This window comes from Oncorhynchus nerka, linkage group LG17 (genome assembly GCF_034236695.1).
Source record: "Oncorhynchus nerka isolate Pitt River linkage group LG17, Oner_Uvic_2.0, whole genome shotgun sequence".
NCBI lineage: Eukaryota > Metazoa > Chordata > Actinopteri > Salmoniformes > Salmonidae > Oncorhynchus > Oncorhynchus nerka.
The window spans coordinates 6,967,099-7,111,277 of NC_088412.1; the positions used below are offsets into that span (position 1 = coordinate 6,967,099).

A 144,179-nucleotide genomic window follows, 5' to 3' on the forward strand; every position below is an offset into this window, starting at 1 on the left:
TGCTAAATGACTTAAATGTAAATGTAAATGTACAGAGTCAATGTGGAGGCTATATACAGGGGGTACCGGTACAGAGTCAATGTGGAGACTATATACAGGGGGTACCGGTACAGAGTCAATGTGGAGGCTATATACAGGGGGTACCGGTACAGAGTCAATGTGGAGGCTGTATACAGGGGGTACCGGTACAGAGTCAATGTGGAGGCTATATACAGGGGGTACCGGTACAGAGTCAATGTGGAGGCTGTATACAGGGGGGTACCGGTACAGAGTCAATGTGGAGGCTGTATACAGGGGGTACCAGTACAGAGTCAATGTGGAGGCTGTATACAGGGGGTACCGGTACAGAGTCAATGTGGAGGCTGTATACAGGGGGTACCGGTACAGAGTCAATGTGGAGGCTGTATACAGGGGGGTACCGGTACAGAGTCAGGTGACAGGTGACAGCTCGAGCGCAAGGGAACCACGCCTGCAAAGTCCGTTATGCATCTTCATAAGGTCTGAATATCCCCACTGCTTAGAAGTGCGTAACGGGCTTTACAGGTGTAGTTCTCTTGCAGTGCTGAAAACATGTAATTCAACCACTGAAAACCATCCCACTTTACAAACAGATTTTCACATGTAGTTTTCATTTATCGAAAGCCATCACTTTAAGTTTGGTGTATCTTGAATTCAAATGTTCTCTTCAGATATACTACAATATATGGAGTAAATGGTACATGTATTGGATTTTTTTTTCACAAGCAGTGTATTGAATATAGTGGGTGGAGTAAGAACTCACCTGCACTCTGTATTAAATCCAGCAGAAAAGACCAATTTAAGTTTTGTAGACTCTTGAGTAATTCCAATTACATATATTTTGTATTTTATTAAAAGTGTATTTCTTTACATAAACAACAGCGTTCACCATGCCAGTATGGGTGTAAACGTTCTAGAGAAATGTTGAATAAATCAATATTACAAACAAAAAGTGTGTCAGATTATCCATGTATTTTATTAAATATTACAAACAAAAAGTGTGTCAGATTATCCATGTATTTTATTAAATGTTACAAACAAAAAGTGTGTCAGATTATCCATGTATTTTATTAAATATTACAAACAAAAAGTGTGTCAGATTATCCATGTATTTTATTAAATGTTACAAACAAAAAGTGTGTCAGATTATCCATGTATTTTATTAAATGTTACAAACAAAAAGTGTGTCAGATTATCCATGTATTTTATTAAATGTTACAAACAAAAAGTGTGTCAGATTATCCATGTATTTTATTAAATGTGATTGAAATGCTGTGAAAAACAGTTGCACTGTACTAGTAGTGTAAAAGAATAATAGATATTCCCAAAGTTTAGCATGTCTTTGTAGGACTCTTATTTTGAAAAAAAGAATTCCGCCATGTACTGCCAGCATAATATCTTGCTGCCAGGAGAACTTAATGACTCATTATAAAAATTAAAACAGGAACTGGTTTGGAAATCCAGCCAATGATAGTATGACCTCCGTTTCATCTAGCCAATGACAGTTCAACACACGTTTTCTCTCTCTGAACGCATTTCAAAATAAAAGTAATGTGTACAGTAGCAAGTGAGGATTAAACAATGCAAATAAGATGATTTATAACAATCTGAAAATACATGTGTGTTGAATATAAGGCACAAAAGTAATGCTAAATAAACAAATGTAACAGACTCGTTTGAACTTCTGCATAAACAGCTTCAATATAATCCTATTTAAGGCCTAAAACTCACCTTTTTAGCTAAGGTCATGGGGCATATACATGAAAGTAATCACACCCCTTGACTTCTTCCATATTTTGTTGTGTTACAGACTGAAATAAAATGGATTGAATTGCTAAAAACAAATCTCACTGGCCTACACACAATACCCCATAATGTCAAAGTGGAATTATGTTTCCTAAATGTTTACAAATTAATAAAACATGAAAAGTTTAAATACGTCAATAATTATTCAACCGCTTGGTTATGGGAAACCTAAATAAGTTTAGGAGTAAAAATGTGCTTAACAAGTCACATAATAAGTTGCATGAACTCTGTCTGCAATAATAGTGTTTAACATGATATTTGAATGGACTACCTCATCTCTGTACCCCACACATACAATTATCTGTAAGGTACCTGTTGAGCAGTACATTTCAAACACAGATTCAACCACAAAGACCAGGAAGGTTTTCCAATGCCTCGCAAAGAATGACACCTATTGGAAGGAAGCTAAACATAATAAGAACAGACATTGAATATCCCTTTCATCATGGTGAAGTTATTAATTACAAGTTGGATAGTGTATCAATTGTCACGGTTTTCATATGGTGAAGGAGAGTCGGACCAAACTGCAGCGTGTCGATTGCGATCCATGTTTATTTAAACAAACGTAAACACGACTAAACATGAACACTCCAAAACAATAAACGAAACGAAAACCGAAAACAGCCTATACTTGTGTCAACTAACATCAAACAAGGACATCAAGACACTCAGGACAATCACCCACGACAAACTCAAAGAATATGGCTGCCTAAATATGGTTCCCAATCAGAGACAACGATAAGCACCTGCCTCTGATTGAGAGCCACAGACAGCCATAGACTTTGCTAGATAACCCCACTAGCTACAATCCCAAATACTTAACCACCAAAACCCCAAGACAAAACACACCACAATACAAAAACTCCATGCCACACCCTGGCCTGACCCAATACATGAAGAAAAACACAAAATACTTAGACCAGGGCGTGACAGAACCCCCCTAAGGTGCGGACTCCCGAACGCACCTCAAATCAATAGGGAGGGTCCGGGTGGGCGTCTGTCCATGGTGGCGGCTCCGGCGCGGGACGTGGACCCACTCGGTAAATGTCTTAGTCCCCTCTCCTTGCGTCCCTAGATAGTCCACCCTCGCCGCCAACCGTGGCCTAGTAGTCCTCACCCAGAACCCCACTAGACTGAGGAGCAGATCGGGACTGAGGTGAAGCTCGGGAGTGAAAGGAAGCTCAGGAGTGAAAGGAAGCTCAGGAGTGAAAGGAAGCTCAGGAGTGAAAGGAAGCTCAGGCAGGTTGATGGATCCACCAGATCCTGGCTGACTGGCAGATCCTGGCTGACTGGCAGTTCTGGCAGATCCCGGGTGACTGGCAGATCTGGAAGAGCCTGGCTGACTGGCAGATCTGGAAGATTCTGGCTGACTGGCAGATCCTGGCTGACTGGCGGATCCTGGCCGACTGGCAGATCCTGGCTGACTGGCAGTTCTGGCAGATCCCGGCTGACTGGCAGTTCTGGCAGATCCCGGCTGACTGGCAGATCTGGAAGAGTCTGGTTGACTGGCAGATCTGGAAGAGCCTGGTTGACTGGCAGATCTGGAAGATTCTGGCTGACTGGCAGATCTGGAAGAATCTGGCTGACTGGCAGATCTGGAAGAATCTGTCTGACCCATGCTGACTGACAGCTCTGACTGCTCCATGCAGACTGGCAGCTCTGGCTGCTCCATGCAGGCTGGCAGCTCCTTGCAGACTGACAGCTCCTTGCAGACTGACAGCTCCTTGCAGACTGACAGTTCTGGCTGCTTCATGCAGACTGACAGCTCTGACTGCTCCATGCAGGCTGACAGCTCTGACTGCTCCATGCAGGCTGACAGCTCTGACTGCTCCATGCAGGCTGACAGCTCTGACTGCTCCTTGCAGACTGACAGCTCTGGCTGCTCCATGCAGGCTGACAGCTCTGACTGCTCCTTGCAGACTGACAGCTCTGGCTGCTTCATGCAGACTGACAGCTCTGACTGCTCCATGCAGGCTGACAGCTCTGACTGCTCCATGCAGGCTGACAGCTCTGACTGCTCCATGCAGGCTGACAGCTCTGACTGCTCCATGCAGGCTGACAGCTCTGACTGCTCCATGCAGGCTGGCAGCTCTGGCTGCACTGAACAGACAGGAGACTCCGGTAGCGCAGGAGAGGAAAGAAAGGCGGGAGACTCCGACAGCACAGGAGAGGCGGGAGACGCACTGTAGGCCTGATGCAGGAGGGCGCTGGCACTGGTGGTGGCACTGGTGGTACTGGGCCGAGGACACGCACAGGAAGCCTGGTGCGGGGAGCTGCTACCGGAGGGCTGGGGTGTGGAGGTGGTACTGGATAGACCGGACCGTGCAGGCGCACTGGAGCTCTTGAGCACCGAGCCTGCCCAACCTTACCTGGTTGAATACTCTCGGTCGCCCTGCCAGTGCGGTGAGGTGCTAGATAACCCCACTAGCTACAATCCCAAATACTTAACCACCAAACCCCAAGACAAAACACACCACAATACAAAAACTCCATGCCACACCCTGGCCTGACCCAATACATGAAGAAAAACACAAAATACTTAGACCAGGGCGTGACATCAATACAACCAGTCCCTACAAAGATACAGGCGTCCTTCCTAACTCAGTTGCCAGAGAGGAAGGTAACCGCTCATGGATTTCACCATGAGGCCAATGATGACTTTAAACCAGTTACAGAGTTTAATGGCTGTGACAGGAGAAAACTGAGGATGGATTGTAGTTACTCCACAATACTAACCTAAATGACAGAGTGAAAAGAAGGAAGCCTAAAAAAAATGTCAAGGCACTAAAGTAATATTGCAAAAAATGTGGCAAAGCAATGACATTTTTGTCCTGAATACAAAGTATTCTGTTTGTGGTAAATCCAGTACAACACATTACTGAGTAACACTCTTTATATTTTCATGCATAGTGGTGGCTGCATCATGTTATGGGTATGCTTGTAATTGTCAATTAAGGACTGGGGAGTGTTTCTCAGTAACACTTGGAATGAAGCACAGGCAAAATCCCAGAGGAAAATATGGTTCAGTCTGTTTTCCACCAGACACTGGGAGATTCATTCACCTTTCAGCAGGACAATAACCTGAAACACAAGTCCAAATCTACTCCGGAGTTGCTTAACACGAAGACAGTGAATGTTCCTGAGTGGCCGTGTTACAGTTTTGGATTGAAAATCTAAGACCTGAAAATGGTTGTCTTGCCGTGATCAACAAATAATTTGAAAGAGCTTGAAGAATTTTTTAAGAATAATGGGCAAATGTTGCACAATCCAGGTGTGGAAATCTCTTAGAGATGTACCCAGAAAGACTCACAGCCGTAAGCATTGCTAAAGTTGTTTCTACAAAATATTGACTCAGGGGTGTGAATACTTGTGTAAATGAGATATTTTTGTATTTAATTTTCAACAAAAAAAAATTCAACATTTCCAAAAACATGTTTTCAGTTCATCATTATGTGGTATTGTGTGTAGATTGATGAGGAAAATATATTTATTTAATATTTAATCCATGTTGAATTCAGGCTGTAACACAACAACATGTGGTATAAGTCAAGGGGTTTGAATACTTTCTGAAGGCTCTGTACATGTTGAAATCCACCAGCATCTACCCAAGGCAGAATAGACCAGCATCTACCCAAGGCAGAATAGACCAGCATCTACCCAAGGCAGAATAGACCAGCATCTACCCAAGGCAGAAGAGCAGCATCTACCCAAGGCAGAATAGACCAGCATCTACCCAAGGCAGAATAGACCAGCATCTACCAACGCAGAATAGACCAGCATCTATCTACCCAAGGCAGAATAGACCAGCATCTATCTACCCAAGGCAGAATAGACCAGCATCTACCCAAGGCAGAATAGACCAGCATCTATCTACCCAAGGCAGAATAGACCAGCATCTATCTACCCAAGGCAGAATAGACCAGCATCTATCTACCCAAGGCAGAATAGACCAGTATCTATCTACCCAAGGCAGAATAGACCAGCATCTATCTACCCAAGGCAGAATAGACCAGCATCTATCTACCCAAGGCAGAATAGACCAGCATCTACCCAAGGCAGAATAGACCAGCATCTACCCAAGGCAGAATAGACCAGCATCTACCCAAGGCAGAATAGACCAGCATCTACCCAAGGCAGAAGAGCAGCATCTACCCAAGGCAGAATAGACCAGCATCTACCCAAGGCAGAAGAGCAGCATCTACCCAAGGCAGAATAGACCAGCATCTATCTACCCAACGCAGAATAGACCAGCATCTACCCAAGGCAGAATAGACCAGCATCTACCCAAGGCAGAATAGACCAGCATCTACCCATGGCAGAATAGACCAGCATCTACCCATGGCAGAATAGACCAGCATCTACCCAAGGCAGAATAGACCAGCATCTACCTAAGAATAGACTATGGCAGGAAGAGAAAATAAAACATGGAATAGAAACTCATACAATACAGGCTAGACGCTATCCAACTCTATAACACTGCCGTCCCACAGCTTGTCTTCCTTCCTGTCTGGCTGTCTGTCCCCACAGCTCATCTCCCTTCCTGTCTGGCTGTCTGTCTGGCTGTCTGTCCCCGCAGCTATCTGTCTGTCTGTCTGTCTGTGCGTCTGTCTGTGCGTCTGTCTGTGCGTCTGTCTGTGCGTCTGTCTGTCTGTCTGTCTGTCTGTCTGTCTGTCTGTCTGTCTGTCTGGCTGTCTGGCTGGCTGTCTGTCTGTCTGTCTGTCTGGCTGTCTGTCTGGCTGTCTGTCTGTCTGGCTGTCCCACAGCATGTCTGTCTGTCCGTCTGCTGCAACCGTCCTGTCTGCCTCTTTGCCTGCCTGTCTGACTGCTTGCCTGTCTGTCTGTCTGCCTACCTCTTTGCCTGCCTGTCTGCCTGCCTCTTTGCCTGTCTGCCTGTCTGCCTACCTCTTTCCCTGCCTGTCTGATTGCCTCTTTGCCTGTCTGCCTGTCTGCCTGTTTCCTGCTGCCTGCCTTACCTAAACTTCAACATAGATTAAATTTGTCTTTGAAAAAAAAATGACTTTCATTCCACATATCTACAGGAGACGTATGTAGCGTCCGAGACAGAGAGAAAGCATATCTAAATACTGGTAAATATGTTGTTGTTGTGGTTGTGTTGTTGTTGTCTTCTTGCTGTTGGAGTTGTGCCATCAGCGATGCTCAGTATGACTCCTCCTTCAGACCTCGATACAGGCAGCAAACAAGAATCATCCCTACGAGCTGAAAGAAATAAAGAGACGATGGAAATATAATCAGTAGTTATAGTAGTACACGTAGTAAACTAAACTAAATATAGAAGTGCACAGTAGTTATAGTAGTACACGTAGTAAACTAAATATAGAAGTACACAGTAGTTGTAGTAGTACACGTAGTAAACTAAACTAAATATAGAAGTGCACAGTAGTTATAGTAGTACACGTAGTAAACTAAATATAGAAGTACACAGTAGTTATAGTAGTACACGTAGTAAACTAAATATAGAAGTACACAGTAGTTGTAGTAGTACACGTAGTAAACTAAACTAAATATAGAAGTGCACAGTAGTTGTAGTAGTACACATAGTACACTAAATATAGAAGTACACAGTAGTTATAGTAGTACACGTAGTAAACTAAACTAAATATAGAAGTACACAGTAGTTATAGTAGTACACGTAGTAAACGAAAGATAGAAGTACACAGTAGTTATAGTAGTACACGTAGTAAACTAAACTGAATATAGAAGTACACAGTAGTTATAGTAGTACACGCAGTAAACGAAATATAGAAGTACACAGTAGTTATAGTAGTACACGTAGTAAACTAAACTAAATATAGAAGTACACAGTAGTTATAGTAGTACACGTAGTAAACTAAACTAAATATAGAAGTACACAGTTGTTATAGTAGTACACGTAGTAAACTAAACTAAATATAGAAGTACACAGTAGTTATAGTAGTACACGTAGTAAACTAAATATAGAAGTACACAGTAGTTATAGTAGTACACGTACTAAACTAAACTAAATATATAAGTGCATAGTAGTTATATTGTAGTAAACATAGTAAACTTGTAGTAAACCAATCCAAATATAAACTCAGCAAAAAGAGAAACGTCCTCTCACTGTCAACTGTGTTTATTTTCAGCAAATTTAACATGTGTAAATATTTGTATGAACATAACAAGATTCAACAACTGAGACATAAACCAAACAAGTTCCACAGACATGTGACTAACAGAAATGGAATAATATATCCCTGAACAAAGGGGGGAGGGTCAAAATCAAAATTAACAGTCAATATTTGGTGTGGCCACCAGCTGCATTAAGTACTGCTCATGGACTTCACCAGATTTGCCAGTTCTTGCTGTGAGATGTTACCCCACTACCTGCAAGTTCCCGGATATTTCTGGGGGGAATGGCCGTAGTCCTCACTCTCCGGTCCAACAGGTCCCAGAAGTGCTCAATGGGATTGAGATCCGGGCTCTTTGCTGGCCATGGCAGAACACTGACATTCCTGTCTTGCAGGAAATCACGCACAGAACGAGCAGTATGGCTGGTGGCATTGTCATGCTGGAGGGTCATGTCAGGATGAGCCTGCAGGAAGGGTACCACATGAGGGAGGGGGATGTCTTCCCTGTAACGCACAGCGTTATTGCCTGCAATGACAACAAGCTCAGTCCGATGATGCTGTGACACACCACCCCAGGACCCTCCACCTCCAAATCGATCCCGGCACAGAGTACAGGCCTCGGTGTAACCGGTGATGCTGTGACACAGCGCCCCAGACCATGACGGACCCTCCACCTCCAAATCGATCCCGCTCCAGAGTACAGGCTTCCTTCAACGATAAATGCAAATCCGACCATCACCCCCGGTGAGACAAAACCGCGACTCGTCAGTGAAGAGCACTTTTTGCCAGTCCTGTCTGGTCCAGCGATGGTGGGTTTGTGCCCATAGGCGACGTTGTTGCCGGTGATGTCTGGTGATTACCTGCCTTACAACAGACCTACAAGCCCTCAGTCCAGCCTTTCTCAGCCTATTGCGGACAGTCTGAGCACTGATGGAGGGATTGTGCGTTCCCGGTTTAACCCGGGCAGTTTTTGTTGCCATCCTGTACCTTTCCCGCAGGTGTGATGTTTGGATGTACTCATCCTGTGCAGGTGTTGTTACACGTGGTCTGCCACTGCGAGGATGATCAGCTGTCCGTCCTGTCTCTCTGTAGCACTGTATTAGAGATCTCACAGTTCAGACATTGCAATTTATTGTCCTGGCCACATCTGCAGTCCTCATGCCTCCTTGCAGCATGCCTAAGGCACGTTCACGCAGATGAGCAGGAAACCTGGGCATCTTTCTTTGTGTTTTTCAGAGTCAGTAGAAAGGCCTCTTTAGTGTCCTAAGTTTTCATAACTGTGACCGTAATTAGTGTCTTAAACGACCGTTCCACAGGTGCATGTTCATTAATTGTTTATGGTTCCTTGAACAAGCATGGGAAACAGTGTTTAACCCCTTTACAATGAAGATCTGTGAAGTTATTTTGATTTTTACGAATTATCTTTGAAAGACAGGGTCCTGAAAAAGGAACTTTTCTTTTTTTGCTGAGTTTATTATTCACATTAATAGTACTTCACATAACCTTAGACTGTTTCTCAAAAAAAACAAGCTCGCGTGTAAAACTCAGTTAATTAAACAATGTGAATAATGTTACTAAGGTCCCCCAAGTCTACATTAATGTGAATAACGTTACTAAGGTCCCCCAAGTCTACATTAACATACCTCTTACATGAATAATGTGTACTAAGGTCCCCCAAGTCTACATGAATATCACTAAGTTCCCATTAATATGAATAACGTTACTAAGGTCCCCCAAGTCTACATTAACATACCTCTTACATGAATAATGTGTACTAAGTTCCCCCATGTCTACATTAATATCACTAAGTTCCCCCAAGTCTACATTAATATCACTAAGTTCCCTCAAGTCTACATTAATATGAATAATGTTACCAAGTTCCCCCATGTCTACATTAACGTGTGGTAAGTTCCCCCGTGGTAAGTTCCCCCAAGTCTACATTAATATCACTAAGTTCCCCCATGTCTACATTAACGTGTGGTAAGTTACCCCATGTCTACATTAACGCGTGGTAAGTTCCCCCATGTCTACATTAATATCACTAAGTTCCCCCATGTCTACATTAACGTGTGGTAAGTTCCCCCATGTCTACATTAATATCACTAAGTTCCTCCAAGTCTACATTAATATCACTAAGTTCCCCCATGTCTACATTAATATCACTAAGTTCCCCCAAGTCTACATTAATATCACTAAGTTCCCCCAAGTCTACATTAATATCACTAAGTTCCCCCAAGTCTACATTAATATCACTAAGTTCCCCCATGTCTACATTAATATCACTAAGTTCCCCCATGTCTACATTAATATCACTAAGTTCCCCCAAGTCTACATTAATATCACTAAGTTCCCCCAAGTCTACATTAATATCACTAAGTTCCCCCATGTCTACATTAATATCACTAAGTTCCCCCATGTCTACATTAATATCACTAAGTTCCCCCATGTCTACATTAATATCACTAAGTTCCCCCAAGTCTACATTAATATCACTAAGTTCCCCCATGTCTACATTAATATCACTAAGTTCCCCCATGTCTACATTAACGTGTGGTAAGTTCCCCCATGTCTACATTAATATCACTAAGTTCCTCCAAGTCTACATTAATATCACTAAGTTCCCCCATGTCTACATTAATATCACTAAGTTCCCCCAAGTCTACATTAATATCACTAAGTTCCCCAAGTCTACATTAATATCACTAAGTTCCCCCATGTCTACATTAATATCACTAAGTTCCCCCATGTCTACATTAATATCACTAAGTTCCCCCAAGTCTACATTAATATCACTAAGTTCCCCCAAGTCTACATTAATATCACTAAGTTCCCCCATGTCTACATTAATATCACTAAGTTCCCCCATGTCTACATTAATATCACTAAGTTCCCCCATGTCTACATTAATATCACTAAGTTCCCCAAGTCTACATTAATATCACTAAGTTCCCCCAAGTCTACATTAATATCACTAAGTTCCCCCATGTCTACATTAACGTGTGGTAAGTTCCCCCAAGTCTACATTAATATCACTAAGTTCCCCCAAGTCTACATTAATATCACTAAGTTCCCCATGTCTACATTAACGTGTGGTAAGTTCCCCCATGTCTATATTAATATCACTAAGTTCCCCCGTGGTAAGTTCCCCCATGTCTATATTAATATCACTAAGTTCCCCCGTGGTAAGTTCCCCCATGTCTACATTAATATCACTAAGTTCCCCCATATCTACATTAACGTCACTAAGTTCCCCCATGTCTACATTAATATCACTAAGTTCCCCCATATCTACATTAACGTCACTAAGTTCCCCCATGTCTACATTAATATCACTAAGTTCCCCCATATCTACATTAACGTCACTAAGTTTCCCCATGTCTACATTAATATCACTAAGTTCCCCCATGTCTACATTAATATCACTAAGTTCCCCCATGTCTACATTAATATCACTAAGTTCCCCCATGTCTACATTAATATCACTAAGTTCCCCCAAGTCTACATTAATATCACTAAGTTCCCCCAAGTCTACATTAATATCACTAAGTTCCCCCATGTCTACATTAACGTGTGGTAAGTTCCCCCAAGTCTACATTAATATCACTAAGTTCCCCCAAGTCTACATTAATATCACTAAGTTCCCCATGTCTACATTAACGTGTGGTAAGTTCCCCCAAGTCTATATTAATATCACTAAGTTCCCCCGTGGTAAGTTCCCCCATGTCTATATTAATATCACTAAGTTCCCCCGTGGTAAGTTCCCCCATGTCTACATTAATATCACTAAGTTCCCCCATATCTACATTAACGTCACTAAGTTCCCCCAAGTCTACATTAATATCACTAAGTTCCCCCATGTCTACATTAATATCACTAAGTTCCCCCAAGTCTACATTAATATCACTAAGTTCCCCCATGTCTACATTAATATCACTAAGTTCCCCCATGTCTACATTAATATAACTAAGTTCCCCCACGTCTACATTAACGTGTGGTAAGTTCCCCCATGTCTACATTAACGCGTGGTAAGTTCCCCCATGTCTACATTAACGCGTGGTAAGTTTCTAGGACTTTACCTGGAGGAAGGCGATGCCGATCGCCACTGCTCCCAGGATCTGCAGTTGGCTCAGAATGAAGGTCTCCAGCTTAGTGATGCACCCTCCCTAAAGAGAGAGAGGAGGAGGACACATGTCATCTTGAACAATCAGCTACTATCAGGAATTATAAACATTACCTTATTGTCTATTGTTTGATATGTACTGTAGGATGTGTGTGTGTGTGTGTGGCCTTACTCACCTCCACCTTGTAGATATTAGAGGGGTGGTCTCTGCGGCCACAGAGGTTACTGGGTGTCTTGCAGCAGCTGTCTGGGACCAGTCTCTCGTTGCTAGGTGTCAGGATCCACACACTGTCTGACCAGTCTGACGAGCTGTTACTACCACAACACTTAAACTGAGAGAGAGAGAGAGAGAGAGAGAGAGAGAGAGAGAGAGATATATGTTTGGAACAAAGGACTAATCACCCCAATCCACAAAACTGGATTTAATCAACATGTACTGCACTGACACAAATGACTGATGATTGGTTGAAAGAAAAATTGATAATAAGAAGATTGTGGGAGCTGTACTGTTAGATTTCAGTGCAGCCTTTGATATTATTGACCATTTACCTGTTGAAAAAAACTTAAGTGCTACGGCTTTTCAACCTCTGCCATGTCGTGGATTCAGAGCTATCTCTCTAATAGAACTCAAAGGGTTTTCTTTAATGGAAGCTTCTCTAATGTCAAACATGTAAAGTGTGGTGTACCGCAGGGCAGCTCTCTAGGCCCTCAACTCTTTTCTATTTTTACCAATGACCTGCCACTGGCATTAAACAAAGCATGTGTGTCCATGTATGCTGATGATTCAACCATATACGCATCAGCAACCACAGCTAATGAAGTCACTGAAACCCTTAACAAAGAGTTGCAGTCTGTTTTGGAATGGGTAGCCTGTAATAAACTGGTCCTGAACATCTCTAAAACTAAGAGCATTGTATTTAGTACAAATCATTCCTTAAGCTATAGACCTCAGCTGAATCATGTAATGAATGGTGTGGCTGTTGAACAAGTTGAGGAGACTAAATTACTTGCCGTTACCTTAGATTGTAAACTGTCATGGTAAAAACATATAGATTCAATGGTTGTAGAGATGGGGAGGCGTCTAGCCGTGCTTTTTTGACGCCACACTCCACAAAGCAAGTTCTAGTTTGGTCTAATCTTGATTATTGTCCAGTCATGTGGTCCAGTGCTGCAAAGAAAGACCTAGTTAAGCTGCAGCTGGTCCAGAACAGAGCGGCACGTTTTGCTCTTAATTGTAATCAGAGGGCTGATATAAATATGATTCATGTCAGTCTCTCTTGGTTAAGAGTTGAGGAGAGACTGACTGCATCACTTCTTATTTTTATAAAAAACATGAATGTGTTGAAAATCCCAAATTGTTCACATAGTCAACTTACACACAGCTCTGACACACACACTTATCCCACCTGACATGCCACCAGGGGTCGTTTCATAGTCCCCAAATCCAGAACAATTTCTAAAAAGAGTACAGTATTATATAGTGTACAGTATTATATAGAGCCCTTATTGTGTGGAACTTCCTTCCATCTCATTTTGCTCAAAAAAACAGCAAACCTGGTTTGAAAAAACCCCCAGATAAAGCAACACCTCGCGGCACAACGCCTCTCCCCTATTTGACCTGGATAGTTTGTGTGTATGTATTGATATGGAGGCTACGTGTGCCTTTTTAAAAATGTAGTTCTGTCCTTAAAACCTTTTATGGAAGCGCTTCCTATATAGGAATTGTAATTTCTGAAATTTCAAGTGCACCACGCATAGTTTATGATAAAAATTAAAATGTCATCAAAATTGACATCCAATATACCAAATTAAAGCTACACTCGTTGTGAATCTATTCACCAAGTCAGATTTGTAAAATGCTTTTCGGGGAAAGCATGAGACGCTATTATCTGTACCATGCAACCTCACAGAAATGCAGCATTACAAAAAACGACAGATTTTTCGTTAGCGCTCGCAAACGAAAAGGCTGAAATAAAATATAAAACATTCCTTACCTTTGACGAGCTTCATTCTTGGCACTCCTAGATGTCCTATAAACATCATTTAGGGTCTTTTTTCGATTAAATCGGTCCATATATAGCCTAGATATCGAGCTAGGAATACCTTGGGAATGGAGGAAAAAATTAGCATTTTTTTACGTAACGTCATTTTTTAAAATGCCAAAAGTCGACGATAAACTTTCACAAAACACTTCGAAATACGTTTGTAATGCTACTTTAGGTATTATTACACGTTAATAAGCGATAAAATACCTCATTAGACCGTGTGGAATCGTTAGCTGGTCCGTTGAGAAATACATGGCTGAAAATGGTCGTTCGAAAATCTGGGCGGTGGCAGTAGGAAAGTAGTTCTCTTGTTTGGGTTAGACCAAGAATCAATTGCGAAACTAATGACGTAACTGTAGACAGCATGGGGAAGCTGTAGCCAATGAGAACGCGGCTCTATTTAATTCTGTTCTCTGTAAACAATTGCCTGCAGGCGCGGACGAATATATTTTTACACTTTCAGTGAACAGATTTTCATGACCTATTCGACCGAAACGCACGTTCTGTAAATGGCACAGGCGTGATTTAAACACTTTTGGAAAGGTCTGACTGTTTCCTTTGCACACAAACTAACCAAATGAACGTACCATATTCCTGGCATGAATAGCAGGGCGCTGAAATGTTGCGCAATTTTTTTTTTTTTGACTGCGAAAATTCGCTTGCTCCTTAACAAGTTGCTGTTCTTGTCTATTGATGTTCTGTATTATGTTTCATGTTCTGTGTGGACCCCAGGAGGAGTAGCTGCTACTTTTGCAACAGCGACTGGGGATCCTAATAAAATACCAAACATAGATACCATCGAATGGGCGAGAGCACTAGAACAGTCTGCAGCACCCGGCCTCACCCTATTAGAATCTGAAGTCAAATGTCTACTGTTTGCTGATGATGATCTGGTGCTTCTGTCACCAACCAAGGAAGGCCTACAGCAACACCAAGATCTTCTGCACAGATTCTGTCAGACCTGGGCCCTAACAGTACATCTCAGTCCAAAAATACAAATTCAAATTCCATCTAGACACCTATGGCTTCCATCTGGCCACTCTACCATAAAGGCCTGATTGGTGGAGTGTTGCAGAGATGGTTGTCCTTCTGGAAGGTTCTTCCATCTCCACAGAGGAACACTGGAGCTCTGTCAGAGTGACCATCTGGTTTTTGGTCACCTCTCTGACCAAAGCCCTTCTCCTCGATTGCTCAGTTTTGCCGCGCAGCCAGCTCTAGGAAGAGTCTAGGTGGTCCCAAACTTCTTCCATTTAAAAATGATGGAGGCCATTGTGTTCTTGGGGACCTTCAATGCTGCAAAAAAATTTTGGTACCCTTCCCCAGATCTGTGCCTCGACACAATCCTGTCTCGGAGCTCCAAGGACAATTCCTTTGACCTCATGGCTTGGTTTTTGCTCTGACATGAACTGTCAGCCGTGGGGACCTTTATATAGACCGGTGTGTGCCTTTTCAAATCATGTCCAATCAATTGAATTTACCACAGGTGGACTCCAATCCAGTTGTATAAACATATCACTGATGATCAATTGAAACAGGATGCACCTGAGCTCAATTTTGAGTCTCATAGCAAAGGGTCTGAATACTTATGCAAATGAGGTGTGTTCTTAATACATGTGTAAAAAAATCTAAGAACCTGTTTTCACTTTGTCATTATTGGGTATTGGGTGTAGATTGACGAGGAAATGTTTTTATTTAATCTATTTTAGATAAGGCTGTATCTTCACAAAATGTGGAAAAGGTCAAGGGGTCTGAATAATTTCTGAATGCACGGTATATAATGTGATGTATATAATGTGATGTATTTAATATAATGTGATGTATATAATATAATGTGATGTATATAATATAATGTGATGTATATAATATAATGTGATGTATTTAATATAATGTGATGTATTTAATATAATGTGATGTATTTAATGTGATGTATTTAATATAATGTGATGTATTTAATATAATGTGATGTATATAATATAATGTGATGTATATAATATAATGTGATGTATTTAATGTGATGTATTTAATATAATGTGATGTATTTAATATAATGTGATGTATTTAATATAATGTGATGTATTTAATATAATGTGATGTATTTAATATAATGTGATGTATTTAATATAATGTGATGTATTTAATATAATGTGATGTATTTAATGTGATGTATTTAATATAATGTGATGTATTTAATATAATGTGATGTATTTAATGTGATGTATTTAATATAATGTGATGTATTTAATATAATGTGATGTATATAATATAATGTGATGTATATAATATAATGTGATGTATTTAATGTGATGTATTTAATATAATGTGATGTATTTAATATAATGTGATGTGATGTATATAATATAATGTGATGTATTTAATATAATGTGATGTATATAATATAATGTGATGTATATAATATAATGTGATGTATTTAATATAATGTGATGTATTTAATATAATGTGATGTATATAATATAATGTGATGTATTTAATATAATGTGATGTATATAATATAATGTGATGTATATAATATAATGTGATGTATTTAATATAATGTGATGTATTTAATATAATGTAATATAATGTATATAATATAATGTGATGTATTTAATATAATGTGATGTATTTAATATAATGTGATGTATTTAATATAATGTGATGTATTTAATATAATGTGATGTATTTAATATAATGTGATGTATTTAATGTGATGTATTTAATATAATGTGATGTATTTAATATAATGTGATGTATTTAATGTGATGTATTTAATATAATGTGATGTATTTAATATAATGTGATGTATATAATATAATGTGATGTATATAATATAATGTGATGTATTTAATATAATGTGATGTATTTAATATAATGTAATATAATGTATATAATATAATGTGATGTATTTAATATAATGTGATGTATTTAATATAATGTGATGTATTTAATATAATGTGATGTATTTAATATAATGTGATGTATTTAATATAATGTGATGTATTTAATGTGATGTATTTAATATAATGTGATGTATTTAATATAATGTGATGTATTTAATGTGATGTATTTAATATAATGTGATGTATTTAATATAATGTGATGTATATAATATAATGTGATGTATATAATATAATGTGATGTATTTAATGTGATGTATTTAATATAATGTGATGTATTTAATATAATGTGATGTATTTAATATAATGTGATGTATATAATATAATGTGATGTATTTAATATAATGTGATGTATTTAATATAATGTGATGTGATGTATATAATATAATGTGATGTATTTAATATAATGTGATGTATATAATATAATGTGATGTATATAATATAATGTGATGTATTTAATATAATGTGATGTATTTAATATAATGTGATGTATATAATATAATGTGATGTATATAATATAATGTGATGTATTTAATATAATGTGATGTATATAATATAATGTGATGTATATAATATAATGTGATGTATTTAATATAATGTGATGTATTTAATATAATGTAATATAATGTATATAATATGATGTGATGTATTTAATATAATGTGATGTATTTAATATAATGTGATGTATTTAATATAATGTGATGTATATAATATAATGTGATGTATTTAATATAATGTGATGTATTTAATATAATGTAATATAATGTATATAATATAATGTGATGTATTTAATATAATGTGATGTATTTAATATAATGTGATGTATTTAATATAATGTGATGTATTTAATATAATGTAATATAATGTATATAATATAATGTGATGTATTTAATATAATGTGATGTATTTAATATAATGTGATGTATTTAATATAATGTGATGTATATAATATAATGTGATGTATTTAATATAATGTGATGTATTTAATATAATGTAATATAATGTATATAATATAATGTGATGTATTTAATATAATGTGATGTATTTAATATAATGTGATGTATTTAATATAATGTAATATAATGTATATAATATAATGTGATGTATTTAATATAATGTGATTTATTTAATATAATGTGATGTATTTAATATAATGTGATGTATTTAATATAATGTGATGTATTTAATATAATGTAATATAATGTATATAATATAATGTGATGTATTTAATATAATGTGATGTATTTAATATAATGTGATGTATTTAATATAATGTGATGTATATAATATAATGTGATCTATTTAATATAATGTGATGTATTTAATATAATGTAATATAATGTATATAATATAATGTGATGTATTTAATATAATGTGATGTATTTAATATAATGTGATGTATTTAATATAATGTGATGTATTTAATATAATGTGATGTATTTAATATAATGTGATGTATTTAATATAATGTGATGTATTTAATATAATGTGATGTATTTAATGTGATGTATTTAATATAATGTGATGTATTTAATATAATGTGATGTATTTAATGTGATGTATTTAATATAATGTGATGTATTTAATATAATGTGATGTATATAATATAATGTGATGTATATAATATAATGTGATGTATTTAATGTGATGTATTTAATATAATGTGATGTATTTAATATAATGTGATGTATTTAATATAATGTGATGTATATAATATAATGTGATGTATTTAATATAATGTGATGTATTTAATATAATGTGATGTGATGTATATAATATAATGTGATGTATTTAATATAATGTGATGTATATAATATAATGTGATGTATATAATATAATGTGATGTATTTAATATAATGTGATGTATTTAATATAATGTGATGTATATAATATAATGTGATGTATATAATATAATGTGATGTATTTAATATAATGTGATGTATATAATATAATGTGATGTATATAATATAATGTGATGTATTTAATATAATGTGATGTATTTAATATAATGTAATATAATGTATATAATATAATGTGATGTATTTAATATAATGTGATGTATTTAATATAATGTGATGTATTTAATATAATGTGATGTATATAATATAATGTGATGTATTTAATATAATGTGATGTATTTAATATAATGTAATATAATGTATATAATATAATGTGATGTATTTAATATAATGTGATGTATTTAATATAATGTGATGTATTTAATATAATGTGATGTATATAATATAATGTGATGTATATAATATAATGTGATGTATATAATATAATGTGATGTATTTAATATAATGTGATGTATATAATATAATGTGATGTATATAATATAATGTGATGTATATAATATAATGTGATGTATATAATATAATGTGATGTATATAATATAATGTGATGTATTTAATATAATGTGATGTATTTAATATAATGTGATGTATATAATATAATGTGATGTATATAATATAATGTGATGTATATAATATAATGTGATGTATTTAATGTGATGTATATAATATAATGTGATGTATTTAATATAATGTGATGTATTTAATATAATGTGATGTATATAATATAATGTGATGTATTTAATATAATGTGATGTGTTTAATATAATGTGATGTATTTAATGTGATGTATTTAATGTGATGTATTTAATGTGATGTATATAATGTGATGTATTTAATGTGATGTATTTAATATAATGTGATGTATATAATGTGATGTATATAATTTAATGTGATGTATTTAATGTGATGTATTTAATGTGATGTATATAATGTGATGTATTTAATGTGATGTATTTAATATAATGTGATGTATATAATGTGATGTATATAATTTAATGTGATGTATTTAATATAATGTGATGTATATAATTTAATGTGATGTATTTAATATAATGTGATGTATATAATTTAATGTGATGTATTTAATGTGATGTATTTAATGTGATGTATTTAATGTGATGTATTTAATGTGATGTATTTAATATAATGTGATGTATATAATGTGATGTGTTTAATATAATGTGATGTATTTAATATAATGTGATGTATTTAATATAATGTGATGTATATAATATAATGTGATGTATATAATGTGATGTATTTAATGTGATGTATTTAATATAATGTGATGTATATAATGTGATGTATATAATATAATGTGATGTATATAATATAATGTGATGTATATAATATAATGTGATGTATTTAATGTGATGTGTTTAATATAATGTGATGTATTTAATATAATGTGATGTATATAATATAATGTGATGTATATAATATAATGTGATGTATTTAATATAATGTGATGTATATAATATAATGTGATGTATATAATATAATGTGATGTATTTAATGTGATGTGTTTAATATAATGTGATGTATTTAATATAATGTGATGTATATAATATAATATGATGTATTTAATGTGATGTATATAATGTGATGTATTTAATATAATGTGATGTATTTAATGTGATGTATTTAATATAATGTGATGTATATAATATAATGTGATGTATATAATTTAATGTGATGTATTTAATATAATGTGATGTATATAATATAATGTGATGTGATGTATATAATATAATGTGATGTATTTAATATAATGTAATGTGTTTAATATAATGTGATGTATATAATATAATGTGATGTATATAATATAATGTGATGTATTTAATATAATGTGATGTATTTAATATAATGTGATGTATATAATTTAATGTGATGTATATAATATAATGTGATGTATTTAATATAATGTGATGTATTTAATATAATGTGATGTATTTAATATAATGTAATGTGTTTAATATAATGTGATGTATATAATATAATGTGATGTATATAATATAATGTGATGTATTTAATATAATGTGATGTATATAATATAATGTGATGTATTTAATGTGATGTATATAATATAATGTGATGTATTTAATATAATGTGATGTATATAATATAATGTGATGTATTTAATGTGATGTGATGTATATAATATAATGTGATGTATATAATATAATGTGATGTATATAATATAATGTGATGTATTTAATGTGATGTGATGTATATAATTTAATGTGATGTATTTAATATAATGTGATGTATTTAATGTGATGTATATAATATAATGTGATGTATTTAATGTGATGTGATGTATATAATTTAATGTGATGTATTTAATATAATGTGATGTATTTAATGTGATGTGATGTATATAATTTAATGTGATGTATTTAATATAATGTGATGTATTTAATGTGATGTGATGTATATAATTTAATGTGATGTATTTAATATAATGTGATGTATTTAATGTGATGTGATGTATATAATTTAATGTGATGTATTTAATATAATGTGATGTATTTAATGTGATGTATATAATATAATGTGATGTATTTAATGTGATGTGATGTATATAATTTAATGTGATGTATTTAATATAATGTGATGTATATAATGTGATGTATATAATTTAATGTGATGTATTTAATGTGATGTATTTAATGTGATGTATATAATGTGATGTATTTAATGTGATGTATTTAATATAATGTGATGTATATAATGTGATGTATATAATTTAATGTGATGTATTTAATATAATGTGATGTATATAATTTAATGTGATGTATTTAATATAATGTGATGTATATAATTTAATGTGATGTATTTAATGTGATGTATTTAATGTGATGTATTTAATGTGATGTATTTAATGTGATGTATTTAATATAATGTGATGTATATAATGTGATGTGTTTAATATAATGTGATGTATTTAATATAATGTGATGTATTTAATATAATGTGATGTATAATATAATGTGATGTATATAATGTGATGTATTTAATGTGATGTATTTAATATAATGTGATGTATATAATGTGATGTATATAATATAATGTGATGTATATAATATAATGTGATATATAATATAATGTGATGTATTTAATGTGATGTGTTTAATATAATGTGATGTATTTAATATAATGTGATGTATATAATATAATGTGATGTATATAATATAATGTGATGTATTTAATATAATGTGATGTATATAATATAATGTGATGTATATAATATAATGTGATGTATTTAATGTGATGTGTTTAATATAATGTGATGTATTTAATATAATGTGATGTATATAATATAATATGATGTATTTAATGTGATGTATATAATGTGATGTATTTAATATAATGTGATGTATTTAATGTGATGTATTTAATATAATGTGATGTATATAATATAATGTGATGTATATAATTTAATGTGATGTATTTAATATAATGTGATGTATATAATATAATGTGATGTGATGTATATAATATAATGTGATGTATTTAATATAATGTAATGTGTTTAATATAATGTGATGTATATAATATAATGTGATGTATATAATATAATGTGATGTATTTAATATAATGTGATGTATTTAATATAATGTGATGTATATAATTTAATGTGATGTATATAATATAATGTGATGTATTTAATATAATGTGATGTATTTAATATAATGTGATGTATTTAATATAATGTAATGTGTTTAATATAATGTGATGTATATAATATAATGTGATGTATATAATATAATGTGATGTATTTAATATAATGTGATGTATATAATATAATGTGATGTATTTAATGTGATGTATATAATATAATGTGATGTATTTAATATAATGTGATGTATATAATATAATGTGATGTATTTAATGTGATGTGATGTATATAATATAATGTGATGTATATAATATAATGTGATGTATATAATATAATGTGATGTATTTAATGTGATGTGATGTATATAATTTAATGTGATGTATTTAATATAATGTGATGTATTTAATGTGATGTATATAATATAATGTGATGTATTTAATGTGATGTGATGTATATAATTTAATGTGATGTATTTAATATAATGTGATGTATTTAATGTGATGTGATGTATATAATTTAATGTGATGTATTTAATATAATGTGATGTATTTAATGTGATGTGATGTATATAATTTAATGTGATGTATTTAATATAATGTGATGTATTTAATGTGATGTGATGTATATAATTTAATGTGATGTATTTAATATAATGTGATGTATTTAATGTGATGTATATAATATAATGTGATGTATTTAATGTGATGTGATGTATATAATTTAATGTGATGTATTTAATATAATGTGATGTATTTAATGTGATGTGATGTATATAATTTAATGTGATGTATTTAATATAATGTGATGTATTTAATGTGATGTGATGTATATAATTTAATGTGATGTATATAATATAATGTGATGTATATAATATAATGTGATGTATATAATTTAATGTGATGTATTTAATATAATGTGATGTATTTAATATAATGTGATGTATATAATATAATGTGATGTATATAATGTGATGTATTTAATGTGATGTATTTAATGTGATGTATATAATGTGATGTATTTAATGTGATGTATTTAATATAATGTGATGTATATAATGTGATGTATATAATATAATGTGATGTATTTAATATAATGTGATGTATATAATGTGATGTATTTAATGTGATGTATTTAATATAATGTGATGTATTTAATGTGATGTATTTAATATAATGTGATGTATTTAATATAATGTGATGTATATAATGTGATGTATTTAATGTGATGTATTTAATATAATGTGATGTATTTAATGTGATGTATTTAATGTGATGTATTTAATATAATGTGATGTATTTAATATAATGTGATGTATTTAATATAATGTGATGTATATAATATAATGTGATGTATATAATGTGATGTATTTAATGTGATGTATTTAATATAATGTGATGTATTTAATGTGATGTATTTAATATAATGTGATGTATTTAATATAATGTGATGTATTTAATATAATGTGATGTATTTAATATAATGTGATGTATTTAATGTGATGTATTTAATATAATGTGATGTATATAATGTGATGTATTTAATATAATGTGATGTATTTAATATAATGTGATGTATATAATATAATGTGATGTATATAATATAATGTGATGTATTTAATATAATGTGATGTATTTAATGTGATGTATATAATATAATGTGATGTATTTAATGTGATGTATTTAATATAATGTGATGTTCCGCTACAAGACCATGGTGCTTGCCTACGGAGCTGTGAGGGGAACGGCACCTCACTACCTCCAGGCTCTGATCAGGCCCTACACCCAAACTAGGGCACTGCGTTCATCCACCTCTGGCCTGCTCGCCTCCCTACCACTGAGGAAGTACAGTTCCCGCTCAGCCCAGTCAAAACTGTTCGCTGCTCTGGCCCCCCAATGGTGGAACAAACTCCCTCACGACGCCAGGACAGCGGAGTCAATCACCACCTTCCGGAGACACCTGAAACCCCACCTCTTTAAGGAATACCTAGGATAGGATAAAGTATCCTTCTCCCCGTCCCCCCCCCCTTAAAAGACCTAGATGCACTATTGTAAAGTGGCTGTTCCACTGGATGTCATAAGGTGAAAGCACCAATTTGTAAGTCGCTCTGGATAAGAGCGTCTGCTAAATGACTTAAATGTAAATGTAAATGTAAATAATGTGATGTATATAATTTAATGTGATGTATTTAATGTGATGTATTTAATGTGATGTATATAATGTGATGTATTTAATGTGATGTATTTAATTTAATGTGATGTATATAATGTGATGTATATAATTTAATGTGATGTATTTAATATAATGTGATGTATATAATTTAATGTGATGTATTTAATATAATGTGATGTATATAATTTAATGTGATGTATTTAATATAATGTGATGTATATAATTTAATGTGATGTATTTAATGTGATGTATTTAATGTGATGTATTTAATGTGATGTATATAATGTGATGTATTTAATGTGATGTATTTAATATAATGTGATGTATATAATGTGATGTGTTTAATATAATGTGATGTATTTAATATAATGTGATGTATTTAATATAATGTGATGTATATAATATAATGTGATGTATATAATGTGATGTATTTAATGTGATGTATTTAATATAATGTGATGTATATAATGTGATGTATATAATATAATGTGATGTATATAATATAATGTGATGTATATAATATAATGTGATGTATTTAATGTGATGTGTTTAATATAATGTGATGTATTTAATATAATGTGATGTATATAATATAATGTGATGTATATAATGTGATGTGTTTAATATAATGTGATGTATTTAATATAATGTGATGTATATAATATATTGTGATGTATTTAATGTGATGTATATAATGTGATGTATATAATGTGATGTATTTAATATAATGTGATGTATTTAATATAATGTGATGTATATAATATAATGTGATGTATATAATATAATGTGATGTATTTAATGTGATGTGTTTAATATAATGTGATGTATTTAATATAATGTGATGTATATAATATAATGTGATGTATTTAATGTGATGTATATAATGTGATGTATTTAATATAATGTGATGTATTTAATGTGATGTATTTAATATAATGTGATGTATATAATATAATGTGATGTATATAATTTAATGTGATGTATTTAATATAATGTGATGTATTTAATATAATGTGATGTATATAATATAATGTGATGTATTTAATGTGATGTATATAATATAATGTGATGTATTTAATATAATGTGATGTATTTAATATAATGTGATGTATTTAATATAATGTGATGTATATAATATAATGTGATGTATTTAATATAATGTGATGTATATAATATAATGTGATGTATTTAATGTGATGTATATAATATAATGTGATGTATTTAATATAATGTGATGTATTTAATATAATGTGATGTATTTAATATAATGTGATGTATATAATATAATGTGATGTATTTAATGTGATGTATATAATTTAATGTGATGTATTTAATATAATGTGATGTATTTAATATAATGTGATGTATTTAATATAATGTGATGTATTTAATATAATGTGATGTATATAATGTGATGTATTTAATGTGATGTATTTAATATAATGTGATGTATTTAATATAATGTGATGTATTTAATATAATGTGATGTATTTAATATAATGTGATGTATTTAATATAATGTGATGTATATAATATAATGTGATGTATATAATATAATGTGATGTGTTTAATATAATGTGATGTATTTAATGTGATGTGATGTATATAATTTAATGTGATGTATTTAATATAATGTGATGTATTTAATGTGATGTATATAATATAATGTGATGTATTTAATGTGATGTGATGTATATAATTTAATGTGATGTATTTAATATAATGTGATGTATTTAATGTGATGTGATGTATATAATTTAATGTGATGTATTTAATATAATGTGATGTATTTAATGTGATGTGATGTATATAATTTAATGTGATGTATTTAATATAATGTGATGTATTTAATGTGATGTGATGTATATAATTTAATGTGATGTATATAATATAATGTGATGTATATAATATAATGTGATGTATATAATTTAATGTGATGTATTTAATATAATGTGATGTATTTAATATAATGTGATGTATATAATATAATGTGATGTATATAATGTGATGTATTTAATGTGATGTATTTAATGTGATGTATATAATGTGATGTATTTAATGTGATGTATTTAATATAATGTGATGTATATAATGTGATGTATATAATATAATGTGATGTATTTAATATAATGTGATGTATATAATGTGATGTATTTAATGTGATGTATTTAATATAATGTGATGTATTTAATGTGATGTATTTAATATAATGTGATGTATTTAATATAATGTGATGTATATAATGTGATGTATTTAATGTGATGTATTTAATATAATGTGATGTATTTAATGTGATGTATTTAATGTGATGTATTTAATATAATGTGATGTATTTAATATAATGTGATGTATTTAATATAATGTGATGTATATAATATAATGTGATGTATTTAATGTGATGTATTTAATGTGATGTATTTAATATAATGTGATGTATTTAATATAATGTGATGTATTTAATATAATGTGATGTATTTAATATAATGTGATGTATTTAATATAATGTGATGTATTTAATATAATGTGATGTATTTAATATAATGTGATGTATTTAATGTGATGTATTTAATATAATGTGATGTATATAATGTGATGTATTTAATATAATGTGATGTATTTAATATAATGTGATGTATTTAATGTGATGTATTTAATATAATGTGATGTATATAATGTGATGTATTTAATATAATGTGATGTATATAATATAATGTGATGTATATAATATAATGTGATGTATTTAATATAATGTGATGTATTTAATGTGATGTATATAATATAATGTGATGTATTTAATGTGATGTATTTAATATAATGTGATGTATATAATATAATGTGATGTATATAATATAATGTGATGTATATAATATAATTTGATGTATATAATATAATGTGATGTATTTAATATAATGTGATGTATTTAATATAATGTGATGTATTTAATATAATGTGATGTATATAATATAATGTGATGTATTTAATATAATGTGATGTATTTAATGTGATGTATATAATATAATGTGATGTATTTAATGTGATGTATTTAATATAATGTGATGTATATAATATAATGTGATGTATATAATATAATGTGATGTATATAATATAATGTGATGTATTTAATGTGATGTATTTAATATAATGTGATGTATTTAATATAATGTGATGTATTTAATATAATGTGATGTATTTAATATAATGTGATGTATATAATATAATGTGATGTATTTAATGTGATGTATATAATATAATGTGATGTATATAATATAATGTGATGTATATAATATAATGTGATGTATTTAATGTGATGTATTTAATATAATGTGATGTATTTAATATAATGTGATGTATTTAATATAATGTGATGTATATAATATAATGTGATGTATATAATATAATGTGATGTATATAATATAATGTGATGTATTTAATGTGATGTATTTAATATAATGTGATGTATTTAATATAATGTGATGTATTTAATATAATGTGATGTATTTAATATAATGTGATGTATATAATATAATGTGATGTATATAATATAATGTGATGTATTTAATATAATGTGATGTATTTAATATAATGTGATGTATTTAATATAATGTGATGTATTTAATATAATGTGATGTATATAATATAATGTGATGTATATAATATAATGTGATGTATATAATATAATGTGATGTATTTAATATAATGTGATTTATTTAATATAATGTGATGTATTTAATATAATGTGATGTATTTAATGTGATGTATTTAATGTGATGTATTTAATGTGATGTATATAATATAATGTGATGTATATAATATAATGTGATGTATATAATGTGATGTATTTAATATAATGTGATGTATATAATATAATGTGATGTATATAATATAATGTGATGTATATAATATAATGTGATGTATATAATGTGATGTATATAATATAATGTGATGTATATAATGTGATGTATTCAATATAATGTGATGTATATAATATAATGTGATGTATATAATATAATGTGATGTATTTAATATAATGTGATGTATTTAATATAATGTGATGTATTTAATATAATGTGATGTATATAATGTGATGTATTTAATATAATGTGATGTATATAATATAATGTGATGTATTTAATGTGATGTATATAATATAATGTGATGTATATAATATAATGTGATGTATATAATATAATGTGATGTATATAATATAATGTGATGTATATAATATAATGTATTTAATGTGATGTATATAATGTGATGTATTTAATGTGATGTATTTAATATAATGTGATGTATATAATATAATGTGATGTATTTAATGTGATGTATATAATATAATGTGATGTATATAATATAATGTGATGTATATAATGTGATGTATATAATATAATGTGATGTATTTAATGTGATGTATTTAATATAATGTGATGTATATAATATAATGTGATGTATTTAATGTGATGTATATAATATAATGTGATGTATATAATGTGATGTATTTAATGTGATGTATTTAATGTAATGTGATGTATATAATATAATGTGATGTATTTAATATAATGTGATGTATATAATATAATGTGATGTATATAATATAATGTGATGTATATAATATAATGTGATGTATATAATATAATGTGATGTGATGTATATAATGTGATGTATATAATATAATGTGATGTATTTAATGTGATGTATTTAATATAATGTGATGTATTTAATATAATGTGATGTATTTAATGTGATGTATTTAATGTAATGTGATGTATTTAATATAATGTGATGTATTTAATATAATGTGATGTATATAATATAATATGATCTATTTAATGTGATGTATTTAATGTGATGTATTTAATATAATGTGATGTATATAATATAATGTGATGTATTTAATGTGATGTATATAATGTGATGTATTTAATATAATGTGATGTATTTAATGTGATGTATTTAATATAATGTGATGTATTTAATATAATGTGATGTATTTAATGTGATGTATTTAATGTGATGTATTTAATATAATGTGATGTATTTAATGTGATGTGATGTATTTAATATAATGTGATGTATATAATATAATGTGATGTATTTAATATAATGTGATGTATTTAATGTGATGTGATGTATTTAATATAATGTGATGTATTTAATATAATGTGATGTATTTAATGTGATGTATATAATGTGATGTATTTAATATAATGTGATGTATTTAATGTGATGTATTTAATATAATGTGATGTATATAATATAATGTGATGTATTTAATGTGATGTATTTAATGTGATGTATTTAATATAATGTGATGTATATAATATAATGTGATGTATTTAATGTGATGTATTTAATGTGATGTATTTAATATAATGTGATGTATATAATATAATGTGATGTATTTAATATAATGTGATGTATTTAATGTGATTTATTTAATATAATGTGATGTATATAATATAATGTGATGTATATAATATAATGTGATGTATTTAATGTGATGTATATAATATAATGTGATGTATTTAATATAATGTGATGTATTTAATATAATGTGATGTATATAATATAATGTGATGTATATAATATAATGTGATGTATTTAATATAATGTTATGTATATAATATAATGTGATGTATTTAATATAATGTGATGTATTTAATATAATGTGATGTATTTAATATAATGTGATGTATATAATATAATGTGATGTATTTAATATAATGTGATGTATATAATGTGATGTATATAATATAATGTGATGTATTTAATATAATGTGATGTATATAATATAATGTGATGTATTTAATATAATGTGATGTATTTAATATAATGTGATGTATATAATATAATGTGATGTATTTAATATAATGTGATGTATTTAATATAATGTGATGTATTTAATATAATGTGATGTATTTAATATAATGTGATGTATATAATATAATGTGATGTATTTAATATAATGTGATGTATTTAATATAATGTGATGTATTTAATATAATGTGATGTATTTAATATAATGTGATGTTTTTAATATAATGTGATGTATTTAATATAATGTGATGTATTTAATATAATGTGATGTATATAATGTGATGTATATAATATAATGTGATGTATTTAATATAATGTGATGTATTTAATATAATGTGATGTATTTAATGTGATGTATATAATATAATGTGATGTATTTAATATAATGTGATGTATTTAATATAATGTGATGTATTTAATATAATGTGATGTATTTAATGTGATGTATATAATATAATGTGATGTATTTAATATAATGTGATGTATTTAATATAATGTGATGTATTTAATGTGATGTATTTAATGTGATGTATTTAATGTGATGTATATAATATAATGTGATGTATTTAATGTAATGTGATGTATATAATATAATGTGATGTATATAATATAATGTGATGTATTTAATATAATGTGATGTATTTAATATAATGTGATGTATATAATATAATGTGATGTATATAATGTGATGTATATAATATAATGTGATGTATTTAATATAATGTGATGTATTTAATATAATGTGATGTATTTAATATAATGTGATGTATATAATATAATGTGATGTATATAATATAATGTGATGTATATAATGTAATGTGATTTATATAATATAATGTGATGTATTTAATATAATGTGATGTATTTAATGTGATGTATTTAATGTGATGTATTTAATGTGATGTGATGTATATAATATAATGTGATGTATATAATATAATGTGATGTATTTAATATAATGTGATGTATTTAATATAATGTGATGTATATAATATAATATAATGTGATGTATATAATGTGATGTATATAATATAATGTGATGTATTTAATATAATGTGATGTATATAATATAATGTGATGTATTTAATATAATGTGATGTATTTAATGTGATGTATATAATATAATGTGATGTATATAATATAATGTGATGTATATAATATAATGTGATGTATATAATATAATGTGATGTATATAATATAATGTGATGTATTTAATATAATGTGATGTATTTAATGTGATGTATTTAATATAATGTGATGTATATAATATAATGTGATGTATTTGATATAATGTGATGTATTTAATGTGATGTATATAATATAATGTGTATATAATATAATGTGATGTATATAATATAATGTGTGTATATAATATAATGTGATGTATTTAATATAATGTGATGTATTTAATGTGATGTATTTAATATAATGTGATGTATATAATATAATGTGATGTATATAATATAATGTGATGTATTTAATGTGATGTATTTAATGTGATGTATATAATATAATGTGATGTATTTAATATAATGTGATGTATATAATATAATGTGATGTATTTAATATAATGTGATGTATTTAATGTGATGTATATAATATAATGTGATGTATATAATATAATGTGATGTATATAATATAATGTGATGTATATAATATAATGTGATGTATATAATGTGATGTATATAATATAATGTGATGTATATAATATAATGTGATGTATATAATATAATGTGATGTATATAATATAATGTGATGTATTTAATATAATGTGATGTATTTAATATAATGTGATGTATTTAATGTGATGTATTTAATATAATGTGATGTATTTAATATAATGTGATGTATTTAATATAATGTGATGTATTTAATATAATGTGATGTATTTAATGTGATGTATATAATATAATGTGATGTATATAATATAATGTGATGTATATAATATAATGTGATGTATTTAATATAATGTGATGTATTTAATGTGATGTATTTAATATAATGTGATGTATTTAATATAATGTGATGTATTTAATATAATGTGATGCATTTAATATAATGTGATGTATATAATATAATGTGATGTATATAATATAATGTGATGTATTTAATATAATGCGATGTATTTAATATTATGTGATGCATTTAATATAATGTGATGTATTTAATATAATGTGATGCATTTAATATAATGTGATGTATATAATATAATGTGATGTATATAATATAATGTGATGTATTTAATATAATGTGATGCATTTAATGTGATGCATTTAATGTGATGCATTTAATGTGATGCATTTAATGTGATGCGCCAGTAACCCCTGCTCCAAGAAAGGGGGAGGAGTTATCTGTCTTATCAACGTCTGATTCGTTACAATATGCACTCCAAACCAAGCAGCCTAAACCATGACCTCTATCTGCATGAAACATGGTGGTTGGAACAGTATTTACAGGAAGCTTCTGTCATTCATTTACCTCCTGCTGCAGCTTGTCCACTGCACTGGTGATGCTCTCCTCTCCAGACTGCTGGTATTTCTGAACCATGGTCTCCTTCAGGTTGTGTTGCAGCTCCTTATCCAGCTGTGTAGAGACATACACAGGAGCCAATGACAATCTAGGAAATCTACAACTTACCAACACTGAGACAGTCGTGCAACTGTAAAGGAGGATGGACAGGGTTCGACAGGGTTGGGGTCAATTAGAATCGAATTCAGTAATATAACATATATAATTTATTTTCAATATTTCTCAATAAATATGGTCTTAGGTCTCTCTTTATCTAGTGTTGTGTTGTCTCTCTTTATGTAGTGTTGTGTTGTCTCTCTTGTCGTGATGTGTGTTTTGTCCTATATTCATATTTTATTTATTTAAAATGTTGAATCCCAGCCCCTGTCTCCTAAGGAGGCCTTTTGCATTTTGGTAGTCCGTCATTGTAAATAAGAATTTGTTCTTTTAACTGACTTGCCTAGTTAAATAAAGATTAAATAAAACTGATATATAAATCGAATGAAAACAATACTTTTTTTTTTATCTTAAAAGTCAAATGTTTCACATTTTAAATTCAAATCACTTCCTGAATTGAATGAATTTAACTAAACTTTTAAGTCCCCTTTTTAGGTGACTTTGACAGGACCAGTTCCAACCGATATTCCTTTGACAGGACCAGTTCCAACCGATATTCCTTTGACAGGACCAGTTCCGACCGATATTTCTTTGACAGGACCAGTTCCAACCGCTATTTCTTTGACAGGACCAGTTCCAACCGATATTTCTTTGACAGGACCAGTTCCAACCGATATTTCTTTGACAGGACCAGATCCAACCGATATTTCTTTGACAGGACCAGTTCCAACCGATATTTCTTTGACAGGACCAGTTCCAACCGATATTCCTTTGACAGGACCAGTTCCAACCGATATTTCTTTGACAGGACCAGTTCCAACCGATATTCCTTTGACAGGACCAGTTCCGACCGATATTTCTTTGACAGGACCAGATCCAACCGCTATTGCAAGCGCAGCTGTGAGGGTCACAGACACAGGAAATCGTACATTTGCATAGGGAGTGACACATCACATTTTCTGGCCTATCCAGACAAAGGAATGATTTCCTGTGCCTGTGAACCTAGTAGCTGCGCTTGCAATAGCGCCAGGGCCGGCTCCAGGCATAAGTGACCGTAAGCTGTCGTTAGGGACTCCGGCCACTAGGAGGCCCCAAACCAAAGTATATATAAACATGGCATACGTCACGGCAAAATGTATAGAATTGTTGGGAATTAGCTTTAAAAAAGCAAAGATTTATCTCCACCCCATGGCAAAATGAGTAGAATTGCATAAAAGTTGTTATAAAATTACAAAAAGTTATCTTTGCCCCAATGGCAATATTTGAAATTGCAGGAAATGAACTTATATACACATATATATATATATATATATATATAGAGAAATATATATATATATGTGTATATAAGTATATTTCTTGCGGCAAGAGGGGGGCCACTAACATGTTTTGCAGTGAGGTGGGGAGCCCCCTAAAAGGCTGGCCCTGATCAGAGCATGTGAAATGGAGAGTCTAGTGGATTCAACAATAGCAAGATCATCTCGCTAGGATGTTCTCAGATGGATTCATAACTCTCAACAGGAAATATAATAAATCATTTGGTAGAATTGAAACAACTTTGAGCTTAAAGCTGTAGCGACTCACATTTGAATGGTGCCTCTGACTCACTCAGAGGACGTTTGGCATCTGTCATCAGTTCTTTGAAAATTGTGCTAATAATGTACAGTACAATAAAATATATTTTACAGTTATAAGAAAGGTGAAATCTTATAGTAAGTAATTTATCATTTTGATTGTTACTATATTTATAAAGCATTTAATTCATTTCAAACCCTATTGCCTTTTGTTGAATAGGAAAAAGAAATGTTTTTAAAAAATTAATATATTTTCAAAATACTTGTACTAATGTACTTGAGCTTGTATCCTCAAAGATGAGTACACCTATTTTTTTTTACAGAAATGTCAATTCCAGACCTTTCTATACCTATGCAGCATTACCAGTTATTGTGTATTAATTTTGAATATTTAGGCGGAAATCTATATTTTGCCTTCACGTTCATTAATTAGAATTGACCCCAACCCTGGTATTTGAACAAAGGCCCAAATGTACAGTTATTCAGTCCCAGTCCAAAGTTTGGACACACCTACTCATTCCAGGGTTTTTCTATATTTTGACTATTTTCAACATTGTAGAATAATAGTGAAGACATCAAAACTATGAAATAAAACATATGGAATCATGTAGTAACCAAAAAAGTGTTCAATCAAAAATATATTGTATATTTGAGATTCTTCAAAGTAGCCACCCTTTGCCTTGATGACACCTTTGCACACTCTTGGTATTCTCTCAACCAGATTCATGAGGTAGTCACCTGGAATGCATTTCAATTAACAGGTGTGCCTTGTTAAAAGTTCATTGTGGAATTTCATTCCTTCTTAATGTGTTCGAACCAATCAGTTGGGTTGTGACATCTAATTAAATGATGTCCATATTATGGCAAGAACATCTCAAATAAGCAAAGAGAAACGACAGTCCATCATTACTTTAAGACATGAAGGTCCGTCAATATGGAAAATGTCAAGAACTTTGAACGTTTTTTCAGGTACAGTCGCAAAAACCATCAAGCTCAATGACGAAACTGGCTCTCATGAGGACCGCCACAGGAAAGGAAGACCCGGAGTTATCTCTGCTGCAGAGGATAAGTTCATTAGAGTTACCAGCCTCAGAAACTGCAGCCCAAATAAATGCTTCACAGAGTTCAAGTAACAGACACATCTCAACATCAACTGTTCAGAGGAGACTGCGTGAATCAAGCATTCATGGTCGAATTGCTGCAAAGAAACCACTACTACTAGAAACCACACCACTTTTTTGGTTACTACATGATTCCATATGTGTTATTATTTCATAGTGTTGATGTCTTCACTATTATTCTACGATGTAGAACATAGTAAAAAAAGAAAGAAAGAAAAACTCTTGAATGATATCTTTTGACTGGTACTGTATGTTTACTTTTCATACAGTAGTAAGGAGATGTGATTGGATCAGAAATAACAGTAGAAGAATATTCTGAACAGTGAGATCAGAGACACAGAGTTTGATAGAAAGGAGGAATCCAACAGGAGGATAATTACCTGCTGGCAGAAAGGGAAACACTGGACGGGGAAGAAAACCACAAGAGAAGAAAGAAAAATAGGAATTTGAAAAAGACAGAAAACAGGGATGAATGTATGCAGAGGAGCAAACAGGAATATAAAACGGAAAACAGGGATGAATGTATGCAGAGGAGCAGACAGGAATATAAAACGATTGTGGACATGCAGGAAGATGTGTGTTATTCAGGAATAAATAAAGGTTGAATAAATAAATCAAATATTCAGGAGATATTATTTGATTGTAATAGTTATTATAATAAAGTTTTAGGAAATACAAGAAGGTTTAATATAGTAGAAGAATGTTTTAGGTCATACCAGAACGTTTTAGATCATACCAGAACGTTTTAGGTCATACCAGAACGTTTTAGGTCATAAAAGAACGTTTTAGGTCATACCAGAACGTTACCAGAACGTTTTAGATCATACCAGAACGTTTTAGATCATACCAGAACGTTTTAGATCATACCAGAACGTTTTAGGTCATACCAGAACGTTTTAGATCATACCAGAACGTTTTAGGTCATACCAGAACGTTTTAGGTCATAAAAGAACGTTTTAGGTCATACCAGAACGTTACCAGAACGTTTTAGATCATACCAGAACGTTTTAGATCATACCAGAACGTTTTAGATCATACCAGAACGTTTTAGATCATACCAGAACGTTTTAGGTCATACCAGAACGTTTTAGATCATACCAGAACGTTTTAGGTCATACCAGAACGTTTTAGATCATACCAGAACGTTTTAGATCATACCAGAACGTTACCAGAACGTTTTAGGTCATACCAGAACGTTTTAGATCATACCAGAACGTTTTAGATCATACCAGAAGGTTTTAGATCATACCAGAAGGTTTTAGGTCATACCAGAACATTTTAGATCATACCAGAACGTTTTAGGTCATACCAGAACGTTTTAGGTCATACCAGAACGTTTTAGGTCATACCAGAACGTGGTTTGTGTCAGTGACTGAATTAGCTAAGAATACAGTAGGTTTACTAGTCTGATAACTAAATAATACACAAGGATGGATGTAACTATATCCTACATGACATAACTATGACTAATCGTGTATCTATAAACGGCGCTGTGCATGTCAGGAATCAACTGTAACAAGTCACAGAGTAGCCCACATGTTGAATGGGAATTAGTTTTAAATGTTACGGTATAAACCTTGACAAAACTGTTTCCCCGAGAACGAAACAAAACATCTAGTAGAGTAGTGAGTCTGGTAATTCCAACCTGCGTTCAAATACTCTGGGAAATCATTTCCAACACAGAACCTGTGCTTGATGAAACTGAAAGAAAAGTCCTCCCCCGGGGCCAACCTGGCTCTCCACGCAGGCTAAAGCAAACGCTAAAAATATATGAAGGATTTGAAATAACATTTGAACCCAGGTCAGGTCAGGTGATGCCAACCAGAATTCCTGGCATGTCTGAGGAGAACACGGTATTCTAGGACCTCCTAACACTGGATATAGGCCCATCCAGCATCCCTAAATAGCACCCTATCAACTGTATAGTGCACTACTTTTTGGCCACACGCCCATAGGGCTCTGTTTAACAGTAGTGCACTACGTAAGGAATAGGGTGCCGTTTGGTACACAGCCGGGTTGCAGCAGCTATGTGTAACTAGTACATTTTTTTTTTTGTAATGTGTAGACCTGGGTTCAAATACTATTTGACATCTTTTGGATACTTTCAGAATGTGCTTTAGCTTGCCCGGAGTGCCAGGTGTCTAGGGGGACTTTTCTATCGATTCCATTAGGACAGGCAAGTTCAAATCAAGCACAGATAATGTATTTGGAATGATTGTAAATAGTATTTGAACCCAGGTCTCGTTAATATAGCATAAGACAGCGTTTCTCAAACTCGGGTCCAGCCCCAACGGGTGGACATTGTTGTTTTTGGCTAGCTCTACACAGCTGATTCAAAGAATCAAGCTTGATGATGAGTTCATCATTTGAATCAACTTTGTAGTGGTAGTGCAAAAAAAATGTGCACCCCTTGGGTCCCCAGGACCAAGTTTGGGAAACGCTGGTATGTACATACCTCCTGATACTGGATATAGGCCAGGACTCCAGCTACAATCTCCAGCAAGAAGATACAGAGTAGCAGGAAGAAATACTGTGGGAGAGAGAGAGAGAGAGAGAGAGAGAGAGAGGGGGAGAGTAACAGAATAAAATACTATGGTGGGTTAGAACAGAGAGAGAGAGAGAACAGAGAGAGGGAGAGAGAGAACAGAGAGAGAGAGAACAGAGAGAGGGAGAGAGAGAACAGAGAGAGAGAGAACAGAGAGAGAGAAACGAGAGAGAGAGAACAGAGAGAGAGAGAGAACAGAGAGAGAGAGAGAACAGAGAGAGAGAGAACAGAGAGAAGGAGAGAGAACAGAGAGAGAAACGAGAGAGAGAGCGAACAGAGAGAGAGAACAGAGAGAGAAAAGAGAGCGAGAACAGAGAGAGAGAGAGAACAGAGAGAGAGTGAACAGAGAGAGAGAGAGAGAGAGAGAGAACAGAGAGAGAGAGAGAGAACAGAGAGAGAGAGAGCAGAGAGAGAGAGAGAACAGAGAGAGAGAGAGAGAACAGAGAGAGAGAGAGAACAGAGAGAGAGAACAGAGGAGAGAGAACAGAGAGAGGGAGAGAGAGAACAGAGAGAGAGAACAGAGAGAGAAAGAACAGAGAGAGAAAGAACAGAGAGAGAGAGAGAGAACAGAGAGAGAGAAACGAGAGAGAGAACAGAGAGAGAGAAAAGAGAGAGAGAGAAACAGAGAGAGAGAGAGAACAGAGAGAGAGAAACGAGAGAGAGAGAGAACAGAGAGAGAGAAACGAGAGAGAGAGAGAGAACAGAGAGAGAGAAATGAGAGAGAGAGAACAGAGAGAGAGAAACGAGAGAGAGAGAACAGAGAGAGAGAAACGAGAGAGAGAGAGAGAACAGAGAGAGAAACGAGAGAGAGAGAACAGAGAGAGAGAAACGAGAGAGAGAGAGAGAACAGAGAGAGAGAACAGAGAGAGAGAAAAGAGAGCGAGAACAGAGAGAGAGAGAACAGAGAGAGGAGAGAGAGAGAGAGAGAGAGAGAGAGAGAGAGAGAGAGAGAAATACAACCCATATTTATGCTTATTTATTTTATCTTGTGTCCTTTAACCATTTGTACATTGTTAAAACACTGTATATATATATATATATAATATGACATTTGTAATGTCTTTACTGTTTTGAAACTTCTGTATGTGTAATGTTTACTGTTAATTTTTGTTGTTTTTCACTTTATATATTCACTTTGTATGTTGTCTACCTCACTTGCTTTGGCGGCAATGTTAACACATGTTTCCCATGCCAATAAAGCCCTTGAATTGAATTGAATTGAATTGAGAGAGAGAGAGAGAGACAGAGAGCGAGAGAGAGAGAGAGAGAGAGAGAGAGAGAGAGAGGAGAGAGAGAGAGAACAGAGAGAGAGTACAGAGATAGAGAACAGAGAGAGTACAGAGAGAGAGAGAGAGAGAGAGAGTGTGGCAGGAAGAAATACTGTGAAGAATGGGGAGGACAAAAAGACATTCCCTCCTAATATAAAACAGACTGTAGTGAGCTGAGGTTGAAAACAACTTCATGTGCCAATATCTGAGTGGAGTAAGGTCATACAGTAAGTGAGCGTGTGCCTTTTTATTGCGATTACAGTTCCTCCTAATGTTTCCATAAAGTTTCAAGATTGTAATATTATCTCTCTATCTTTCTCCCTCCCTCTCCTCCAACCCTCTCTCTCTCCTCTGACCCTCTCCCCACCTATCTCTCTCCCTCTCTCTCTCCTCTGACCCTCTCCCCACCTATCTCTCTCCCTCTCCTCTCCTCTAACCCTCTCTCCACCTCTCTTTCTCCCTCTCCTCTAACCCTCTCCCCCCTCTCTCTAACCCTCTCTCTCTCTCTCTCTCTCTCTTCTAACCCTCTCCCCTCTCTCTCCCCCTCTCTCTCTCTCTCTCTCCTCTAACCCTCTCCCCACCTATCTCTCTCCTCTCCTCTCCTCTAACCCTCTCTCCACCTCTCTTTCTCCCTCTCCTCTAACCCTCTCCCCCTCTCTCTCTACCTCTATCTCTCTCTCTCTCTCTCTCTCTCTCTTCTAACCCTCTCCCCTCTCTCTCTCCCCCTCTCTCCCCTCTCTCTCTCTCCTCCTCTAACCCTCTCCCCACCTATCTCTCTCCCTCTCCCTCTCCCCCCTCTCCCCACCCCTCTCTCTCTCCCCTCTCTCTCTCCCCCCACCCTCTCTCTCTCTCTCTCCTCTAACCCTCCCCCACCCCTCTCTCCCTTTTGCCCCTCCTCTCCCCTCTCAATTTCAATTCAATTACATTTAAGGGACTTGGACAACATGTTTACATTGCAAAGCAAAGCCCTCTCTCCTCTATAGCCCCTTCTCTCCCCACCTCTTCTCGCTCTGTCTCTCCAACCACCATACCGGTGATGCCCCTCATTCCTTTCTCCTCTATAGCCCCTCCTCTCCTCACTCTCCACCTCTTCTCCCCACTCTCGCTCTGTCTCTCCAACCACCATACCGGTGATGCCCCTCATTCCTCTCTCCTCTATAGCCCCTCCTCTCCCCACCTCTTCTCGCTCTGTCTCTCCAACCACCATACCGGTGATGCCCCTCATTCCTCTCTCCTCTATAGCCCCTCCTCTCCCCACCTCTTCTCGCTCTGTCTCTCCAACCACCATACCGGTGATGCCCCTCATTCCTCTCTCCTCTATAGCCCCTCCTCTCCCCACCTCTTCTCGCTCTGTCTCTCCAACCACCATACCGGTGATGCCCCTCATTCCTCTCTCGTGACTCATGCTCCGTATCTAAACTCTATAGCCCCTCCTCTCTCCAAACTCTTCTCGCTCTGTCTCTCCAACCACCATACCGGTGATGCCATTCCTCTCTCGTGGCTCCGTATCTAAACTCTTAAAGATACACACACGGCATTATTCTGCGTGATATTTATGACACGTGCATTTCAGACAGTGTATTTTCGTCTGGTTCTGTTTATATCATAGAGGTAGATAGAGGAGTCTAGGTGCATATAAACCTGTTTCGGCAAGGACATTGCCATTGAGAGATTCCACCATTTTAAAGTAGTCAACTGGTTGGGGATTACTATGTTTTTCAGAGAAATCAGCCACTTATCTGAGCATTGTCTTCTTTCAATTGGGTTCCCTATGGTTAGTAAATGGCTTTAAGCTATATGATCGCCAGCTAGTGGCCACAAAATGTCATTACTTGGATTAGCTAACGTGCATTGGAACACAGGAGTGATGGTTTCTGATAATGGGCCTCTTTACGTAGATATACCATTAAAAAATCAGCCGTTACCATAGTAATTTACAACATTAACAATGCCTACATTGTATTTCTGATAAATTTGATGTTATTTTAAATGGACAAAAAAAAAGTGCTTTTCTTTCAAAAAACAAGGATATTTTCCAAACTTTTGAACGGTAGTGTACATCTATTACCCTTTTCTTCTGCCTCTGAAAAATGCATTTTTTTTGTGTGTTTAATTGACAGGAGTTTATATGCGAACGGATTTGAATGTTTTTATGAAATCATTTTGATCTGAAAGTAAATGGTGTTTTCGAGGGAGTAGAAGAAGCTGTGTGAATGTCATTTCCGGTATATGTTTATAAGGTAAAACCAGTGTGTGTACCATTACGTTTGATTGATATCGTGTGTTAGAGTGTTTCTGGTTTCGAGACACTGTGTCACAACTGCAGTTTTGATATAGGGCTTTGTAAATGGATTGATTGGTTGATTGATTGGTTGATTGGTTGATTGATTGGTTGATTGGTTGATTGATTGATTGGTTGATTGGTTGATCGGAGGATTGATTGATTGGTTGATTGGTTGATTGATTTATGGGTTGATTGATCGGAGGATCACCACTATTAGCAGACTTCTCATCTCCTTGAGGGTGGCACAGCAGCCTACGATCCCAGTGAAGACAACGATAGCCCCGGCAGCTATGAGGATGTAGGCAGAGGCAGAGTAGAAGGTGGAGTTGAGGAGGCTGATGTAGTCACTCTTCTCTACGAGGGTCCACACCCCCACCGCCATCACCACTCCACCTGCCAGCTGAAAGAGGACACACACACACGAACATGCACACACACGGACACACACACACACACACACACACACACACACACAGCAGTGGAATTCAAAACCACTCAATTCAATTCCCTTTCAAATCAATTCCATTAAATTAAAATATTTCAATTCAGAACACAGACAATGTTCAATAGCAGATAACTAGTAGATTCCACCAATCAGATGATAACTAGTAGATTCCACCAATCAGATGATACCTAGTAGATTCCTAGCACCAATCAGATGACAACTAGTAGATTCCACCAATCAGATGATAACTAGTAGATTCCTAGCACCAATCAAATGATAACTAGTAGATTCCTAGCACCAATCAGATGATAACTAGTAGATTCCACCAATCAGATGATAACTAGTAGATTCCTAGCACCAATCAAATGATAACTAGTAGATTCCACCAATCAAATGATAACTAGTAGATTCCTATCACCAATCAAATGATAACTAGTGGATTCCACCAATCAAATGATAACTAGTAGATTCCTAGCACAAATCAAATGATAACTAGTAGATTCCACCAATCAAATGATAACTAGTAGATTCCTAGCACCAATCAAATGATAACTAGTTGATTCCTAACACCAATCAAATGATAACTAGTAGAGTCCTAGCACCAATCAAATGATAACTAGTAGATTCCTAGCACCAATAGCATGATAACTAGTAGATTCCTAGCACCAATCAAATGATAACTAGTTGATTCCTATCACCAATCAAATGATAACTAGTAGATTCCTAGCACCAATCAAATGATAACTAGTAGATTCCTAGCACCAATCAAATGATAACTAGTAGATTCCTAGCACCAATCAAATGATAACTAGTAGATTCCTAGCACCAATCAAATGATAACTAGTAGATTCCTAGCACCAATCAAATGATAACTAGTAGATTCCTAGCACCAATCAGATGATAACTAGTGGATTCCTAGCACCAATCAGATGATAACTAGTAGATTCCTAGCACCAATCAAATGATAACTAGTAGATTCCTAGCACCAATCAAATGATAACTAGTAGATGCCTAGCACCAATCAAATGATAACTAGTAGATTCCTAGCACCAATCAAATGATAACTAGTAGATGCCTAGCACCAATCAAATGATAACTAGTAGATTCCTAGCACCAATCAAATGATAACTAGTGGATTCCTAGCACCAATCAAATGATAACTAGTGGATTCCTAGCACCAATCAGATGATAACTAGTGGATTCCTAGCACCAATCAAATGATAACTAGTGGATTCCTAGCACCAATCAAACTATAACTAGTAGATTCCTAGCACCAATCAAATGATAACTAGTAGATTCCTAGCACCAATCAAATGATAACTAGTAGATTCCTAGCACGAATCAAATGATAACTAGTAGATTCCTAGCACCAATCAAATGATAACTAGTAGATTCCTAGCACCAATCAAATGATAACTAGTAGATTCCTAGCACCAATCAAATACAGGCAGTAGGAGACTATCAGAACACAGACAGGTTAGAGACTTAACCGTTGATATTGTTTCAGGTTCATTTAGTGTACCGACATGCAAAGAAGAGAAGGTTAAAGGTCAATAGTAGACAGACAGACAGGCAGACTCACCCAGAAGAGAAGGTTAAAGGTCAATAGTAGACAGACAGACAGGCAGACTCACCCAGAAGAGAAGGTTAAAGGTCAATAGTAGACAGGCAGACAGGCAGACTCACCCAGAAGAGAAGGTTAAAGGTCAATAGTAGACAGGCAGACTCACCCAGAAGAGAAGGTTAAAGGTCAATAGCAGATAGACAAACAGGCACTCACCCAGAAGCAAAGGTTAAAGGTCAATAGTAAACAGACAGGCAGACTTACCCAGAAGAGAAGGTTAAAGGTCAATAGTAGACAGACAGACAGGCAGACTCACCCAGAAGAGAAGGTTAAAGGTCAATAGCAGATAGACAAACAGGCACTCACCCAGAAGCAAAGGTTAAAGGTCAATAGTAAACAGACAGGCAGTCTCACCCAGAAGAGTAGGTTAAAGGTCAATAGCAGATATTTCAGACAAATCATCCCACAAGTGTTTTTCTCATCATACGTCTCCATCCTGAAAACAAGAGAACACACATGTGTTATTTTTAAGATTGTTGGTCTATTTAATATATTTTTGGTAAGTTTGGTCTTTTTAGTAAATAGAATTTACAAAAGCATTAAACGCGACATGCAACAAATTCAAAGATTATTCCGTAGTTTCGGTTCAGTTCATATAATGAAATCAGTCAATTGAAATAAATTCTTTAGGCCCAAATCGATGGATTTTAAAGTGACTGGGAATACAGATATGCATCTGTTGGTCACAGATACCTTTTTTTTAATGGTAGGGTCGTGGAACCAGTGAGTATCTGTGTGACCATTTGCCTCATGCAGCTTGGCACAGAGTTAATCAGGATGTTGATTGTGGTCTGTGGAATGTTGTCCCACTCCTCTTCAATGGCTGTGTGAAGTTACTGGATATTGGCGGGAACTGAAACACGCTGTCGTACGAGTCGATCCAGAGCATCCCAAACCTGCTCAATGGGTGACATGTCTGGTGAGTATGCAGGCCATGGAAGAACTGGGACATTTTCAGCTTCCAGGAATTGTGTCCAGATCCTTGTGACATGGGGCTGTGCATTATCATGCTGAAACATGAGGTGATGGTAGCGGATGAAGGACACGACAATGGGCCTCAGGGTCTCTTCACGGCATCTCTGTGCATTCAAATTGCCATCAATAAAATGCAATTGTGTTCATTGTCCGTAGCTTATGCCTGCCCATACCATAACCCCACCGCCACCATGGGGCAAACCATTCACAACGTTGACATTGCCCACCCGACGCCATACACGTAGGTGGGTCTGCGGTTGTGACGCCAGTTGGACAAATTCTCAAAAACAATGTTGGAGGCGGCTTATGGTAGAGAAATTAACATTAAATTCTCTGACAACAGCTCTGATGGACATTCCTGCAGTCAGCATGCCAATTGCACTCTCCCTCAACTTGAGATATCTTTGGCATTGTGTCGTGTGACAAAAATGCTCACTTTTATTGCCATCACTCATGGGGGACACCGCGTCGCCGCAAAATCTACAGGGAGAGCTAAGCAGTTCAAGCCCGCTTGGGTGCTGCCATAGAGTTACATTAGAAGTACCCATCCAAGAAGGCTCAGGGTCATTGGCCACAGATAAAATGATGTCACATCATGTTATATCTACCGTAGCTTTGATTGGACTGATCATGTCAACATCATATTTTCAAAATCTTAGCTACCATTCACCATGAAGCACGTCGTCAATCTACTGGCAAATCCTTTTCAAGCCTTGTCATATGAAGAGAGATTATAGATAAAACGTATCGGTGCTCATCGGCCATTGGACATAACCATTACTCATTTATCCAGAGAATGACAGACTTTGATGATGAAATTTGCCCACAGGAAAGGACCGCCATGCTACCTTCCTGTTCAAGTGAGCACAGCACAAGGTGAGTGCAAAAATGTCTTGTATGCTGCTGCATGAATGATGTAATATGCCAGGGAGATGTGTAAACTGTAGCTAAGAAAGTAATACTAAGTGTATGTTGTGTAGTAAGCTGTTAGTAGCCCATGTTCCTCAACCTAACAATTTGGTCCTTTCCCCCCTCATAACTTACTCTACTGTTCTGACTTGGTGGTGCACATCTAGCCTATAGCCTGGTTTAGAGAAACGTCAGGAACAACTAGATCCAGGTACTGCTGCAGACAGGAACAACTAGATCCAGGTACTGCTGCAGACAGGAACAACTAGATCCAGGTACTGCTCTTGACAGGAACAACTAGATCCAGGTACTGACAGGAACAACTAGATCCAGGTACTGATGCAGACAGGAACAACTAGATCCAGGTACTGATGCAGACAGGAACAACTAGATCCAGGTACTGCTGCAGACAGGAACAACTAGATCCAGGTACTGCTGCAGACAGGAACAACTAGATCCAGGTACTGATGCAGACAGGAACAACTAGATCCAGGTACTGATGCAGACAGGAACAACTAGATCCAGGTACTGCTGCAGACAGGAACAACTAGATCCAGGTACTGATGCAGACAGGAACAACTAGATCCAGGTACTGCTGCAGACAGGAACAACTAGATCCAGGTACTGATGCTGACAGGAACAACTAGAACCAGGTGCTGACAGGAACAACTATATCCAGGTGCTGACAGGAACAACTAGATCCAGGTACTGCTGCAGACAGGAACAACTAGATCCAAGTACTGCTGCAGACAGGAACAACTAGATCCAGGTACTGCTGCAGACAGGAACAACTAGATCCAGGTACTGATGCTGACAGGAACAACTAGAACCAGGTGCTGACAGGAACAACTAGATCCAGGTACTGCTGCAGACAGGAACAACTAGATCCAGGTACTGCTGCAGACAGAAACAATTAGATCCAGGTACTGATGCAGACAGGAACAACTAGATCCAGGTACTGATGCAGACAGGAACAACTAGATCCAGGTACTGCTGCAGACAGGAACAACTAGATCCAGGTACCGATGCAGACAGGACCAACTAGATCCAGGTAATGATGCAGACAGGAACAACTAGATCCAGGTACTGATGCAGACAGGAACAACTAGATCCAGGTACTGATGCAGACAGGAACAACTAGATACAGGTGCTGACAGGAACAACTAGATCCAGGTACTGATGCAGACAGGAACAACTAGATACAGGTGCTGACAGGAACAACTAGATCCAGGTACTGATGCAGACAGGAACAACTAGATCCAGGTACTGATGCAGACAGGAACAACTAGATCCAGGTACTGATGCAGACTGGACCAACTAGATCCAGGTACTGACAGGAACAACTAGATCCAGGTAATGATGCAGACAGGAACAACTAGATCCAGGTACTGATGCAGACAGGAACAACTAGATCCAGGTACTGATGCAGACAGGAACAACTAGATCCAGGTACTGATGCAGACAGGAACAACTAGATCCAGGTACTGATGCAGACAGGAACAACTAGATCCAGGTACTGATGCTGACAGGAACAACTAGATCCAGGTACTGATGCAGACAGGAACAACTAGATCCAGGTACTGACAGGAACAACTAGATCCAGGTACAGACAGGAACAACTAGACCCAGGTACTGCTGCAGACAGGAACAACTAGATCCAGGTATTGATGCAGACAGGAACAACTAGATCCAGGTACAGACAGGAACAACTAGATCCAGGTACTGCTGCAGACAGGAACAACTAGATCCAGGTACTGACAGGAACAACTAGATCCAGGTACTGCTGCAGACAGGAACAAGTAGATCCAGGTACTGATGCAGACAGGAACAACTAGATCCAGGTACTGATGCAGACAGGAACAACTCTAGATCCAGGTACTGCTGCAGACAGGAACAACTAGATCCAGGTACTGATGCAGACAGGAACAACTAGATCCAGGTACTGATGCAGACAGGAACAACTAGATCCAGGTACTGATGCAGACAGGAACAACTAGATCCAGGTACTGATGCAGTACAAACTGCACACAAGAAAATACAGCCGACTGATCTGTCTTGAACTAGTTGTGAGGTTTTGTTTATTGTTTTATTGCTTGTTTATTATTACGGCTCTTGATCCTTCCAATGGTTCACTATGTCAGATAGGTTGTGTCAGCTTAGATGTAGCAATACCGGGGCATTGAGACATCACGTAGCATCAACGAGTCGTCAGTCGATGTGTTTACGTCTGTTCAAATGATCAAAATAACGTAGTCATAATGTCAGAGGAGACGGGACACAAAAACAAAAATCCAACACGACACGTACCGACCTATCATCTTCTCAACGCGGTCTGTAGTTTAACTTAGACTGTAAACGTCAGTCTAAACAACATCCTGTCACACTTCACCTAGTCATATCATGTAACTGTAAACCACCCTCCTGTCACGGGAAAACGTGCCGTGCCTCTGTCATCTCCCTCTGAGTAGAAGCAGAAACACTGTTTGATCTCTGAACTGTACTATACTGTATCTGAACTGTACTATACTGTATCTGAACTGTACATACTGTATCTGAACTGTACTATACTGTACTATACTGTATCTGAACTGTACATACTCTATCTGAACTGAACTGTACATACTGTATCTGAACTGTACTATACTGTATCTGAACTGTACATACTGTATCTGAACTGTACTATACTGTACTATACTGTATCTGAACTGTACATACTCTATCTGAACTGTACTGTACTATACTGTATCTGAACTGTACTATACTGTATCTGAACTGTACATACTGTACTATACTGTATCTGAACTGTACTATACTGTATCTGAACTGTACTGTACTATACTGTATCTGAACTGTACTATACTGTATCTGAACTGTACATACTGTACTATACTGTATCTGAACTGTACTGTACTATACTGTATCTGAACTGTACATACTGTATCTGAACTGTACATACTCTATCTGAACTGTACTGTACTATACTGTATCTGAACTGTACTATACTGTATCTGAACTGTACTGTACTATACTGTATCTGAACTGTACATACTGTATCTGAACTGTACATACTGTACTATACTGTATCTGAACTGTACTATACCGTACATACTGTACTATACTGTATCTGAACTGTACTATACTGTATCTGAACTGTACATACTGTATCTGAACTGTACTATACTGTATCTGAACTGTACTGTACTATACTGTATCTGAACTGTACATACTGTATCTGAACTGTACTGTACTATACTGTATCTGAACTGTACATACTGTATCTGAACTGTACATACTGTACTATACTGTATCTGAACTGTACTATACTGTACATACTGTACTATACTGTATCTGTACTGTACTATACTGTATCTGAACTGTACATACTGTATCTGAACTGTACTATACTGTATCTGAACTGTACTATACTATACTGTATCTGAACTGTACTATACTGTATCTGAACTGTAGATACTGTATCTGAACTGTACATACTGTATCTGAACTGTACTGTACTATAGGGTATCTGAACTGTACTATACTGTATCTGAACTGTACTGTACTATACTGTATCTGAACTGTACATACTGTATCTGAACTGTACATACTGTACTATACTGTATCTGAACTGTACATACTGTATCTGAACTGCACTATACTGTATCTGAACTGTACTATACTGTATCTGAACTGTACATACTGTACTATACTGTATCTGAACTGTACTATACTGTATCTGAACTGTACTATACTGTATCTGAACTGTACATACTGTATCTGAACTGTACATACTGTATCTGAACTGTACTATACTGTATCTGAACTGTACTATACTGTATCTGACCTGTACTATACAGTATCGGAACTGTAGATACTGTATCTGAACTGTACATACTGTATCTGAACTGTACTATACTGTATCTGAACTGTAGATACTGTATCTGAACTGTACATACTGTATCTGAACTGTACTGTACTATAGGGTATCTGAACTGTACTATACTGTATCTGAACTGTACTGTACTATACTGTATCTGAACTGTACATACTGTATCTGAACTGTACGTACTGTACTATACTGTATCTGAACTGTACATACTGTATCTGAACTGCACTATACTGTATCTGAACTGTACTATGTATCTGTGTACTATACTGTATCTGAACTGTACATACTGTACTATACTGTATCTGAACTGTACTGTAATATACTGTATCTGAACTGTACTATACTGTATCTGAACTGTACTGTACTATACTGTATCTGAACTGTACATACTGTACTATACTGTATCTGAACTGTACTATACTGTACATACTGTACTATACTGTATCTGAACTGTACTATACTGTATCTGAACTGTACATACTGTACTATACTGTATCTGAACTGTACTGTACTATACTGTATCTGAACTGTACTATACTGTATCTGAACTGTACATACTGTATCTGAACTGTACATACTGTATCTGAACTGTACTATACTGTATCTGAACTGTACTATACTGTATCTGAACTGTACATACTGTATCTGAACTGTACTGAACGGTACTGTATCTGATACTGTATACTGACTGAACTGTACTGTATCTGAACTGTACTATACTGTATCTGAACTGTACTATACTGTATACTGTATCTGTATCTGAACTGTACATACTGTATCGAACTGTACATACTGTATCTGAACTGTGCTGTACTACTGTATCTGAACTGTACTATACTGTATCTGAACTGTACTGTACTATACTGTATCTGAACTGTACATACTGTATCTGAACTGTACTATACTGTATCTGAACTGTACATACTGTATCTGAACTGTACATACTGTATCTGAACTGTACTATACTGTATCTGAACTGTACTATACTGTATCTGAACTGTACTATACTGTATCTGAACTGTACTATACTGTATCTGAACTGTACATACTGTACTATACTGTATCTGAACTGTACTGTACTATACTGTATCTGAACTGTACTGTACTATACTGTATCTGAACTGTACTGTACTGTATCTGAACTGTACATACTGTATCTGAACTGTACTCTACTGTATCTGAACTGTACATACTGTATCTGAACTGTACATACTGTACTATACTGTATCTGAACTGTACTATACTGTATCTGCACTGTACTATACTGTATCTGAACTGTACATACTGTACTATACTGTATCTGAACTGTACTATACTGTATCTGAACTGTACTATACTGTATCTGAACTGTACATACTGTATCTGAACTGTACATACTGTACTATACTGTATCTGAACTGTACTATACTGTATCTGAACTGTACTGTACTATACTGTATCTGAACTGTACATACTGTATCTGAACTGTACATACTCTATCTGAACTGCACTGTACTATACGGTATCTGAACTGTACAATACTGTATCTGAACTGTACTATACTGTATCTGAACTGTACTGTACTATACTGTATCTGAACTGTACTATACTGTATCTGAACTGTACATACTGTACTATACTGTATCTGAACTGTACTATACTGTATCTGAACTGTACATACTGTACTATACTGTATCTGAACTGTACTATACTGTATCTGAACTGTACTGTACTATACTGTATCTGAACTGTACTATACTGTATCTGAACTGTACATACTCTATCTGAACTGCACTGTACTATACGGTATCTGAACTGTACAATACTGTATCTGAACTGTACATACTGTATCTGAACTGTACTATACTGTATCTGAACTGTACTATACTGTATCTGAACTGTACTGTACTATACTGTATCTGAACTGTACTGTACATACTGTATCTGAACTGTACATACTGTACTATACTGTATCTGAACTGTACTATACTGTATCTGTACTATACTGTATCTGTACTGTACTATACTGTATCTGAACTGTACTATACTGTATCTGAACTGTACTATACTGTATCTGAACTGTACTATACTATACTGTATCTGAACTGTACTATACTGTACTATACTGTATCTGAACTGTGTACTATACTGTATCTGAACTGTACTATACTGTATCTGAACTGTACTATACTGTATCTGAACTGTACTATACTGTATCTGAACTGTACTATACTGTATCTGAACTGTACTATACTGTATCTGAACTGTACTATACTGTATCTGAACTGTACTATACTGTATCTGAACTGTACATACTGTATCTGAACTGTACTATACTGTATCTGAACTGTACTATCTGAACTGTACTGTACTACTGTATCTGAACTGTACATACTGTACTATACTGTATCTGAACTGTACTATACTGTATCTGAACTGTACTATACTGTATCTGAACTGTACTATACTGTATCTGAACTGTACATACTGTACTATACTGTATCTGAACTGTACTATACTGTATCTGAACTGTACTGTATCTGAACTGTACTGTATCTGAACTGTACTATACTGTATCTGAACTGTACATACTGTACTATACTGTATCTGAACTGTACTGTACTGTATCTGAACTGTACTATACTGTATCTGAACTGTACATACTGTATCTGATCTGACTGTACTATACTGTATCTGAACTGTACTATACTGTATCTGAACTGTACTATACTGTATCTGAACTGTACTGTACTATACTGTATCTGAACTGTACTGTATCTACTGTATCTGTATCTGAACTGTACTATACTGTATCTGAACTGTATACTGTATCTGAACTGTACTATACTGTATCGGAACTGTACATACTGAACTATACTGTATCTGAACTGTGCTGTACTCTACTGTATCTGAACTGTACTATACTGTATCTGAACTGTACTGTACTATACTGTATCTGAACTGTACTATACTGTATCTGAACTGTACATACTGTACTATACTGTATCTGAACTGTACATACTGTATCTGAACTGTACTATACTGTATCTGAACTGTACATACTGTATCTGAACTGTACATACTGTATCTGAACTGTACATACTGTATCTGAACTGTACTATACTGTATCTGAACTGTACTATACTGTATCTGAACTGTACTATACTGTATCTGAACTGTACTATACTGTATCTGAACTGTACATACTGTACTATACTGTATCTGAACTGTACATACTGTACTATACTGTATCTGAACTGTACTGTACTATACTGTATCTGAACTGTACTATACTGTATCTGAACTGTACTATACTGTATCTGAACTGTACTATACTGTATCTGAACTGTACTGTACTATACTGTATCTGAACTGTACTATACTGTATCTGAACTGTACTATACTGTATCTGAACTGTACTATACTGTATCTGAACTGTACATACTGTATCTGAACTGTACATACTGTACTATACTGTATCTGAACTGTACTATACTGTATCTGAACTGTACTATACTGTATCTGAACTGTACATACTGTATGTACTATACTGTATCTGACTGTACTATACTGTATCTGAACTGTACTATACTGTATCTGAACTGTACTATACTGTATCTGAACTGTACATACTGTATCTGAACTGTACTATACTGTATCTGAACTGTACTATACTGTATCTGAACTGTACTATACTGTATCTGACCTGTACTATACAGTATCGGAACTGTAGATACTGTATCTGAACTGTACATACTGTATCTGAACTGTACTATACTGTATCTGAACTGTAGATACTGTATCTGAACTGTACATACTGTATCTGAACTGTACTGTACTATACTGTATCTGAACTGTACTATACTGTATCTGAACTGTACTGTATACTGTATCTGAACTGTACATACTGTATCTGAACTGTACGAACTGTACTATACTGTATCTGAACTGCACTATACTGTATCTGAACTGTACTATACTGTATCTGAACTGTACATACTGTACTATACTGTATCTGAACTGTACTGTAATATACTGTATCTGAACTGTACTATACTGTATCTGAACTGTACTGTACTATACTGTATCTGAACTGTACATACTGTACTATACTGTATCTGAACTGTACTATACTGTATCTGAACTACTGTACTGTATCTGAACTGTACTATACTATACTGTATCTGAACTGTACTATACTGTATCTGAACTGTACTATACTGTATCTGAACTGTACATACTGTACTATACTGTATCTGAACTGTACTGTACTATACTGTATCTGAACTGTACTATACTGTATCTGAACTGTACATACTGTATCTGAACTGTACATACTGTATCTGAACTGTACTATACTGTATCTGAACTGTACTATACTGTATCTGAACTGTACATACTGCATCTGAACGGTACTGTACTATACTGTATCTGAACTGTACTATCTGAACTGTACTATACTGTATCTGAACTGTACTATACTGTATCTGAACTGTACATACTGTACTATACTGTATCTGAACTGTATCTGATACTGTATCTGAACTGTACATACTGCATCTGAACGGTACATACTGTACTATACTGTATCTGAACTGTACTGTATCTGAACTGTACTATACTGTATCTGAACTGTACTATACTGTATCTGACCTGTACTATACTGTATCGGAACTGTACATACTGTACTATACTGTATCTGAACTGTGCTGTACTCTACTGTATCTGAACTGTACTATACTGTATCTGAACTGTACTGTACTATACTGTATCTGAACTGTACTATACTGTATCTGAACTGTACATACTGTATCTGAACTGTACATACTGAACTGTACATACTGTATCTGAACTGTACAATACTGTATCTGAACTGGACATACTGTATCTGAACTGGACATACTGTATCTGAACTGTACTGTACTATACTGTATCTGAACTGTACTATACTGTATCTGAACTGTACTATACTGTATCTGAACTGTACTGTACTATACTGTATCTGAACTGTACATACTGTATCTGAACTGTACTATACTGTATCTGAACTGTACATACTGTACTATACTGTATCTGAACTGTACTGTACTATACTGTATCTGAACTGTACTGTACTATACTGTATCTGAACTGTACTATACTGTATCTGAACTGTACTATACTGTATCTGAACTGTACTATACTGTATCTGAACTGTACTGTACTGTATCTGAACTGTACATACTGTATCTGAACTGTACTCTACTGTATCTGAACTGTACATACTGTATCTGAACTGTACTATACTGTATCTGAACTGTACTATACTGTATCTGAACTGTACTATACTGTATCTGAACTGTACTATACTGTATCTGAACTGTACATACTGTATCTGAACTGTACTATACTGTATCTGAACTGTACTATACTGTATCTGAACTGTACTATACTGTATCTGAACTGTACATACTGTATCTGAACTGTACTATACTGTATCTGAACTGTACTATACTGTATCTGAACTGTACTATACTGTATCTGACCTGTACTATACAGTATCGGAACTGTAGATACTGTATCTGAACTGTACATACTGTATCTGAACTGTACTATACTGTATCTGAACTGTAGATACTGTATCTGAACTGTACATACTGTATCTGAACTGTACTGTACTATACTGTATCTGAACTGTACTATACTGTATCTGAACTGTACTATACTGTATCTGAACTGTACTGTACTATACTGTATCTGAACTGTACATACTGTATCTGAACTGTACGTACTGTACTATACTGTATCTGAACTGTACATACTGTATCTGAACTGCACTATACTGTATCTGAACTGTACTATACTGTATCTGAACTGTACATACTGTACTATACTGTATCTGAACTGTACTATACTGTACTGTATCTGAACTGTACTATACTGTATCTGAACTGTACTGTACTATACTGTATCTGAACTGTACATACTGTACTATACTGTATCTGAACTGTACTATACTGTACATACTGTACTATACTGTATCTGAACTGTACTATACTGTATCTGAACTGTACATACTGTACTATACTGTATCTGAACTGTACTGTACTATACTGTATCTGAACTGTACTATACTGTATCTGAACTGTACATACTGTATCTGAACTGTACATACTGTATCTGAACTGTACTATACTGTATCTGAACTGTACTATACTGTATCTGAACTGTACATACTGCATCTGAACGGTACTGTACTATACTGTATCTGACCTGTACTGTATCTGAACTGTACTATACTGTATCTGAACTGTACTATACTGTATCGGAACTGTACATACTGAACTATACTGTATCTGAACTGTGCTGTACTCTACTGTATCTGAACTGTACTATACTGTATCTGAACTGTACTGTACTATACTGTATCTGAACTGTACATACTGTATCTGAACTGTACTATACTGTATCTGAACTGTACATACTGTATCTGAACTGTACATACTGTATCTGAACTGTACTATACTGTATCTGAACTGTACTATACTGTATCTGAACTGTACTATACTGTATCTGAACTGTACTATACTGTATCTGAACTGTACATACTGTACTATACTGTATCTGAACTGTACTGTACTATACTGTATCTGAACTGTACTGTACTATACTGTATCTGAACTGTACTGTACTGTATCTGAACTGTACATACTGTATCTGAACTGTACTCTACTGTATCTGAACTGTACATACTGTATCTGAACTGTACATACTGTACTATACTGTATCTGAACTGTACTATACTGTATCTGAACTGTACTATACTGTATCTGAACTGTACATACTATACTGTATCTGTATCTGAACTGTACTGTATCTGACTGTATCTGAACTGAACTGTACTATACTGTATCTGAACTGTACTATACTGTATCTGAACTGTACTATACTGTATCTGAACTGTACTATACTGTATCTGAACTGTACTATACTGTATCTGAACTGTACTGTACTATACTGTAGTGTATCTGGAACTGTACATACTGTACTATACTGTATCTGAACTGTGCTGTACTCTACTGTATCTGAACTGTACTATACTGTATCTGAACTGTACTGTACTATACTGTATCTGAACTGTACTATACTGTATCTGAACTGTACATACTGTATCTGAACTGTACATACTGTATCTGAACTGTACAATACTGTATCTGAACTGGACATACTGTATCTGAACTGGACATACTGTATCTGTACTATACTGTATCTGAACTGTACTATACTGTATCTGAACTGTACTATACTGTATCTGAACTGTACATACTCTACTATACTGTATCTGAACTGTACTATACTGTATCTGAACTGTACTATACTGTATCTGAACTGTACATACTGTCCTATACTGTATCTGAACTGTACTGTATACTGTATCTGAACTGTACTATACTGTATCTGAACTGTACTATACTGTATCTGAACTGTACTATACTGTATCTGAACTGTACTGTACATACTGTATCTGAACTGTACTATACTGTATCTGAACTGTACATACTGTATCTGAACTGGACATACTGTATCTGAACTGTACTATACTGTATCTGAACTGTACTGTACTATACTGTATCTGAACTGTACATACTGTACTATACTGTATCTGAACTATACTGTATCTGAACTGTACTATACTGTATCTGAACTGTACTATACTGTATCTGAACTGTACTATACTGTATCTGAACTGTACATACTGTACTATACTGTATCTGAACTGTACTATACTGTATCTGAACTGTACTATACTGTATCTGAACTGTACTATACTGTATCTGAACTGTACTGTACTATACTGTATCTGAACTGTACTATACTGTATCTGAACTGTACTATACTGTATCTGAACTGTACTACTGTATCTGTATCTGAACTGTACATACTGTACTATACTGTATCTGAACTGTACTGTACTATCTGACTGTATCTGAACTGTACATACTGTATCTGAACTGTACTATACTGTATCTGAACTGTACATATACTGTATCTGAACTGTACATACTGTATCTGAACTGTACATACTGTATCTGAACTGTACTGTATACTGTATCTGAACTGTACTATACTGTATCTGAACTGTACTATACTATACTGTATCTGAACTGTACTATACTATACTGTATCTGAACTGTACATACTGTATCTGAACTGTACTATACTGTATCTGAACTGTACATACTGTATCTGAACTGTACATACTGTATCTGAACTGTACTATACTGTATCTGAACTGTACTATACTGTATCTGAACTGTACTATACTGTATCTGAACTGTACATACTGTATCTGAACTGTACTCTACTGTATCTGAACTGTACATACTGTACTATGTACTGTATCTGAACTGTACATAACTGTACTATACTGTATCTGAACTGTATCTGAACTGTACTATACTGTATCTGAACTGTACTATACTGTATCTGAACTGTACTGTACTATACTGTATCTGAACTGTACTATACTGTATCTGAACTGTACTATACTGTATCTGAACTGTACATACTGTATCTGAACTGTACATACTGTATCTGAACTGTACTATACTGTATCTGAACTGTACTATACTGTATCTGAACTGTACTATACTGTATCTGAACTGTACATACTGTACTATACTGTATCTGAACTGTACATACTGTACTATACTGTATCTGAACTGTACTGTACTATACTGTATCTGAACTGTACTGTACTATACTGTATCTGAACTGTACTGTACTGTATCTGAACTGTACTATACTGTATGTGAACTGTACTATACTGTATCTGCACTGTACTATACTGTATCTGAACTGTACATACTGTACTATACTGTATCTGAACTGTACTATACTGTATCTGAACTGTACTATACTGTATCTGAACTGTACTATACTGTACTATACTGTATCTGAACTGTACTGTACTGTACTGATACTGTATCTGAACTGTACTATACTGTATCTGAACTGTACATACTGTATCTGAACTGTACATACTGTATCTGAACTGTACATACTGTATCTGAACTGTACTATACTGTATCTGAACTGTACTATACTGTATCTGAACTGTACTATACTGTATCTGAACTGTACTATACTGTATCTGAACTGTACTGTACTGTATCTGAACTGTACTATACTGTATCTGAACTGTACTATACTGTATCTGAACTGTACATACTGTATCTGAACTGTACATACTGTATCTGAACTGTACAATACTGTATCTGAACTGGACATACTGTATCTGAACTGGACATACTGTATCTGAACTGTACTGTACTATACTGTATCTGAACTGTACTATACTGTATCTGAACTGTACTATACTGTATCTGAACTGTACTATACTGTATCTGAACTGTACATACTGTATCTGAACTGTACATACTGTATCTGAACTGTACATACTGTATCTGAACTGGACATACTGTATCTGAACTGTACTGTACTATACTGTATCTGAACTGTACTATACTGTATCTGAACTGTACTATACTGTATCTGAACTGTACATACTCTACTATACTGTATCTGAACTGTACTGTACTATACTGTATCTGAACTGTACTATACTGTATCTGAACTGTACTATACTGTATCTGAACGGTACATACTGTCCTATACTGTATCTGAACTGTACTATACTGTATCTGAACTGTACTATACTGTATCTGAACTGTACTATACTGTATCTGAACTACATACTGTACTATACTGTATCTGAACTGTACTATACTGTATCTGAACTGTACATACTGTATCTGAACTGGACATACTGTATCTGAACTGGACATACTGTATCTGAACTGTACTGTACTATACTGTATCTGAACTGTACATACTGTACTATACTGTATCTGAACTGTACTATACTGTATCTGAACTGTACTATACTGTATCTGAACTGTACTATACTGTATCTGAACTGTACATACTGTATCTGAACTGTACTCTACTGTATCTGAACTGTACATACTGTACTATACTGTATCTGAACTGTACTATACTGTATCTGAACTGTACTATACTGTATCTGAACTGTACTATACTGTATCTGAACTGTACTATACTATACTGTATCTGAACTGTACTGTACTGTATCTGAACTGTACTATACTGTATCTGAACTGTACATACTGTACTATACTGTATCTGAACTGTACTGTACTGTATCTGAACTGTACTGTACATACTGTATCTGAACTGTACTCTACTGTATCTGAACTGTACATACTGTATCTGAACTGTACTATACTGTATCGGAACTGTACATACTGAACTATACTGTATCTGAACTGTGCTGTACTCTACTGTATCTGAACTGTACTATACTGTATCTGAACTGTACTATACTGTATCTGAACTGTACTGTACTATACTGTATCTGAACTGTACATACTGTATCTGAACTGTACATACTGTACTATACTGTATCTGAACTGTACTATACTGTATCTGAACTGTACTATACTGTATCTGAACTGTACATACTGTATCTGAACTGTACATACTGTATCTGAACTGTACTATACTGTATCTGAACTGTACTATACTGTATCTGAACTGTACTATACTGTATCTGAACTGTACATACTGTACTATACTGTATCTGAACTGTGCTGTACTCTACTGTATCTGAACTGTACTATACTGTATCTGAACTGTACTGTACTATACTGTATCTGAACTATACTATACTGTATCTGAACTGTACATACTGTACTATACTGTATCTGAACTGTACATACTGTATCTGAACTGTACATACTGTATCTGAACTGTACAATACTGTATCTGAACTGGACATACTGTATCTGAACTGGACATCCTGTATCTGAACTGTACTATACTGTATCTGAACTGTACATAATGTACTATACTGTATCTGAACTGTACTATACTGTATCTGAACTGTACATACTGTATCTGAACTGGACATACTGTATCTGGACTGGACATACTGTATCTGAACTGTACTGTACTATACTGTATCTGAACTGTACATACTGTACTATACTGTATCTGAACTGTACTGTACTATACTGTATCTGAACTGTACTATACTATACTGTATCTGAACTGTACTATACTGTATCTGAACTGTACATACTGTATCTGAACTGTACTCTACTGTATCTGAACTGTACATACTGTACTATACTGTATCTGAACTGTACTATACTGTATCTGAACTGTACTATACTGTATCTGAACTGTACTATACTATACTGTATCTGAACTGTACTGTACTATACTGTATCTGAACTGTACTATACTGTATCTGAACTGTACATACTGTACTATACTGTATCTGAACTGTACTGTACTGTATCTGAACTGTACTGTACTATACTGTATCTGAACTGTACTATACTGTATCTGAACTGTACTATACTGTATCTGAACTGTACTGTACTGTATCTGAACTGTACATACTGTATCTGAACTGTACTCTACTGTATCTGAACTGTACATACTGTATCTGAACTGTACATACTGTACTATACTGTATCTGAACTGTACTATACTGTATCTGAACTGTACTATACTATACTGTATCTGAACTGTACTGTACTATACTGTATCTGAACTGTACTATACTGTATCTGAACTGTACATACTGTACTATACTGTATCTGAACTGTACTGTACTGTATCTGAACTGTACTGTACTATACTGTATCTGAACTGTACTATATCTGTATCTGTAACTGTACTATACTGTATCTGAACTGAATACTGTACTGAACTGGACTGTATCTGAACTGTACATACTGTATCTGAACTGTACTCTACTGTATCTGAACTGTACATACTGTATCTGAACTGTACATACTGTACTATACTGTATCTGAACTGTACTATACTGTATCTGAACTGTACTATACTGTATCTGAACTGTACATACTGTACTATACTGTATCTGAACTGTACTATACTGTATCTGAACTGCACTATACTGTATCTGAACTGTACATACTGTATCTGAACTGTACTATACTGTATCTGAACTGTACTGTACTCTACTGTATCTGAACTGTACATACTGCATCTGAACGGTACTGTACTATACTGTATCTGAACTGTACATACTGTACTATACTGTATCTGAACTATACTGTATCTGAACTGTACTATACTGTATCTGAACTGTACTATACTGTATCTGAACTGTACATACTGTACTCTACTGTATCTGAACTGTACTATACTGTATCTGAACTGTACTGTACTATACTGTATCTGAACTGTACATACTGTACTATACTGTATCTGAACTATACTGTATCTGAACTGTACTATACTGTACTATACTGTATCTGAACTATACTGTATCTGAACTGTACTATACTGTATCTGAACTGTACTGTACTGTATCTGAACTGTACTATACTGTATCTGAACTGTACCTGAACTGTACTGTACTATACTGTATCTGAACTGTACATATAGTAAATGTGTAAATGCCTGTCTGTCTCTAGCAGCAACACACCACGTCACATTCTGACTATGTCCGTGTCCTTGGTGGTTCGGAAGTAAAAAGTGAAGACTCCTACCTGAACTCAAACTGCGAATCCTCCTCACCCCTCCGGAGGTAAACAGTCTTACCAGAGACTGTGAAATGTTCCGCTCTCTACTCCACTGTCACGGCGGTGGTACTGTAACGTCTGTCTGCATGCTCTCCGTGAAGGTTATGAGCAACAGGCTGAGCTCGCAACTGACACTCTGATATAAGCTCCTGCTCTGCCGTGCCCCTTTTAGCAGAGAGGTGAGACAAGGAGACAGCAGAGAGGTAAGACAAGGAGACAGCAGAGAGGTAAGACAAGGAGACAGCAGAGAGGTGAGACAAGGAGACAGCAGAGAGGTGAGACAAGCCGACAGCAGAGAGGTAAGACAAGGAGACAGCAGAGAGGTAAGACAAGGAGACAGCAGAGAGGTAAGACAAGGAGACAGCAGAGAGGTAAGACAAGTAGACAGCAGAGAGGTAAGACAAGGCGACGGCAGAGAGGTAAGACAAGGCCGACAGCAGAGAGGTAAGACAAGGCCGACAGCAGAGAGGTAAGACAAGGAGACAGCAGAGAGGTAAGACAAGGAGACAGCAGAGAGGTAAGACAAGGAGACAGCAGAGAGGTAAGACAAGGAGACAGCAGAGAGGTAAGACAAGGAGACAGCAGAGAGGTGAGACAAGGAGACAGCAGAGAGGTAAGACAAGGAGACAGCAGAGAGGTAAGACAAGGAGACAGCAGAGAGGTAAGACGAGGCGACAGCAGAGAGGTAAGACAAGGAGACAGCAGAGAGGTAAGACAAGGCGACAGCAGAGAGGTAAGACAAGGCGACGGCAGAGAGGTAAGACGACGCGACGGCAGAGAGGTAAGACAAGGCGACGGCTGAGAGTTGAAGAGGAACAGACAGATCACTGGCTAAGAAAAGAGCAGGCTGTTACCACCACCAGACTGTTACCACCAGACTGTTACCACCACCAGACTGTTACCACCGCCAGACTGTTACCACCGCCAGACTGTTACCACCAGACTGTTACCACCAGACTGTTACCACCAGACTGTTACCACTAGACTGTTACCACCACCAGGCTGTTACCACCAGACTGTTACCACCAGACTGTTACCACCACCAGACTGTTACCACCGCCAGACTGTTACCACCAGACTGTTACCACCAGACTGTTACCACCAGACTGTTACCACTAGACTGTTACCACCACCAGGCTGTTACCACCAGACTGTTACCACCACCAGACTGTTACCACCGCCAGACTGTTACCACCAGACTGTTACCACCGCCAGACTGTTACCACCAGACTGTTACCACTAGACTGTTACCACTAGACTGTTACCACTAGACTGTTACCACCACCAGGCTGTTACCACCAGACTGTTACCACCAGACTGTTACCACCAGTGGACTGTTACCACTAGACTGTTACCACCACCAGACTGTTACCACCACCAGACTGTTACCACCACCAGGCTGTTACCACCAGACTGTTACCACCAGGCTGTTACCACCAGACTGTTACCACCAGACTGTTACCGCCATCAGGCTGTTACCACCACCAGGCTGTTACCACCACCAGGCTGTTTCCACCACCAGGCTGTAACCACCACCAGACTGTTACCACCACCAGGCTGTTACCACCAGACTGTTACCACCAGACTGTTACCACCAGTCAACTGTTACCGCCAGACTGTTACCACCAGACTGTTACCAGTAGACTGTTACTAGCAGGCTGTTACCACCAGACTGTTACAACCAGACTGTTAACACCACCATGCTGTTACCACCACCAGACTGTTACCACCAGACTGTTAACACCACCATGCTGTTACCACCACCAGACTGTTACCACCAGACTGTTACCAGTAGACTGTTACTAGCAGGCTGTTACCACCAGACTGTTACAACCAGACTGTTACAACCACCATGCTGTTAACACCACCAGACTGTTACCACCAGACTGTTACCACCAGTAGACTGTTACCACCAGATTGTTACCACCAGTAGACTATTACCACCAGTAGACTGTTACCACCAGATTGTTACCACCAGTAGACTATTACCACCAGACTGTTACCACCAGTAGACTGTTACCACCAGTAGACTGTTACCACCAGTGGACTGTTACCACCAGGCTGTTACCACCAGTAGGCTGTTACCACCAGTAGACTGTTACCGCCAGTAGACTGTTACTAGCAGGCTGTTACCACCACTAGACTGTTACCACCACTAGACTGTTACCAGGCTGTTACCACCAGGCTGTTACCACCAGGCTGTTACCACCAGGCTGTTACCACCAGTAGACTGTTACCACCAGTAGACTGTTACCACCACTAGACTTTTACCACCAGTAGACTTTTACCACCAGACTTTTACCACCAGACTTTTACCACCAGACTTTTACCACCAGACTGTTACCACCAGACTGTTACCACCAGACTGTTACCACCAGACTGTTACCACCAGACTGTTACCACCAGACTGTTACCACCAGACTGTTACAACCACCAGACTGGTACCACCACCAGACTGTTACCACCAGGCTGTTACCACCACCAGGCTGTTACCACCAGGCTGTTACCACCACCAGGCTGTTACCACCACCAGGCTGTTACCACCACCAGGCTGTTACCACCACCAGGCTGTTACCACCACCAGACTGTTACCACCACCAGGCTGTTACCACCAGGCTGTTACCACCAGTAGACTGTTACCACCACCAGGCTGTTACCACCACCAGGCTGTTAAAACCACCAGGCTGTTACCACCACCAGACTGTTACCACCAGACTGTTACCACCAGACTGTTACCACCAGGCTGTTACCACCAGACTGTTACCACCAGACTGTTACCACCACCAGACTGTAACCACCACCAGGCTGTTACCACCAGACTGTTACCACCAGACTGTTACCACCAGTAGACTGTTTCCACCAGGCTGTTACCACCAGACTGTTACCACCAGGCTGTTACCACCAGGCTGTTACCACCAGTAGGCTGTTACCAGACTGTTACCACCACCAGACTGTTACCACCAGGCTGTTACCACGAGTAGGCTGTTACCAGGCTGTTACCACCAGTAGACTGTTACCACCAGTAGACTGTTACCACCAGACTGTTACCACCAGACTGTTACCACCAGACTGTTACCACCAGTAGACTGTTACCACCAGGCTGTTACCACCAGACTGTTACCACCACCAGGCTGTTACCACCAGACTGTTACCACCAGACCGTTACCACCAGTAGACTGTTACCACCAGGCTGTTACCACCAATGGACTGTTATGACCACCAGGCTGTTACCACCAGTAGACTGTTACCACCAGGCTGTTAACACCAGTAGACTGTTACCACCACGCTGTTACCACCAGTAGACTGTTACTAGCAGGCTGTTACCACCAGGCTGTTACCACCAGGCTGTTAGCACCACCAGACTGTTACCACCACCAGGCTGTTACCACCACCAGGCTGTTACCACCAGACTGTTACCACCAGTCAACTGTTACCGCCAGACTGTTACCACCAGACTGTTACCAGTAGACTGTTACTAGCAGGCTGTTACCACCAGACTGTTAACACCACCAGGCTGTTACCACCACCAGACTGTTACCACCAGACTGTTAACACCAGCAGGCTGTTACCACCAGTAGACTGTTACCACCAGACTGTTACCACCAGACTGTTACCACCAGTAGACTGTTACCACCAGTAGACTGTTACCACCAGTAGACTGTTACCACCAGTGGACTGTTACCACCAGGCTGTTACCACCAGTAGACTGTTACCGCCAGTAGACTGTTACCGCCAGTAGACTGTTACTAGCAGGCTGTTACCACCACCAGACTGTTACCACCAGGCTGTTACCACCAGTAGACTGTTACCACCACTAGACTGTTACCACCACTAGACTTTTACCACCACTAGACTGTTACCACCACTAGACTGTTACCACCACTAGACTGTTACCACCAGGCTATTTCCACCAGTAGAATGTTACCACCAGTAGACTGTTACCACCAGACTGTTACCACCAGACTGTTACCACCAGACTGTTACCACCAGGCTGTTACCACCACCAGGCTGTTACCACCACCAGGCTGTTACCACCACCAGGCTGTTACCACCAGACTTTTACCACCAGACTGTTACCGCCAGGCTGTTACCACCAGTAGACTGTTACCACCAGGCTGTTACCACCAGTAGACTGTTACTAGCAGGCTGTTACCACCAGACTGTTACCACCAGGCTGTTACCAGCAGTAGACTGTTACCACCAGTAGACTGTTACTAGCAGGCTGTTCTGTGTACTTGACTTATTGGTCAATAGTTGCCAAACACTATAATAATGAAGGACACAGAGGCTGAAGGGAAGATATTTGATGCAGAGGACGTATAGTTACTTATCAATAACTTTATTAGTATCACAACAACAATATTTACATCGACAATGTAGCAGTTTATACAATACATTACAGTAAACATATTTACATAGAAAATGTATCAGTCTATAAAATATAATTACAGTAAACTTCATCAGAACTGTTTGTATTTACTGTATATGTCTAACAGTGTTTTATAGGCCCACATACACTTGTAAAATACACAGTGAAGAAGGGTATTTTAAAGTGCTTAGGTTAATGGTATCGTACCCTAATCTCACTCGCACATGTTGTCACGGTTCACTCTCTTACACATGTTGGTAGAACAGCTTTGGACCATGGATGAGTCCCTACTGTTTCCGGTTTCCTGTCTATAGAAGTAGAAAGAGGACTCTGGATGGATTAGAACCCATTTTAGCATGGACATTGTCATTGAGGGCTTCCGCCATTTTAAAGTAGTCAACTGGGGTGGGGATTTCTATGGGTTGGGAGCCATCAGTCAATGATCAGAGCATTGCCTTCTTCAAAGTTGGTTACACATACATATATATATATATATATATATATATTTTTTTTTTAAATAGCTTTATGTTACATTACTGCCATCTATTGGCCAAAATAAATTAATGCATTTTCCCCCCCAATATAAAATAAATGGTTCAAAACTCCATCAGGTGGCGCTAAATCGCCAATATTACACTGGACAAAAACATTAAAAAACGCAACATACAACAATTTCAACGATTTTACTGAATCATCGTCTGATTCATGTTCATCAGCTGTCCGGGTGGCTGGTCTCAGACAATCCAGCAGGAGAAGAAGCCGGATGTGGAGGTCCTGGGTTGGCGTGGTTACAAGTAGTTTGTGGTTGTGAGGCCGGATGGACGTACTGCCAAATTCTCTAAAACGACGATGGAGGCAGCTTATGGTAGATAAATGAACATTTAATTCTCTGGCAACAGCTCTGGTGGACTTTCCTGCAGTCAGCATGCCAATTGCACGCTCCCTAAACTTGAGACATCTGTAGTGTTGTGTGACAAAACTGCACATTTTAGAGTGGCCTTTTATTGTCCCCAGCACGAGGTGCACCTGTGTAATGATCATGCTGTTTAATCAGGTTCTTGATATACCACACCTGTCAGGTGGATGGATTATCTTTGCAAAGGAGAAATGCTCACTAACAGGGATGTTTTAATTTTTTTATTTTACTAGGCAAGTCAGTTAAGAACAAATTCTTATTTTCAATGACGGCCTAGGAACAGTGGGTTAACTGCCTGTTCGGGGGCAGAACGACAGATTTGTACCTTGTCAGCTCGGGGATTCGAACTTGCACCCTTTCGGTTACTAGTCCAACGCTCTAACCACTAGGCTACCCTGCCGCCCCAAACAAATCTGTCCAAAACATTTGAGAGAAATAAGCTTTTTGTGCGTATGGAACATTTCTGTGATCTTTTATTTCAGCTCATGAAACATGAGACCAACACTTTACATGTTGAGTTTATATTTTTGTTCGGTGTAGATAAAATGCTTTTTATAAACACAAAATAAGAAGAAAATGTACCACTTTAAAAATGGAGAAAGTCCACAATGGCGCTGCCCATGATGTCACAACAGCCATTATGGCACAGATACAAAGATAAACCCTCTGTCTAGCTCTATGTTCCTGTCCTACTTGCAACAGCTCTTCCTGTTGTCTCTGTTGGAGTGGTCAGCTGACAGATGGAGAGTCTCCTCACATTGCTGATCCTGCTGGGCCGATAACAACCTATGGAAGAAGCAGAAAATATAGAAAGATGTTTCGGGTAAAGATATATTTTCGCTAAAAGGATCAGACTGATGCTTTTTTAATTTAACCAAGCAAGTCAGTTAAGAACAAATTCTTATTTACAATGACAGCCTACCGGGGAACAGTGGGTTAACTGCCTTGTTCAGGGGGAGAACGACATCTGTAATGATGTCCTACATACCATACCAGCTGTAATGATGTCCTACATACCATACCAGCTGTAATGATGTCCTACATACCATACCAGCTGTAATGATGTCCTACATACCATACCAGCTGTAATGATGTTACATACCATACCAGCTGTAATGATGTTACATACCATACCAGCTGTAATGATGTCCTACATACCATACCAGCTGTAATGATGTCCTACATACCATACCAGCTGTAATGATGTCCTACATACCATACCAGCTGTAATGATGTCCTACATACCATACCAGCTGTAATGATGTCCTACATATCATACCAGCTGTAATGATGTCCTACATACCATACCAGCTGTAATGATGTCCTACATACCATACCAGCTGTAATGATGTTACATACCATACCAGCTGTAATGATGTTACATACCATACCAGCTGTAATGATGTTACATACCATACCAGCTGTAATGATGTCCTACATACCATACCAGCTGTAATGTCCTTACATACCATACCAGCTGTAATGTCCTTACATACCATACCAGCTGTAATGATGTTACATACCATACCAGCTGTAATGATGTCCTACATACCATACCAGCTGTAATGTCCTACATACCATACCAGCTGTAATGATGTCCTACATACCATACCAGCTATAATGATGTTACATACCATACCAGCTGTAATGATGTTACATACCATACCAGCTGTAATGATGTTACATACCATACCAGCTGTAATGATGTCCTACATACCATACCAGCTGTAATGATGTTACATACCATACCAGCTGTAATGATGTTACATACCATACCAGCTGTAATGATGTCCTACATACCATACCAGCTGTAATGATGTCCTACATACCATACCAGCTGTAATGATGTCCTACATACCATACCAGCTGTAATGATGTCCTTACATACCATACCAGCTGTAATGATGTTACATACCATACCAGCTGTAATGATGTCCTACATACCATACCAGCTGTAATGTCCTACATACCACACCAGCTGTAATGATGTCCTACATACCACACCAGCTGTAATGATGTCCTACATACCATACCAGCTGTAATGATGTCCTACATACCATACCAGCTGTAATGATGTTACATACCATACCAGCTGTAATGTCCTACATACCATACCAGCTGTAATGATGTCCTACATACCATACCAGCTGTAATGATGTCCTACATACCATACCAGCTGTAATGATGTCCTACATACCATACCAGCTGTAATGTCCTACATACCATACCAGCTGTAATGATGTTACATACCATACCAGCTGTAATGATGTTACATACCATACCAGCTGTAATGACGTTACATACCATACCAGCTGTAATGTCCTACATACCATACCAGCTGTAATGTTACATACCATACCAGCTGTAATGATGTACTACATACCATACCAGCTGTAATGATGTCCTACATACCACACCAGCTGTAATTATGTCCTACATACCATACCAGCTGTAATGTTACATACCATACCAGCTGTAATGATGTCCTACATACCACACCAGCTGTAATGATGTCCTACATACCACACCAGCTGTAATGATGTCCTACATACCATACCAGCTGTAATGATGTCCTACATACCATACCAGCTGTAATGATGTTACATATCATACCAGCTGTAATGATGTTACATACCATACCAGCTGTAATGATGTTACATACCACACCAGCTGTAATGATGTCCTACATACCATACCAGCTGTAATGATGTTACATACCATACCAGCTGTAATGATGTCCTACATACCATACCAGCTGTAATGTCCTACATACCATACCAGCTGTAATGATGTCCTACATACCATACCAGCTGTAATGTCCTTACATACCATACCAGCTGTAATGATGTTACATACCATACCAGCTGTAATGTCCTACATACCATACCAGCTGTAATGATGTCCTACATACCATACCAGCTGTAATGATGTCCTACATACCATACCAGCTGTAATGATGTCCTACATACCACACCAGCTGTAATGATGTCCTACATACCACACCAGCTGTAATGATGTCCTACATACCACACCAGCTGTAATGATGTCCTGCATACCATACCAGCTGTAATTATGTTACATACCATACCATCTGTAATGTCCTACATACCATACCAGCTGTAATGATGTCCTACATACCATACCAGCTGTAATGATGTCCTACATACCACACCAGCTGTAATGATGTCCTACATACCACACCAGCTGTAATGATGTCCTACATACCATACCAGCTGTAATGATGTCCTACATACCATACCAGCTGTAATGTCCTACATACCATACCAGCTGTAATGATGTCCTACATACCATACCAGCTGTAATGATGTCCTACATACCATACCAGCTGTAATGATGTCCTACATACCATACCAGCTGTAATGATGTCCTACATACCATACCAGCTGTAATGATGTCCTACATACCATACCAGCTGTATACCATACCAGCTGTAATGTCCTACATACCATACCAGCTGTAATGATGTTACATACCATACCAGCTGTAATGATGTTACATACCATACCAGCTGTAATGATGTCCTACATACCATACCAGCTGTAATGATGTCCTACATACCATACCAGCTGTAATGATGTCCTACATACCATACCAGCTGTAATGATGTCCTACATACCATACCAGCTGTAATGATGTCCTACATACCATACCAGCTGTAATGATGTTACATACCATACCAGCTGTAATGATGTTACATACCATACCAGCTGTAATGATGTCCTACATACCATACCAGCTGTAATGATGTCCTACATACCATACCAGCTGTAATGATGTTACATACCATACCAGCTGTAATGATGTTACATACCATACCAGCTGTAATGATGTTACATACCATACCAGCTGTAATGATGTCCTACATACCATACCAGCTGTAATGATGTCCTACATACCATACCAGCTGTAATGATGTTACATACCATACCAGCTGTAATGATGTTACATACCATACCAGCTGTAATGATGTCCTACATACCACACCAGCTGTAATGATGTCCTACATACCACACCAGCTGTAATGTCCTACATACCATACCAGCTGTAATGATGTTACATACCATACCAGCTGTAATGATGTTACATACCATACCAGCTGTAATGATGTTACATACCATACCAGCTGTAATGATGTCCTACATACCATACCAGCTGTAATGATGTTACATACCATACCAGCTGTAATGATGTCCTACATACCATACCAGCTGTAATGTCCTACATACCATACCAGCTGTAATGATGTCCTACATACCATACCAGCTGTAATGATGTTACATACCATACCAGCTGTAATGTCCTACATACCATACCAGCTGTAATGATGTCCTACATACCATACCAGCTGTAATGATGTTACATACCATACCAGCTGTAATGATGTCCTACATACCATACCAGCTGTAATGTCCTACATACCATACCAGCTGTAATGATGTCCTACATACCATACCAGCTGTAATTATGTTACACACCATACCAGTTGTAATGATGTTACATACCATGCCAGCTGTTTCATCAGTTCTTCTATGTTGTATCCACTCCTTGCACTACACTCATAGAACACTGCATTGTCCTGCTGTAGAGAAAACACAACAGGACACAACATCACCTCACGCCACACTACATCACCTCACGCCACACAACAGGACACAACATCACCTCACGCCACACTACAGGACACAACATCACCTCACGCCACACAACATCACCTCACGCCACACAACATCACCTCACGCCACACTACAGGACACAATATCACCTCACGCCACACAACATCACCTCACGCCACACTACAGGACACAATATCACCTCACGCCACACAACAGGACACAACATCACCTCACGCCACACTACAGGACACAACATCACCTCACGCCACACAACATCACCTCACGCCACACTACACCACACAACATCACCTCACGCCACACTACAGCACACAACATCACCTCACGCCACACTACACCACACAACATCACCTCACGCCACACTACACCACACAACATCACCTCACTACACCACACAACATGAGATTCGGGCTCTTCGCTGGCCATAGCAGAACACTGACATTCCTGTCTTGGGGGAAATCACGCACAGAACAAACAGTATGGCTGGTGGCATTGTCATGCTGGAGGGTCATGTCAGGATGAACCTACATGAGGGAGGATGTCTTCCCTGTAACACACAGCGTTGAGATTGCCTGCAATGACAACAAGCTCAGTCCGATGATGCTGTGACACACCGCCCCAGACCATGACGGACCCTCTACCTCCAAATCGATCCCGCTCCAGAGTACAGGCCTCCGTGTACCGCTCATTCCTTCGAAATGATAAACACGAATCCGACCATCACCCTTGGTTCGACAAAACCGCGACTCGTCAGTGAAGAGCACTTTATTCCAGTCCTGTCTGGTCCAGCGACGGTGGGTTTGTGCCCATAGGCAAAGTTGTTACCGGTGATGTCTGGTGAGGACCTGCCTTACAACAGGTCTACCAGCCCTCAGTCCAGCCTCTCTCAGCCTATTGCGGACAGTCTGAGCACTGATGGAGGGATTGTGCGTTCCTGGTGTAACTTGGGCAGTTGTTGTTGGCATCCTGTACCTGTCCCGCAGGTGTGATGTTCAGATGTACCGATCCTGTGCAGGTGTTGTTACACGTGGTCTGCCACTGCGAGGACGATCAGCTGTCTGTCCTGTCTCCGTGTAGCGCTGTCTTAGGCGTCTCACAGTGCAGACATTGTAATTCATTGACCTGGCCACATCTGCAGTCATCATGCCTCCTTGCAGCATGCCTAAGGCACATTCACCCAGATTAGTAGAGACCCTGGGCATCTTTCCTTTGGCGTTTTTCAGAGTCAGTAGAAAGGCCTCTTTAGTGTCCTAAGTTTTCATAACTGTGAACTTAATTGCCTACCGTCTGTAAGCTGTTAGTGTCTTAACGACCGTTCCACAGGTGTATGTTCATTAATTGTTTATGGTTCATTGAACGAGCATGGAAAACAGTGTTTAAACCCTTTACAATGAAGATCTGTGAAGTTATTTGGATTTTTATGAATTATCTTTGAAAGACAGGGTCCTGAAAAAGGGACGTTTCTTTTTTCGCTGAGTTTAGGTGCACATAGTAGTAAAAACAACCTCAGCCATTAGAAGTCCTGAAGACTCATCAGTCATCAGGATATAATCTTACCTCAGCCAATCGCTGTCCCTCTCTGGTGGTAACCTCCCTCTTCTGATCTTCTGATAAGTCCATTTTGTTTCCCAGCAGCATCAGGACCGCCCCCTCAGACATCCTTTCCTAGTACAGAAGAGGAGCAGGTTACTACCAGACATATTAAATAATGAACATGTTACTATAATAGACATATTATATAATTAACATGTTACCATCATAGACATATTATATAATTAACATGTTACTATAATAGACATAATATATAATTAACATGTTACTATCATAGACATATTATATAATTAACATGTTACCATCATAGACATATTATATAATTAACATGAAACTCATATTACCCAACAACCTGTCACATGATGGGGTTGTATGCAAATTCATTTTACCCAACAACCTGTCACGTGATGGGGTTGTATGCAAATTCATTTTACCCAACAGCCTGTCACATGATGAGGTTGTATGCAAATTCATATTACCCAACAGCCTGTCACATGATGGGGTTGTATGCAAATTCATATTACCCAACAGCCTGTCACATGATGGGGTTGTATGCAAATTCATTTTACCCAACAGCCTGTCACATGATGAGGTTGTATGCAAATTCATATTACCCAACAACCTGTCACATGATGGGGTTGTATGCAAATTCATATTACCCAACAGCCTGTCACGTGATGGTGTTGTATGCAAAAAACTGCAATAATTTATTCGCCCCTTCACCTGTCCATTCACTCACCTGCACAAGGTCCATCCACCCTCTGACCGCGGAGAAGGAGGCGGAGTCAGTGATGTCATACATGGTGAGGATTCCATCAGCCTTGCGATAGTACTGCTGGGTAATGCTGCGGAACCTTGGACGTGAAGAAAAGAAACAGGACAAAATGACTACACACAAACACACACACACACACACACACACACACACACAGAGACACAGACACAGACACAGACCAGTGGCAGTTGGTGCCATTTAAGATGAGGGAGGATTAGTATATTTCATAAGCATTATTTGTATTAGAGCATATTGGATGACTCTCATTCATATTCCATTCACACAGGTCAATGTAACAGTGATAGGTTTAGGCTACTACATGATACTTACATTTTCCCTGTACCCATCATGAGGTTGCTACAACCTAGCCTATGAATTAAAGTTTACAACGTAGGTGCACACAGGCCGACAGACATATTAGTAATCAAGGTGACAGACAGTGACACACTCAATACCAACGTGGACACTCTTACCTGCATCTAGCTGATCTAGGGTGTAATCATTAGTCCAACAGTTGCAAACGAGCGTTTCTATTGGACAAATTCAGGTATGTTTATCCCCGTTTTGTTCCATTTGAGAAATGTTTTTCAACAGAATCGGCGGAATGAATACACCCCCTGATCACACGCAAACACAGTTCATTTTCATAGCAGCCACATACAAACAGCATGATCCCTTTAATCATTATATAATTACTTCTCGCATCTACGCGCTCCCCTCCTCTCACCTTTTTCCCCTTCGCTTGTGGACTTCAATGCACAAACGCATCAGCTGTCTGTGGCCAGGTGTCAAAACCTTCATATCATAACCGCTACACACAGCCTACGTCATCGTCACCATGGATAATAGAACTACCGCATTGGTAAACCCGCTACAATCATGCAGTACAGTCAGTAAGCACTTTAGCAGTTACACTGGCAATAAATTAATAAAACCAAAACCTTACCTTGACTTGGAAGAGTTCCAGTGTAGGATAGTCAGAGCCAGCTAGCTAACAAATAAAATCACATTTTATTGGTCACATACACATGGTTAGCAGATGCGAGTGTAGCGAAATGCTTGTGCTTCTAGTTCCGACAGTGCAGCAATATTTAACAAGTAATCTAACGATTCCCCAACAACTACCTGATACACACAAATCTAAAGGGATGAATGAAAATACGCATATATCAGTATATGGATTAGCGACGGCCGAGCGACATAGGCAAGGTGCAGTAGATGGTATAAAATGCAGTATATACATAAGAGATGAGTAATGTAAGATATGTAAACATGATTAAAGTGGAATTGTTTAAAGTGACTAGTGATCCATTTATTAAAGTGTCCAGTGATCAGGTCTCTAATTTAGGAAGCAGCCTCTCTGAGTTAGTGATGGCTGTTTAGCAGTCTGATGGCCTTGAGATAGAAGCTGTTTTTCAATCTCTCGGTCCCAGCTTTGATGCACCTGTACTGACCTCGTCTTCTGGATGATAGTGGTGTGAAAGGGCAGTGGCTCGGGTGGTTGTTGTCCTTTTTGGCTTTTCCGTGACATCGGGTGCTGTAGGTGTCTGGAGGGAAGGTAGTTTGACCCGGGTGAATGCGTTGTGCAGATCGCACCACCCTCTTGAGAGCCTTGCGGTTGAGGGCGGTGCAGCTGCCATACCAGGCCACGCTGTTGCGCCTTCTTCACCACGCTGTCTGTGTGGGTGGACCATATCAGTTTGTCTGTGATGTGTACGCCCAGGAGCTTAAAACTCTCCAACTTCTCCACAACTGTCCCGTCGATGTGGATGGGGGGCTGCTCCCTCTGCTGTTTCCTGAAGTCCACAATCATCTCCTTTGTTTTGTTGACATTGAGTCTGAGGTTGTTTTCCTGGCCCTCACCTCCTCCCTGTAGGCTGTCTCATCGTTGTTGGTAATCAAGCCCACTACTGTTGTGTCATCTGCAAATTTGATGATTGAGTTGGAGGCGTGCATGGCCACGCAGTCGTAGGTGAACAGGGAGTACAGGAGGGGGCTGAGCACACACACCATTTAGTTCAGTTATCTTTGCCTTCTTGGGTACAGGAACAATGGTAGCCATCGTGAAGGGACAACAGACTGGGATAGGGAGTGATTGAATATGTCCGTAAACACACCAGCCAGCTGGTCTGCGCATGCTCTGAGGAATGCAGCTAGGGATGCCGTCTGGGCCGGCAGACATGCGAGAGTTAACATGTTTAAATGTTTTACTCACGTCAGCCACGGAGAAGGAGAGGGGGGGGCAGTCCTTGTTAGCGGGCCGCGACGGTGGCACTGTACTATCCTCAAAGTGGGCAAAGAAGGTGTTTAGTTTGTCTGGAAGAGTGACGTCGGTATCAGTGACGTGGCTGTTTTTGTAGTCCGTGATTTCCTGTAGACCCTGCCACATACGTCTCGTGTCTGAGCCGTTAAATTGCGACTCGACATAGCATCCCTCTCGGTTTGATAGCCTTAGCCCGCTAGCTAACATAGCATCCCTCTCTGTTTGATAGCCTTAGCACGCTAGCTAACATAGCATCCCTCTCTGTTTGATAGCCTTAGCCCGCTAGCTAACATAGCATCCCTCTCTGTTTGATAGCCAGAGCCAATTAGCTAACATAGCATCCCTCTTTGTTGGATAGCCATAGCCCGCTAGCTAACATAGCATCCCTCTCTGTTTTAGCCAGGTGTTTGAGTAGGCTAAACTAGCTAGCTGCATTCGCTACCTAAGTAAGTAAAAGTGAAAAAGATATACACACCGAAATATAGCTCTCTCTCTCTCGTTCTCTTTTATTTTTTGAATAAATTAATTTGTTCAAAACTGTTCAACTATTGTCTCTCTCTCTCGTTGTGTCAACTACTCACCACATGTTATGCACTGCAGTGCTAGCTAGCTGTAGCTTATGCTTTCAGTACTAGATTCATTATCTGATCCTTTGATTGGGTGGACAACATGTCAGCTCAGGCTGCAAGATCTCTGATAGGTTGGAGGACATCCTCCAGGAAGTTGTCATAATTACAGTGTAAGTCTATGGAACGGGGTGAGAACCATGAGCCTCCTAGGTTTTGTATTGAAGTCAATGTACCCAGAGGAGGACGGAAGCTAGCTGTCCTCCGGCTACACCATGGTGCTACCCTACAGAGTTCTGTTGAGGCTACTGTAGACCTTGTTTGCAAAAACAGGGTTTTAATCAATTATTTGGTCAGGTGAATATATTTACTATAGTTGTATCTAAATAAGATAACTTTTTTGTTTCACATTTTTCTGAAATTCACTGAGGAAGATTGTCCTCCCCTTACTCCTCAGAGGAGCCTCCACTGACACACACACACACACACACACACACACACACACACACACACACACACACACTCCTGTCCTGCAGTATCCCAGAGCTGAAGAGCGATGGTGGTGGAGCCCAGTGTCACAGCACGCATCTGGAAGTCGACACCTGCAGTTAACACACAGACCATTATACACACAGACCACTATATACACACACAGACCACTATATACAGACAGACCACTATACACACACAGACCACTATATACACACACAGACCACTATACACACACAGACCACTATATACACACAGACCACTATATACACACAGACCACTATACACACACAGACCACTATATACACACATTCATACCACCATTATACACACAGACCACTATATACACACATTCATACCACCATTATACACACAGACCACTATATACACACAGACCACTATATACACACAGACCACTATATACACACATTCATACCACCATTATACACACAGACCACTATATACACACATTCATACCACCATTATACACACAGACCACTATATACACACAGACCACTATATACACACACAGACCACTATATACACACACAGACCACTATATACACACACAGACCACTATATACACACAAACCACTATATACACACATAACATTATACACACAGACCATGATATACACACAGAGCACTATATACACACACATAACATTATACACACACATAACATTATACACACACAAACCACTATATACACACAGACCACTATATACACACAGACCATGATATACACACAGAGCACTATATACACACATAACATTATACAGACACAAACCACTATACACACACAGACCATGATATACACACAGACCACTATATACACACAGACCATGATATACACACAGACCACTATATACACACAGACCATGATATACACACAGACCACTATACACACACAGACCACTATACACACACAGACCACTATATACACACACAGACCACTATACACACACAGACCATGATATACACACAGACCACTATACACACACAGACCACTATATACACACAGACCACTATACACACACAAACCACTATACACACACAGACCACTATATACACACAGACCACTATATACACACACAGACCACTATATACACACAGACCACTATACACACACAGACCACTATACACACACAGACCACTATATACACACAGACCACTATACACACACAGACCACTATATACACACACAGACCACTATATACACACAGACCACTATATACACACAGACCACTATATACACACAGACCACTATACACACACAGACCACTATATACACACAGACCACTATACACACACAGACCACTATACACACACAGACCACTATATACACACAGACCACTATACACACACAGACCACTATACACACACAGACCACTATACACACACAGACCACTATACACACACAGACCACTATATACACACACAGACCACTATATACACACAGACCACTATACACACACAGACCATGATATACACAGACCACTATACACACACAGACCACTATACACACACAGACCACTATATACACACAGACCACTATACACACACAGACCACTATACACACACAGACCACTATATACACACAGACCACTATATACATACAGACCACTATACACACACAGACCACTATATACACACAGACCACTATATACACACAGACCACTATATACACACAGACCACTATACACACACAGACCACTATACACACACAGACCACTATATACACACAGACCACTATACACACACAGACCACTATATACACACACAGACCACTATACACACACAGACCACTATATACACACAGACCACTATACACACACAGACCACTATATACAGAGAGGCCTGTAATATTCATCATAGGGACCCTTCAACTATGACAGATAAAATGAGAAAAACATGTCCGGAAAATCACATTGTAGGATTTTTAATGAATTTATTTGCAAATGATGGTGGAAAATAAGTATCCCCTATTCCCCATGTAGTCCACTCCCTCCCCATGTAGTCCACTACCTCCCCATGTACCACTATCCCTACCCCATGAGTCCACTACCTCCCCATGACCACTACCTCCCCATGACCACTACCTCCCCATGTAGTCCACTACCTCCCCATGACCACTACCTCCCCATGCAGTCCACTACCTCCCCATGCAGTCCACTACCTCCCCATGCAGTCCACTACCTCCCATGCAGTCCACTACCTCCCTATTCCCCAGACCACTACCTCTCCATGCAGTCCACTACCTCCCCATGCAGACCACTATCCCCATGCAGTCCACTACCTCCCCATGCAGACCACTATCCCCACCCCATGACCACTACCTCTCCATGCAGACCACTACCTCCCCAGACCACTACCTCCCACATGACCACTCCCTCCCCATGCAGACCACTACCTCCCATGCAGTCCACTACCTCCCCATGTACCACTATCCCCAGACCACTCCCTCCCCTATTCCCCATGTAGTCCACTCCCTCCCCAGACCCCATGTAGTCCACACCTCCCACTATCCACTACCTCCCCGTGTAGTCCACTACCTCCCCTGTAGTCCACTACCTCCCTGTAGTCCACTACCTCCCCGTGTAGTCCACTACCTCCCCATGATAGTCCACTACCTCCCCTATTCCCCATGTAGTCCACTATACTCCCGTGAGTCCACTATCTCCCCATGCAGTCCACTACCTCCCCATGTAGTCCACTACCTCCCCATGAGTCCACTACCTCCCATGACCACTATATCCCCATGTAGTCCACTACCTCCCCATGTAGTCCACTACCTCCCCATGAGTCCACTATCCCCATTCCCATGTAGTCCACTACCTCCCCATGAGTCCACTACCTCCCCATGTAGTCCACTACCTCCCACATGACCACTACCTCCCCATGTAGTCCACTACCTCCCCATGCAGTCCACTACCTCCCCATGTAGTCCACTACCTCTCCATGCAGTCCACTACCTCCCCATGTAGTCCACTACCTCCCCATGTAGTCCACTCCCTCCCCTATTCCCCATGTAGTCCTCTCCCTCCCCTATTCCCCATGTAGTCCACTACCTCCCCGTGTAGTCCACTACCTCCCCTATTCCCCATGTAGTCCACTACCTCCCCATGCAGTCCACTACCTCCCCTATTCCCCATGTAGTCCACTACCTCCCCATGCAGTCCACTACCTCCCCATGCAGTCCACTACCTCACCATGCAGTCCACTACCTCACCATGCAGTCCACTACCTCACCATGCAGTCCACTACCTCCCCATGTAGTCCACTACCTCCCCATGTAGTCCACTACCTCCCCATGTAGTCCACTACCTCCCCATGCAGTCCACTACCTCCCCATGCAGTCCACTACCTCCCATGCAGTCCACTACCTCCCCATGCAGTCCACTACCTCCCCATGCAGTCCACTACCTCCCCATGTAGTCCACTACCTCCCATGTAGTCCACTACCTCCCCATGCAGTCCACTACCTCCCCATGTAGTCCCCCTCCCCTATTCCCCATGCAGTCCACTACCTCCCTATTCCCCATGTAGTCCACTACCTCCCCATGCAGTCCACCCCTCCCCTATTCCCCATGTAGTCCACTCCTCCCCATGCAGTCCACTACCTCCCCATGTAGTCCACTCCCTCCCATATTCCCCATGTAGTCCACTCCCTCCCATATTCCCCATGTAGTCCACTCCCTCCCCTCTTCCCCATGTAGTCCACTACCTCCCCATGCAGTCCACTACCTCCCCATGTAGTCCACTACCTCCCCATGTAGTCCACTACCTCCCCATGTAGTCCACTCCTCCCCTATTCCCGTGTAGTCCACTCCCTCCCCGTGTAGTCCACTACCTCCCCGTGTAGTCCACTACCTCCCCTATTCCCCATGTAGTCCACTACCTCCCCTATTCCCCATGTAGTCCACTACCTCCCCATGTAGTCCACTACCTCCCCTATTCCCCATGTAGTCCACTACCTCCCCATGTAGTCCACTACCTCCCCATGTAGTCCACTACCTCCCCATGTAGTCCACTACCTCCCCATGCAGTCCACTACCTCCCCATGCAGTCCACTACCTCCCCATGCAGTCCACTACCTCCCCATGCAGTCCACTACCTCCCCTATTCCCCATGTAGTCCACTACCTCTCCATGCAGTCCACTACCTCCCCATGTAGTCCACTACCTCCCCATGTAGTCCACTACCTCCCCATGCAGTCCACTACCTCCCCCCCATGTAGTCCACTACCTCTCCATGCAGTCCACTACCTCCCCATGTAGTCCACTACCTCCCCATGTAGTCCACTCCCTCCCCATGCAGTCCACTACCTCCCCATGCAGTCCACTACCTCCCCATGTAGTCCACTACCTCCCCAGTCCACTACCTCCCCATTCCCCATGTAGTCCACTCCCCCCTCCCCATGTAGTCCACTACCTCCCCTGTAGTCCACTACCCCATGCAGTCCACTACCTCCCCATGTAGTCCACTACCTCCCGTGCAGTCCACTACCTCCCCATGTAGTCCACTACCTCCCCATGTAGTCCACTACCTCCCTATTCCCCATCCCCCTCCCGGTGTAGTCCACTATCTCCCCATCCCACTATTCCACTACCTCCCCATGTAGTCCTACCTCCCCATGTAGTCCACTACCTCCCCATGTAGTCCACTACCTCCCCATGTAGTCCACTACCTCCCCATGTAGTCCACTACCTCCCCATGTAGTCCACTCCTCCCCTATTCCCCATGTAGTCCACTACCTCCCCATGTAGTCCACTACCTCCCCATGTAGTCCACTACCTCCCATGCAGTCCACTACCTCCCCATGTAGTCCACTACCTCCCCATGTAGTCCACTACCTCCCCATGTAGTCCACTACCTCCCCATGCAGTCCACTACCTCCCCATGTAGTCCACTACCTCCCCATGTAGTCCACTCCCTCCCCTATTCCCCATGTAGTCCACTCCTCCCCCCCATGTAGTCCACTACCTCCCATGTAGTCCACTACCTCCCCTATTCCCCATGTAGTCCACTACCTCCCCATGCAGTCCACTACCTCCCCTATTCCCCATGTAGTCCACTACCTCCCCATGCAGTCCACTACCTCCCCATGCAGTCCACTACCTCCCCATGCAGTCCACTACCTCACCATGCAGTCCACTACCTCACCATGCAGTCCACTACCTCCCCATGTAGTCCACTACCTCCCCATGTAGTCCACTACCTCCCCATGCAGTCCACTACCTCCCCATGCAGTCCACTACCTCCCCATGCAGTCCACTACCTCCCCATGCAGTCCACTACCTCCCCATGTAGTCCACTACCTCCCCATGTAGTCCACTACCTCCCCATGCAGTCCACTACCTCCCCATGTAGTCCACTCCCTCCCCTATTCCCCATGTAGTCCACTACCTCCCCTATTCCCCATGTAGTCCACTACCTCCCCATGTAGTCCACCCCCTCCCCTATTCCCCATGTAGTCCACTCCCTCCCCATGTAGTCCACTCCTCCCATGTAGTCCACTCCCTCCCTCCCCATGTAGTCCACTCCCTCCCATATTCCCCATGTAGTCCACTCCCTCCCCTCTTCCCCATGTAGTCCACTACCTCCCCATGCAGTCCACTACCTCCCCATGTAGTCCACTACCTCCCCATGTAGTCCACTACCTCCCCATGTAGTCCACTACCTCCCCATGTAGTCCACTCCCTCCCCTATTCCCCGTGTAGTCCACTCCCTCCCCGTGTAGTCCACTACCTCCCCGTGTAGTCCACTACCTCCCCGTGTAGTCCACTACCTCCCCGTGTAGTCCACTACCTCCCTATTCCCCATGTAGTCCACTACCTCCCCTATTCCCCATGTAGTCCACTACCTCCCCATGTAGTCCACTACCTCCCCATGTAGTCCACTACCTCCCCATGTAGTCCACTACCTCCCCATGTAGTCCACTACCTCCCCATGTAGTCCACTCCCTCCCCTATTTCCCCATGTAGTCCACTCCCTCCCCTATTCCCCAAGTAGTACACTCCCTCCCCTCTTCCCCATGTAGTCCACTCCCTCCCCTATTCCCCATGTAGTCCACTACTTCCCCATGTAGTCCACTACCTCCCCATGTAGTCCACTACCTCCCCATGTAGTCCACTACCTCCCCATGTAGTCCACTACCTCCCCATGTAGTCCACTCCCTCCCCTATTCCCCATGTAGTCCACTACCTCCCCATGTAGTCCACTACCTCCCCATGCAGTCCACTACCTCCCCATGCAGTCCACTACCTCCCCATGCAGTCCACTACCTCCCCATGCAGTCCACTACCTCCCCATGCAGTCCACTACCTCCCCATGCAGTCCACTACCTCCCCATGTAGTCCACTCCCTCCCCTATTCCCCATGTAGTCCACTACCTCCCCATGCAGTCCACTACCTCCCCATGTAGTCCACTACCTCCCCATGTAGTCCACTCCCTCCCCATGTAGTCCACTACCTCCCCATGTAGTCCACTCCCTCCCATATTCCCCATGTAGTCCACTCCCTCCCCTATTCCCCATGTAGTCCACTACCTCCCCATGTAGTCCACTCCCTCCCATATTCCCCATGTAGTCCACTCCCTCCCCTATTCCCCATGTAGTCCACTCCCTCCCCATGTAGTCCACTCCCTCCCCTATTCCCCATGTAGTCCACTCCCTCCCCATGTAGTCCACTCCCTCCCCATGTAGTCCACTCCCTCCCCATGTAGTCCACTACCTCCCCATGTAGTCCACTACCTCCCCATGTAGTCCACTACCTCCCCATGTAGTCCACTACCTCCCCATGTAGTCCACTACCTCCCCATGTAGTCCACTACCTCCCCATGTAGTCCACTGCCTCCCCATGTAGTCCACTACCTCCCCATGTAGTCCACTACCTCCCCATGCAGTCCACTACCTCCCCATGTAGTCCACTACCTCCCCTATTCCCCATGTAGTCCACTCCCTCCCCTCTTCCCCATGTAGTCCACTACCTCCCCTCTTCCCCATGTAGTCCACTCCCTCCCCTCTTCCCCATGTAGTCCACTCCCTCCCCTCTTCCCCATGTAGTCCACTACCTCCCCATGTAGTCCACTCCCTCCCCTATTCCCCATGTAGTCCACTCCCTCCCCTCTTCCCCATGTAGTCCACTCCCTCCCCTATTCCAATTGTAGTCCAATCCCTCCCAAATTGCCCATGTAGTCCACTACCTCTAAATTGTTATATGCTTTAAATTCCCGGATGTCGTAATCATTCCACCTTTTCTGTACCAAAATGAAGGAATGGTGGCAACAACACACTCTCAATATTAGTGAGTCTAGTATGTTGATATGTGTTGCTTACATCATTACTAAAGAGTATGCTATAAATAGTATGTAGTAAGCGAGACAGATTTTGGACATGACCACTTTCTTACCCACAGCAGTACCCAGTGTGTTATTGGGTCTAACTCTCTTACCCACAGTAGTACCCAGTCTGTTATTGGGTCTAAATCTCTTACCCACAGTAGTACCCAGTGTGTTATTGGGTCTAACTCTCTTATCCACAGTAGTACCCAGTCTGTTATTGGGTCTAAATCTCTTACCCACAGTAGTACCCAGTGTGTTATTGGGTCTAACTCTCTTACCCACAGTAGTACCCAGTGTGTTATTGGGTCTAACTCTCTTACCCACAGTAGTACCCAGTGTGTTATTGGGTCTAACTCTCTTACCCACAGTAGTACCCAGTGTGTTATTGGGTCTAACTCTCTTACCCACAGTAGTACCCAGTGTGTTATTGGGTCTAACTCTCTTACCCACAGTAGTACCCAGTGTGTTATTGGGTCTAACTCTCTTACCCACAGTAGTACCCAGTCTGTTATTGGGTCTAACTCTCTTACCCACAGTAGTACCCAGTCTGTTATTGGGTCTAAATCTCTTACCCACAGTAGTACCCAGTCTGTTATTGGGTCTAACTCTCTTACCCACAGTAGTACCCAGTCTGTTATTGGGTCTAACTCTCTTACCCACAGTAGTACCCAGTGTGTTGGGGAAGTGTCCATTGCAGTAGTGGTGGATGAAGGAGCTTTTGCCCACTCCCGAGTTCCCCAAAAACACCACCTTGAATACCCTCTGAGGGTGGGTGCTGGTCAGTCTGGCCTGTAGAGGAAGGAGCAGATGGGGGGGGGGTATGCAACTTTATTCAGTTGGTCTGTCTAAATTCTCAGTCGTAACGTAAGTATGTCCCAGACCTTCCATCGTGGTTTTACAGAATGCAAATGTCCTGCAAATGTCCTATATTTGCATATCTCTCTCTCTCTCTCTCTCTCCTCTCTCTCTCTCTCTCTCTCTGTCTTCATCTCTCTCCTCTCTCTCCCTTTACCTTTCTCTCCTCCTCGCTCTCCTTTTCGCTCCCCCTCTCTCTCTCTCTCTCTCTCTCTCTCTCTCTCGTCCACAGTACCTGTATTGCTTCAGTCCCTCCATTATCGTCACAGCTGTGTTCTCTGAATCTTCTCTTGGACGAGTTACATGGTATCCCGTCTGAAGCCAGCTCCAGCTCTGATTGGCTGAAAGAGCTCAGCTGTCTTAGTAAATCAACGGGACAGAACATTAGTTACTTCCTTAGGTCAATTATACTTAGTTACTATAAAACAGTCATAATAACTTCATAACTTAAGTTATTATAACTGTTAGTTCCATCTTAAAACTTCATTAAAAATAGACTAAGGCTGCAGCCTGCCTAGCATGCGGTTTAACTGGCTGAATCATGGATGAAACAAACCTTTCGATTGGCTTGTCTTGCAGTATGTAGTTCCCTATCACTGAGCCTTTCTTCCGCAGAGGCTTCCTGACATTAGGAGGCTGAACATGATGGCAGAGAAACAAGAATGAAAAAAACAAAAATGGATATAGGTGTTGTTTATTCGGGCACCAAAATGGTGATTTAACAACATTTATTTGGTCAAAAAGACATTAAATATGAACACATGAACATGTTTACAAATATAAGATAAAAATAGATAACAGATAACAGGTAAATACACAGTTCTCAAGTAAAGTGTTTAATTGCGTAAAAGCATTGTGTAAAGTGCAACAATTACCGACAACTCAGTTTACTAAACTCTAGTTAAATAATCGTCTCGTCAATATCGCATGTTTCAAATGAAATCACACTGCTAGATTACAATGAGGTTAAGGATCTTTTTTTTTTGCACATTGCTTTTGCACTAGGAAAATGTCCCCTCCCCTCCCGTCCCGTCCCCTCCCGTCCCCTCCCGTCCCCACCCCTCCCCTCCCGTCCCCACCCCTCCCCTCCCGACCCCTCCCGTCCCCACCCCTCCCCTCCCGTCCCGTCCCCTCCCGACCCCTCCCGTCCCCACCCGTCCCGTCCCGTCCCGTCCCGTCCCCTCCCCTCCCGTCCCCTCCCGTCCCCTCCAGTTGTTTATTTTACAATATTGTACTGTATGCTGGATTGCAAGAACTTCCTGTGTTTTCAATACTTTGTTCCTTTTATTAAATTAAAAACAACAAAAACGTTTGATCAAGAAAGATGAAAGTGCTACCTTGGAATCTACAGACCATTAAAGATACAGTATTATGGGATGCATATTTCTCACCTTCAAAATAACATTGTTCAAAAAAAATACTCAAACTCAACAACAACAACAAACATCTATAAAATGCCGTTTACCTCAGAAACAGCGATTTTACCTCAGAAACAGCGATGCCGTTTACCTCAGAAACAGCGATGCCGTTTACCTCAGAAACAGCGATGCCCTTTGCGTTGGAACAGACTTGGAGGTACCAGTCTGTTCCTTCGCCACACAACAATAACATTCATTATGGCCCAGAAGTTTTTCCTTTACAATGTAACGTGATCTGACCAAGGAAGATCTCCAGGCCTTGTTTTGCTCACAGCCTCTCTCAAAACATACCCCTAAAAAACAGTGACTCTGAAATATCATCACAGTTACAAATATTACCCAGTACTAGAGATGCCGTCTACAAACCATAGGTATGGTTCAGTGGGGGGTAGTAGGGGTGTGTCCAGGGAGAACTAGCATGGTTCAGTAGGGGTAGTGGGGTTGTGTCCAGGGAGAACTAACATGGTTCAGTAGGGGTAGTAGGGGCGTGCCCAGGGAGAACTAGCATGGTTCAGTAGGGGTGTGTCCAGGGAGAACTAGTATGGTTCAGTAGGGGCATGTCCAGGGAGAACTAACATGGTTCAGTAGGGGTAGTGGGGGCGTGTCCAGGGAGAACTAGCATGGTTCAGTAGGGGCGTGTCCAGGGAGAACTAACATGGTTCAGTAGGGGTAGTGTGGGTGTGTCCAGGGAGAACTAGCATGGTTCAGAAGGGGTAGTGGGGGCGTGTCCAGGGAGAACTAGCATGGTTCAGTAGGGGCGTGTCCAGGGAGAACTAACATGGTTCAGTAGGGGTAGTGTGGGTGTGTCCAGGGAGAACTAGCATGGTTCAGTAGGGGTGTGTCCAGGGAGAACTAGCATGGTTCAGTAGGGGTGTATCCAGGGAGAACTAGCATGGTTCAGTAGGGGTAGTGGGGGTGTGTCCAGGGAGAACTAGCATGGTTCAGTAGGGGTGTGTCCAGGGAGAACTAGCATGGTTCAGTAGGGGTGTGTCCAGGGAGAACTAACATGGTACAGTAGGGGTGTGTCCAGGGAGAACTAGCATGGTTCAGTAGGGGTGTGTCCAGGGAGAACTAGCATGGTTCAGTAGGGGTAGTGGGGGTGTGTCCAGGGAGAACTAGCATGGTTCAGTAGGGGTAGTGGGGGTGTGTCCAGGGAGAACTAACATGGTTCAGTTGGGGTAGTGGGGGCGTGTCCAGGGAGAACTAGCATGGTTGAGTAGGGGTGTGTCCAGGGAGAACTAGCGTGGTTCAGTAGGGGTAGTGGGGGTGTGTCCAGGGAGAACTAGCATGGTTCAGTAGGGGTGTGTCTAGGGAGAACTAGCATGGTTCAGTAGGGGTGTGTCTAGGGAGAACTAGCATGGTTCAGTAGGGGTAGTGGGGGTGTGTCCAGGGAGAACTAACATGGTTCAGTAGGGGTAGTGGGGGTGTGTCCAGGGAGAACTAACATGGTTCAGTAGGGGTAGTGGGGTGTGTCCAGGGAGAACTAACATGGTTCATTAGGGTAGTGGGGGTGTGTCCAGGGAGAACTAGCATGGTTCAGTAGGGGTAGTGGGGGTGTGTCCAGGGAGAACTAACATGGTTCAGTAGGGGTAGTAGGGGTGTGTCCAGGGAGAACTAACATGGTTCAGTAGGGGTAGTGGGGGTGTGTCCAGGGAGAACTAACATGGTTAAGTAGGGGTAGTGGGGGCGTGTCCAGGGAGAACTAGCATGGTTCAGTAGGGGTATTGGGGGTGTGTCCAGGGAGAACTAACATGGTTCAGTAGGGGTGTGTCCAGGGAGAACAAGCATGGTTCAGTAGGGGTGTGTCCAGGGAGAACTAGCATGGTTCAGTAGGGGTAGTGGGGGTGTGTCCAGGGAGAACTAGCATGGTTCAGTAGGGGTGTGTCCAGGGAGAACTAGCATGGTTCAGTAGGGTGTGTGGTTCAGTAGGGCGTGTCCAGGGAGAACTAGCATGGTTCAGTAGGGGTGTGTCCAGGGAGAACTAGCATGGTTCAGTAGGGGTGTGTCCAGGGAGAACAAGCATGGTTCAGTAGGGGTGTGTCCAGGGAGAACTAGCATGGTTCAGTAGGGGTAGTGGGGGTGTGTCCAGGGAGAACTAGCATGGTTCAGTAGGGGTGTGTCCAGGGAGAACTAGCATGGTTCAGTAGGGGTGTGTCCAGGGAGAACTAGCATGGTTCAGTAGGGGCGTGTCCAGGGAGAACTAACATGGTTCAGTAGGGGTGTGTCCAGGGAGAACTAGCATGGTTCAGTAGGGGTAGTCGGGGTGTGTCCAGGGAGAACTAGTATGGTTCAGTAGGGGTGTGTCCAGGGAGAACTAGCATGGTTCAGTAGGGGTGTGTCCAGGGAGAACTAGCATGGTTCAGTAGGGGCGTGTCCAGGGAGAACTAATATGGTTCAGTAGGGGTAGTGGGGGCGTGACCAGGGAGAACTAGCATGGTTCAGTAGGGGGTAGTGGGGGTGTGTCCAGGGAGAACTAGCATGGTTCAGTAGGGGTAGTGGGGGTGTGTCCAGGGAGAACTAGCATGGTTCAGTAGGGGGTAGTGGGGGTGTGTCCAGGGAGAACTAGCATGGTTCAGTAGGGGTAGTAGGGGCGTGTCCAGGGAGAACTAGCATGGTTCAGTAGGGGTGGGTCCAGGGAGAACTAGCATGGTTCAGTTGGGGTAGTGGGGGCGTGTCCAGGGAGAACTAGCATGGTTCAGTTGGGGTAGTAGGGGCGTGTCCAGGGAGAACTAGCATGGTTCAGTAGTGGTAGTAGGGGTGTGTCCAGGGAGAACTAGCATGGTTCAGTAGGGGTAGTAGGGGTGTGTCCAGGGAGAACTAGCATGGTTCAGTAGGGGTAGTAGGGGCGTGTCCAGGGAGAACTAGCATGGTTCAGTAGGGGTAGTAGGGGCGTGTCCAGGGAGAACTAGCATGGTTCAGTTGGGGTAGTAGGGGCGTGTCCAGGGGGTGGAGCCCCGTATAGTGACAGTGGGAGTTTGGGAGTGGTGATGGTGGGACAGACTGGTGGAGACGAGGGGAGACGAGGAGAGGCGAGGAGAGAAGAGGAGAGACGAGGAGAGAGCGTCGGTGACTAACACTGACCCTCTTCTGGGACTGATGTGTGTCTTTCTCATCTCTCAGACGTTTGTTCATATCCCTGAGAGGATAAACAAATCAGAAACAAACACATAGTAACGCGTACAGTAAGCACTTCATAAACAACAAATGTGATTTGCTCTCCAATAAACAAACTGGTAACCCGCAGACAGACAGACAGACATGCAGGCAGACCACAGGCAGGCAAACACAGACAGACAGACACAGGCAGGCAGGCAGACGACAGGCAGGCAGGCAGACGACAGGCAGGCAGTCAGACAGACAGACGACAGGCAGGCAGGCAGGCAGGCAGACAGATGATAGGCAGGCAGACAGACGACAGGCAGGCAGTCAGACAGACGACAGGCAGGCAGGCAGACGACAGGCAGGCAGGCAGACGACAGGCAGGCAGTCAGACGACAGGCAGGCAGTCAGACGACAGGCAGGCAGTCAGACAGACGACAGGCAGGCAGGCAGGCAGGCAGGCAGATGATAGGCAGGCAGACAGACGACAGGCAGGCAGACAGACCTCAGTAACTCCAACTGCCTCTGCAGACTGTCTTTTTCTTTCTGCATGTTCTTGGAGACCTTGAGCACAGTCCTAGAGGGAAACACACTGACAATCAATGCAAAAGTTGTGGGTTCAATTTCCACAACGATCACGTACACAGACAAAAAATATATTTTCAAGCGTACCGTGTCAACAACACAAATATAAACATTTTCAGAGAATATGGCAAAGCACGTAGGAGTTAGCCATCCCCTCTCCGACCTCTCTCTCCCTCCTTTCCCTCTCTGCTCCCCCCCTCTCCGACCTCTCCTCCCCCCCTCTCCGACCTCTCTCTCCCTTTCCCTCTCTGCTCCCCCTCTCCTCCCCCCTCTCCGACCTCTCTCTCTCCCTCCTTTCCCTCTCTGCTCCCCCCCTCTCCTCCCCCCCTCTCCGACCTCTCTTCCCTCTCTGCTCCCTCACCCCTCCCTCCCTCCTGGCTCCCTCGGTTTCCCTCCCTCCTCCCTACCTCTCTCTGCTCCTCTCCTCCTGGGCAGTGTTTGACTGAAGGAACTTTAACTGTTTCAGGGCTTTCTGTAGCTCCTCCCGGCTGGTCTCTAGCTGCTCCTGGAGCTGTATGTTCAGACTGTGGAGCTTCTGATTCTGCACCCTGATGTCTGCCTGCTCATAGCCCAGCGCCTGGATACGAGCCTCCAGCTGGGGGGGGGGAGAAGATGAAGCTGAAACAGGATGACTGAATGGATCGCTTACTCATATCAACATACAGTGAAGGTAGAAATAGAATGACTAGAGCACACACAACCTCCTATACTATTCCAACCTACAGTTGAAGTCAGAAGTTTACATACACTTATGTTAAGAGTCATTAAAACTCGTTTTTCAACCCCTCCACAAATTTCTTGTTAACAAACTATAGTTTTGGCAAGTCGGTTAGGACATCTACTTTGTGCACGACACAAGTCATTTTTCCAACAATTGTTTACTGACAGATTATTTCACTTATAATTCACTGTATCACATTTCCAGTGGGTCAGAAGTTTACATACACAAAGTTGACTGCGCCTTTGAACATCTTGGAAAATTCCAGAAAACTATGTCATGGCTTTCGAAGCTTCTGGTAAGCTAATTGACATTTGAGTCAATTAGAGGTGTACCTGTGGATGTATTTCAAGGCCTACCTTCAAATTCAGTGCCTCTTTGCTTGACATCATGGGAAAATCAAAAGAAATCAGCCAAGACCTCAGAAGAAAAAAATGTAGACCTCCACAAGTCTGGTTTATCCTTGGGAGCAATTTCCAAACACCTGAAGGTACCACATTCATCTAAACAAACAATAGTACGCAAGTATAAACACCATGGGACCACGCAGCCGTCATACCGCTCAGGAAGGAGACGCGTTCTGTCTCCTAGAGATGAGCGTACTTTAGTGCGAAAAAAAAAGAAAAGGACCTTGTGAAGATTCTGGGAGGAACAGGTATAAAAGCATCTATATCCACAGTAAAAAGAGTCCAATATCGACAGAACCTGACCATCCGTGAAGCACGGGGTGGTAACAACATGTTGTGGGGGTGCTTTGCTGCAGGAGGGACTGGTGCACGTCACAAAATGGATGGCTTCATGAGAAAGGAAAATGATGTCAATATATTGAAGCAACATCAAGACATCAGTCAGGAAGTTACAGCTTGGTTGCATAGTTCCAAAGTTGTGGCAAAATGGCAACCTCTTGAAGCTAGGGGGCACTATTTTTATGTTTGGAAAAATAACGTTCCCAAAGTAAATGGCCTATTTCTCAGGACCAGATGCTAGAATATGCATATAATTGACAGATTAAGATAGAAAACACTCTAAAGTTTCCAAAACTGTCAAAATATTGTCTGTGAGTATAACAGAACTGATATTGCAGGCTAAACCCTGAGGATAATCCAACCAGGAAGTGCCTCTTATTTTGACATTTCTGTGTTCCTATACGTGCCTGTCCTTCATTTAAAGGGATATCAACCAGATTCCTTTTTCTGTGGCTTCCCTAAGGTGTCAACAGTCTTTAGACATAGTTTCAGGCTTTTATTTTGAAAAATGAGCGTGAAGTGGAGAGGTGGGGGCTCTCAGAGTGAGTTGGTGCACAATTGAGTAAACCGGCCATTGTTCCTCCCGCTGTTATGGAAAAAGCTACACACTCGGTTGATATATTATCGAATATATATTTTAAAAACGACCTGAGCAATGATTATAAAAAACGTTTGACATGTTTCTGTGGACATTATGAAGACTATTTGGAATTTCCATCTGCGTTGTCGTGACCGCTCTTTCCTGTGGATTTCTGAACATAACGCGACAAACAAACGTCGGTATTTTGGATATAAAAATAATCTTTATGGAACAAAAGGAACATTTGCTGTCTAACTGGGAGTCTCGTGAGTGAAAACATCCAAAGATCAAAGGTAAATGGTTAATTTGATTGCTTGTCTGATTTTTGTGACCAAGCTTCCTGATGCTAAGTGTACATAATGCTATGCTAGGCTATCGATAAACTTACAAACGCTTGGTTTGCTTTCGCTGTAAAGCATAATTTCACAAATCTGAGACGACAGGGTGATTAACAAAAGGCTAAGCTGTGCTTTGCAATATTGCACTTGTGATTTCATGAATATGAATATTTTCTAGTAATATTATTTGACTGCTATTCAGCGTTGCTGACGACAATTATCCATTTTTACATATTCTTCTTGCAGACGGTAATGATCCCGCTACAGGGATTGGTAGCGTCAAGAAGTTAAGGACAACAAAGTCAAGGTATTGGAGTGGCCATCACAAAGCCCTGACCTCAATCCTATAGAAAATGTGTGTGCAGAACCAAAAAAAGCATGTGCAAACAAGGAGGCCTACAAACCTGACTCAGTTCCACCAGCTCTGTCAGGAGGAATGGGCCAAAATTCACCCAACTTATTGTGGGAACCTTGTGGAAGGCAACCCGAAACATTTGACCCAAGTTAAACAATATAAAGGCAATGCTACCAAATACTAATTTAGTGTATGTAAACTTCTGACCCGCTGGGAATGTGATGAAAGAAATACAAGCTGAAATAAATCCCTCTCTACAATTATTCTGACATTTCACATTCTTAAAATAAAGTGATGATCCTAACTGACCTAAGACAGGGAATTTTTACTAGGATTAAATGTCAGGAATTGTGAAAATCTGAGTTTAAATGTATTTGGCGAAAGTGAATGTAAACTTCAGATTCACCTGTATATATAACACTAATACATTACCAAACAAACTCTTTAATCCCTCAGCCCATCCCACCTATCACCATAGACCACCCCCTCAGCCCATCCCACCTATCACCATAGACCGCCCTTGTTTGGTTTCCATGTGCCAAAATTTTTCAATTGTGCAATTTTCCCCTCATAGCCTGGTTCCTCTCTAGGTTTCTTCCTAGGTTCTGGCCTTTCTAGGGAGTTTTTCCTGGCCACCGTGCTTCTACACCTGCATTGCTTGCTGTTTGGGGTTTTAGGCTAGATTTCTGTACAGCACTTTGAGATATCAGCTGATGTATGAAGGGCTTTATAAATACATTTGATGAGAACATTTTTCTGAAGCAAATCTCTTCTGACAGTGACATTTTCTATGTTGTATTTATTATGGATCCCCATTAGTTCCTGCCAAGGCAGCAGCTACTTTTCCTAGGGTTTATTATGGATCCCCATTAGTTCCTGCCAAGGCAGCAGCTACTTTTCCTGGGGTTTATTATGGATCCCCGTTAGTTCCTGCCAAGGCAGCAGCTACTTTTCCTAGGGTTTATTATGGATCCCCATTAGTTCCTGCCAAGGCAGCAGCTACTTTTCCTAGGGTCCAGCAAAATTGAGACTGTGATACAATTTTAAAAACATTACAATACATTCACAGATTTAACAACACACTGTGTGCCCTCAGGCCCCTACTTCACCACTATCACATATCTACATTACAACATTCTTGAGTGTGTATATTGCGTATGTTATCGTGTGTGTGTGTGTGTGTGTATGCATGTTTTCTATGTTTGTGTTGCTTCACAGTCCTCGCTGTTCCATAAGGTGTATTTGTATCTGTTTTTTAAATCTGATTCTAACTGCTGCATCAGTTACCTGATGTGGAATAGAGTTCCATGTAGTCATGGCTCTATGTAGTACTGTGGAATAGAGTTCCATGTAGTCATGGCTCTATGTAGTACTGTGGAATAGAGTTCCATGTAGTCATGGCTCTAGTCAATGGTTCCATGTAGTCATGGCTCTATGTAGTACTGTGGAATAGAGGTCCATCTAGTCATGGCTCTATGTAGTACTGTGGAATAGAGTTCCATGTAGTCATGGCTCTATGTAGTACTGTGGAATAGAGTTCCATGTAGTCATGGCTCTATGTAGTACTGTGGAATAGAGTTCCATCTAGTCATGGCTCTATGTAGTACTGTGGAATAGAGGTCCATCTAGTCATGGCTCTATGTAGTACTGTGGAATAGAGTTCCATGTAGTCATGGCTCTATGTAGTACTGTGGAATAGAGTTCCATCTAGTCATGGCTCTATGTAGTACTGTGGAATAGAGTTCCATGTAGTCATGGCTCTATGTAGTACTGTGGAATAGACTTCCATGTAGTCATGGCTCTATGTAGTACTGTGGAATAGAGTTCCATGTAGTCATGGCTCCATGTAGTACTGTGGAATAGAGTTCCATGTAGTCATGGCTCTATGTAGTACTGTGCACCTCCCATAGTCTGTTCTGGACTTGAGGACAGTGAAGAGACCACTGGTGGCATGTCTTGTGGGGTATGTATGGGTGTCCGAGCTGTGTGTTAGTAGTTTAAACAGACCTCTGGTGGCATGTCTTGTGGGGTATGTATGGGTGTCTGAGCTGTGTGCCAGTAGTTTAGACAGACCTCTGGTGGGTGTCTGAGCTGTGTGCCAGTAGTTTAAACAGACCTCTGGTGGGTGTCTGAGCTGTGTGCCAGTAGTTTAGACAGACAGCTCGGTGCATTTCAACATGTCAATACCTCTCACAAATACAAGTAGTGATGAAGACAATCTCTCCTCTACTTTGAGTCAGGAGAGATTAACATGCATATTAGTTATCTCTCTGTGTCCATCCAAGGGCCAGCTGTGCTTCCCTGTTCTGAGCCAATTGTAATTTTCCTAATTCCCTCTTTGTGGCACCTGACCACACGGCTGAACAGTAGTCCAGGTGCGACAAAACTAGAGCCTGTAGGACCTGCCTTGTTGATAGTGTTGTTAAGAAGGTAGAAACTAGGGCCTGTAGGACCTGCCTTGTTGATAGTGCTGTTAAGAAGGTAGAAACTAGGGCCTTGTGGGAAATAGCTGAACTTTACTAGGACTAGATATTTAACCTTTTAATTTATTATTATTATTTAAACCATTTAATTGTATTTATATGTTTAAAATGGCTGATGTTGAAGCAGTAGAACAGACTGACAGATAAGAGCCCACTTTATAAAGTGTGAACACTGGCTTAGCCCCGGGTTAAAATCTCCCTTTGTACTCCAGGCGACAGTAGGCACTATGGACTACTTCAAAATGGAGATGGCCTCAATGCTCAGTGCTCTCACAAGACGTCATAATGGGACAGACACAAAGAGTCTAAGTCTCTATCTAAGTCTATGATGTCTCTACCTCTCTCTGCTTGGCCAGGGTGGTCTCCAGTTCCTGCTCCCTCGTCTTCAGCTCCTCAGCAATCTTCTGTCTTCTGTCCCACTGTCTGATACTGTCCTTTAACGTGAAGTACAGTCATCATCATCATCATCATCATCAGCCATTAGTTAGGGCTGAAATACATCACACCGTGTTTTTCTGGGTCTACGGTGCTGTGGTGGAGAACCGCTCACATTTAACGATTCAGTTAAGCCCAAATCGTAGTGAACTAGTAGTCGTAAAGTACCTAGCTACACCTCGGTGGCAGTACGATTGGGAGAAATGGGGCCAGAATTGGGGTGATATATGCCGAGGCAGGTGTAGCAAAGGAAATCATCATGGCAACCGAAGTAGATGCTGTGGTCCCGTCTATTGTAAATCGGGGGTGGCTGTGGGGTGGCTGTGGGGGTGGCTGTGCAGCCGGTGAACAGAAGAGCAGCAACACTCTGAACGAAGCTTGTTTAATCTTAGACGAAAGTTGAATCAATATGCCTCGTACGATCGCTCAACGATTCATTAGTATTCTACTTAGACTGAATATGGTTGTACAACGTCAGACTCTACTGTCGGACCAGGTTACATAGTACAACGTCAGACTCTACTGTCGGACCAGGTTACATAGTACAACGTCAGACTCTACTGTCGGACCAGGTTACATAGTACAACGTCAGACTCTACTGTCGGACCAGGTTACATAGTACAACGTCAGACTCTACTGTCGGACCAGGTTACATAGTACAACGTCAGACTCCAGGTTACATAGTACAACGGACTGTCAGGTTACATAGTACAACGTCAGACTCGGACCAGGTTACATAGTACAACGTGGCTGTCGGACCAGGTTACATAGTACAACGTCAGACTCTACTGTCGGACCAGGTTACATAGTACAACGTCAGGCTGTCGGACCAGGTTACATAGTACAACGTCAGACTGTCGGACCAGGTTACATAGTACAACGTCAGGCTGTCGGACCAGGTTACATAGTACAACGTCAGACTGTCGGACCAGGTTACATAGTACAACGTCAGACTGTCGGACCAGGTTACATAGTACAACGTCAGACTCTACTGTCGGACCAGGTTACATAGTACAACGTCAGACTCTACTGTCGGACCAGGTTACATAGTACAACGTCAGACTCTACTGTCGGACCAGGTTACATAGTACAACGTCAGACTCTACTGTCGGACCAGGTTACATAGTACAACGTCAGACTCTACTGTCGGACCAGGTTACATAGTACAACGTCAGACTCTACTGTCGGACCAGGTTACATAGTACAACGTCAGACTCTACTGTCGGACCAGGTTACATAGTACAACGTCAGGCTGTCGGACCAGGTTACATAGTACAACGTCAGACTCTACTGTCGGACCAGGTTACATAGTACAACGTCAGGCTGTCGGACCAGGTTACATAGTACAACGTCAGACTGTCGGACCAGGTTACATAGTACAACGTCAGGCTGTCGGACCAGGTTACATAGTACAACGTCAGACTGTCGGACCAGGTTACATAGTACAACGTCAGACTGTCGGACCAGGTTACATAGTACAACGTCAGACTGTCGGACCAGGTTACATAGTACAACGTCAGACTGTCGGACCAACAACACCACCACAGAATAAGGACATTTTATTGTAGATTGTTTTCTGTTTTTTTACCATTCAGCACAATGTTCATGTGGCCTGAAGTCAACAGCTCGAAGCACTAAGCTTAGTATGATTCGTGTCGGTTTTGTTGCTAAACAACATCAACCCCAGTCTACAGCCCAGCAGACTATTTACATTTACAGAGCGACATACAGTAGTGAGTGCATACTTTATTCATACTTTATTCATACTTTATTCATACTTTATTCTCCTCCTGTCTGTCTCCTCTGCCCTCTCTCTCTCTCTCCTTCTCTCTCCTCCTCCTTACATTTACAGAGCGACATACAGTAGTGAGTGCATACTTTATTCATACTTTATTCATACTTTATTCATACTTTATTCATACTTTATTCTCCTCCTGTCTGTCTCCTCTGCCCTCTCTCTCTCCTCCCCCTGTCTGTCTCCTCTGCCCTCTCTCTCTCTCCTTCTCTCTCCTCCTCCTTACATTTACAGAGCGACATACAGTAGTGAGTGCATACTTTATTCATACTTTATTCGCAGACCAGATAGCTACCTGAGCGAGTCGTTTCTCTCTCTCCTCTCTGTTCTGACTCTCCATCTCCTCGTATATGGACCGAACAACCCTGTCGTGGTCACTCTCCCGTCTGAAACACAACAACACATTAGAGTATGTTAGTAAGTATGTTAATAGTATGCTAATAGTATGTTAGTAAGTATGTTAACCGTAAGTATGTTACTAGTAAGTATGTTAATAGTAAGTATGTTAATGGTAAGTATGCTAATAGTATGTTAGTATGTTGATAAGTATGTTAGTAAGTATGTTAATAGTAAGTATGTTAATAGTAAGTATGTTAATAGTAAGTATGTTAATAGTATGTTAGTAAGTATGTTAATAGTAAGTATGTTAATGGTAAGTATGTTAATAGTAAGCATGTTAATAGTATGTTAGTAAGTATGTTAATAGTAAGTATGTTAATAGTATGCTAATAGTATGTTAGTAAGTATGTTACTAGTAAGTATGTTAATGGTAAGTATGTTAATAGTAAGCATGTTAATAGTATGTTAGTATGTTGATAAGTATGTTAATAGTAAGTATGTTAATAGTAAGTATGTTAATAGTAAGTATGTTAGTAAGTATGTTAATGGTAAGTATGTTAATAGTAAGTATGTTAATAGTATGTTAGTAAGTATGTTAATAGTAAGTATGTTAGTAAGTATGTTAATGGTAAGTATGTTAATAGTAAGTATGTTAATAGTATGTTAGTAAGTATGTTAATAGTAAGTATGTTGATAAGTATGTTAGTAAGTATGTTAATGGTAAGTATGTTAATAGTAAGTATGTTAATGGTATGTTAGTAAGTATGTTAGTAAGTATGTTACTAGTAAGTATGTTAATAGTATGCTAATAGTATGTTAGTAAGTATGTTAATAGTAAGTATGTTAATGGTAAGTATGTTAATAGTAAGTATGTTAATGGTAAGTATGTTAATAGTAAGTATGTTAATGGTAAGTATGTTAATAATATGCTAATAGTATGTTAATGGTAAGTATGTTAATAGTAAGTATGTTAATGGTAAGTATGTTAATAGTAAGTATGTTAATGGTAAGTATGTTAATGGTAAGTATGTTAATAGTATGCTAATAGTAAGTATGTTAATAGTATGCTAATAGTATGTTAGTAAGTATGTTAGTAGTAAGTATGTTAATAGTATGCTAATAGTATGTTAGTAAGTATGTTAGTAGTAAGTATGTTAATAGTATGCTAATAGTATGTTACTAGTAAGTATGTTAATGGTAAGTATGTTAACAGTATGTTAGTAAGTATGTTAATTGTAAGTATGTTACTAGTAAGTATGTTAATAGTATGCTAATAGTATGTTAATAGTAAGTATGTTAATGGTAAGTATGTTAATGGTAAGTATGTTAATGATAAGTATGTTGGTGTTTACTGCTCCACTTCACCAGCTGTATGAATTGACAGTCACATAAATGAATGATATGAGGAGAGAATAGAGACCTGCGTAGAGCCAGTTCCAAACTGTCTCTCTCCCTCAGTGAGTCTTGTAGATGAGACACAGAGTGGACTAGGACATCCTCCAGGATAGAGAGCAGCTCTGGTCTGTCTCTCTGGAGAGCACACCACAGGGTACCCAGCTCGCACTGACTGGCATGAAGACACACAATACAGCAGGTTACAGGGTTACACAACACACAGCACAACTTAACTCTTTTACAGGAAGCTAGAATCCAAATACTGGTTACGAATATAAAACGTTGGGCGAACTCTCTCCAAAACGCTTCATCGGGTCTTCCTCGTCACTCACTCTTTGAAGAGTTTGTCAGCTCCCAGCTCTGTCAGTATCTGAATAAATCGGAGTTCTCCTAGCTCTTCGTTTTCCTCGGTCTCTGTCTGCCTTTTCTCTGTGCTCTCCTCCACCACCATCAACTCCCCTGCTATCAGAGACAGACAGACAGACAGACAGACAGACAGACAGAGAGACAGAGAGACACAGAGACAGGGAAAATGTGTCAATAGTAAGTATGGTATTGGTCAAAGGTCCAGCATGTCATGAAATGAGTGAGCGGTACACACCAAGGCCCATGTTAAACTCGACAGGAGTTAGGAATCCGTTTCTGTCTCTGTCCAGACTCTCAAAAACAGACTCCAGCTGTTCTGGGGAGAGAGGTAACTCCCCCTGCAGTCTCTGAGAGGAGAGAAGAGGAGGAGAGAGAGAGAGAGGAGATGGGAGAAGAAGATAGAGGAGGGAGGGAGAGAAGAGAAGAAGACAGAAGAGGGGGTCAAGAGAAGAGGGGGAGAGAGAAGGACAGGAGAGGAGAGAAGAGAAGTGAGAGGAGAGGGGAAGAGAGAGGAGATGGGAGAAGAGAAGAAGACAGAAGAGGAGGGGGAGAAGAGGGGGTGAGAGAAGGAGAGGAGAGAGGAGGGGAGAGAGAGGACAGGAGACGAGAGATTAAAGGTTTTATAAATATGTTTATTGTGTTTATGTTTAAAGCGTTCTGAATCTCAATCCACTGGACTCACTAACCTGCATATCTCTCTTGGTGATGAAGCCTTTTCCTTCTTTATCACAGAGAACAAACAGCTCTTTGGCCTTCCCCATGGTCTCTGGCTGCACCATCCCGGACACCCCTTCCTTGAAGCTAGGTGACCCCCCATGGCCGCGCACCCCTACCCCTTTGCCACCCGGCCTGAGACTGCCACATCCACCTGGCGTTGACAAGATCCGCTGTCTGCGGCTGCATGGGGATGCAGTTCCGCTTCCCTCACCTATCAACACCTCACCGTCCTTCAACCAGCTAGACATCACTGGAGGGGGCGGGGGAGAGGGTGGAGGGGAGGGGGGTGGATGGAAGAGGAGGGGGGCAGGGGGAGAGATGGAGAAGAGGGGAGCGGGGAGAGATGGAGAGGAGGGGGCGGGCGGAGAGAGATGGATGGAGAGAGGAGGGGGAGATGGATGGAGGGGAGGGGGCATGGGGGAGATGGATGGATGGAGAGAGGAGGGGAGAGATGGAGAGGAGGGGGCGGGGAGAGAGAGATGGATGGAGGGGAGGGGCGGGGAGAGAGATGGATGGAGAGAGGAGGGGGAGAGAGATGGATGGAGGGGAGGGGGCAGGGGGAGATGGATGGATGGAGAGAGGAGGGGGCGGGGGAGATGGATGGAGGGAGGGGGCGGGGAGAGAGATGGATGGAGAGAGGAGGGGCGGGGAGAGAGATGGATGGAGAGGAGGGGGCGGGGAGAGAGAGATGGATGGAGGGGAGGGGGCGGGAGAGAGAGATGGATGGAGGGGAGGGGGCGGGGGAGAGAGATGGATGGAGGGGAGGGGGCAGGGGGAGATGGATGGAGGGGAGGGGGCGGGGAGAGAGATGGATGGAGAGAGGAGGGGGGCGGGAGAGAGATGGATGGAGAGGAGGGGGGCGGGAGAGAGATGGATGGAGAGGAGGGGGCGGGGGAGAGAGATGGATGGAGAGGAGGGGGCGGGGAGAGAGATGGATGAGAGGAGGGGGCGGGGGAGAGAGATGGATGGAGAGAGAGATGGATGGAGAGGAGGGGGCGGGGGGAGAGAGATGGATGGAGAGGAGGGGGCGGGGGAGAGATGGATGGAGAGGAGGGGGCGGAGGGAGAGATGGATGGAGAGGAGGGGGCGGAGGGAGAGATGGATGGAGAGGAGGGGGCGGGGAGAGAGATGGATGGAAGAGGGGGCGGGGCAATGGGAGACAGAGAGAGGAAGGGGGCGGGGCAGTGGGAGACAGAGAGAGAGGAAGGGGGGGGGCAGTGGGAGACAGAGAGAGAGGAAGGGGCGGGGCAGTGGGAGACAGAGAGAGAGGAAGGGGGCGGGGCAGTGGGAGACAGAGAGAGGAAGGGGCGGGGCAGTGGGAGACAGAGAGAGGGGGGGCAGGGCAGTGGGAGACAGAGAGAGGAAGGGGGCGGGGCAGTGGGAGACAGAGAGAGGAGGGGGGCGGGGCAGTGGGAGACAGAGAGAGGAAGGGGGCGGGGCAGTGGGAGACAGAGAGAGGAAGGGTGAGAAGGAGAGAGAGAGATGTTACGCTTCATATGGTGTCTAATCTATTAAAAACAACAGTCTCAACAAGTCATGTGATGTCAGTCAATCATCTATTCATTATCCCACACAGCAACAACAAAAAACTGCTAGATAAACTTTGTAGCAATTCAATTGTTGTGTTTATATAAATTGTTAGATTAACTTTATAGTAATTATATTGTTGAGTTTATATAAGCAGCTATGAAATTTCTAGTAATTATATTGTAGTGTTTATATAAGCTGCTAGATGATCTTCCTAGTAATTAAATTGTAGTGTTTATATAAATTGTTAGATTAACTTTCTAGTAATTATATTGTAGTGTTTATTTTAGCTGTTTAGAAAAAAAAGACAGAAACTGGTAACACAGCTCAGTTACACAACCACCTCTCACTAATCTCCTTCAAGCTTTCCTTTGTGTGTGTATCATGTCTTCTCTTTCAAGTGTTTACTAAGTGATCCTGTCAGGTCAGGATCCTGCGGCAGCTCTGTTTACATGAACTGAAGGGTAGCCGACCTGGCCATGCAGATACTCCCTTGTTAAACATTACAGTACAGACCACACATAGTAAAAGTGTTTGTATCTTGAGCTACTTCAACAGGTGCTTGTCATGTCATGGGTCCGTATTGATAAAAGCGTCTCAGTGTAGCAGTAGCTGGTCTTAGGATCAATGATTGAAGTGGATTTAACCTGTGACATCGATAAGGGGTTATAGCTTTCACCTGGATTCACCTGGTCAGTCTGTGTCATGAAAAGAGCAGGTGTTCTTCATGTTTTGTATATTCAATGTGATAGATTATATATATGCATATATACTTATTCCATGTTTTCTTGGTGTTAGTCTAAATTCAAAATCTTCACCCGTCTACACACAATACCCCATAATGACAAAGTGAAAACATGTTAAGGAATTTTTGCTCATTTAATGTAAATTAAATACATAAATATCTAATTTACATAAGTATTCACATCCGGGAGTCAATACTGTAGAAGCACATCCAACTTCGCGGCAACAGTTTGGGGAAGACCCTTTCCTGTTTCAGCTCGACAATGCCGCCGTGCACTAATCGAGGTCCATGCGGAAATGATTTGTCGAGATCGAAGTGCAAGAACTTGACTGGCCATTTTCGTGAACGGGGTAGTGTACCCACACACACACACACACAGTGACCAGTTTATTAGGTACACCCATCTAGTAATGTGTCGGACCCCCCTTTTGCCTCCAGGACAGCCTGAATTCTTAGGGGCATGGAAAAGTTGCTCAATCGGTATCAAGGGACCGAACGTGTGCCAGGAAAACATTCCCCACACCGTTACACCCCCGTGTACTGAACATCTATACACTGTATGAGTGTACAAGAATTACAAACACCGGCTCTTTCCATGACATAGAATGACCAGAGGAAAGCTAACTAAGATCCCTGATTGTTAAATCCACTTTAAAATCGGTGTAGATGAAGGGGAAGAAACAGGTTAAAGAAATATTTTTAAGCCTTGAGACAATTGAGACATGGATTGTGTATGTCTGGCATTCAGAGGCTGAATGGGCAAAACAAAAGATTGAAGTGCCTTTGAACGGGGTACGGTAGAGTTTCCCGTGTGTATCAAGAATGGTCCACCACCCAAAGGACATCCAGCCAACTGTGGGAAGCATTGGAGTCAACATGGACCAGCATCCCTGTGGAACGCTTTCGACACCTTGTAGAGTCCATGTCCTGACGAACTGAGGCTGTTCTGAGGGCAAAAGGTGGGGTGCAACTCAATATTAGGACGGTGTTCATAATGTTTTGTACACTCGCAAAATGACTTGTTGACTGTTCTAATGATGGAACCAGTTTATAAAAGCACAGCTCCTCAGGCCTTATTGCTTCAGTAACCCATTTGTAAATTGTGTAACCCAAACATGATCGTTGACTTTTAATTTTTTAGGCTAAGGCTACGCCTAGAACACAACCCCTAGAACACAACCCCTAGAACACAACCCCTAGAACACTACGCATAGAACACTACGCCTAGAACACTAAGCCTAGAACACTACGCCTAGAACACAACCCCTAGAACACAACCCCTAGAACACAACCCCTAGAACACTACGCCTAGAACACTACCATTCAAAAGTATCCTTGTCTCCTACATTGAACCACTAGTGTATAATGTAATGTAATGTAATGTAATGTGTGTGTGTGTGTGTGTGTGTGTGTGTGTGTGTGTGTAACCTCCGTCCTGCAGAAGTGAAGCACCCATCTGCTCCATGTGTTATCAAACAGTAAACAGCCCAAGGGACATTGCGATGGCATTTCCAGAGAAACAAATAAATTGGTTCACTATCAGGTTACAGCTTGACCTTTAGCGGGGGAAGTAGTGAAGGAGAGCACAGCTCGGGAAGAAGGACAGACTATTAGGATGCACACTCTTATATATCTGTGCTTGCTTTGAGCTTTTCCTGGGCTTTATTAATGGGATAAGATAATAGTCCCCCCAAAGAACTGCAAACCCTGAACCATCTGTCACTCCTGCAGACGAGAGCTGAAACGCTGAAAGTATTTGGCAGGTTTTCTAATAGTACCTGAACCCAGGTCGGCCCTCCACTGAGCACCAGGATATAAATAATACTCACCAGGATGGTGTCATGTGATGATAACCCTTGTCTGTCTGTCTGTCTGTGCGTCTGTCTGTGAGTCTGTCTGTGCGTCTGTCTGTGTGTGTCTGTCTGTGTCTGTCTGTGTGTGTCTGTCTGTGTCTGTCTGTGTGCGTCTGTCTGTGTCTGTCTGTGTGCGTCTGTCTGTGTGCGTCTGTGTGCGTCTGTCTGTCTGTGCGTCTGTCTGTCTGTGTGCGTCTGTCTGTCTGTGCTTCTGTCTGTCTGTGCGTCTGTCTGTCTGTCTGTGCGTCTGTCTGTCTGTCTGTCTGTCTGTCTGTCTGTCTGTCTGTCTGTCTGTGCGTCTGTCTGTCTGTCTGTCTGTCTGTCTGTGCGTCTGTCTGTCTGTGCGTCTGTCTGTCTGTGCGTCTGTCTATGTGTCTGTCTGTCTATGTGTCTGTCTATGTGTATGTCTGTCTGTCTGTCTGTCTGTGCGTCTGTCTGTCTGTCTATGTGTCTGTCTGTCTGTCTATGTGTCTGTCTGTCTGTCTAAGTGTCTGTCTGTCTAAGTGTCTGTCTGTCTAAGTGTCTGTCTGTCTAAGTGTCTGTCTGTCTAAGTGTCTGTCTGTCTAAGTGTCTGTCTGTCTAAGTGTCTGTCTGTCTATGTGTCTGTCTGTCTATGTGTCTGTCTGTCTATGTGTCTGTCTGTCTATGTGTCTGTCTGTGTCTGTCTATGTGACTGTCTGTCTGTCTGTGCGTCTGTCTGTCTGTCTGTCTAAGTGTCTGTCTGTCTAAGTGTCTGTCTGTCTGTCTGTCTGTCTGTCTGTGTCTGTCTATGTGTCTGTCTGTCTATGTATGTGTCTGTCTATGTATGTGTCTGTCTGTCTATGTGTCTGTCTGTGTCTGTCTGTGTCTATGTGTCTGTCTGTCTGTCTGTGCTTCTGTCTGTCTGTGCTTCTGTCTGTCTGTGCTTCTGTCTGTCTGTGCTTCTGTCTGTCTGTGCTTCTGTCTGTCTGTGCTTCTGTCTGTCTGTGCTTCTGTCTGTCTGTGCTTCTGTCTGTCTGTGCTTCTGTCTGTCTGTGCTTCTGTCTGTCTGTGCTTCTGTCTGTCTGTGCTTCTGTCTGTCTGTGCGTCTGTCTGTCTGTGCGTCTGTCTGTCTGTGCGTCTGTCTGTCTGTGCGTCTGTCTGTCTGTGCGTCTGTCTGTCTGTGCGTGTCTGTCTGTCTGTCTAAGTGTCTGTCTGTCTGTCTAAGTGTCTGTCTGTCTGTCTAAGTGTCTGTCTGTCTGTGTGTCTGTGAGGCCATCAGGTGACCAGGGGAAAGAGACATGCAAATGAAGCATTTGCAGTGGTTTTGCATTGACATAACCATTACGATTGCCTGCAATTATTATGTGGTAGAGAGATATGGTAGAATTAATGGAATCAGAATATATATATATATATTAGGAGACCAATAGACCTAGGCATCAAGGATTATACAGTGATTTCAGACAAAACTTATTCAAATTAAACTATTTATTTTCACATTTTCTAACCGAAACTTCCTTTATTTATTTTGTTATTCTATATAATATATAATTCAAAGTTACCCTATTAGATACAATTCCACCAAAAACAGAATCCATTCAAATACTTCTGAGTTCTTACATTCTGTGTTTACCAGATAAACTGGTATGATACTGCTGAGGAGAATATAACATGCATCTCAAAAATGACTACATGTTTAAAGATAATACCATAATATGCACCACATATTAACACATTATTCTGAGCACATTGAAAGATATTTGATGATACCACATGAAGTATTTGGAAATACATAAAACGACTAAAAACATGAAATATATAAACTACTAAAACATGAAATATATAAACTACTAAAAACAAGAACCAACAACTCCTCTCTGCCATGAATAACACCAGCCAGGGTCTGATAAGTGTCTCACTGTATGGATGGAAGATCTATAGAAGTACATGTAAACTAACTGTACTAAAACCATATACAACGTAAAACAAACACCTTTACTAAAATACCACCTTTAGAATGTAGATGGCTTTGTTAAAGACTTTGTAGTGCTCATTCATGAATAAGAATAAAGTAAGAATAAAATACATATTTATAACTCAGTTTGTTTCTTAAATCCAAAACTGAAGTGTTCCACCTCAAGCCGTAGTTAATGAATAACTACAGAAAGCAATGTACAGTAAGTAGTTAGGGAAACCTGATCCACTGTGAAGCTATGTATTATTAAAAAGCTGAACAGTAGGCGTATAAGTTCATTATCACATCAACTAAAAAAAAAAACATTTAAATTATGACCCTGCCAGTGCAGAATTGAATATGTAATGGTCGTAAGATATAATACTCGTAACATACTCGTTTTGAAGCGTCCGACTCACCTCTCCGATACTTGTCCCAGGTGTCAACCTCCTGTGTGTTCACCGGGGGACTTTAAACTTTCCCTGCAAGTCACAGGAGGGCGCATTGGAAACCTGTTGGTGTTACCGTAAAGTTCCGTGAAGCACAGACGAAAGAGGAAGCGAGACATCCCACTCCCTCGTGTTTTCTTGTTTCAATGGAAGATAATCAACTAAGTAGACCAGAACCAGCTGCAATCGAATTGGCGTCTATGGGAGAGCCACCCATTTAAGTAGACAGGAACTGACCATTTTTTTTCTCTAAATGTTCATTTATCCGCAATCTTTGGTGTAGATAAGAAAACATGAAGTACGCGATAGGACTATGGATATTTGATCAATTAGGAGGTACTCACCTCCTGCGACCTCTCTCCTCCGTCCTCACTCTCTCGCCAATCTTCTCAATGGAGAGAATGTGGATGGAATTGCGCTCGTTTGAAATGAGACGGCACTATTCCACTCGTGCGTCATTAGGCAAATGACGTATACAAGGGTGGATTCCCTCCAAAATATTTGTAATACATTTTATAGCTACAACAATAAGTAGCATGGTGTTTCTTAAACGTGTGGATGGTTTTCTCTTCCAACAAACAATACAACAGCTGATTCAAATGGGGTTCACCAAAAGGTGGCTATCAAGGAGGGAGGAGGACCTTACTGAGTTTGCCTACTAAGGAATGTATATTGCTCTGTGATTGACACGCTCCTCGACCAATTATAGGTTTCCGGGTCACGGAGGAGAGAGGGTCATGGCTAGGGATACCGAATTTGTCAAAGTGACGTTATAGTCCGGTCTTTTCCAGGTGCGCCGATACTGTAGAGTTGTCTCAGGAATAGTATTTTACTAGCCTGAAAGTTTTTGAAGACCATCTGAAGCATTATAAACAGGAAACAAGGACCACATTTGTGGTAAACAAAACGATAAAGCGTCTGGACAGAAGGGTGAATTCGAATTCATTCAAGGAGCGTTATTAATCTAGGTCGTTAGCAGTGGAGGCTCCTCAGAGGAGGACGGGGACCATCCTCTTCAGTGATTTATCATAAAAATAAAAATACTGAAACATTTAAAAGTAATAATTTTTAGATAAATATATACAAAATATTCACGTCACCAAATAACTGATTAAATCACATTATTTTGCAATGAAGGTCTACAGTAGCCTCAACAGCACTCTGTAGGGTAGCACCATGGTGTAGCCGGAGGACAGCTAGCTTCCGTCCTCCTCTGGGAACATTGAACTCAATACAAAACCTAGGAGGCTCCAGGTTCTCCCACCCTTCCATAGACTTACACAGTAATTGTGCCAACTTCCAGAGGACATCCTCCAACCTATCAGAGCTCTTGCAGTATGAACTGACATCTTGTCGACCCAATCAAAGGATCCGATAATGAATCTAGTACTGAAAGCATAAACTACAGCTAGCTAGCACTGCATTGCATAACATGTGGTGAGTAGTTGACTCAAAGAGAGAGAAAGACAATGGTAGAACAGATTTTAACAAATTAATTTCTTCAAAAATGAAGGAGGAGCGAGAGAGAGAGCTTGATTTTTTTTTTTTTTTCTCACACTTCCACTTACTTATCTAGCAAATGCAGCTAGCTAGTTTAGCCTACTCAAACACCCTGCTCAAACAAAGGGATGCTATGTTAGCTAGCTGTCTATAACAGAGGGATGCTATGTTAGCTAGCTGGCTATAACAGAGGGATGCTATGTTAGCTAGCTGGCTATAACAGAGGGATGCTATGTTAGCTAGCTGGCTATAACAGAGGGATGCTATGTTAGCTAGCTGGCTATAACAGAAGGATGCTATGTTAGCTAGCTGGCTATAACAGAGGGATGCTATGTTAGCTAGCTGGCTATAACAGAGTGCTATGTTAGCTAGCTGGCTATAACAGAGGGATGCTATGTTAGGTAGCTGGCTATAACAGAGGGATGCTATGTTAGCTAGCTGACTATAACAGAGGGATGCTATGTTAGCTAGCTGGCTATAACAGAGGGATGCTATGTTAGCTAGCTGGCTATAACAGAGGGATGCTATGTTAGCTAGCTAGCTATAACAGAGGGATGCTATGTTAGCTAGCTGGCTATAACAGAGGGATGCTATGTTAGCCAGCTGGCTATAACAGAGGGATGCTATGTTAGCCAACTGTCTGTGACTCTCCAACATGGTAACTCTTCCAAGTCGTGGTAAGCTTTTGGTTTTACAAAATGTATTGCCACCGGGACCCGCCCGTGAAACTGCTAAACTGATTACTACACTGTAAGGCATCATTACCATGTTGAGTATGGCGCTACTTTAGCTAATATGGTGAGCTAGCTGTGGTCATGATATGAAGGTTTAGCTTGGAAAGGTTTTTGTTGCCTGGTCTCAAACAGCTGATGTGTTGTACATTGAAGTCCACAAGCGAAGTGGAGGGAAAAGGTGAGAGGAGGAGAGAGCGTTGATGCGAGAAGGAATAACAACGTGCTGGGTAGCCTAGTGGTTAGAGTGTAGGGGCGGCAGGTAGCCTAGTGGTTAGAGTGTAGGGGCGGCAGGTAGCCTAGTGGTTAGAGTGTAGGGGCGGCAGGGTAGCCTAGTGGTTAGAGCCTAGTGGTTAGAGTGTAGGGGTGGCAGGGTAGCCTAGTGGTTAGAGTGTAGGGACGGCAGGTAGCCTAGTGGTTAGAGTGTAGGGGTGGCAGGGTAGCCTAGTGATTAGAGTGTAGGGGCGGCAGGGTAGCCTAGTGGTTAAAGCGTTGGACTAGTAATCAAAAGGTTGCAAGTTCAAATCCCTAAGCTGACAAGGTACAAATCTGTTGTTCTGCCCCTGAACAGGCAGTTAAACCCACTGTTCCTAGGCCGTCATTGAAAATAAGAATTTGTTCTTAACTGACTTGCCTAGTTTAAAAATAAAAAAATGTGGCAATGAAAGTCAACTGTTTGCTGATTTTGTTGCAAAACATTTCTTAAATGGAAGCAAACGGAACGAAACGTGGGATAAAACATACCTTTATTTGTCCAATAGAAACTTTAGTTTGGCAAATGTTGGACTAATGATTTCATCTTAGGTCAGCTAGATGCAGGCAAGAGTGTGCAAAGCGGTATTGAATGTGTCACTGTCTGTCCATGTTGTCACTGTCTGTCCATGTTGTCACTGTCTGTCCATGTTGTCACTGTCTGTCCATGTTGTCACTGTCTGTCCATGTTGTCACTGTCTGTCCATGTTGTCACTGTCTGTCCCCTCAAATCTTCCCTCTCGACCTGTGTGCACCTACGCTGAATTCATAGTCTGAGTTGTAGCAACCTCATGATGGGTATAGGGGAAATTAGAGTATCATGTAGTAGCTTAAACCAATCGATGTTACATTGAACTGGGTGAATGGAATATGAAACTCAAATATGTTCCTTATGATGGATCCCCCTTCCCGGTGGGTGGTCGGTAGGAGAACCAAGGTAAACATGCGAGTGATAAGAAGAGGGAAACACACATGGTAAGTTAGTTAATGTTTACAACAATGCACAATAAAGGTATTTGTATTCATGAAGGATCCCCATTAGTTCCTGCCAAGGCAGCAGCTACTCTTCCTGGGGTTTATTATGGATCCCCATTAGTTCCTGCCAAGGCAGCAGATACTCTTCCTGGGGTTTATTATGGATCCCCAGTAGTTCCTGCCAAGGCAGCAGCTACTCTTCCTGGGGTTTATTATGGATCCCCATTAGTTCCTGCCAAGGCAGCAGATACTCTTCCTGGGGTTTATTATGGATCCCCATTAGTTCCTGCCAAGGCAGCAGCAGTGTGTGTGTGTGTGTCTCTTCACAGTCCTCGCTGTTCCATACGGTGTATTTTCATCTGTTTTTTAAAATCTGATTCTACTGCTTGAATCAATGACCTGATGTTAAGAAGGCAGAGCAGCTTATACCCCCTGGAATAGCAGCCTATACCCCCTGGACAAGTAGCTTATACCCCCTGGACAAGTAGTCTATACCTCCTGGACAAGTAGCTTATACCCCCTGGACAAGTAGTCTATACCTCCTGGACAGGTTGCCTATACCCCCTGGACAAGTAGTCTATACCCCCTGGACAAGTAGTCTATACCTCCTGGACTAGCAGCCTATACCCCCTGGACAAGTAGCTTATAGCCCCTGGTCAAGTAGCTTATAGCCCCTGGACAAGTAGTCTATACCCCCTGGACTAGTAGCCTATACCCCTGGACTAGTAGCCTATACCCCCTGGACTAGTAGCCTATACCCCCTGGACTAGTAGCCTATAGCCCCTGGACTAGTAGCCTATACCCCCTGGACTAGTAGATTATAGCCCCTGGACTAGTAGTTTATACCCCCTGGACTAGTAGCCTATACCCCCTGGACTAGTAGCCTATACCCCCTGGACTAGTACCCTATACCCCCTGGACTAGTAGCCTATACCCCCTGGACTAGTAACCTAGCCCCTGGACTATACCCCTGGACTAGTAGCCTACTAGTAGCCCCCTGGACTAGTAGCCTATACCCCCTGGACTAGTAGCCCCCTGGACTAGTAGCCTACTAGCCCCCCCCTGGACTAGTAACCTATAGCCCCTGGACTAGTAGCCTATACCCTGGACTAGTAACCTATACCCCTGGACTAGTAGCCTATAACCCCTGGACTAGTAGCCTATACCCCTGGACTAGTAGCCTATAGCCCCCTGGACTAGTAGCCTATACCCCTGGACTAGTAGCCTATACCCCCTGGACTAGTAGCCTATAGCCCCCTGGACTAGTAGCCTATAGCCCCTGGACTAGTAGCCTATAGCCCCTGGACTAGTAGCCTATACCTATAGCCCTGGACCCCTGGACTAGTAGCCTATACCCCTAGTAGCTGGACTAGTAGCCTATAGCCCCTGGACTAGTAGCCTATAGCCCCTGGACTAGTAGCCTATAGCCCCCTGGACTAGTAGCCTATACCCCCTGGACTAGTAACCTATACCCCCTGGACTAGTAGCCTATACCCCCTGGACTAGTAGCCTATACCCCCTGGACTAGTAGCCTATGCCGCCTGGACTAGTAACCTATACCCCCTGGACTAGTAACCTATACCCCCTGGACTAGTAGCCTATACCCCATGGACTAGTAGCCTATACCCCCTGGACTAGTAGCTTATACCCCCTGGGCTAGTAGCCTATACCCCCTGGACTAGTAGCCTATACCTCCTGGACTAGTAGCCTATAGCCCCTGGACTAGTAGCCTATACCCCCTGGACTAGTAGCCTATACCCCCTGGACTAGTAGCCTATACCCCCTGGACTAGTAACCTATAGCCCCTGGACTAGTAGCCTATACCCCCTGGACTAGTAACCTATAGCCCCTGGACTAGTAGCCTATACCCCCTGGACTAGTAACCTATAGCCCCTGGACTAGTAGCCTATACCCCCTGGACTGGAGTAGCCTATACCCCTGGACTAGTAGCCTATACCCCCTGGACTAGTAACCTATACCCCCTGGACTAGTAGCCTATACCTCCTGGACTAGTAGCCTATACCCCCTGGACTAGTAGCCTATACCCCCTGGACTAGTAGCCTATAGCCCCTGGACTAGTAGCTTATACCCCCTGGACTAGTAACCTATAGCCCCCTGGTCTGGACTAGTAGCCTATACCCCTGGACTAGTAGCCTATACCCCTGGACTAGTAGCCTATACCCCTGGACCTAATAGCCTATACCCCCTGGACTAGTAGCCTATACCCTGGACTAGTACCCCCCTGGATACCCCCTGGACTAGTAGCCTATACCCCCTGGACTAGTAGCCTATAGCCCCTGGACTAGTAGCCTATACCCCCTGGACTAGTAGCCTATAGCCCCTGGACTAGTAGCCTATAGCCCCCTGGACTAGTAGCCTATACCCCCTGGACTAGTAGCCTATAGCCCCTGGACTAGTAGCCTATACCCCCTGGACTAGTAACCTATAGCCCCTGGACTAGTAGCCTATACCCCCTGGACTAGTAACCTATAGCCCCTGGACTAGTAGCCTATACCCCCTGGACTAGTAGCCTATAGCCCCTGGACTAATAGCCTAAACAAGGTGAGGTAGAACAAGGTGAGCTAAAACAAGGAACATCTGTGGGCGTTAACACACTGTTAAATTCTAATTTTCAGAGTAAATAACTCACGGACATGAGAGAAGCTTAAACCAAGTTTATTCGTCCCAAAGGATCGACACAGCTGTAATTCAGAGTCAGACATGGCTTCCCCTGTGGTGGTTATTCATACCCCACTTTGGGTGGAGTCTCCTCCTTATCTCTAAACATTGCATCTTTCTTGTTATACAGGGAACTAAGTGATATGATCTTTCAACTGATTCTCCTCTTATCAGTACTGTCATGACGTTGGCCTGTTGGGGAGGTTTATGACCCCCACAAATACCTTTCCCCTTTTCTCTCTCTCTACTCTATAGAGTTGACTCTTGGAAAGACTTTGTAACATAGAGATTCTGGTAACATCGAAAGGTGGGAAACGGAACCATATTACGGTAATCCAACCAGTTGAAAATATGCCTTGGTACTCAATGAATATGATCTCAGATCAGTTGTTGTCTGAGACATTACTGCGAATGACAGGATGACATAAACTGTATCTTGGAAAGTCGACACATTCTAGTTATCAGATTCACATGGAATTGTTGAGCAATTTAAATGTTTAAATATGAAACTATGAAATGTAATTTTTTGCTTTTTAAATGAGAGAATGGTTTGCCATAGAGAAACTGCTCACTCAGAGGCCCCGCCCAAGTGAACAAACATTGGTTGTAAACTCTGCTCACTCAGAGGCCCCGCCCAAGTGAACAAACATTGGTTGTAAACTCTGCTCACTCAGAGGCCACGCCCAAGTGAACAGACATTGGTTGTAGACTCTGCTCACTCAGAGGCCCCGCCCAAGTGAACAGACATTGGTTGTAAACTCTGCTCACTCAGAGGCCCCGCCCAAATTGGTTGTAAACTCTAGTGAACAGACATTGGTTGTAAACTCTGCTCACTCAGAGGCCCCGCCCAAGTGAACAGACATTGGTTGTAAACTCTGCTCACTCAGAGGCCCCGCCCAAGTGAACAGACATTGGTTGTAAACTCTGCTCACTCAGAGGCCCCGCCCAAGTGAACAGACTTTGGTTGTAAACTCTCCTCACTCAGAGGCCCCGCCCAAGTGAACAGACTTTGGTTGTAAACTATGAAACACGCCCTTCTTTCACCACTATGTAAACCCGTTGACGAAAATTCAACTTCCTGTTCCAAGGACGTGAGGACTTGCGGTCCTCGTGTTAAAAAGGACAAAATCACCTCCAGAACTAAGCCAACCTCAGCGTGAGCTCTGGGTGAATGACAGGAACCTAACGAAATTAGTATCGAATCTCAACGTGAAGTTGACGGTCAACACACCGAAAGGATGAATTTCAACTATACCAGCCAGAATATAGCATGAGCTTAAAGTATGGCATCTTGTTATGAACTTTGAACTCTTATTCACTAAAGAAGTGATACCTTCTAGCCGTTGCGTAAGCACAGCAACTGTTGACGTGGGCTAGGAAAGGACGGACAGAGTATCCATTCTACCACAGTCCAGTTCACCACGAGACATTCTTCAGAGGACCGGAGATACATGCTGGACCACCATCTATCTACGACCAATCTACCGAAGATCAGATTAAATATTTATTGCATTTTCCTTTTTCAAATTATTTCCTTTAAAATGGTATCAATAATATGCATATCCTTGTTTCAGGTCCTGAGCTACAGGCAGTTAGATTTGGGTCCTGAGCTACAGGCAGTTAGATTTGGGTTTGTCATTTGAGGTGAAAATTGGGGAGAAATGGGCAGATCCTTCAGAGGTTTTATATTTATATATTATATTTATATTAGGAGAGCGAAGGTTCCACTCTCTATATTAGGAGAGCGAAGGTTCCACTCTTTATATTAGGAGAGCGAAGGTTCCACTCTCTATATTAGGAGAGCGAAGGTTCCACTCTCTATATTAGGAGAGTGAAGGTTCCACTCTCTATATTAGGAGAGCGAAGGTTCCACTCTCTATATTAGGAGAGCGAAGGTTCCACTCTCTATATTAGGAGAGAGAAGGTTCCACTCTCTATATTAGGAGAGCGAAGGTTCCACTCTCTATATTAGGAGAGCGAAGGTTCCACTCTCTATATTAGGAGAGAGAAGGTTCCACTCTCTATATTAGGAGAGCGAAGGTTCCACTCTCTATATTAGGAGAGCGAAGGTTCCACTCTCTATATTAGGAGAGCGAAGGTTCCACTCTTTATATTAGGAGAGCGAAGGTTCCACTCTCTATATTAGGAGAGCGAAGGTTCCACTCTTTATATTAGGAGAGAGAAGGTTCCACTCTCTATATTAGGAGAGCGAAGGTTCCACTCTTTATATTAGGAGAGCGAAGGTTCCATTCTTTAAGAGTTCCACCTCTTTGTTGTTGGTGGTGTTTTTAAAGGGGAAAAAAATCTAAACATGACTTTGTGTCTCTCGGGCTATATTCCCATTGCTAACGTTATAGTTATTGCTATTCCATTACTTCAGTTTCATTGCTATAGTTTCTGTAATCTGGTGGCCAGTTAGTGTATGAAAAGAAATACAAATATTTAAATTCTTCCAATCACGAACTGGTAGAGCTGAGACACCAGGTGGGTGCAATAATGAGCAAGTAGAACAGAAAAACAGCAGTACTCAGAACCTCCACACACGGCCCTCTAAATTCTACGAGGGCAAAATGACTATGTAATGTTGTGCTCGGTCTCTTTATTGGCGAATTGTAGCCAACAGGTGTTTCTGTGGAACTCAATCAGAGTCTTGTAGAATACGAAGCTGTGTCAATCACAAACTCTCGTTAGAGTGGACGGGAGTATGACGTACATTTTTACAAAAATCGGTATTCCTTCTATCCATGACCAGGATGGAGAGGGCGGTATTTTACCCACACGAGAAAACGACCCCTTTACCCTAGGGTATTTTATAAATTTTGTTCTATGATAATCTTCATCGGCTAACATGAGTGTTTGTGCATTTTAAAGAATATATGCAATAAAAAAATAATTTAAAAAAACACAAAGGCTTCATAATTCATTAAGGTAACGTTAACTGACTGCTATGATCTCACAGAACAAAACAAAACGTATACGATCTCCTAAACCTGTGTTAAACTCAATACCTTATTTTTTTGTAGACGTTATAATTCCAAAAATGTCCTATTCTTTTTTCCTATTCATCTTGTTACCATGGGGATGGCTGAACGAACGAGAGGGGATTTATTTCCGGGTTTCAGGACGGAAATGGCGTTTCCATGGTATTCGAAGAAAAGCCCGCAAAGCAAACACGGCCTTTGGCTTAAGCTAGCTAATGAACTAGACGACGTTGACGGCTCAATACTTCATCCAACCCGTAAAAAAAGGTAACATTCATTATACGTTATACGTTTTTATTTTATGTTTTATCTTGTAGTAAAAAGCAAACTTCGTTTTCCCCCTCATAGGCGCATGATAATTAGCTAGCGAACGTTAGCATGCTTGCTATTTGTTCGGGTCCCTAGCTAATGTTCGTTTTGTAACTCAGTATTGTATTTTACGAACGTTAACGTTACACTACTTATCATTTAAGATTTAACTAGTTAGCTAGCTAATAGTCCGTCTGTAAGAAGTGAGGGTAACTGTCCAAGTGTTTTGTTTTGGCTCTCGCTAGGCTTGATTCTGATTCCGAGATCATGTGAACAACAACGTTTGATGCTAGTCAGCTAAAATTAGCTTGGCGTAACGTCAGTTTAGAAAGGATGGCAGCCAAGAAACGACAACAGACGGTGAGTGGTGTTTACTACAGACACCCGCGTGACTACGAAATAATTGCATTAGTCAATAGGATGCCATTTGGCACATCATTTAATTTAATCTGTAATCCTTGCCGTGACCTCTCCTTGGCTGTTTACCTGTGTAACAGGTTTAGTTCACACTACTTTGCGTTAACTAGTTACACAGCGCTTTGGCTCTTGATCAGAAGAACGGGAGGACAGCAGGGAGAATGGTTAGGTTATCTTTAGCTCTTACTTTTGTTAAGACGTTTTAATCATTTTAAATCCATATGGCAGAATCCTTGTCCAAACCTAAACCAACCATTTTAAACAACTCTTCATATCTCATTTCAGGGAGGACTAGATAGCTAGATTGGGAAGATCATGATGAAGCTGAAAACCTGTCTTGTATTCTCATCTCAAAGTGACTCCAGTCCCATCTGTTCAGTTTGGCTACCAGCAGATTTAGGACTGAAGGGCTCTCTCCCTGGATGACAAGCACACAGCCTACGTCCCTGAACACTGGTGAAATTGCACAGGAACGAAGAAGATGGAAGGACCTCTGAGGTTTTTTTTTAACAGAACTTTGAATTTGACTGTAATTAGGAGTTGAATGAATGTTTTATAATACTAAATGAAGATTTAAAGGCATCTAAACATCAGTGGATTGTGGAAACCAAAGTAAAGCTGGTTACCAGGCTCAAGGTGGGGAGACGGGTAGCCTGAAGGGCAACCGGAGGGTCGACGGACTGAAATCCAGAGTCCTATAGTAAGTATGTGGTTTGAGGAGTTGGCGAGTTCATCTCTGAGTTCAACTCAGAATAACCGGTTCCTCAAAAGTGGCTCACCTTTTAGCCAGGTACATTTTAATGTCGGCAACAAGTCCTTCAGTGCTAAACTGCAGGCAGGCTTACTCCATTTATCCTGAATGAAGTGTCTGAGCCACGAGTTGAGGCTCATCTCCTTCATTTGAGGTAGACAACCGATATGAAATATTTTATTAATCTATTTTTTTTTGTGTGAAAGATATATTCATGTTAAAATATCTTTTATCACGTTACATATTTAGTAATAACAGAATGCATTTTAAACTTCACACACAGTACAACTTGCAGATGACTTAATACCATTGTTTTATCGATTGGTGTGGGGGGGGGAGCAGGGACGCAAACTAGTCACCTTTCGGCAAAATTCGTGGTTTTGAATCCCAAAATAGGTGACCTACGTGATTCGTGTAGATCCAATGAGAAAGGTTTGGGATGGGGGGGGTTGGATCACTACTGGCTGTAAGTGAACAAGTGATGCACGTTTGGCGCAATACTGGCTGCATCCAAGACTCTGCCAATCGTTTCCATAACAACAGAATGCAAAGCAGAGGCAACCAATTTACTAGTTACAGCATCAGCGTGCGCTCTGGAAAGACAGCCTGCCAGTTACAGCAGCGCGTCCCCTGAACGATAAAGAAGAGGTCTTTTTTTAAAACCTTTTATTTAACTAGGCAAGTCAGTTAAGAACAAAGCATTTTTGTCTGCAGTTTTCGGTTTGGCTATTTGTTTCAAGGTGTATGTGGCGGTTCTAGCTTGTATGCCGCCCGGGGCGAACCCTCCATATCAGCTCCGTGCCGCTCTGAGCGGCTTCCCATGTCGCCCTGGGCGAACCCTCCATATCAGCTCCGCTCCGGCTGCCCATGTGCCGCTCTGAGCGGCTGCCGCAGCGGCTCCCATGCCCCTGGGCGAACCCTCCATGTCAGCTCCGTGCCGCTCTGAGCGGCTGCCCATGTCGCCCTGGGCGAACCCTCCATGTCAGCTCCGTGCCGCTCTGAGCGGCTGCCCATGTCGCCCTGGGCGAACCCTCCATGTCAGCTCCGTGCCGCTCTGAGCGGCTGCCCATGTCGCCCTGGGCGAACCCTCCATGTCAGCTCCGTGCCGCTCTGAGCGGCTGCCCATGTCGCCCTGGGCGAACCCTCCATGTCAGCTCCGTGCCGCTCTGAGCGGCTGCCCATGTCGCCCTGGGCGAACCCTCCATGTCAGCTCCGTGCCGCTCTGAGCGGCTGCCCATGTCGCCCGTACCTAAATCCGCTACTGATTTTTGTCTCACATGTCTTATTCAACTAGTATATTTTTTAAAGTGTAAGAATAATAACTCGGCCATAGTTGTTCTGAAATGTTTATTACTTGCCAACATTTCACTCCCTCTGTTTAATATAACACACACTTATTAATTTCGGTTTCCTATCCTGACGTGAAGTTTGTTCTATAGTAAGTATTTGATTCCATGTGTCACGGAATGTATTTGACTCAAGCCACAAACTTAAGGAAATTAGCCACTACTAATGTTTATCCTCTACAATATGTGGTTAATTTTCAGATTGAGAGAATTAGGTGAAAATGAAGCGTTGCTTGTTTAAACAAGTGGATTCAGGGATGAAGTGTAGCTGGGCCTGGCTTAAGCTGGAGGCAACTAGAGATGAAAGGAACATCACACACTTTCCCTCTTTGGGAAATATGTTGTTTTTTCTTCTTAAGACTTTGAGTGTCATTTGCAGTGAAGTCTAGGCAACCAATAACATTGGATTGCTTTCTTTACATTTTTTTTTTAGCTATGAGTTCGGTTCAACATGAACCACTTTGTATTTTCCACACAGAGACTGAAAGATCGTGTAGATCATATTCTGTGTTTAATTAGTTCAAATCTGCATTTCCTCCTAGCAGGGATTTTTTTTTCTGCATGTTTCAGCGCAACAACAAAAAAGTGTCACCTTTTTTTGGTCCCTCACCCGTTTGCATCCCTGAAAAGGTGCTTGTGCATTGAGAAGCACATAACCACCGACGACGTTAACAATAAGTAATAAAAGAAGGCATTTCTAAAAGCCTATTTCACACCGTAGCCTGCTGAATTCGTAACATAACTTTACTTTCATTTTGGCACAAATAAAAATGTGGTACTGATTCTCCCGCGGATTGACGTCTCAGCGTTATCTCAAATGAAGAGTTCTGTGTTCGACTTAGCAGCACTGATTCTCCCCTGACTTGACGTTTCAACATTTTGTCTCAATGAAGAGTGCGGTGTTCAACCACGCAAGCGCAGTTATAAGTCTGCTAGCGTTAGCAGCAGGCGGACTAGCAATATCCACCGTTGTAGTACGGATGAAGCCTGAGCTGGAATGTGCAGCTGGCTAGCTGTAGCTTTAGTCGTAGTGTCCCCTCGGATAGCTGTCACTACGGAGCAATACAGGCAGCCCAATTCGGCTTTATTTGTTTAACCATTTTTATTTTGATCTGTTTTCAGAGCTGATCTGATTGTTTAAAAGACCAATTACTGGAGAGAAAAAATAATAATCATACTTGGTCTGTCTGTAAACGCAGCCGGAGACGGAGAAGCTAGAGGCTGTGAACGTGTGAAGTTCATCCCAGCTGTGTGCAGGTGTTCCTGGGCTATGTAGCCAGACTTACCCCCTAGCATGCTCCAGACCAACAACTACTCGCTGGTCCTTCTGGTCCAGCTGGGTCTGCTGACCTATGACCTGTTCGTCAACTCCTTCAGCGAGCTGCTCAGGGCAGCGCCCGTCATCCAGCTAGTGCTGTTCATGTATGTACATTGTTTTTGTAGTTATTAAAACATTATTATTATTAAAAAAATACTTTTAATAGCTAGTTATTTTACTTACTTTTTGTTAATGTTCTTACTGGGATTGTAACTGTGTTTTTATAACCTGTGTGTTCCAGTATCCAGGATATAGCCATCCTGTTCAACGTGATCATCATTCTGCTGATGATGTTCAACACCTACGTGTTCCAGGTCGGTCTGGTCTCTCTGCTTCTGGAGAGGTTTAAAGGCTTGCTGGTGCTGTCTGCCATCTACCTCACTCTCAGCATATCCTTTCACTGCTGGGTAGTGGTACGTGCAGAAACACACACAGAAAATGATTATACATTAACTGTCAGCAGAAAAAGGGACATTATTCCCACCTGGTGAGTTTTTATAAACATTTGATCACGTCTGCTATTATTTTGTTTGCTTTTTAGAACCTGAGATGGCTGGAATCTAATCGTTTCATCTGGACGAACGGCCTGTGTGTCCTCTTCGTCTTCCAGAGGGTTGGTAAGTTCTCTGATGAAAAGAAAGACCCACACACTGGTCTCTTGCCAGCATGACTTAGGTTTATTCAGCCTTGTGTATCGGCCTGTTGAGGCGTAAACGTAGCGGTTTTCACGAGACTACTTAGTTAATGTAGCGTTTTCACGAGACTACTTAGTTAACGTAGCGGTTTTCACGAGACTACTTAGTTAACGTAGCGGTTTTCACGAGACTACTTAGTTAACGTAGCGGTTTTCACGAGACTACTTAGTTAACGTAGCGGTTTTCACGAGACTACTTAGTTAACGTAGCGTTTTCATGACTACTTAGTTAATGTAGCGTTTTCACGAGACTACTTAGTTAACGTAGCGTTTTCACGAGACTACTTAGTTAACGTAGCGGTTTTCACGAGACTAATACTAAACAACATGTTGGTTTATTTTAGTTTGAGTCGTGTAACTTGTTGTTCTATTCCACAGCTGCAGTGTTGTATTTGTACGTTTACAAACGGACAGCAGAGTGTCTGGGCGACCCGCGGCTGTATCAGGATTCTGTCTGGCTGAGGGATGCCTTCGCCAGAGCTCGTCAGTGAGAAGGAGGAAATGGAAGGAACAATTACCCCCCCCCCCCCAAGGACTTATTACCAGGCGAGGCCTGCCAGGCTCTGTGGTGACTCACTTGCCTGGGTGAGCCATGTTCGTTAGGCATGAAAATGAATCAGGGAGGGACTCCCTGGCCTTGTCCAATAAGAAATGACCATTAAACTGAAACGGGGGGGACTCCCTGGCCTTGTCCAATAAGAAATGACCATTAAACTGAAACAGGGGGGACTCCCTGGCCTTGTCCAATAAGAAATTACCATTAAACTGAAACAGGGAGGGACTCCCTGGCCTTGTCCAATAAGAAATGACCATTAAACTGAAACAGGGGGGACTCCCTGGCCTTGTCCAATAAGAAATGACCATTAAACTGAAACAGGGAGGGACTCCCTGGCCTTGTCCAATAAGAAATTACCTTTATTGTTTTCCCGCTTCAAAACGGTTTGCCCAACTGAAAATGACTGGGTCAGGATGGAGCTGACGGAAAAGTGAGAAACAGCAATGGGTTTGTACAGCAGGATGGATCAAGTCAATGTACCACACTACACGAATATGGACTAATGTTGTAACAAGTAGACAAGACACTAAAGGACAATCTGAGGCAGACTTTTTTTTTTTAAACAGTACATTCATAATGACAGCTATTCATTTAGTGTTTTTACTAAGATGGAATAAATATAGCTTCCCAAATTGCACCCTATTCCCTAATATAGTGCACTAAATGGGGAATGGAATTTGGGATGCACGCCTGGTTCTGTGAACAACAGTGTATAAGAGTTGTTACTGGTTCCCTCTCAGGTGAGAGAGGGGAAGTCCTGGGGCTCGACTCAATCCAGTCTGTGTTGTAGCATCAAGGTAATTTCCTGTTGAGCGCAACGTTTACCGTGAAGGAAGTCTACGCTATAATGCTGATTGAATGTAGCCTCTGGTTCAGTTTGTCCTGTAGATAAGATGTGCTGTTTACAAAGTTCAAATTTTCAATCCAACACTTTTTATATATTTTTTATTTTATATAAAAAAAAATGCCGGTTCTCTGTGGATTTTGTTTTCTTTCTTAACTCGTCTGAATTTGAAATGGTCAAACCATAAAGGAAGTAACCCCAGTAACTATGACATCATTTAGCTACAGAATAGCAGATCAGCCTGGTGTTTTATAGCCTGAAATCAAGACCTGTGCTAACATTCCACTCTCTCCTTTTACTCAGTACTTTGTTGAAGCACCTTTGGCAGTGATTACAGCCTCGAGTCGTCTTGGGTATGACGCCACCAGCTTGGCACACCTGTATTTGGGGAGTTTCTCCTATTCTTCTCTGCAGAGTGGAATGGTAACATAAAACAGATCTGGATTTCAGGCTATAAAATACCAGGCTGATCATCCAGCATCAGCCTGATCATCCAGCACCAGCCTGATCATCCAGCACCAGCCTGATCATCCAGCACCAGCCTGATCATCCAGCACCAGCCTGATCATCCAGCATCAGCCTGATCATCCAGCACCAGCCTGATCATCCAGCATCAGCCTAGAGAGTGAGGAATAATATTTTCCCTCCAAAGATTCATCTGGGTTTTAAGGCACCACTTCTCACGGAATAGCCTCCACAAATAGGTCCCAGTGCTCTGAAATGTAATTCACTCCACCCCCTGGGCCTTATATACTGCTGTATGTTACATTTAGAAAGACAGATCTGTAACCTGTGGTTCTCAGGTTGAAGGTACAGCCAGTGGCCTTGCAGTTAGGATCTAGGCCTGACCAGTCGCCACTATGAATATTACTAGTTACGCTATCAAAACAGTCCCAAATAAACTGCAGTCACTGACACACAGGCTTCAATACAATGAGATTGTCATTTGGGCATAAGACCCATCCTCTGTCCAGCTCTCCTCCGTGACCCGGAAATAGATAAGTCATCGAGGAGTGTCAAGTCAGTAGGTGAATGTAAAGGTCCTCCCCTCAAGAGTATAGTCGTGTCCTTCACAGTGGATTCAAAAACTCTTCTTCTGGAAAGTAAAAACCATGTACCTACGGTAAAACGGTATGCTACATATCATTAGATCTAAAATGTCTAGCTTTATTAGTTATTGGACACTTGTAAAACATCATTTGCCTGATGAACTTGCGAGTGGAGGAGTTTTCATACAAACGCCATGTTTCCTCATCGCCCTCCGAAAGATTAGTCAGTGGTTCTGTTGTAGTTGACTGATTCTAAACTGCTTCCCTTTCCTGCCTCTCTTCCCTGATTGGACGGGACACTCGATGAAAGCAAAAGGTTAGCAGCGTAAATTGTAAACACAGTCTACTTTGAAGATGCCTCTGGGTCAGCATACTATGGGGACAGTATCACTAATGCTACAATCCTATTTTTTTTTAAAAACAGCAAGTCAATCCAGAAGAATTGTCAAAAATTTCACCAGAAAAAAATACTATGCAGTTTTTGTACAAATGGCTTTTTATTTATTGAAAGGTCACCCCAATCCACAGCCCCCCACAGTGCAATCCAATCCATATCCATCTTGTAGTGGAGCCCATTTCATGTCCTTCCCCTGTTCCATTGGAATGTTCTTCTGTATTGATATAACAATCTGACACACACACACAGGGAGAAGAAAAGACAAAACACTATGGTGAATGAGTTAACTTTAAAAAGGTAGATCTAGGGACATGACCATAAGGGTGATTTATGACAGGAACAAAGATTAGAGGCACAACTATTTGAGATTTGTCACGCAGATAGCACGTCGCTAGAGAGAGCCGCAATCTCAGTAGCCTACCGGTGTGATTCTTGCAGCCTCTTGCGTCACACGCTCTGTTTGTGCCACTGTTTATGATAACGTCATATCACGTGAGTCTCTGTTTTTTTTTTTAAAATGGTTCTGATTTGTATTGTTGAGTGTTGCACACGTCTCCAGACTCAGACATCTTGCCAACTCTTATGGGTCATTGTCAGATTCAGAAAACGTTACATGTCCTCGAAAGAGCCATTCATTTTTTTGCAGCAATCACAAACAAGGATACCTAGTCAGTTGCACAACAATGCATTCAACCGAAACATTGAACCCAACCCTTCCGAATCAGAGAGGTTAGGGAGCTGCCTTAAAAAAAAAAAAAATTAAATCGGCGACCCGGGGAGCAGTTGTTGTTGTTAACGGCCTTACTCAAGGGATGAACAGCAGATTTTTCCGCCTTGCCGGTTCGGGGATTAAAACCTTTTTCGGTTACTGTCTCAACGTTCTAACCGCTACGCAGCCACATTTTAAAGAAGACATAGATGCCATGATCCCTACCCGTCAGACATAGATGCCATGATCCCTACCCGTCAGACATAGATGCCATGATCCCTACCTTACCCGTCAGACATAGATGCCATGATCCTTACCCGTCAGACATAGATGCCATGATCCCTACCCGTCAGACATAGATGCCATGATCCCTACCCGTCAGACATAGATGCCATGATCCTTACCCGTCAGACATAGATGCCATGATCCTTACCAGTCAGACATAGATGCCATGATCCTTACCCGTCAGACATAGATGCCGACCCACAGTAACAGAAACAGCACTCCGAAGCCCATGAAGAGCGACGCCACCAGGGAGATGAGCAGCTCTTTGAACACGTCTCTGGTGTATTTAGTGGACGTTACCTCGTAGCTGAGAGAAAAGTTAAGGTGTTAAACAAAACAGGTAACGCTCAGGTGGTCTCAAAACGGCTTTTTATTTTGGACCCCCACCCTCCCACCCAAAAAAAAACCAATTCTGCATTAACTCAGACTAAATGTATTTAATGAGATATTTCAGTGTTTTTTGTTTAGAATGTGACATCTCAGTCAATCCATGTACAGGGCATTTGGAAAGTATTCAGACCCTTTTCCTCCACGTTTATGTTACAGCCTTAATTCTAAAAGTGGATTCAATAGTCCCCCATCTACACACAATACCCATTATGACAAAGCAAAAAAACAGTTTTAGAAATGTTTACAGATGTATTAACTGAAATATCACATTTATATAAATATTCAGACCCTTTTACTCAATACTTTGTTGAAGCACCTTTGACAGGGATTACAGCCTCAAGTCGTCTTGGGTATGACGCCACAAGCTTGGCACACCTGTATTTGTATCTCTCTGACCCAGAGGCATATCTGCAGATCCTCTCTGTCAGGTTGGATGGGGAGCATTGCTGCACACTATTTTCAGGTCTCTCCAGAGATGTTCGATCGGGTTCAATTCCGGGCTGGACTTCAGAGACTTGTCCCGAAGCCACTCCTGCGTTGTCTTGGCTGTGTGCTTAGGGTTGTTGTCCTGTTGGAAGGTGAATCTTTGGCCCAGTCTGAGGTCATGAGCGCTCTGGAGCAGGTTTTCATCAAGGATCTCCGTTCATCTTTCCCTCGTTCCTGACTAGTCTCCCAGTTCCTGCTGCTGAAAAACATCCTCACAGCATGATGCTGAGTTCTATGAAAACTCCCCCTTGTTCTGCCACCAACTTTTGCACATCGCCCTCGTCGTGCGGCAATGTTTGCAAACACAATAGGGGTACAAAGATGGCCACGATTCACGGTCAAAATAAGTGGTCACCTTGCAGATAGATGGCCACAATTCAGGCCAAAGAGTTCAATCTTGTTTCTATCAGAACAGAGAATTGTTGTTTCTCATGGTCAGAGTCCTTTAGGTGGAAAATCCAAGCGGGCTGTCATGCCTTTTACTGAGGAGTGGCTTCCGTCTGGCCTCTCTCACCAATCAGGCCTTTATGGTAAGTGCTGCAGAGATGGTTGTGCTTCTGGAAGGTTCTCCCATCTCCACAGAGGAACTCTAGAGCTCTGTCAGAGTGACCATCAGGTTCTTGGTCACCTCCCTGACCAAGGCCCAAGAACACAGTGGCCTCTAATGCTGCACACCTTTTTTGGGACCCTTCCCCAGATCTGTGCCTTGAACACTATTGTCTTGGAGCTCTACGGACAATTCCTTTGACCCCATTGCTTGGTTTTTGCTCCGACATGAACGGTGGGACCTTATATTTATTTATTTGACCTTTATTTAACTCGGCAAGTCAGTTATGAACAAATTCTTATTTTCAAAGACGGCCTAGGAACAGTGGGTTAACTGCCTTGTTCAGGGGCAGAACGACAGATTTGTACCTTGTCAGCTCAGGGATTTGAACTTGCAAACTTCCGGTTACTAGTCCTACACTCTAACCACTAGGCTACCCTGCCTCCTCTACACTCTAACCACTAGGCTACCCTGCCTCCTCTACACTCTAACCACTAGGCTACCCTGCCTCCTCTACACTCTAACCACTAGGCTACCCCGCCACCCCTACACTCTAACCACTAGGCTACCGCGCGCCCTCTAACCACTCTAACCACTAGGCTACCACTGCTACCGCCCCCCCTACACTCTAACCACTAGGCTACCCTGCCGCCCCTACACTCTAACCACTAGGCTACCCTGCCACCTCTACACTCTAACCACTAGGCTACCCTGCCGCCCCTACACTCTAACCACTAGGCTACCCTGCCGCCCCTACACTCTAACCACTAGGCTACCCTGCCGCCCCTACACTCTAACCACTAGGCTACCCCGCCGCCCCAGGCGTGTGCCTTTTCCAAATCATGACCAATCAATTGAAGTTCAAGTTGTAGAAACATCTCAAGGATGATCAATGGAAACAGGATGCACCGGAGCTCAATTTCGAGTCTCATCACAAAGGGTTTTTAGTTTTTTAAAACATTTTTAAATTTATAAAAACATTTGCAAAATGTTCTAAACCTGTTTTTGATTTGTCATTATGGGGTATTGTGTGTAGATTGAGAATTTATTTTTTAAATCAATTTTAGAATAAGTCTAACGTAACAAAATGTGTAAAAAGGGAACGGGTCTGAATGCACTGCACACTAAAACCTTTAAGCTGGTTTTATCAATGTTCTTCAATCCAATAAACCAAAAGGAGCATTAGTTGACATTAGTACCGGGCTGGAACAGAAGCCTTCATACTTCATACTCAGCCGTTCATACTCGGTCAAAATAAACGGTCACTATGACGATAGACGGCCACGTTTCACGGTCAAAATAAACCGGTCACTATGACGATAGACGGCCACGATTCACGGTCAAAATAAACCGGTCACTATGACGATAGACGGCCACGATTCACGGTCAAAATAAACCGGTCACTATGACGATAGACGGCCACGATTCACGGTCAAAATAAACCGGTCACTATGACGATAGACGGCCACGATTCACGGTCAAAATAAACCGGTCACTATGACGATAGACGGCCACGATTCACGGTCAAAATAAACCGGTCACTGTGACGATAGACGGCCACGATTCACAGTCAAAATAAACCAGTCACTGTGACGATAGACGGCCACATTCACGGTCAAAATAAACCAGTCACTGTGACGATAGACGGCCACGATTCACAGTCAAAATAAACCAGTCACTGTGACGATAGACGGCCACGATTCACAGTCAAAATAAACCAGTCACTGTGACGATAGACGGCCACGATTCACAGTCAAAATAAACCGGTCACTATGACGATAGACGGCCGTGGAAGGATACACAAAGAACCACGCAGTGAAGAACATGCCGATAGCCAGTAGGACCACAGTGAGGTGGGGGAAGACTGCTGGGTTCACCGGACTGGTGTATCTGGTCATGGCCTCCAGCTCCTGGTGGAAGAACAACAGAGACACATGGAGAGAGATTCACCTCACTGTGTGTTTCTGCTTTGGGACATCAGGACAATATTCCACATGTATAAATAAAACAAATGTCTGGGTTGAAAATAACTAGCTACATGAATATAATTAACTGGGTGCACATCAACCAGCTTATTGACTGACTATCATCACAGTTGAATAAGATATAGTCTCCCCTGGAAACGTCTGTGGGAGGATGTTTATTGCTCAGTTATTTAACATAGTTACTGTATTCCCATCAAAACATATTTACTGTTATTCGATGAAGCTGGGACCGAGAGACTGAAAAACAGCTTCTATCTCAAGGCCATCAGACTGTTAAACAGCCACCACTAACATTGAGTGGCTGCTGCCAACACACTGACTCAACTCCAGCCACTTTAATAATGGGAATTGATGGGAAATTATGTAAAATATATCACTTGCCACTTTAAACAATGCTACCTAATATAATGTTTACATACCCTACATTATTCATCTCATATGCATACGTATATACTGTACTTTATATCATCGACTGCATCCTTATGTAATACATGTATCACTAGCCACTTTAACTATGCCACTTTGTTTACATACTCATCTCATATGTATATACTGTACTCGATACCATCTACTGTATCTTGCCTATGCTGCTCTGTACCATCACTCATTCATATATCTTTATGTACATATTCTTTATCCCCTTACACTGTGTATAAGACAGTAGTTTTGAATTTTTTTAGCTAGATTACTTGTTGGTTATTACTGCATTGTCGGAACTAGAAGCACAAGCATTTCGCTACCCTCACATTAACATCTGCTAACCATGTGTATGTGACAAATACAATTTGATTTGACATAACGTCGAATGACAAGCCAATGTTGGCTAACAAAGCTATATCCATTGCAACAACGGAAATGTCTCGCTTCAACCATTTTAATCAATTAACTGTCAGGTTTTCATTAGGACAAATGGCATTACGTAGCTATAAGCAGCATTTCATATTCACGTTATTCTTAGAAAACCGTGCATTAGAGCCAAATCCCTTACCATTTTGTTGAGTCGTTGCTTGCTTGCTTGCTCCTACTGCAGAACCAAAGAGGAAAGAGCCACGTCAGTTCTCCAGAGGTTCTCCAGACAACATAAAAACACTTGGCCGCCACCTAGCGGGCTGGAGAAAAACACTTTCACTCCAAATCCATAGTTTATTTATTCAGTGGTTTATTCCCAAACGTATTCCTTTACCTGAAATGATTTTGTGCTAGTGGGATCTCTCTCTCTCTCTCTCTCTCTCTCTCTCTCTCTCTCTCTCTCTCTCTCTCTCTCTCTGCAAATGGTTAAAGTACAAAATGGAAAATAAATAAACATAAATATGGGTGGTATTTACAATGGTGTTTGTTCTTTACTGGTTGCCCTTTTCTTGTGGCAGCAGGTCACATATCGTGCTGCTGTGATACACACTGTCTTGCTCGCTCTTTCTCTTTCTCTTCCTCTTCCTCTTTCAATTAAATTTAAATTCAATGCAAAGCAAAGGGCTGTATTGTCATGGGAAACGTTTTTGCATTGCCAAAGAATTACACTCACAAAAGTTTTAATAGAATATAGACATTTCAAATGTCATGTACAGTGTTGTAACGATGTGCAAATAGTTGAAGAAAGAAAGGGAAAATAAATTAACAGATAAATATAGGTTGTGTTTACAATCTTGTTTGTTCTCCACTGGTTTCCCTTCTCTCAAGGCAACGGGCCACCAATCTTGCTGCTGTGACGGCGCACTGCGATATTTTGCCCAACAGATATGGGAGTTTATCAATGTTTGATTTGTTTTCAATTTCTTTGTGGGTCTGTTTGATCTCATTTCATCCTCTTCCTCTCTCTCTCTCTCTTTCTCTCTCTCTGTCTCTCTGTCTCTCTCACCCTCTCTCTCTGTCCCTCTCTCTCTCTCTCTCTCTCTCTCTCTCTCTCTTTCTGTCTCTCTCTCTCTCTGTCTCTCTCACCCTCTCTCTCTGTCTCTCTGTCTCTCTGTCTCTCTCTCTCACTCTCTCTCTCTCTCTCTCTCTCTCTCTCTCTCTCTCTCTCTCTGTCTCTCTCTCTCACCCCCTCTCTCTCTCTCTGTCTCTCTCTCTCTCACCTCTCTCTCTCTCTCTCTCTCTCTGTCTCTCTCTCCCACCCTCTCTCTCTCTTCTACAATAAAATATGTAGACCTAAACTCCCCATGGCCCCAATGGCCATCCCATCAACCAACCAAAATACACATTTTGTTTTCAATCAATATTTTATTCACTGCATTCATATTATGACAACATCTTTAACACAAAAATACAAAACAGCAAAGGTTCCAAAATAAACGTAATGATCGTGTATTAAAAATAAAGTAAGAGGTAAGACTAAAAACCACACATTTATAGGGAGGACTTTAAAAGCAGGAATAGGAATAGTATAGAGGTGAATGAAGGAGGAGTATTTATGCTTTCATTAAGTATTTTAGTGCTCTGAAGGGCTTTAAGCCATAAGAAAAGTAGAGTAATAAGATAAACGTATTTTAAAAAATGAAGTAAAGATTTAAAGTGTCATTTAACACCTGATTTCCTTAACAAAAGCCACATCTCAATTGGTGGTCCAGGTGTGACAAGGGTGTGACACAGGATGGCCTTTCCTCTTTAGGTCTCTGCTATTTCTCAAGCAAGATGGAGCCCGATGACATCACGGACTCCCACCAGACAAACTCCTTCAATTCTCAACTCTCTCTCTCTCTCTCTCTCTCTCTCTCTGTGTGTGTGTGTTTTCTTATCCAGTCAGACAGGTAAAAGCCGAATAGCGATTTTGATTGGCACAGAGTTTCATAATATAGCATAATAATGTTTACATATGAATAATATAACAACAACAACAACAAGGATAGAGTAACAACAGTCAACATTATAATGATATAACTAAAATAACATAAAAAGGAGCATACATTGTTACAAAATGAAGCTCCACAGTATCATTTCAGGAAATTCTATACCATTTAAAACCAGTTGGAACCAGTTGAAACCATTTGGAACCAGTTGGAATTATTTGGAACCAGTTGTAACCAGTTGTAACCATTTGGAACCATTTGAAACCAGTTGGAACCAGTTGGAACCAGTTGAAACCAGATGGAACCATTTGAAACCAGTTGGAACCATTTGAAACCAGTTGGAACCAGTTGGAACCATTTGAAACCAGTTGGAACCATTTGAAACCAGTTGGAACCATTTGGAACCATTTGAAACCAGTTGGAACCTGTTGGAACCAGATGGAACCAGTTGAAACCAGTTGGAACCAGTGGAACCATTTGAAACCAGTTGGAACCAGTTGAAACCAGATGGAACCACCCAAGAGAGCATAAATCAGTTGATATATACAATGCTATGCTGGTTTCACTGTAAAGGCTGGCTGGTGCATTATAAATAAGCTAAAATATTACACTGTTCTCATGTATGTCAACATCACATTGGTAATACAGTACAATGTCTTTATATTTTGTCATGTTCAATGAAGTATATTCATTTGATTATGTTTTTTAAAATGTATATTTCTCATGACACAACAGGTCAGGTGAGATCTTCAACACATCTGCTCTTAGAGGGACTGTGTTCAATACACCTGATCTTAGAGGGACTGTGTTCAACACACCTGATCTTAGAGGGACTGTGTTCAACACACCTGTTCTTAGAAGGACTGTGTTCAAATACACATGTTTCAACACATCTGATCTTAGAGGGACTGTGTTCAACACACCTGTTTCAACACACCTGATCTTAGAAGGACTGTGTTCAAATACACCTGTTTCAACACACCTGATCTTAGAGGGACTGTGTTCAATACACCTGTTTCAACACACCTGATCTTAGAAGGACTGTGTTCAATACACCTGTTTCAACACACCTGATCTTAGAAGGACTGTGTTCAATACACCTGTTTCAACACACCTGATCTTAGAGGGACTGTGTTCACAACACTGATCTTAGAGGGACTGTGTTCAATACACCTGTTTCAACACACCTGATCTTAGGACTGTGTTCAATACACCTGTTTCAACACACCTGATCTTAGAGGGACTGTGTTCAACACACCTGTTTCAACACACCTGATCTTAACTGTGTTCACCTGTTTCAACAACCTGATCTTACCTGTGTTCAATCACCTGTTTCAGATCTTAGGGACTGTGTTCAATACACCTGTTTCAACACACCTGATCTTAGAAGGACTGTGTTCAATACACCTGTTTCAACACACCTGATCTTAGAAGGACTGTGTTCAATACACCTGTTTCAACACACCTGATCTTAGAGGGACTGTGTTCAACACACCTGTTTCAACACACCTGATCTTAGAGGGACTGTGTTCAATACACCTGTTTCAACACACCTGATCTTAGAAGGACTGTGTTCAATACACCTGTTTCAACACACCTGATCGCAGTATCAGAATACTTTGTTAACTTGAGGCATTCAGATACCAGATGTCCAAAGGGTCCTTCATCACACATGTATATAATAAGTAGTGTATAGTTATGACATATGAGGAACATGGTCAATAGTATATCAAAGAGGGTCAGTGAATAAAGGGAAAGACAATAACAGAGGACATATGAAAAACTATTTCCAGAGGAGATAGATATAAACATGACTTCGGGGACAGGGTGTTGTTTCCCGTCAGAGAGGGGAAGACAAAAAGTGTTACACAGATTTAGAGCAATCAATGCAAAGGCCTGAATAATATTATAGTCCAGTGTTCAACATCTATAACTCATTCAGGAGAATGTTAGTGACCTCTGGACTCATTCAGGAGAATGTTAGTGACCTCTGGACTCATTCAGGAGAATGTTAGTGACCTCTGGACTCATTCAGGAGAATGTTAGTGACCTCTGGACTCATTCAGGAAGGTGTTAGTGACCTCTGGGCTCATTCAGGAAGGTGTTAGTGACCTCTGGACTCATTCAGGAGAATGTTAGTGACCTCTGGACTCATTCAGGAAGGTGTTAGTGACCTCTGGACTCATTCAGGAGAATGTTAGTGACCTCTGGACTCATTCAGGAGAATGTTAGAGTGACCTCTGGACTCATTCAGGAAGGTGGTAGAGTGACCTCTGGACTCATTCAGGAGAATGTTAGAGTGACCTGTGGACTCATTCAGGAGAATGTTAGAGTGACTTCTGGACTCATTCAGGAAGGTGTTAGAGTGACTTCTGGACTCATTCAGGAGAATGTTAGAGTGACCTCTGGTAAACCTTTCTTTCTTGTTCGGTTATACAAGACCCAGGCCACAAAATGGATGCCTCTATTAGCTCAGACATGAACAGCATTCAATCAAGTCCATGAGCTGCTTCTGTCTGGTGATAAGATGACAGCCTTCCTGTTTTATAGAGAGAGATAAGGCACCAGCGGTTTAAAAAGAACGCCGTTCAGATGTCAATACTTGTGTTGTCTAGTCTTGAAAACCAGACCCTAAGTTGGAGCATTTGAAAATTGTGGGAGGCAAAGCAGATGTCTGGAGAGACTATGGGAGAGACTATCAACATGTCTGGAGAGACTATCAACATCACGATCCAGAGCAGAAAGTCATCTCTGATCTTCTACCATTCAAACAAAATAAAACAGAAAATATATAGCTAAGAAAGTACTTCTTAAACACACATTGTATTTGGCTAGTGGTTAAGCATTATTAAATCCAGTGGGCAAGATACAGTGTGAAAATGTCCAGTGTTCTTGTAACATATCGTCCCTTGTTGGACCTGATCAATGCCGTTATCAGCTGCTGGGATTCTACAGCATACAGCGCATACCAATGTCCCAGTACAGTGTATAGAATTAGAATCATAGAATCAGAGTCATTCTAATTCTGTGGTCCCAGTACAGTGTATAGAATTAGAATCATAGAATCATAGAATCAGAGTCATTCTAATTCTGTGGTTCTAGTACAGTGTATAGAATTAGAATCATAGAATCATAGAATCATAGAATCAGAGTCATTCCAATTATGTGGTTCTAGTACAGTGTATAGAATTAGAATCATAGAATCATAGAATCATATAATCAGAGTCATTCTAATTCTGTGGTCCCAGTACAGTGTATAGAATTAGAATCATAGAATCAGAGTCATTCTAATTCTGTGGTTCCAGTACAGTGTATAGAATTAGAATCATAGAATCAGAGTCATTCTAATTCTGTGGTTCCAGTACAGTGTATAGAATTAGAATCATAGAATCATAGAATCATAGAATCAGAGTCATTCTAATTATGTGGTTCCAGTACAGTGTATAGAATTAGAATCATATAATCAGAGTCATTCTAATTCTGTGGTCCCAGTACAGTGTTTCAGAGCTGAGAGCATACAGTGTATACCATAGACAGACAATAAGGGTTCTGTAGCTATGGTGTATACAGAGGTCTACCGTTTCCAGTTATCTGAGTTCATCTCCAGTCTTATCAGTCTTATCATGCTCCATTCTTATCATGCTGGGTCATTCACTTCTTGTAGATTTGATATACTCCCGTGATTTAATACATTTCAATTAAAATGTGTTTCTTAGCATTTCTTAGCTATACAGGTAGCTGGATCATCAGCTATCTGGATAGATTAATCAGGTTTCTGAACGTATCCGTAGCTGAGTTTGTTTCAGCTTCACGTTAGTGAGCAAACCTCAAACCAGTCCGGTGATTCTCTGCTAGGCTGCTTTTTAGTTCATTCTTCCCCTCTAATCGGGGACTGGTTTAGACCTGGGACACCAGGTGGGTGATTCCCCTCTAATCAGGGACTGATTTAGACCTGGGACACCAGGTGGGTGATTCTCCTCTAATCAGGGACTGATTTAGACCTGGGACACCAGGTGGGTGATTCCCCTCTAATCGGGGACTGATTTAGACCTGGGACACCAGGTGGGTGATTCCCCTCTAATCAGGGACTGATTTAGACCTGGGACACCAGGTGGGTGATTCCCCTCTAATCAGTGTCTGATTTAGACCTGGGACACCAGGTGGGTGATTCCCCTCTAATCAGAGACTGGTTTAGACCTGGGACACCAGGTGGGTGATTCCCCTCTAATCGGGGCCTGATTTAGACCTGGGACACCAGGTGTGTGATATTAATGATCAGGTAGAACAGACAACCAGCTCCGGACCTGGTAGGGCAACAGTTGATCTGCTCTAACAGATAGGTCAGACTTAATTCTGGTATCTTTCACAAAATTCCCAGATTTTCCAAATATCCTGTTTTGAGAAGGTTCCAGATTTCGTCACTTCTGATTGCGGGAATCTTCCAAACAGGATTTCTGGAAAACCTGGGGGATTTCGTTACCGCAATGCATAGACAAAAGAATGTTTGAGACAAACTTCTACAGTAGTATATCCAAATCCACTGACCATGGTGCCATCTGGGAGGATCCAGACAGGAAGTCAAGACATACAGAACGGAATGTAAGTCTAATGTCCTGTCATCTGCTGACATACAGTGTTCTCACTAGAACCAAGTGTATTAAACCATTACATTCAACACAGGGTTTGTGTTTTCAGTCATAAGGAATGGTTAGAGTGTACAGGAGACACAAAACAAGTTCAGGAAAATGGGATATTATAAATTACACAATGATTAATAAGGCATAATATAACACTATAGCATTATGAAAAACCTAGGTTTCATACAATGAAGTGCATAGGAGCTGTAGTTTGGTGGATATGTTTCTATACAGGACAGGATGGATAGAAGAGAGAGAGAGAGAGAGAGAGAGAGGGTGAGAGAGGGAGAGAGAGTGAGAGAGGGGGAGAGAGAGAGAGGGTGAGAGAGGGAGAGAGAGAGAGGGGAGAGAGAGAGAGAGTGAGAGAGAGAGAGAGAGAGAGAGAGAGAGAGATAGAGAGGGTGAGAGAGAGACAGAGAGAGACAGAGACAGAGACAGAGAGAGAGAGGGTGAGAGAGACAGAGAGAGACAGAGACAGAGACAGAGACAGAGAGAGAGAGAGAGAGAGAGAGAGAGAGAGACAGACAGAGACAGAGAGAGACAGAGACAGAGACAGAGAGAGACAGAGACAGAGACAGAGACAGAGACAGAGACAGAGAGAGACAGAGACAGAGAGAGAGAGAGAGAGAGAGAGAGAGAGAGAGAGAGACAGAGACAGAGAGAGAGAGAGAGAGAGAGAGAGAGAGAGAGAGAGAGACAGAGAGAGAGAGAGAGAGAGAGAGAGAGAGAGAGAGACAGAGACAGAGAGAGAGAGAGAGAGAGAGAGAGAGAGAGAGAGAGAGAGAGAGAGAGAGAGAGAGAGAGAGAGAGAGAGACAGAGACAGAGAGAGAGAGAGAAGAGAGAGAAGAGAGAGAGAGAGAGAGAGAGAGAGAGAGAGAGATGGGATAGAAGGTGTAGTAGTTAAAGGGATAGTTGGGTATAGATAGTTCTACTTCCCCAGAGTCAGATGAACTCGTGAATACAAGTTTTATGTCTCTGCGTGCAGTATGAAGAAAGTCGCTAAATTGTTCCTGTGGACTTCCAGTCATTGAGCTATATGAGAACAGCTAGAATGCTAGCTGTTCCTGTAGACTTCCAGTCATTGTGCTAACGCTAGTTAGCATTGGCTCGCAAAACTACCTCTAACTTCATACTGGACGCAGAGACATAAAAATGGGTTCATCTGACCCTGGGGACGTAGACAAAAGGGCCTCCCCCCTTTAAGAAACCCTGAGTCAGGGGATAGGCTAGATTCAAAGCAAGCACACTAGTTTGCATGCTTAGTTCCCTCTCCTCTCATGCGCAGCTGCTTTGAATGAGGAAGTTGAAGTCAGAGTATGGTGGTGGTGGGATGGATATATTCTCCTCCTCTGCGCCACACCTCACTTCACTCTGCCAGAAGGAGAAGATGAAGATGAAGCAACTTTAAATCAATTTATTTTTATTTTTAATTAATGGTCAAATATAATCGAGTCAATACTCACAGACTCGGCCACTCTGAAGTGATAGGTCACGTCCTGGAATGACAGGACAGATACTGGCCACAGGTGATCTGTCCCCTGAGGAGAAAGAGGTCAAGAGGTCAGTCAGTAGCTCCATAAGCAAAGTCATCAACAACAGGGTCGGGGGTCAATTGGACAGCTCATCGTCAACTCAGTCCATTTGAAAAGTATTGGAATTACAGTTTACTTCCTTAGTTGAAATAGAACGAACCCCGAACCCTGGTCAGTGATAAACTCAGAAAAAAAAGAGGACCCTGTCTTTCAAATATAATTGGTACAAATCTCAAATAACTTCACAGATCTTCATTGTAAAGGGTTTAAACACTGTTTCCCATGCTTGTTCAATGAACCGTAGACAATTAATGAACATGCACCTGTGGAACGGTTGTTAAGACAGCTTACAGACGGTAGGCAATTAAGGTCACCGTTATGAAAACTTAGGACACTAAAGAGGCCTTTCTACTAACTCTGAAAAACACCAAAGGAAAGATGCCCAGGGTCCCTGCTCATCTGCGTGAACGTGCCTTAGGCATGCTGCAAGGAGGCATGAGGACTGCAGATGTGGCCAGGGCAATACATTGCAATGTCCATACTGTGAGATACCTAAGACAGCGCTACACGGAGACAGGATGGACAGCTGATCGTCCTTGCAGTTGCAGACCACGTGTGACAACACCTGCACAGGATCGGTACATCCGAACATCACACCTGCAGGACAGGTACAGGATGGCAACAACAACTGCCCGAGTTACACCAGGAACACACAATCCCTCTATCAGTGCTCAGACTGTCCGCAATAGGCTGAGAGAGGCTGGACTGCAGGCTTGTAGACCTGTTGTAAGGCAGGTCCACACCAGACATCATCGGCAACAATGTCGCCTATGGGCACAAACCCACCATCGCTGGACCAGACAGGACTGGCAAAAAGTGCTCTTCACTGACGAGTCGCGGTTTTGTTTCACCAGGGGTGATGGTCGGATTCGTGTTTATCGTCAAAGGAAGCCTGTACTCTGGAGCGGGATCGATTTGGAGGTGGAGGGTCCGTCATGGTCTGGGGCGGTGTGTCACAGCATCATCGGACTGAGCTTGTTGTCATTGCAGGCAATCTCAACGCTGTGCGTTACAGGGAAGACATCCTCCTCCCTCATGTGGTACCCTTCCTGCAGGCTCATCCTGACATGACCCTCCAGCATGACAATGCCACCAGCCATACTGCTTGTTCTGTGAATTATTTCCTGCAAGACAGGAATGTCAGTGTTCTGCCATAGCCAGCGAAGAGCCCGGATCTCAATCCCATTGAGCAAGTCTGGGACCTGTTGGATCGGAGGGTGAGGGCTAGGGCCATTCCCCCCAGAAATATCCGGGAATTTGCAGGTGCCTTGGTGGAATAGTGTAGTAACATCTCACAGCAAGAACGGGCAAATCTGGTGCAGTCCATGAGGAGGAGATGCACTGCAGTAATTAATGCAGCTGGTGGCCACAACAGATACTGACTTTTACTTTTGGTTTTGACACCCCCTTTGTTCAGGGACACATTATTCCATTTCTGTTAGTCACATGTCTGTGGAACTTTTTTGTTCAGTTTATGTCTCAGTTGTTGAATCTTGTTCTGTTCATACAAATATTTACACATGTTAAGTTTGCTGAAAATAAACGCAGTTGACAGTGAGAGGACGTTTCTCTTTTTTGCTGAGTTTATATGTTATATTGTATTAAGTGTATAGATGTACCTCAGTGACTTTTTTCGCTCCAGCGTGAAGCTCTGTCTCTGTGTGGTCAGGACACAGACGTCCTCTGGTGGCCCCACACTGTCTGACCCACACGCTGGCGCTGGAACTGGGGACAGAGGGAAGGATGGTGGCATGTCGTTACAACACTGTGAAGAAACAGGAACTGAGGACGGAGGGAAGGATGGTGGCATGTCGTTACAACACTGTGAAGAAACAGGAACTGAGGACGGAGGGAAGGATGGTGACATGTCGTTACAACACTGTGAAGAAACAGGAACTGAGGACGGAGGGAAGGATGGTGACATGTCGTTACAACACTTTGAAGAAACAGGAACTGAGGACGGAGGGAAGGATGGTGGCATGTCGTTACAACACTGTGAAGAAACAGGAACTGAGGACGGAGGGAAGGATGGTGACATGTCGTTACAACACTGTGAAGAAACAGGAACTGAGGACGGAGGGAAGGATGGTGGCATGTCGTTACAACACTGTGAAGAAACAGGAACTGAGGACGGAGGGAAGGGTGGTGACATGTCGTTACAACACTGTGAAGAAACAGGAACTGAGGACGGAGGGAAGGATGGTGACATGTCGTTACAACACTGTGAAGAAACAGGAACTGAGGACGGAGGGAAGGATGGTGACATGTCGTTACAACACTGTGAAGAAACAGGAACTGAGGACAGAGGACGGAGGGAAGGATGGTGACATGTCGTTACAACACTGTGAAGAAACAGGAACTGAGGACAGAGGACGGAGGGAAGGATGGTGACAAGTCGGTACAGGCGTGATCAATAGAAAAGGTGTAGTTGGTAAATCACCTATTTTGTGTTACAAAAACAGGTTTGTCTTCTTGGTCACTACATATAAACACATGCAGCCGTCATTGGACTTCATCATAACTGTAGAATAGCTGAGTTGTTTTGTTGTTTTATGTCCTGTGGTCTGGACTTCATGTGTAGAGTGATCTGTAACCATGGCTACTCACATCACATGGCGAGTGATCTGTAACCATGGCTACTCACATCATGTGGAGAGTGATCTGTAACCATGGCTACTCACATCATGTGTAGAGTAATCTGTAACCATGGCTACTCACATCATATGGAGAGTGATCTGTAACCATAGCTACTCACATCACATGGCGAGTGATCTGTAACCATGGCTACTCACATCATGTGGAGAGTGATCTGTAACTATGGCTACTCACATCATGTGGAGAGTGATCTGTAACCATGGCTACTCACATCATGTGTAGAGTAATCTGTAACCATGGCTACTCACATCATATGGAGAGTGATCTGTAACCATGGCTACTCACATCACATGGCGAGTGATCTGTAACCATGGCTACTCACATCATATGGAGAGTGATCTGTAACCATGGCTACTCACATCATATGGAGAGTAATCTGTAACCATGGCTACTCACATCATGTGTAGAGTGATCTGTAACCATGGCTACTCACATCATATGGAGAGTGATCTGTAACCATGGCTACTCACATCATGTGTAGAGTGATCTGTAACCATGGCTACTCACATCATATGGAGAGTAATCTGTAACCATGGCTACTCACATCATGTGTAGAGTGATCTTTAACCATGGCTACTCACATCATATGGAGAGTGATCTGTAACCATGGCTACTCACATCATATGGAGAGTGACCTGTAACCATGGCTACTCACATCATGAGTAGAGTGATCTGTAACCATGCCTACTCACATCACATGGAGAGTGATCCGTAACCATGGCTACTCACATCATATGGAGAGTGATCTGTAACCATGGCTACTCACATCACATGGCGAGTGAACTGTAACCATGGCTACTCACATCATATGGAGAGTAATCTGTAACCATGGCTACTCACATCACGTGTAGAGTGATCTGTAACCATGGCTACTCACATCATATGGAGAGTAATCTGTAACCATGGCTACTCACATCATGTGTAGAGTGATCTGTAACCATGGCTACTCACATCATGTGTAGAGTGATCTGTAACCATGGCTACTCACATCATATGGAGAGTAATCTGTAACCATGGCTACTCACATCATGTGTAGAGTGATCTGTAACCATGGCTACTCACATCATGTGTAGAGTGATCTGTAACCATGGCTACTCACATCATGTGTAGAGTGATCTGTAACCATGGCTGCTCACATCATATGGAGAGTGATCTGTAACCATGGCTACTCACATCACATGGAGAGTGATCTGTAACCATGGCTACTCACATCATATGGAGAGTGATCTGTAACCATGCCTACTCACATCACATGGAGAGTGATCTGTAACCATGGCTACTCACATCATATGGAGTGTGATCTGTAACCATGCCTACTCACATCATGTGTAGAGTGATCTGTAACCATGCCTACTCACATCACATGGAGAGTGATCTGTAACCATGGCTACTCACATCATGTATAGACTGATCTGTAACCATGCCTACTCACATCATATGGAGAGTGATCTGTAACCATGTCTACTCACATCATGTGTAGAGTGATCTGTGACATGGAAGAGTTCTTGATTGCTGAGAGTGGTACGGTATAGCTGTAGATAAAACATACAAATCAGGATGTAATGCAGTCACACAAACCCCAACAGTAAAAGCAATTTATCTTTATTTACATTTTTTATATTTTTTTTATTTAACCTTTATTTAACCAGGCAAGTCAGTTAATTCTAATTCTTATTTACCATGCCGGCCTACCAAAAGGCAAAAGGCCTCCTGCTGGGACGGGGGCTGGGATTATATATACAAATAAATTAAATATAAATATAGGACAAAACACACATCACGACAAGAGAGACAGATAGCAACACAACATGGTAGCAGCATAAAACATGGTAGCAACACAACATGACAACACAGTATGGTAGCAACACAACATGGTAGCAACACAACATGACAACACAGCATGGTAGCAACACAACATGACAACACAACATGGTAGCAACACAACATGGTAGCAACACAACATGACAACACAGCATGTTAGCAACACAACATGGTAGCAACACAACATGACAACACAGTATGGTAGCAACACAACATGGTAGCAACACAACATGACAACACAACATGGTAGCAACACAACATGACAACACAGCATGGTAGCAACACAACATGGTAGCGACACAACATGGTAGCAACACAACATGGTAGCAACACAACATGGTAGCAACACAACATGACAACACAGCATGTTAGCAACACAACATGGTAGCAACACAACATGACAACACAGCATGGTAGCAACACAACATGGTAGCAGCACAACATGACAACACAGCACGGTAGCAACACAGCATGGTAGCAACACAGCATGGTAGCAACACAACATGACAACACAGCATGGTAGCAACACAGCATGGTAGCAACACAACATGGTAGCAACACAACATGGTGACAGCACAACATGACAACACAGCATGGTAGCAACACAACATGGTAGCAACACAACATGACAACACAGCATGGTAGCAACACAGCATGGTAGCAACACAACATGGTAGCAACACAACATGGTAACAGCACAACATGGTAGCAACACAACATGACAACACAGCACGGTAGCAACACAACATGACAACACAGCATGGTAGCAACACAACATGTTAGTAACACAGCATGGTAGCAACACAACATGGTGACAGCACAACATGACAACACAGCATGGTAGCAACACAGCATGGTAGCAACACAACATGGTAGCAACACAACATGGTAGCAACACAGCATGGTAGCAACACAACATGGTAGCAACACAACATGGTAGCAACACAGCATGGTAGCAACACAACATGGTAGCAACACAGCATGGTAGCAACACAACATGGTAGCAACACAACATGGTAGCAACACAACATGTTAGCAGAATAAAACATGGTACAAACATTATTGGGCACAGACAACAGCACAAAGGTCAAGAAGGTAGAGACAATAATACATCAGGCAAAGCAGCTACACCCGTCAAGAGTGTCCATGATTGAGTCTTCGAAATGAAGAGATTGAGATAAAACTGTCCAATTATGTCAAATGTCTTTAATATAATGTGTTTCACAAAGGTTTTGCGTTCCAGTCGAAACTACATTTGACTCATACAGTCTAAAGAAGAACCACACAGGGAGACCCACCTGCAGCTGTCAGGATGGGGACAGTTGTGTGATGAGATGTGTTGGTCTGTCTCCAGGATGTGTAGATCTATAAGGGAAGGGGATGATATTTCCCCTGCTTCCTCCTCTGTGTCGCTGTGTGTGTTCTCCCGGCGTTGTCTCCGAGGCAGGGTCTGTTGGCCTCCAGGCCCACCCGGTCCAGGCAGCCTGTTCGTGGCCCCCCCTACAACCTCCAGGTCTCCTGCAGGGGCAGGGGCAGGTCTCTTCGCC

At 40.4% G+C, this 144,179-nt stretch overlaps 5 protein-coding genes across 20 annotated transcripts in view; 1 reads left to right on the forward strand and 4 right to left on the reverse strand.

The window, feature by feature from the left end:
- Positions 1–5,182: 5,182 nt before the first annotated feature.
- LOC115127870 (CD151 antigen-like) lies at positions 5,183–62,437 on the reverse strand. 3 transcript variants are annotated; one of them, XM_065002888.1, is made up of 9 exons: positions 62,274–62,437; positions 44,289–44,370; positions 42,074–42,265; positions 38,224–38,298; positions 36,149–36,169; positions 32,930–33,034; positions 12,228–12,383; positions 12,008–12,094; positions 5,183–7,041 (listed from the first exon to the last, which is right to left on the reverse strand). In XM_065002888.1, exons 2-9 carry the CDS (start codon positions 44,367–44,369, stop codon positions 6,982–6,984), a joined length of 777 nt encoding a protein of 258 aa, XP_064858960.1. In that variant the 5' UTR covers position 44,370; positions 62,274–62,437; the 3' UTR covers positions 5,183–6,981. The 3 variants fall into 3 exon arrangements, with proteins under 3 accessions (XP_064858960.1, XP_064858962.1, XP_064858961.1); XM_065002890.1 differs by lacking the exon at positions 44,289–44,370; XM_065002889.1 differs by lacking the exon at positions 36,149–36,169.
- A 4,192-nt stretch (positions 62,438–66,629) lies between these two features.
- On the reverse strand, positions 66,630–108,517 carry cracr2b (calcium release activated channel regulator 2B). Of its 3 annotated transcripts, XM_065002893.1 has the most exons (20): positions 108,290–108,517; positions 107,916–108,008; positions 101,426–101,706; positions 100,975–101,086; positions 100,706–100,832; positions 100,399–100,545; positions 98,935–99,025; positions 96,748–96,843; positions 91,597–91,784; positions 91,110–91,181; positions 90,587–90,641; positions 86,644–86,723; positions 86,323–86,446; positions 85,889–86,021; positions 77,922–78,000; positions 76,433–76,435; positions 74,534–74,648; positions 73,801–73,908; positions 72,115–72,191; positions 66,630–68,377 (listed from the first exon to the last, which is right to left on the reverse strand). In XM_065002893.1, exons 3-20 carry the CDS (start codon positions 101,702–101,704, stop codon positions 68,281–68,283), a joined length of 1,983 nt encoding a protein of 660 aa, XP_064858965.1. In that variant the 5' UTR covers positions 101,705–101,706; positions 107,916–108,008; positions 108,290–108,517; the 3' UTR covers positions 66,630–68,280. The 3 variants fall into 3 exon arrangements, with proteins under 3 accessions (XP_064858965.1, XP_064858964.1, XP_064858963.1); XM_065002892.1 differs by lacking the exons at positions 66,630–68,377; positions 72,115–72,191; positions 73,801–73,908; positions 74,534–74,648 and having other exon boundaries at positions 74,767–78,000; positions 100,706–100,835; positions 107,916–107,978; positions 108,290–108,516; XM_065002891.1 differs by lacking the exons at positions 66,630–68,377; positions 72,115–72,191; positions 73,801–73,908; positions 74,534–74,648 and having other exon boundaries at positions 74,767–78,000; positions 100,706–100,835; positions 108,290–108,516.
- An 8,682-nt stretch (positions 108,518–117,199) lies between these two features.
- LOC115123750 (transmembrane protein 138-like) lies at positions 117,200–123,427 on the forward strand. Of its 8 annotated transcripts, none has more exons than XM_029653103.2 (7): positions 117,200–117,330; positions 117,618–117,732; positions 118,075–118,489; positions 121,086–121,308; positions 121,446–121,617; positions 121,746–121,821; positions 122,277–123,427. In XM_029653103.2, exons 4-7 carry the CDS (start codon positions 121,181–121,183, stop codon positions 122,387–122,389), a joined length of 489 nt encoding a protein of 162 aa, XP_029508963.1. In that variant the 5' UTR covers positions 117,200–117,330; positions 117,618–117,732; positions 118,075–118,489; positions 121,086–121,180; the 3' UTR covers positions 122,390–123,427. The 8 variants fall into 8 exon arrangements, with proteins under 8 accessions (XP_029508963.1, XP_029508966.1, XP_064858966.1 ...); XM_029653106.2 differs by having other exon boundaries at positions 118,169–118,489; XM_065002894.1 differs by lacking the exon at positions 117,618–117,732 and having other exon boundaries at positions 121,009–121,308.
- Positions 123,428–124,874: 1,447 nt separating this feature from the next.
- LOC115123753 (transmembrane protein 258) lies at positions 124,875–130,220 on the reverse strand. Its single transcript, XM_029653111.1, has 4 exons — positions 130,135–130,220; positions 128,962–129,071; positions 125,916–126,045; positions 124,875–124,976 (listed from the first exon to the last, which is right to left on the reverse strand). Exons 1-3 carry the CDS (start codon positions 130,135–130,137, stop codon positions 125,919–125,921), a joined length of 240 nt encoding a protein of 79 aa, XP_029508971.1. The 5' UTR covers positions 130,138–130,220; the 3' UTR covers positions 124,875–124,976; positions 125,916–125,918.
- Positions 130,221–137,179: 6,959 nt separating this feature from the next.
- LOC115125487 (myelin regulatory factor) overlaps positions 137,180–144,179 on the reverse strand; it is a 129,016-nt gene continuing 122,016 nt past the window's right edge. For all 5 annotated transcript variants that reach the window (XM_065002898.1, XM_065002900.1, XM_065002899.1 and 2 more), the window contains exons 20-24: positions 143,931–144,179; positions 142,281–142,343; positions 139,776–139,881; positions 138,028–138,102; positions 137,180–137,935 (exon numbers count right to left, since the gene is read on the reverse strand). The exon at positions 143,931–144,179 is cut by the window's right edge and continues 112 nt beyond it. In XM_065002898.1, coding sequence (XP_064858970.1) covers positions 137,840–137,935; positions 138,028–138,102; positions 139,776–139,881; positions 142,281–142,343; positions 143,931–144,179 — 589 coding nt within the window. In that variant the 3' untranslated portion in view covers positions 137,180–137,839. The remainder of the gene's footprint in view (positions 137,936–138,027; positions 138,103–139,775; positions 139,882–142,280; positions 142,344–143,930) is intronic.

Excerpts from the sequence above, each read along its gene's own strand:
- cracr2b (XM_065002893.1), bottom strand. The coding sequence starts at position 101,704 with ATGTCTAGCTGGTTGAAGGACGGTGAGGTGTTGATAGGTGAGGGAAGC. Across the intron at positions 100,546-100,705 it reads GCTGACAAACTCTTCAAAGA|TCAGTGCGAGCTGGGTACCC; the intron begins GTGAGTGACGAG and ends TCTTCATGCCAG. Across the intron at positions 91,785-96,747 it reads CCCTGGCCAAGCAGAGAGAG|CTGGAGGCTCGTATCCAGGC; the intron begins GTAGAGACATCA and ends CCCCCCCCCCAG.
- LOC115127870 (XM_065002888.1), bottom strand. The coding sequence starts at position 44,369 with ATGGAGACGTATGATGAGAAAAACACTTGTGGGATGATTTGTCTGAAA. Across the intron at positions 38,299-42,073 it reads TGAGAAGTCTGCTAATAGTG|TATTTCTTCCTGCTACTCTG; the intron begins GTGATCCTCCGA and ends TCTCTCCCACAG. Across the intron at positions 7,042-12,007 it reads TCGGCATCGCCTTCCTCCAG|CTCGTAGGGATGATTCTTGT; the intron begins GTAAAGTCCTAG and ends TATTTCTTTCAG.
- LOC115123750 (XM_029653103.2), top strand. The coding sequence starts at position 121,181 with ATGCTCCAGACCAACAACTACTCGCTGGTCCTTCTGGTCCAGCTGGGT. Across the intron at positions 121,309-121,445 it reads ATCCAGCTAGTGCTGTTCAT|TATCCAGGATATAGCCATCC; the intron begins GTATGTACATTG and ends TGTGTGTTCCAG. Across the intron at positions 121,618-121,745 it reads CCTTTCACTGCTGGGTAGTG|AACCTGAGATGGCTGGAATC; the intron begins GTACGTGCAGAA and ends TTTGCTTTTTAG.
- LOC115123753 (XM_029653111.1), bottom strand. Across the intron at positions 126,046-128,961 it reads TTCACTGCGTGGTTCTTTGT|CTACGAGGTAACGTCCACTA; the intron begins GTATCCTTCCAC and ends CTTTTCTCTCAG.